The 144179-nt window shown below is 36.5% G+C and overlaps 2 protein-coding genes and 1 long non-coding RNA gene across 4 annotated transcripts; 1 reads left to right on the forward strand and 2 right to left on the reverse strand.

Moving 5' to 3' along the window:
* The first annotated feature begins 21235 nt into the window (after positions 1-21235).
* On the forward strand, positions 21236-57259 carry LOC106618529 (protein rhomboid). Of its 2 annotated transcripts, none has more exons than XM_014236316.3 (4): positions 21236-21303; positions 50937-51841; positions 56060-56510; positions 56801-57259. In XM_014236316.3, exons 2-4 carry the CDS (start codon positions 51164-51166, stop codon positions 57142-57144), a joined length of 1473 nt encoding a protein of 490 aa, XP_014091791.3. In that variant the 5' UTR covers positions 21236-21303; positions 50937-51163; the 3' UTR covers positions 57145-57259. The 2 variants fall into 2 exon arrangements, with proteins under 2 accessions (XP_014091791.3, XP_036220370.2); XM_036364477.2 differs by lacking the exon at positions 21236-21303 and adding an exon at positions 47409-47469.
* LOC138857774 (uncharacterized) lies at positions 56732-57004 on the reverse strand. Its single transcript, XR_011396949.1, has 2 exons — positions 56914-57004; positions 56732-56825 (listed from the first exon to the last, which is right to left on the reverse strand). It is a non-coding gene; the product is annotated as an uncharacterized lncRNA (long non-coding RNA).
* Positions 57260-134821: 77562 nt separating the features above from the next.
* LOC106618538 (uncharacterized) lies at positions 134822-137527 on the reverse strand. Its single transcript, XM_014236327.3, has 2 exons — positions 136588-137527; positions 134822-135856 (listed from the first exon to the last, which is right to left on the reverse strand). The coding sequence occupies exons 1-2, from the start codon at positions 137463-137465 to the stop codon at positions 135385-135387; spliced, it is 1350 nt and encodes a 449-aa protein (XP_014091802.3). The 5' UTR covers positions 137466-137527; the 3' UTR covers positions 134822-135384.
* Between the last annotated feature and the right edge of the window lie 6652 nt (positions 137528-144179).

The raw sequence follows: 144179 nt of genomic DNA on the forward strand, positions 1-144179 counted from the left end.
CGCGTGTGTGTGAGTGTTGGTATGGACTTCCTTCAATTTGTTTGCGCTTTGTGCTGATGAGTCGACGAATGCCAGCAAGCATTTCCATTTCCATTTTGGCACACGGCGACATGTGCAACACGAAGAATAATTGAATTGCAATTAAAGGATACTTTTGCACCGCTGACAGCGACATGTGGTCGAAGAGTAATAATAACAAAAGCAAGTAGATTACAGAGAAACGCTCGATTGTTGATTGCTTTGCACATATTTATTTACAAAATTTGCACATTTGCACGAAGCAGCGAAGCAACGAAGGAGTGGAGGGTTGGTGCATTCGATGGAGGTAAGGAAGAGACACACTAATCAACCGTATACCATCAGAGGTGCGGAAGGGATGCATGCGTTGAATTTCTTTTGTCGCTTGATTTGGTTTGATATGTATGAGGATGTGTGTGATTCCGCAGAAAACGTAGTATAAACCGATTTTGGCACACTGTTGATTGATTAAGCAGACCAGACAATTTTTGTGCATTTTAAATATTTACACTGTGCCAGGCGTGTAATTTTTGACGATAATTGAAATCCGCGTATATCGTATTAGCAGTTGCTAATAAAAAATCATATTTGTCATGACAATTTTTCTGCCACTAATCCTTCATAATGCCCTAAATTATTACGCACAATAGTGTAACAACGATTTTGTGCAACGTGTGTGGCATGCCACACTAAGAGTGCATTTGCTGTCAACATTGCTGCATTTCAAGCATTGTTTCCTACTTTGCGTGCGAGGAGTTTGTTGTTAACCACTTTTCAATCCCTTGAAATCAACACAATCGGGTTGAATGCCATAATCGATGATTAAACTCAAATTAATCACCCTTAATTTGGAAACGCCGATACGGTCCGGGATAATGAGCTTGTACTGAAACTTGTTACTCCGTGAGACTATTTTTCCCTCGAATGAAGTGAATATTTTGTAAAATAATGCATAATGTAATGTAGTCAGCAATGAAAATCAATATAAGATTTCGTAATGGAAACAGATCCGAAACTTTTTAGAATCATATTTTAACGCATATTACCGAGTGCTTTCCGATAAACACTTTGCCCGTAAGAAAAAACGCAAATTTTGGAAAATGTCTATTTTTAATAATTCGGCTTAGTAGCGGTTTTTGGCCATTCGTACTCCCCCACAAATAGGACAGTCTTAGCCTTCTTCAAAGCAGGTTCGCTGAGTGAAGTTCCCTTGGTCTCTGGTGTATACCAATGGATACATGTCTCTGCTGAGAAGTGGTATTACGGTTGCACTTGTTGACCGGACTGCGCAAACATCGCTCCAGTAGCATTTATTTTTTTGGGTATCCTCTGTGCACCCGGACAATATTGATAGCCACCGTCGAAGAAAAAAGGTTATTGCATACATTATTCAACACAACATCGTCGATGTAGTTGAGCGAATGAAAATACAGCGCTGGTCGGTACTCAACGGCTGAATGGATATAGACTCTGCTTTGAAGGTATTTGAAGTAGTCCCTCGCAAGGTCAAATGTAAGGAACTTGATCCATTTGATACTTTGAATCTTTAAAAAAGAGAATATATTTGGTTCTTCGACTCGGCGGAGCAGGGCAAAGTATTGTTTCTGTTCAAGGGCGTATCTTTATTTCCCGTTATGCAACCGCTTCATCATATCTCTTCATATTTGACGTTGATAATGACGTTGAACACTTCGAGAAACCACTTGAATTGCCGACGAAAATATTACTGAATAGTTGAAGAACTACAGAATGCGAGGTTCATTATTTGGTGAATACAGAAGCACTTTCATCAGAACCTGGATTTAGCTGAGAAAATGACACATTTTGTATGACATGGAGTCTGGTGGCACTTTCTGGTCCAGACCCGAAACGGTTGTTTGACATAAAGAAATAAGAATACTGTAGTCAAAACTGGCATGAGCTCTCTGAGTATAAGTCGTGCTTTCTTTAAAAAGCCTACATCGTAATATCTTTATGAAAAAAAAAATTAATCAATATTTGTAATTAAAAAAATATATACATTTTTATTTACTTATTACTAATGTCTGCATATGCTTCCGGTAAATTGGAGCATTTCAGACTTTATCAGTTTAATTCGTTATTGCAAGTACTAAATTTATAACTGTCTAAGTAATTAGTGTTAAGTGCAAGAAAACATTTTTGAAAACAAAACAAAAAATAAAGGAAACACTGGGTACACATGTATGAACATGACTTCTGCACCCTAGTATTGCACCTTGACTTTTGGTTTATTTTTGGGTCATGTGTGCAGGCGGTTAAGCCACTTTAGGGCACAGCTTCTGACATATACACATACTTATCCATCGAGATAAATGGTTACTTCCGATGTACACGCCGCAACATGCGCCGGCTAGCAGCTAGAGAAACAATGTTTCCGTTCGAAATGATTTGAAAGAATTTGTAACATTTCAAAAATAACAAAAACAACTGGGCAGAAATCACAAGATTGGCGGCTACGGCATTTCTAATTGAAGGAATTCAATGCTTCAGTGCAACTCAATGGAGAATATCAGAATGAATGAAGAATTTAAGAATTTCGAATTTTTTGTTTTTTTTTTTGTATTTCACTAAGATATTTTGTTGAACGCTAGATGCATGTGCATGTAAGCAATGCTGCTGCTGCTGCTGAAGAAAGAATTAAAAATTCTGACGTTCACAATGGCAATGAGGCTGAAGCGTGTCCTTGCATCGTTCCGCCGGATATGCTTACTGCTGTGCAACTAGCTCATGCCCGTACGAGCCTAAAATGCAGGTTTAAGGATTACCAAGCCTACTTTGTGGGCGATTGCATACCATAAGGTGCGTGTATGTCTACGCATCCTTCCTCGGAAGTGTGCGTGCCCTTTCTGCTATGAAGCAATTTATTGGGACCACACACACATAGTACATCTAGCATTCGCATGTGCTCAAATAGTTCCTAACATTACTTTTACTAAACTAACTCGACTTTCAATTGGAATTACGTATCAGCAGCACTTTGACTTAACAAGGACCCCAACACTGCACTTTTGTATGGGCATTACCGCCGACTGGTACCTTTGCCCCGGTTCATCTGTATTTGTTATGTATTGCATTCGACATTTCTGCTTTCCATGGAAATTAATGCCTTTTGACATGGCTGCTGTTGCGCCGACACTGCGCTGCTGCTGTCGGTGCACAGCAGTTCGCTTATGCCATAAAAGGATTTATGTCTGATTTCGTTCTTTGCTGCTGAACAATAATTTACTCCTAACAATAAGTATGAGTAATGTCTAATGATTGAATTGACGGTCGACGATGGTCGGCGGCGGCAGTTGGCAGGGGCTGCTAAATATTTGAACTTTGCCCTATCGTGCGTCGAGTATAATAGTTCCAGTTATGCTTTGAGAGCTCTGGCCTCAAATGTGCGAATGCAAAGCTGCACAATTATCTCCGCGCTATACGCGCCATCACGTCCACCGCTGGGAGAATTGAGTGTTCACTTTCGGTGAAATATCAGCTTCGGGCTCATTTGGAATGATAATGTGTCTATGTGAACGAATATGCTTAATACACATACTCGTTAATAACTGTACTGTTTGCCAGGCATTACTAGATATGTTGTGCTCTGTCTTTTGACATAATGAATTTTGATCGCTGTGCCATTAAATGAACTAATAGTGATTGAAGCTGCATGCAGGTGGGCTAGAAAATCAGCCGTGCTACTCACAATTAAGTCACTCTCGTATTTACAAACATACTTATGTTACAACACGAGCATTAACACCAAGTGCCGTACGCTTCAACGAGTTCTTTTATTTTGCTCGGGTTCCTGGAATCGAATATCCGAACTAATAATTCTCTGTGAATGCACAAACATTTACATATGTGTATATGTTATAATATGTTACATAAAGGTGGGTGGGGAAAGTTGCCAAGAAAATCAAAAAATATACATAAAAAAGTAATAATAATATAGATTTAACGAAAACATTGTATCACCAAATAAAATTTTGCTTCACTAACAAAAAATTGTGCTAATTTTTTGACACTGTCCGGTTTCGAGGTTAAATCTGTTATAGACAACCTAAGCTCTTTGCATTTTATAATGACGTAAAATATTCAAATTGAGACTAGATTGTTAGTTTTGTTATTTCGTTTGTCCCAACTTTTCAGAGTCTTCCGCCGATACGTTGATCTATAAGGGTTTTCTCATTACATCTGAAAAAATGACTCGCAAAAGCCGGATGAAAATTGGAGAGCCTTAAGAAAGGCTGGACTGGAGTGGGTCGTTATGTATCGTTCAACTGGTTGTAAATTATATAAGGAAATTGTATAGACAAGGCTCAACTTCAGTTAGCAAAAGAAAAGCTCAGTTCTTACAGGCTTTTGTCTAAAACAAAGCTTCAATTAAGTTGTCTGCTACTTGTTTTTAAGCTATTTGCTATCGACTTGGATATTGCAAATTTGAACAATTCTAAAGCTTTCTTGTCGTTTGAAAATCTTACAGCCACTTGTTGGTGTACTTGCTTGTCAAGGTTCTTGACTGCTATTTGATGTCATTAACCATGAAATTAAGCTCTTTACTTAAGCCCTTATACCTACATACTTTAGCCTTCAATGGCTCAGCATGCTGGTTTGTTATTTAGTTGAAAGTGTATGAAAGATAAGTGCGTTGTCGGTATGTCTGCCGGAGCATTAATAATGGCGACGACACATCTATTTAATAGCACTCCATTATACAGGGCCCGTCTACGTACATATATGCGATGCTACAAATTTTCACAAATTGTCGTGCAGAGCATTTTGGTAAGCTAAGCATTTGATGGCCATTATGAGTAATGGGAGAATTGCTACCGCTGGCTTCTTGATTATCCGCAATGCAATTATAATTAAATGATGAATTTTCATAAGCAGCGGTACTTCTTAGATTGCTTGTTTCTTGCTCAATTCGAAGTCTTTCAAAGCTGCTAAGCTAAGTAGTTTTGCATGTGTGTTGTTATTTGTTGTAAATAATAAATTAACTTGTATATTAGATACTTAAAAGAAACCAAATTACGAAAACAATGTTAATTGGAAAGATTGCACTACTTTCTTGATTGCTTTTAGGGATTTGAATGTGTTCTTTATTATTACTTCAATGGCTAAATCATTGCAATATTAGGTAGCTCTTTAATAATCTTGATATCCCTTGATACAGAAATCCCCGAAAACCTTCGAAGGATGCGATACAGAATCGGCTATAAAAGAAAAAAAAACACTCGTTTGCTAGATTAAAAATCTCAGAAATTACGGGAAAATCCTAAAAACCTTTCATAACTTCGACATTTTTACATAATTTAATACTTTAAAACGCTGATGAAAACTTTCCAAGGTCGATGTATTATTACCACTTGTTGCATCTAAACGTTGTTGTTGATCATTGAGAACTTTTCCAGCATATTCGGATATACATTGTTTTATCGATCTGAATTAATACGTGACCTTGGACTGGAAGTCTGTACCAAAGGCCAAAAAATTATAATATTTTAGAAACTGTTTTTCTAAAACTCCATTGGCAAAGTCCGAACCACTGAGGCTAGTCTTGATAGAACAATTAAGAGAAATTGCTCGATCCACCATAAAAAAACCTGTCACCGATTGCAGTTAAAAAACGTCTTCTTATTAAAATAAACTAATTTAATTGTTAGATATAGAGATTTCTGGGGTGCGCTTTATTGTCTAATTTCCTAACATTCCAAAATAGTTCTTAAAACACCATAGAACAGTTAAGTGTGTCCTAAATGTTTTCCCTTCATTAAAATTCATCTATCTAAAGTAAACATGTGGCACATCAAGAACCAAGGACGACACATGCCATTTGTCCCAGACCGCATTGTTAACATCGATTGTACTTTTTGTTTTAAGGCGCTGTGCGCACCAAAATTGATTTAGCAATTTCAACGTTAAATCGCCACTTATACACATATATCAAATGGATGCACTTAATTCTATCTAATTATAACACATTTACATGATTTATATGTTTAACACGTAGCACTTACTAAAGGGGCCCACAAACCTCATCGACCGCCCCCCAAAAGTAAGTATAATTAAATGCGCCTTCTCAGCCTTATGATCATCGCTATCCCGAAAAATACATACCTTCATACCATGTGCATTATATTCATACTTTCGCTGCATTCAAAAGGGAGTTTTACACTTTTTAACACATTTTTATCCATGACATGTCAACATTTTAATGCTCTCACACTAAGCGAATTAAATAGCTTGTCTAAAATGACTCGAGAGGTACTAAAGGATCTATCATCTACAGTGCCCACACATGTAAGTTAGCGTCAGTGCGCTCACGCCCACTTCAGAACTCTCTTGCAGCAGCACTGCAACGGTGGCAAGTGATGAGGGTACAAATTAAAATGGTATCCATGGTGTGTGCGCCTGCGGAGTTCGGTTTGCCCTTCACTTCACAACCCCAATCGTCTAGAGGTGGTCACAAACATACTTACATACAATTCGTAAGTGCATGCGGGTGTGAGCATATGTTTGCTACAGCTAGATCTAATAGATATGCTAATGTACTTCTTAATGAATTGCTTTCGAAATTTTTCTTTGAGTTCTCGGCAGAAATTGTAAATAATTTTGTAATGCACCGTTACCTTTTAGGGATTGGGACTAAGAAGTGTATATATATATGTATGTGTGTGCTTTTCAAATGCTAAGTAGGTAATGAGAGCGATCTTTGGTGCAAGATCAAGCACTTAAGTGACGTCAAAAGCTTAAGCCATTAATTCCTTTTTATTTTACTTATACCTTTAAAATCATTTTTACTATGTTATTTCATTCGTACTTTTTTCGCGCTGAAATGTAGCAAAATGTTTTTACTAATTATTGAAATATTTTAAAAATACATGACGGCAGAGTTCAAAGTGGTTCGCAAATTATTAGTATTTTCTCTAACCCTGTAGCTAAGTAATAAGTTTCCGAATCTTTTGTTGGCAAAAGAAAGAAGAAAAAGAGATTGGTGGTCTTAGCTCTAAGCTTAAGTCTTACTATATCGTATTTCAAAATGATTACGTAAAAAGGCAGATTGAATCAGTTGAAAGTAATGCCAGAAAAGGTTGTTTAATTGTAAAAACAACTAAAAGTTTTGTTACGAAATATCATTGAGTTCTTTTATTTGCCATGTATGAAAGCTGTCGAGGACCAAGGATGTTGGAAGAAATATATGGGTTGAAAGTCTCGCTTGATTATGGAAATATCAGTGCGTTTGCAATTACGAAGATCGGACTGTCTTACATCATAGCTATGCCATCTCTAGGCTTAGAAGTTAATGTAGTTCTTCATACAAGTATGTACATCTAAAGTCAGTTGTTTACAAAATCTAAATATGGGTGACCAAGAATCTTCTTTGAATATACAAGTATATAAAACCCAAATGACATAGACAAAGAGTACGAAAATATTTCAATTCAATGAGCAAAATAGTCACAAGACCCTTTTCTAATTAAGAGATTTGTGGATTACGATAAAAGCTCACTTCAATCGCCCAGCAATTGCATGGCATTTAGGACTTACATTTCCTTTCCAATCATAAAAACCATAAAAGTACTTAGCTGTAGTCTTGAAGCTACTGCCGCGCAGATAGCGCCCTTCTAAATCATTTGAAATTCACGTGACACGTGGCTATATTGCCGCAGAAAGAAGCGACATGGGCAATTGCAAAGAGCCAAAGGGGCTTGTCGTAAAGAAGGTATAACATGCGACTTAAGTGTAAAATTGATGCTCTTAAGTGCAGGTGCGCACACACACACACCACACCAATACTTCAGCTCCGACAGATTTTATACCAGCCACACATATAAATATCCGCACACACACACACATCTTGGCGCATAAGGTAGCAACTTAATAGCTTAACCAGACATTTGTGGGCAACATGGCAACACCTATGCAACCCTACGAGTGCATAGCGGGGTTGAGGTTGGGCATGCATTTTGCAGAAGTTTTGCAAAACTACCTGCGGTTAGTGGTTATTGGCACAAGTTGCACATATCGTGCTCTAGATATGTCTGCACGTATGTGCTGCACGAAAGTAGCAATGGAGCGCACCATGGCAATACGATTGATGGCTTAATGTCATGTCTGGTAGTCACTTGTAATGCTGTCTGCACACTCCACTATTTAGTCACCGAGCGGGTGGGTATGTTAGCGTAATATTTTTTGGCTTTTCTCAAGACAAACGGAATAATCTTTGTCGGGTTGATTGAGCAGACCTCTTTACATAGGTTAGAGTGGTCGAAAGTAGTTGCACATTTATGTCGGTGCAAATTGACTATGCGTGCAGTATTGTGGTAAATGGCTGCATGCATTTATATATATGCTATGATAGCGGCCTGCGCAAGAACGCTGGAAATTGGATTGATTTTGAGTTGACACGGGAAGAGTAGAGCTTCTCTCTACTATTGCTCACACTGTTTACACAGCAATCACTTTTGCTTTGGTAAAGCTTTAAATTGCAGCCATTGCGAAGTAAAAACTCGAGTTTATATTAAGAGTTCATTAGAAATATATTAAATATTTTGTGACATTTTAAGTTAATAAACTTCAAACAGCAATGCAACGATGTTGAACTCAATCATCCGCCATGGCTTCCACGGAGCTACCAAAGAATTTGGCTTACACCAATTAAACGCCACCGAGGGAATTATTATTCGATTTGTAACATTATTTTGTATTAATCGAAGAATGTAAACTTACTTTCGATCCCAATCAAAAATATAAAAAATATTCAGTTGGAATCTAAACATTTTTGCTTTAATTACGTTAAAACATAACATAACAAATTGTCTAAAAGTATAAATAACTTTCATTTAAAACAATTATCTTTTATTTGGTTTCTAATATTTATACCCTGAACAGGGTATATTAAGTTTGCCACGAACTTTCTAACACCAAGAAGGAAATGTCGGAGACCCTATAAAATATATACATACAATAAATGTTATCATGATCATGAGTTGATTTAGCCATGACCGTCCGTCTGTATATACGCGAACTAGTCTCTTAGTTTTTAAAATATCGATCTTAAATTTAGCATATGACCGTTTCTCACCAAGAAGCTGCTCATTTGTCGGAATATCCAATATCGTACCACTATAGCATATAGCTGTCATACAAGCTGAACAACCGGAATCAAGTTGTTGTATGGAAAACTTCCTCATTTGACAAGATATCTTCACGAAATTTGGAACGGATCATTATCTAAAGCAATAGTAAAATCTTCGCTGAAATTGTTCAGATCGAATAACTACAACATATTGCTGTCATATAAGGTGAACGATCGGTATGAAGTACTTCTAAGTAACCTTTTGTATTTGTGAAGGGTATTAGAGTTTTAGTGCAACCGAAGTTAACGTTTTTGCTGGTTTTCCATTCAATTTAAATTTCATTACCATTATTTCTTGTCAATGACCACGAAGCCAAAATATTTTAATTTAATATTTGCACAAAACTTTTTTTCCCTCCATGTATATCTTTTTGCAATTCGTCCCAAATGATCTCTTTACTTTTGCGTATTTTTTTTCCGATTTATTACATGTAAGCCAAATATTAAATTTTCTATGCTTTTTGAGCTCATTTTGACACAATTTCGCGCCTCGGCTAAAAGTTTGCCGGCACAGTAAAATCCATTTAAGACTTATCTAGAGTATATTAGCATAAAATTCATAATGCACATGTCGACGCATACGAAATGCAACAACAACAACAACAATAACGACAACGGTGGCAATTGTTGGTATTAAGTAAAAAGTTCCATTTCACTCAGCAGCTGCACTGCTGCCAAAATTTCTGATTTTTGTACAATATGTATGCGGCTTTGCCTTAACACCAGCGTACTGACTGGTGGGAAATATTTCGATTCAAGAGTTTTCATAATTTTTTCAAAATATTCATGAAAATCGTTAAGATCGACGAATTGTGTGGTAATAACGCAATGTCGGTGCAGTTTAAGAAATTTTTTAGTTAGAATTATAAAAATATAAGTATTCTAATTTTTTCCAAAAAGAAATATTAGGTTAAAAGAAGAATCATATGCACTCTGAATTGTACTGATGCCAAATATTGCTGGGAGGACCATGAAAGTTCACGTATTATTAATTTCTAAAATTTTTACCGTAAAGAACTAGAATTCTGTAAAAAAAGTTAAAAAAATACTAGAGCTTTAACGGTAGATTAGTCGAAAAACGCGGCAACGAAGGTCTCAGCATATTCGAGTGCAGTCTGACCAGTAATTTATAAAAAATTCTCACTAGTATTGTCGTCTCGTACTAGTTTTCACTCGCTGACAAAATCCTTTACTGCCACTCACTGCTTACTTATCCGGGTCAATCTTGTAAAAAAAAAAAATAAAACCATATTTTAGTACATTTTCATAGATTGTGGTATTTGTTTTGCTTCAACGTGTGTTTGCCAGTGCAAAGCTACCTTTAGTGCATACGTATATATGTATAAAGCTTTGTTTGAGTTCATCGTTGACTTTGAGTTGACGTCTAATTGTATGAAAACAGTCACATTCGGCGCTGGTTGGCGTGTGGAAGGTATATGCATGCATGTCTAGCGCCTAAAAATAGACTTCCGCTCCGATAAACTTGCCGGCACTGAACACCACGTGCAAAATCTAAGCACATACACACCACACATTCACACACATACATAATTATATTCGTGCAGTAGTGTTTTTTCAATTTCTTCTCACTATTTTTCTTCTAACTTCTACTTCTAACTCTGCGCGCTTATGTTTTACTTGCAACACAGCAATAACATGCAGGTATGTGTTGTGTATGTGTGCGCCGAATGGAAACGAATTTTCGAAAGTTGCCAACGAATATGCTAATTTTCTTAACCCATCGCATTGCATTACCGGCGCTGAGCTGCCAAGTGATTCTTGGCATGTGAAAAATGCGCAAGCAAAGGAAACAAGAGAAACTGCGCTGTATAGATACACAAACACACACACAAACAAAATATTCCACTTCTATTTCTTAATCGTTTATTAGGTTTCGAGCGAACGTTGAAACTCGGCAGGGCCAACTTTTAATTTCTGCGAAAGCGGGCAGCAGGTGCTTCGCAGCTTCAAGTTGTTTGATTCTTCCGACAGTCGGCGCGCAGGAAGTTTACCCTACATATGGCTGCGTCCAAGTGTTGTTGTGTTGTTTAAAGCCTGAAAACTATTTTGAATATTTCGCGATTTAAATGCAAATATGCACGCCAACTCAGACCCGCTGAATAATTCAAGCGCGGATTAAGCGCTTAGTTCGTCGACAATGACTTTACTATATAACAATTTCGGTTGCTTGCTTACTTACTTGCCGTTTGACTAAATGTTGGTGGGAAAGCGCTTAAATGAAGTTGCTGTTATTGTTATTGCTAGGTTCATGAAACTATATGGTAGTTTATAGAGTCGATGTTGTTGATTGTTGTGGTTAGTGAGTGTTTATACACACACAAATCATGCGCTAATTGTGTTTGAAATACATAACGGTATGTTCATAAGGATAACAATATTCCCGTCGGTAAGGCGCTCAGGCGCTTGACACAAGCTGGGATTGACTTCCGTTACATTTTTGAATTTTGCATGCTTCATTCAAATTACCAACCCATGAGTTTTTTCTTCAGATACGAGAGCTAACTCAGTCATATCTAATTTTTTATATATTTTCATATATCAGGAAATGCCATATTTTTCAAGAGATATATAATTGTAGAATAACGGAATAGTGCACTCAAAGCTTTTGCGAGCTTAAATAATTTTGGTTTCTACTCAGGATTTTCCCAAATGTTCACACATACGCTAGGGAAAATACAAGTACCTTGCAGTGCAAAGAACTGGTTCTAGACTACACGCTTTACAACTAGTTTGTACCTAAAACTTAGCTACGCAGCTGACCATACCTTATCCTTACCAATAATTCGAAGTATTTGCGTCGCAATGTGATGAGAGATTTCAACAGTTTTTCAGACAGAGATATACCACGCTCTCATTCGGTCAAATTAATTAAAAGTTCGGTGTAAACCCTGGAACAATCTCAAATTTCCATGAAAAATTGATGGAATTCATATAAGGCGATAAGTCTATTATGTTGCTAAAAATGTTTTTTTTTTTTATTTGTGAAGGGTTTGTACTATACCCTATAAGTATTTGTTTTAGACTAGTACAGTTTCTGGTCAGAAATTCTAGTTGCGAATTATTGTAGTATTATTTCTGTTCCGTTCTACTTGCATATTCCATAGCAGAGTAACCATGATCCTCATGAAAACTTAATTTTCTGTTTAGTAGTTGTATGTTTTACGTTGCATTGCTTTGCTCACTCATTTGCATGTGAAATAAAAGTATGTTTTAGATATTTCATAAAGATTTATGTATACACACATGCATACATATTCACAAGTTATGAAATTTCAGTGTGTACAAGTTCTTTAATGCGAAACGCATACACATACACACGCATTTACTTGCGAAATTTGCATATGTGTGAGTGTGTGTTGTAGAATAACATAATTTGCTCAGCCGACTAGAAAGCATAAGTTTCCCAAATAGGACACTCCGTCAAATGCACAAAGAACTGTGCGCACACACGGATACCGTTACATGCCATAATAAAGCTACAGTACAGGAATTGTCTTTGAATATTTAGGTTCTTTAAAACTCATAAGGACACGACAAAAGGACAAATGTAGAGTCATAAGATCTTCCGGATTGGATAGTACTGTTATAAATGTTTTAATTTGTGGGTTATACCTATCCTTATTGGAAGCCTTTAAGAGAAAGTGAGGCTTAGTTATGTCCCTCTTGTGGTTTACTTTACGGAACGTATACTTTATTTTCCCCTGCTTTAGCCCAGTTTTTTCAAATAATTCAGATTTTTTCAAATTCAAAAATCGGTATCAGAATATTTCAGTACTTATGTCATACTCAATGAGTTTTTACTGTGTAGCATCTTGGATCACCAAAGATTTCATTTCTTTTACTTACTTATCTGATAAAACTTTTCACTGGGCCCACAAACCGAATCGATAACGGTCGAAAGGTTTGGCTGACGACTTTTGCAATGAAACAAATTTGGACAACTTTTTTGCTTGAAAAAAGTGTTTTAGTTCTGTTAATAACGTTAACATCGAAAAAGTTAAAGAAACAGAGCTTGAAAATGGTAGTGTTGGCATCAGACATATAGCAGAGGATCTTAACATCTCTTATAGATTGACACAACGCATTTTGTTTAATGTTTTGGGTATGAAGCGTTCCAATGTTCTGGTCTGGCTTATAGCAAGTGTATGGAAAATTGTACTAAGCGTTAGCAAGCTTGTATTGGCTCAGGAACCTATTTAGAAGGCAACAATCCAAATTTGTATTAAAATACGAGAAAATGTAGTTTATTCGGCCAGTCCGTGTAAAATTATTATTTCAGCATTGAAAAAAATTATTGTAGAAAAAAGGTTTTCTATCTTCTTATAAAATCTTTAGAAAGGCTGATTGTGTAAAAGTGTGTGTGTCAAGAAGGAGCTACCCAAGAATATAAATGAATTCAAGAACCAGTAGTTCAAAAAGTTTGAAGTAAAAGCAATAAGCCGAAGAGAGCATTTAGGAAACACAAAATTGAAATAATTAAATAACTGTGAGCCTCCTTTACAGTTGGCCAAGTGAAAAGCATTTCGCTGCTATTCAATTCAAATTGTATACAATTATTTACATACACATCCATACAAATGTATGTATTTATCATATACATATTTAGTGTAAACGTGTATTCCCTAATTTATTTGCGACAACGCCAGATAGTGAGTAGTCTTGTAATCGCGGCGCGGCGATACATTCGGCTGACATTTTATTGCTTATTTTAATCGCATTAGAAACAGGTTTTTCTACAACCCGTGTCAGAGTCAGAACCAACAAACCAATTACACATGTACATATGTAAACATGCGTGTGTTTGTATGGCTGCCACTGTGCGCTTGTGTATGCTCACTTATTTATTAGTGGGCTTACATTAAAAACGGTACACAACCCTTCCATTGGCACTGCCGAGGAGGGGGACATGCAAGTAAACGATCGGGAAAATAATTTCCCACAATATCCTTTTGTCCTTGCTTGTTGGGTATTCGGCAAATAATTGTGTAATAGCTTCTATTCATGTGGTCATGTTGTTGCTTAACATACACGCTCATATTATACATTATACATATGTATATGTATATGAGCATGTGAGTGTGTTTGTGTGCATTGTTGTAAGTATTTGTGTAATTGTGTATCATTAACGTGTTTATGTTTAAATTGAGGTTTTTGTAATTATGCTGTTTTTATTTGTCTTTCTTCTGTGTTGTGTGGTGGTTGCCGCGGTTTTGGGTGCTAGCATTAGATGCCTCCCATTAGGGAATAACTCTGATCCGAGTAGTGAAAGTAGTTTTTGTAGTAAGGCCACGAAGCTTGATATAAATATTATATAAAATAGAAATATTATACAGGTTAACAAATATTGTTTTGTGCCTCTATTGCTCGGGTGCAAGAAAAATTTTGCATTTGGTCGGATTTAAAACTAGATATAATTTATAAAATATTAATATTTTTATAAATATTTACCGATGACATTTGAGCCCTATAAATGATCCGAATGGGCCAGTTTGATTACTCGTTCGCATAAATGCTTCTAAGATATTTTCGAAGAAACGACAATGGAATAAAATCATTGCTCAAAAAAATTTCTTCAAAAAAATTATTCTTAGGAAATTTTTAATATTAATCGACATCACTTTGTGTTATCATTTCAATCAGCTCAATTAGTTGTTCTTAACCGGTAATTTTCAGCAACTCTACTCTGTAGAATACTTCTCAGCCATGTATGTATGCAACATGACAGTCGTTGTCTACTAGCCACTTTTGTGACTTTTTCGAAGCTTTCGTTTTTCCTACAGGGGTTCATTTACATTTTTTATATTTTTTGTGCTTTCTCATTCATATGTGTAATTATCTTTGAAGCTTCAAAAAAGTTCTCATTGCCAAATTGAACATTGGCTTTGTCCTTTCAGCCAAATTTAATTAACTCGAATGACATTAGATTTTATGTAGGGCAAGAGCTAACTAACTTAATTATGCGTTAGAAAATAAAGGATGGTATTTTCAAAACTTAACAGTCTACACTCTAAGAGTATTTGTATTGGTTATGATATCCTTCCCGACCTTTAAGCCCCTATGTATATTTACTTTATTGCTTTATATCACATAATCTCGCTTCATTCAGCAAACGCAGCACTGCATATGAGCTCGTTTACGTGTGTACTTTGCCTTTGGTCTACCTGCATTTGGGCCGTACAAGTGGCTCAGCGCTCGAGCACCGATTGGGCAAAAACTGGTTGGGCAAGCGGCGTTGAACGAGCACTGATGACCTTAAGTTGGTTTAGGCACTGCGTTGAACGTCCATTGTGTTTGTGGGCTCAGTTGGTTGGTGAATCGTTTTGCCTGCTGTGATTTACCAACGTTTGAGTGTTTGCTATGAAAACGCGTACCTTTCTTTGGCTTTTTTGAGTGGCTTTCTAACGCGGCTTAACTCCACCTACATTGTGTTGGTATACTGTGAGTTTGAGCGATAACTACTGGAGCTCAAGTTTAATTTAATTTAACTTAGATAAAATATTTTTATATTTTAACAATTAATTCTAAGGAAATATTCAATGATTTTAAGCTTCTTATTGCAAAACATTTTTTGGATTTAAGTTATTTTAAAACAATTAAATTGTAAAGAAAGAAACGGGTGCTAGAGGATTTTATTGAGACTTAAACATATTAGTTTTGAGTATTTAATAGAGCATTTGTTTATAAAAGTAGGTTTTTACTCTATCGCTACAAAATAGAAATAGCTTTGACTAGTAGTTAACATACTAACCGGAATAAGTTAAATTCGGTTAAAATTGTATCAGCATAAAAAACGCGATTTTTGTGAATTTAATAAAAAGACTACTGTCTCATAATTATAAGGGAATAATTAAAAATATTTTAAGAATACACTGTGAATTTATGATTTTGAAGAAAAAAATTAAATATTTGTCGTGTTACACGCGATCTCCAATATCGCTAAAAAGTAGGGTCGTCACTGCTGCAGCTATTATGAACTTCTCCGTAGATGAAACCAAAGCAAAATATAATATTCTCTACTAGAAGATATTGTTCGTAAAATGCTCTACAGTCGAAAAAAATTAAAAATTTATCAATAGATGAATTTTACATAAAACGCTGGTTGTTTTTGGCCTGCCGAAATCAGATAAAAAACTGGTTAATTATTGTATGGAGAACTATGTATATGCAGAATATGCCGAAAAAATTTGATAGTGATCGAATCATTTGTCTCCGAGTAATCACTCAAGCAAATCGGAAAATATAGTTTTGAAAAAAACCCGTTTAAAACAAGCTGATAAAGCCGATTGAGCTGAGAAGGCTGTAACTCAAAAACTATTTAAGATATTGATATTGCTTTGAAAGGTGTAACCTATAGAACATTTTTGAAAAAATTCAAAATTTCCTTAAGTCGTCCTCTAATGCCAATTTAGACAAAAAATACACATTGAAATATATTTATATGTCAAATAAAATATTTAATATACCAAAAGTTATTAGTATCGTCTTTTATACTTCTTAGCCCTTTTTAAGTTTATACTTGCATACTAGCTCAAATGTGAATACGAGTGTAGATATGTGTGATGTTCATCTAAGAAATTACATTTACTGGTGTAATTACGCTGCTGCTGCTTTGAGACAACACTGCAGCAGAGCACGTAAAATATATTTACGTTCTTTGTCAACTCTTATACGAAACGGAGAATAATCAGAGAATTTATAAAAATTGGTTTGCTCTCTGGCAACTTGTTCGATGTTGTCACATATACGCAACCGCAACAAGCAACTAAATTTGTTGCAATCAAGCAGACAACATGTTGTAAGCAATTATAGTTGCCTTCAATCTCACACCAGAGAACATAAAATGGTTCTCAAGTTCTCTCAGAGCAAGAAAATCTGCGCCGGCTGAGTCATTCATTTGGTCTCCGGTGTTGGCCAAAGAAGTGAAGAAGTCAGTGTATATTCCTAATTGTAAATGTTGTCCGGCGGCGACTCAGCTGCGAGCACAAATATGTATATGTATATGTTGTTGTTGTTATTGTTGAATTGGCTAAATCTTCATTGTTATGCAGCCGATGTAGCAGACTTTAGTTATTGTTGTCGTTTTATTGTGGTGTTGTTCTTTGATTGCCATACACTGCCGCACGCACACACACAAACTATGCACACATATTTAGATACCTGCAATGTCTTTTACTTCCTCTTGGCCTTTCCGTTTTGCGGCAACGCGACTGTTACTTCACATATGTATGTGTGCATCCCCTTGCCGCTGCACTCGCTCCACACATTGGTGTGGCGTGGCGCGGCATGCCTACGGTGGCGCAGTGCACCGCTCGCTCGCCTGTTTGGTATTCCTTTTGTGCGCGTGCAGTAAAAATGCGATTCGAATATTTTGGCTTTGGCGATGTTTGCCGTTTGCAGCTGCTGCTCCTCCATCCGCTCGCTCGAGCAACTAAAAACAACCGACCGACGGCTGAGCGACTGAACGACGCAGCGACGTTTCGAATTCGGATCCCCCAACCCTCCATGCAGCATGTGCAGCGCTTCCACGTGTGTGTGTGGCTGCGTGAAACAAAGTGCTTACACTCACACCATCATTTCATTGTTGTGGCTCTTCGTGTTCGCCTGCTGTTATTGTTGGACTTACTTGTTTTTGTTTTTGTTATTGCTTTTGCTTTTTTGTATTCTTGTGTTCGGTTGCCTTCATATTCATGCACGTCTTCATCGCCTCCTTTTGGGATTTCGTTTATTTACTGCTTGTTGTAATTCGATTATTGTTGGTGGTTTTTTGTTATTGGCCGTGCCGGATACTTCCGCTAAACTACTTGTGCGCTAAATACGAGAGTCAAAAGAGAATTAAGCAAAATCAACAACAACAACAACAACAACAATAGCGATAGCAGCAGGAGTATTTGCAAAAAAGGCTGTTGTTGCCTTATACACTAATAATATTGCCAACAACGTCATGAATACAATTAGTAACAACAGCAAAAACAGCTATGAGCTCTAATATACGAGTTTGCAAAGGTGGATGTGTGCGTGTTTAAAAAACTAAAAATATTTTGCAAGGAAGCAAAACTCGAAAGCTGAAATTCGAGTAGGAAGGAAGCAAACAAGTAGAGGTGCATGCTAAAATCAAGCAGAAGAAGAAGACACACAACGCAAAAAGCTAGCGGTAAATGAGTAGCAATAGCAACAAAAGTTGCTGCCCCAAGCCATACACGTAGGTGCGTCTGTATATGTAGGGATATGTTGCATTGGCGCAGCACACGCTGGATGTGAGGGGGGTCTCCACTGGTTTCGAAATTAAGGATCATACCTAGCATGCAATTTTGCAGATTTCGATATATTATATCGATATTGCATATGTGGTCGCTAAATTCAATAATCTTTATTAGTCTTTATATTTTTGATCTCTTTCTCAAATTTTCTTAATATTTACAAAAATTTCATGGCTTCTAAATTTTGTGTACACGATAGAGTTGCAAGAACCTCGTGAGAAGGGCTCTGATTTCAACGATGTAATCACATACCAGGGTGCATCGTCAATTATTTACTATTTCCTGCTTAGACTAAAGTGGTATCGAAGCGAGCCTATTGTTGTTGATCATAATTTTCGAAAAACAAGCAATAATTTATAAAAGAAGTTCATTTGAGTATGTAGTTAAAAGAATATGTAGTTAAACGAGTATGTAGCTTGAGTGTCTCAACCCCTCCATACATGCGCCCATGTTTGTGCACCTGCTTAGATATATGGTACACAACGGTCGCTTCACTAAACCAGTCGCTCGTTTATGAGCGCACTGCCTAACTATGTCCGCAAGGATATTTGCCAATTAAGTATGTATGTGTGCACTCATATATTGCGGAATTTGCATGTGCTGTTGCCTGGCAGCTTGTTTTTTGCAACTGCAATTGCTCCGTTAAACGCCACACGACGTGGCGCGAACTCCGGTTTGCCAGTCGTCTGCTCATATTTCATATTTGGCCGTGGCGTGTGGACTATCAAATCTTTCACTTAGTGACTTTTTAGTTTTTAAAATTCGTTTGTGCAACACCTGCGAAGTGGTGATTCGAATAATTTTGCATAAATACCAGTACTCGTCTTGTAAATATTTTGAAAACATTATTGTTCTCCAGATGGCGGAAGATTGAAATAAAGTGGAATTATGGTAGGATCAAACGTTATAAGCACTAACTATTTCACAGAAAGAGCCTTGATATAAGTTAAAAAATTTATAAGAATTTAGAATATTTATTTGTGTTACTCCTCTGAATTTGTAGTGGCTTTAAGAAGTCATAAGGTGTACTTTTTCGATGGCTCCAATACATCTCAACATCATATAATTTATTTATTTCAAGCTTTGCTCTATAAGTAAGTCGAAAGGATCGAGAACCAAATACCGTATCTGATTCAAAGGAAGAGATTTGAATTCGTTTTTAATCGTTTTCTAGTTTTTCGGTTTAGATACAGGAACGACAATATTTAATGTGTCTATTCGAGACTTAGTACGGAGTACTTTGAATCTATGCTGAGCGCTGAATATCGAGCTCTGAGACCTCATCTTTTGATATTTTAGGAATCGAGTTTCTAGTATTTTTTCGCATCGATACCGCCAGTGCTAATAATTAATTTATTCATTAGGAATATAAAATATTGAGAACATATATATTAGTATAAATTGCCATTTTTTCCTTCCTCGCAATACTCTTCCCCTACTCATTGTCCGTCACAAATTGCTGCTTGCGGTACAAGCAATTAATTGCATTATCCTTTGGCCTCTTTCATTCCAATTAACTTCTTTATACAATTGTACAATATATGGGTGTGTGTGTGTTAGCGACAAGGGTATTGTTGAGCCATCTGCCCATCTGCTGCCGACTGTTGGCGTCATCATTGCTGCTGTCGTTGCTTTGTTGCTCTTTAGCTGTTGTCGACATCAAAAGGATGCCACCCAAAAGGGTATCACATTGCAACTTTTCAAGCTGCTTTACTGTCTATTGACTTGTCTGCCTGTGTATACGTCCATATACGTACACACACATACACACATGCCTATGCAGCGTAAACACAGTTGCGCAACACAACATTCACCTGTTTACTTTGGCGCTGCTGGCTTGTAGTTGTTTGTGTTGTTCGTGTGCTTTTTTGCTGCCTTGTGGAGGCAAGGTGCTGTCTGCTTTGGCAACACTCTGCGCGTAACAACTGCAGACGACTGCCGGCGCATTACTTAAGACCGGCTCCGGTCGGCTTGGATGCAGCTCGTTGCCAACACCTTTTGGAGCCCGCCGCCAACCAGTTGTGACTGCATTCGCCAGCTTTTCGGGGCTTCGCAGCTTGGCAAGGCTTTCGATTTCGTTCGTCTGCCACTTGGTTGCATGTCCACTTGCCGGTGCTACGTGCAGGCAGCTTGCAAATTTGCGATTCGGTGTTTTAAAGTAGAATTTCCTGATTCTCGGGCAAGTTTGTGCTGGCTGCTTGCCACGTCTGTCCAACGCCAACAATGCAACAACAGAATGAGCATTAGAATTTTGGCAGGACGGCCAGGAAAATGGGCAAGTGAACAATGAACAACAAAAACGAAATAACAACAGAGTAGCAAAAGGGTCAAGTAATGACTGCAAATGTAAATTTCTCAACTGACTAACGGTCGTCGGTGTAGGGCTGACGTGACGCACCGCCAATCAACTCCGCCAACGGCAGCGCAATGGTGGAAATTTAGTAAATCTATAAAACTAACTGGTCGTTGAAAAAACGAGCTCAGTCGTGAAAGGTACTTGGGAAAAGCGTGTCCGTCTGTCCGCGTTAACAAATACGAAACAAGTGAGTTAGTGTGGAAGAGGAAGAGGAAGAGGAAGAAGGAGAATGACGATAATGCGTAGCGAATAAATGCATTTTAAACAATGCTAGCAAAACGATTGACCGATTGAGCACATTTCGGCGACTGTAACAAAATTGAAAACCTATTATAAGAGAGAGAACCGAAAACTGCCTGTGAGCAACGCAAATGGAAAATCTGTAAATGAGAAACTTAGAGTTGTTGTGTTATTGTGTAGTTGTTGACGCCAACCGGTCTCGACTTGGGTGCGTGCAGTCGCCAATCGTAGCGCGATTTGAGCTTTGTAGTGCTCAACGGTCAGCAGTAAGTGTAAACAAATATGTACTCGTATGTAATTGCATGTTTGCATGAACAGCTGTGACACAATAAAGTGCAGTTATTGCCAAGTTGAAAATATGTAAATGCTTTGCCAAGGCAGCCGAGACAACTTGTGCTTGGCTGAATGCATCGAGAACTGCAAATGTGCCGGCCTTTGGCACTTGGTGTGCGTAATGCCTTCGAAATGCGTTACTTGGCCGCGCAAAAATTTTAAAAATTGCAACAAAACACACAAATGAATTGAAATGAAATGAACACGACGGAAGTGAAAAATAAAATAAAATTAAGTAGATTAAGTGATTTTGAGAGTACTAAAAAAATATAAAACATATAAGAACATTAACATAATAACTATATGCACTATTTATAAAATAAAAATTAATTTTATATTATTTATTTTTAAATAATTGAAGAACATGCAGAAAACATCTGATATTTATTGGATCATTTGTGTCCGAGTAATCACTCAAGTAAATTTGAAAATTATAATTGTGAAAAAAACCTTTTAAAGATAAACTGATAAGCTAATTGAACTATGCGGCCGCCCTTTAGAAGACTGTAACTCAAAAATCTATATTATTTTCGTTTAAAATTTTAGTATTTTATTTTAAAATTTATATTTAAATTTTAACCTCTCGAAATATAAAAAATTACGCTTTTTTTGTTAAATTTTACTGTAGGTATGTAAATCAAATAGGAAAATTGCCAAAAATTTTGATGAAGTAAAGTTGAATTGAAAACAATGGAATTTTTAACCAAAATCAAACGGTCTCCATAATAAGCAATATATTTTAGTGACTTAATAAATATTAATATATTTATACCCTTCACAAATACTAAGTTTCCTTACAAGAACTATATTCCGATCGTTCAATTTGTATGGGAGCTATATGATATATTGAGCTGTTCCGTATTCAAAGAATACATTGTTGTTGTAAATAATAAGTCGTGTAAATTTCGTGAAGATATTTACCTCGTCAAATTAAAAAGTTTCCCATACAAGTACTTGATCCCGATTGTTCAGTTTGTATGGCTTTCCGACAAATGAGCAGCTTCTTAGTGAAAAAAGGACAGGTGCAAAATTTCAGATCGATAGCTTAAAAACTGAGGGACTAGTTTGTATATAGAGACAGACGGACATAGCTAGATAAACTCAGCTCATCATGCTGATAATTTTTGTATATATTTTATAGGGTCTCTGACGTTTCTGTTCAGAGTATAATAATATCAGTTATGAAGATATGCCATTAAGATATTCATAAGTCAGATTCACAGAATTATGTGTGCGTGTGCGAAATAGCGTGACATTTTTCTTGTGGTTGTGAAATGTGCGCACCGAAAGCTCGTACGCGCATCTGTCAACAACATCGCGTGATAACTGATAGATGCAGCATGCCAAATGTTCGAAAAATATGCTACGTATTTAAATGAAATATTCATACAAATATAAGTATGTATGTATGTATGTGAATTCACAACATTTATCTCGTAATCTATATTTATCCACTTGTCACTCGTTAAAAACACTTTCTAGTTCAAACGTTTAAATGAATTAGTCAAAATATTTGGTTTACATATGCGCGATACATAAAAAAAGTATAATAGCAACAAAAAGAACAACCCAAACCGCGTTCGGCGCACTTTTCGAATGGCAATGGCACGTTGTGGCACATCAGGCCACCATGAAATCAGTGGCGGCAACGTCATTTGGCAAGCATTGCCAAATTTGTTAAATAAATGTGTGTGTGTGTGTGTGTACATGTGCCTACATTTGTGGGCAGTGAATTTAATAAAATAATGGGAATGGATAATTAAAACAATATATTATATTTATTTATTAACAAGGTGTTGAAAATTTAGCAGTGTATAAACACAAGTTCTAATTGAATCTAAAATCTGCTAACTAGCCTTTTGATTTAGGCTTTCGATTTTCGAATTCATTCTGTCAAGACCCATTTTTGCTTGTGTTTTTTGCTTTTTTTTGTAAAGCGGGCACGTGTTAATTTTGCTATATACTCGCATTATATACATATGTATATATTCACATAATTATAAAAATAACGAAAGTGTTCAAAAAAAGTTTAAAAAATAAATAATGTAGCTTCTGGTGTGACTGAATGAGAAACTGCCAATAAGTTGATAGGCTTTACATACATACATACATAGATAGGTATATACATAGGTGCACACGTGGGTGGTTAAGTGCATTACGCTGCGATTTTATTTTGTGCAAATGAGCTGGCAACTGAATCGTGAATAAAACCCCAATATGGGGTCCGTCTTGGTCTGATGTTGTTTTGTAAATAAGTATATATACTTACAGACATACGTGCATACATACATCATTTAACATTACGCATATACATAAATTGATATTTGCAATAAAATCTAAAAATATTTATGTGTAAACGAAAAAATATGAATGAATTTCTGCTTTTGCAGAATAACCTGTTCGCGTTTATTAAATAAGGAGCGGAGAGAACAAAAGAGAGAGCAATAGTTTGTGCGAGTTAATAAATATTAACTCAGTTAATAAATATTAATTATTTTATTATTTATAAATATGTTTTTAATACCAGTTGCTAAAGTTGATTGAATTTTATGTCAAATCTCGGTCATTTGGAGACAATTATCTCCAGGCGTTTATACTTTGAAATGGGTTAAAATCTGTCTGTCATTATTTTAAATGTCGTCTAACCGATTTTTGATATAATCGGTCAGCTATTTATACATGTGAAAGAAGTGATTATAGTATTTCAAGGATCCAATATATACTAAATCGTGATCAAATTTTACCCGGACTGTTCTGTGACTGAACTGCGCATGGAAATCGAATCGATAAAAATAAATTTCCTTGATTGTGGATCAATAAGTGTGTTTGGTAGTTGTTTGTTTATTATTTTTACCATGGAAAAACATTAAACAACGCGTTTACATTGAAAAAGTCCAAACAAACAGTGCTTGAAAATCGGTGTGTTGGCATTAGAGAGATAGCAAAGGATCTCAAGATCTCTTATGGATAGACTCAACACATTTTGATTAATTGTTGGGTACTAAGCGTGTCAAGAAAGCAACGTTCTTCTCCATTTTTAAGCCTTTTTATGTTTTCTGATAAATGAAAGCTTTTACAGTAAAACTACACTCAGAGGTTTACCATTTTCTAATAAGGAGGACTGCTGTTCGATTTTGTACGTAGGTCCAAAGGCGAATCGATACTAGTTACCACATAGTGGTATTATAATGGTTCTCGGTTTCGAGTATCTGATAATTTAGGCGTGATCCATTATTATATACTCTTTTCTTGATTCCATTATTATATACTCTTTTCTTGATAGTACGACGTAGAGAAGTTTGTATGTTGCTTTTATCTCTCTCACGAAAATACGAGTATAGCTGTATTATCGGATGCTACTTAGATGCGAGGTTTCAGTAGTATTACGAGAAGTTTTCCTGCAGTACTGTTATACATGAATAACCAGTCATAAAAATAACACTTATATGTGTGAGTACAAAGGTGTACTTGCACTTTCCAAAGCGATGGTGCCTGCTGTGTCGTTTAGGCACAGAGAGCTGCATCATTCATTTTATGAATGAACTCGTTGCTCTCTTGCATCTCTTGTTGAATGAAATTGGCTAAGTTGTTTTTTATTATTATTACAGCTATAGCTTTTGTTGCTGTTATTGCCGCCTTCAACATTGCTCACCGACATGTGCGTTCATGTTTCATCTTGTCAGACACTTTTAGCTAAACTACTTTGTCTTTTGTGGCAATGAGTTCATGTTGTCAGTAAGCATGCCGTGGTTGATATTTTGTTGCAGTCGTTGCTTGCATTTTATTTTGACTCCACCGCTTTATGCTGAACGTGACGCAGTGGTGCCCACAATCGCCGTGTTCCTCTTCATCCTTGAGTTTCGTCGTTGCGCCTTTGTGATGGCAAGCAAGCACTTTTTATTTCCACACACTTACATACTTACATACATATGTTTGAATGGATGTGCTTTCGTGAATGTGTTTCTATGTGTATATAGCCGTGCCTCGCTTGCCCCTCTTCATGCATATGATATTATTGTTGTTGTTATCGTATTATTTACCTTCACATGCTTTTTGTTTGCTTAATAAAACAACAACCGCTATAAAAATATTTTTAATGTGTGGTGCTCTTAATTTTGTAGGTTAAATGAATTTGCTTTATGGATGTGAAACAATAAAAAGCACCGCTTTGATAGCAGCATGTGTAATAACTACAACAACATATCCACGAATATATATGTATATGTATGAAAGTGTGTACGCGTACATGTATGCAATTACATTGCGAAAACTGTTGGTAAGACTAAGGTGATTTGGTTTTATGTAAAACATGTTTCTTTTTCAAGTTTGTTTGGGGTGCAAAATATTTGCGTATATATGTTAGTACAGCCGTTAAAGTTATAAAACTAAACATTTCATTTTACACAATGTCTAAACCACTAGCCTTGTTGTTGCTTCTTTGAATTGTTTCTACATTTGAGGGGTCTTATTAAGGGGCACATCTAAAAAAAAATTATAAAATTATAAAAACAAATCAATTTTCTTCACATGTCGATAGGTTGTACAATACCTTAAAAATTACATACTAAAATTTTTAATAGATATCTCAAACAGTTTTCTATTTCAGCTTTGCAAAGTATAACCGCTCAATTCAATCGGCTCTATCAGTTTGTCTTTAAACGGGTTTTTTTCAAGCTACATTTTTCAAATATGTTTGAGTGATTGCTCCTAGAAATATGATCCGATCACTATCAAATTTTTTCTTCATTTTCTCCATACAATCACTTACTAAATTTTAGATCTGATCAAAAATCGATTTAACTTTCTTTAAAAACGCGTCATTTGGTAAATTTTTGATTATAGAAAATACCTTCTCGTAGAGAATTTTTTTAGATTTCTTTGTCTTTCAGCAACGTCGAAAAACGCGTGTAACTCGAAAAATTTTGGATATTTTTTCTTCAAAAACTTGTTTTCTTAAAATGTCGATAAATATGCTTTTAATAGTTTAAAACAAATAATACAGTAGCCTTTTTTGAATTTAAGTAAAAAACTAGTCGGGTTCAAGAAGGTTAAAATTTAAAAATACTTTCGAGCGAGGCGAGTTTCGAGTTAAAATCGATTTGTTTTTCATATTTATATATATGACTATATAGACCTAACTAAAAGCATGACCTGAAAAATTTAGATTGAAACCAGGTTGGTTTACGAGATATCGACCCCAAACCCAGCCCGCGGATTATAAGGATTTTGTTTGCAAACGGGCAGACGTAATATCCGTGTAATTCAAAACCGGAACTACGGTACATAAACCTGTGTATACTCAATTATTTATTTATTGTTATATTTTAGCTGCTTATATTCATGAATAAGTCAATTAATATGAAAGAGTTCCGATCCGAACTGATTCATAGTACGTGTGTCGACCATTCAAATGGGTTTCCCAACGAACAGTCATATCTGGTTAACGTCATCCACAATGTCACGACATACTTACACACACATATATACAAAGTTTGGCGCAGTGTCGTTGATTTACGAGTTTACATTTGCCATTTACCTCTAATAACTTAACGCTAATGTTTATTTATTTCGGCGTTGTGTTGTACTCGTTTATTAAAAATTGTGGCACATTTATCGGTAAATATTTATTTGCACTGCTGCTTACACACATATACACAGACACTAATGAAGCATACATTTTCGCTATTCATGCCAAGGTGTTCGAACCGCGAAAGTGTTCACACGCCGCCTTTTGTTTTCGCCGGGTCAGCTGTCAATATTACTAATACGCCCCGCATACGTCATCGCCGAACCGGTTATTTGTTCACATTTGCATATGAGCGTTATTCGCTGTTGTTGTTCATTCGATGGCTTATCTCTTGGCAGATTGCACCTTACTCATAGGCCTCACCATCATCATCATCACCTTGTTCAACACAAGCATACGTCGCCGGCATTCCGAAGTGATTCATTTTAGTGAGTGTGCAAATTTCATAATCATAGGCGAGGAAACCGGCACGAACACGAGCACAGAAGCAGGTGTGATTGCATTCCAATTTGAAATTCATTCAAGAATCAGGTATTTTCTCATATCACTCTCACAAAGCTGCTGTGAATAGGTTAGGCGGCTGTTGTTGTGCAGTTGCATGCCTGAAGGCGTCTGCATAGCGCTCAATAAGTAATGATGTGAATGGCATATATTTGTAACAGTTACTTTGTATTGAAAGTAGGGTAATTTATGAGAGTTGTAAATCAGTCAAATTTTGGGGAAAAACATCCCTTTCAATAAAAACGTAAATATAATACTTAACCTAATTCTTTTGCAGTATAGGTATTTGTGTTTGTGGCCTTCAACACCATATTGTTCTGGAAATAGAAAATGTTGCGCAAATCAATCACAAGTGTTATTAGGGAAAATTAAATTCTAAATTGAATTTTGAGGTTTTTCTGCAACTGTGTAACATAAAAATAATGCTCTGAACTTCTAAAACGGGTAAGGAATCCTTTCTAGAAGATGGTGGAGATTTATTTTTAATCCGGCGTTGCCACTAAATTCATAAAAATTTGTGGGATTGGATATGAGTAAAAGGTGTGATGCAGAACTTTTTAGGCTTTATGGTGCAGATGATGTGATGAGTTTACGAAAAGTAGTTTGAAGTAAAATATGATACTATGAAATATGTATGCTATAAACTGAGGAATATTTTCAAATAGAGTTGCCAATTTACTTCAGAATAGAGATTTCATGTAGAAACTTAATACAAGTGAACCTGAAAGAAAAAAAATTGTACAAAGTAAAGAAATATCTAAACTGGAAAATAACAGTAATGTATTTATTATGTATAACATAGTGGCCACTTTTAGCAACTGAAAACCTCCTAACATAAAGAATCCGAATGAAAACTCCTCGAACCAGGATTAATTGAAACCAGTTATTTTTATTTCTTCATTTGTAGCACTTCTGTAATTCCACCTCACATTGCATGAATACCTTTGCAGATTTGAGTACATATATTCATACATATGTATGCACGGGTACTTGCAGCTAGTTGTTGCTAGCATATTGATGTTTGTTAATTTTCACTCGTCTTCCCACAATAACTCTCGGCATAACTGCAACTGCCGACGTTGCTTTTCCTTCTGCTGTTTCTGACCCAGGCCGTGTGTGTGAGGCATTTTTCACATTGCTTTCTTGTAAACAGTTTCCCGTCTGTTTTACTACAGATTTATTATCATATAGCGGAATGCGTGGAATTTTCTCCTATCTCATTTAATGCTCTCAGACATCATTCACAAATGTTTAATGCAAATCATTACCATGCATTCGCAACAAATGATTTTTTTATATGAATGAATGGGAAACTAGAAATAACTGTCTACATACCTCTCGGACCATTTTTCAAAAATAAAATTAAATTAATTAAAAATAAAAGCACGCGAAACGACTGAATCATAAATAGTTTCCTTTGATAGGAATATAATTTAAATATTATATTTAGCCTTGGATGGAGTATAGTTCTCTTTTCTTTTCATATTATTACGTTTTCCCAAACCTGCCTTCTGCGTATTTCAGGATATTTTAACTCAATCCTTCGCTTAGAAAGTTCTGACAAAGTTCGTTCACGAAAGGAATACAGTCATTCAGTGTCAAGAGAACAGATACGCACCATAACCGTAATATATTTTGGCGATGACGTTCTTCTTGCCTATATAACCCCTTTTCCAGCATTTTCTGGAAGGAAACGTCACCTTGAAGTATTGGTTGAAACTTAACCCCGGAATAACTTCGACCTTAGCTTTAAAGTCAAATTGATTTCACCAAAATGCTGCAAAGACCTTCATGCCATGTGCTTGAAATCTCATTAAGTATGCATAATTGCAAAGCGCGAGTATTCGTGTGCTAACTGCGCTGGAAAACCGCTAAAGCGGTGGTCTGGCGGATGGTAAATCAATGTGAAATGAGTCAATCAATTGCTACTTCCGCCTCTGCCTCCGTCTCTGTCAATGTCAGCTACAAAAATATTTACGGGTTTTACACTGTGTACCTATTCGCATTGTTCTTGTAATTGCTTAAATATACAACTTATACTTGTATACCATATGTTATACATAACTGAATAAATGAGCAAATAATTTTAAGTGGCAATGATTATAAATTCTTTTGCCACCTGTAAATGCAGCTAAGATATAGGTAGATATCCGTTTCGTGACGACGGCATTGCCGGTTATGACCAGCTCACCTTGCCAATATGAATTGTGGGTGCAGTATCAGACAGACTTGGCTTCTATTGTTTGGCCCAGAGAGTTTTAAATCCGCTAAATACAATATTAATATGTGCGTATACAGAAACTGGTTTGGTTCTCGGTGAACTGCCGAACAGCTGTGCATGTTCCGTTTTGGTCAATATGTAGGTGATTTGCGTTTTCTGCTAGACAGTAAAATATTTGTGGCAAACTTTAATACATTTGAATTGTTTTATCGGTTGCCTTGAAGCTATAATTCATTCACAATTACAAACAGCTACTTACATGAACTTGATTCCGATCGTTCAGTTTGTATTGCAGCTAGATTCTATAGAGATCTGATGTGCACAATTTCTTCGAAAGTTGCATTATTGCCTTTATGTAGATATCTCGTCAAACGAAAAATTTTCCATACACGTACATGATTCTAAAATATAGCTATATTATATACTACAAGTATAGTGGTCCGATATCGGCGGTTCCGACAAATGAGCAGCTACTTGGAGAGAAAAGGTTATGTGCAAAATTTCAGATCGATATATCGTACACTGAGCGACTAGTTGCCGTATATACATATAGACAGACGGACATCGCTCTTCGCGCTGCTCATTTTTATATTATATATGTATATATTTATTAATGTCTACGACGTTTCCTTCAGGCTGCTACAAACTTCGTAGCAAACTTATTATACCTAGTACAGTGTAGTAAAAAATGATTTCATATTGACACATAAAAAATTGCATATTAACATTGTTCCTTGATGCAGGAATGGTACTCGTTTATACCTAGGTATAGGAAAAGGACAATAAACTTTACATTCAGTCAACCAGAAAACGGTAAGTGCTTTTCGAGACGAGCTCTGTACTGAACCATACGTACTCGTATATGTATTTGTAGGTATATCTACTTAAGTTATGCGTATTAGTGCAGAAATATTTTATTAATTACTTAGATGTTTTGTATATATGTTTGTTGTACGTAGATAAATTTGCCAGCTCGTAGGCACGATTCATACACCTGGGTATTTTCCTGGAATTCTACAGTAGCAAGTAAGATAAATGCATTAGTAATTAAATAAAGAAGAAGTTTATTCTGAAATATCTTTCGTTACTGTAAAAATGCCAAAAGAATTCTGTTAGAATACTACTTGTAGTACTAAAAATACGGATATTTGGAATCTTCTCAGAAATTTGTTTTCTATAAACGATAAAATGTTATGCGCTACCATGTAGAAAGATATTAAAAAAACTCCTAAATTCTGGATAATTATTAAACAAAAAATAATAAAGTTGTATTATTTAGGAAAATATGCATATCTACCTTTGCTACGTTGAAGATATGAGAAATAAGTATATTGTAACAATTTTCAAACGAGTGTGGAAATATCATACAATTAAATTTTTTTATTTTTTAAGGTGTTTTAAAATTGTTCATTGATATTTTGAACACAGAAACGCAAAAATAAAAAACAAAAGTTTCAGCTAATAGTTTCTTAAAGGTGCTAGTTTTCTGCACGCCACTGTATTATAGTACACTTGTAAGTTCATTTCGCTTTGAATGCTTGCACATGGCTCAATGTGTTCATGAGTGTGTACCTTGGCCAGCCGCGGATGGGCTTGCCTTTGTCTTTAGCGGTGAATACTTGCAGGTTGGTGCTGTTGGCATTCCGGCGTCGCTGTGTTCGGTGATAGGATGTGCCGATGAATGAATGAAAGAGTGCAAAAAACACACGGATCGCACTTTTATTAACTCAGTATGTGTAACTGTGTGTGCGTGTACTGCAAGTAGCGCACATTGAACTCGTCAATCGATCAGCTGGGCCGGTGCACGTTGATTGCGATACGGTCACGCCGGGTGTCGCAGTTGGCACGTCGCTTACGATTAACAATTTTCTATTATGATTGCAACTGAGCTGAAGCCTGAGACATAGCAACAATACCGGTAGTATCTAGTCTTGCTGAGGCCACAAGTCTAAGCTTTAACCGTTCTAATGGCAGTTCAGCGGCAACAACAACAAAAGTAGCCTCAGTTTCAATGACTTTTCGACTTTGACGCGCGGTGTTGGTGTAGTGGTTACTGTATTGTTGCTCTGTAGTTGGTTTTGCTGTTGATGTACATTGTTATTAGCGTGTGGCTAATAGAACGCGCAGTTTGTACTCTAGTTTCTTTCGCCAAAGTTTGTGGAGTGAAAAATATTCTACACTCACAGATACATAAATAAAATATATATATGTACATAGTTCGCTTACATCAATCGCCAATTGTTGGTGGCATACCACTCTCCACTTACACATACATACACTTGTACGTATGTTTAAGTCTGGGGCAAAGACGTGTATCTGCTAAACATTTCCAGTTACTATTTTTAGTTACTTATAGTTAGTTGCGAATTAGCGTTGGCTTTAGATGAGCTCAGTTCGGCCACAGTCGTATTTAGATATGTATGCTTACTTCGGATGCTGCAGCGACGCTGACGGTTCTGCTGTTTAACAGTGCGTCAATTATTAACGCTCAGCTGATCACGAGCACGAGCGAAATAGAGGCATTGGCGCTTAGACACTGAAGACGGACAGCAGTTAACCGTTGCAGAAGCTTTGAAATATTAGCGACTAATGCAGATATTTCGCGAAATAATTATATCTGAACGTGTGCTTTGTGTTAATGTTCTTTACTGGAGGGCACTGAGAAAAACATTTAGTGGATCATAAGGTAGTTTCTCTATTTTTTGCACAGCAACAACAGATAGCATAAGTCTACATATTTTGCTGCGATTCGGAGTAATATATCACAAATCCTTCCATTTTTTTTAGCTGCCATATCGCATGGAGTTACTGGAGATACTAATCTGAAAGTCAGCCCGATTTCCCTCACAGAGAGAGCAAAAAAAAATCACTCATTCGCCATGTCGTCTGTTTAAACTGTCTATAGCTTAGTTAATGAATTCATGTTAAACTTTCGAAAAAATGAGCCTTTCCGGAGATCTGATAGACACTAACAGTTGGAGGTTTAAGAAGTTATGGATTGTATGAACAAATAAATTTAGAACAAACAAAAATAAGATAATACTTGTACACTCAAAATAAATGAAATCGTTGAATTAAGAGATTGAAAATAAAAAGAGTTCCTCATACTAGATGAGATTAACGACATATTGTCCAAGTCGACTTAAACCTCAACTTTCATATTAATAACAGGCTAAATGCCAATAGCTTTTGAGTTGGTTAATTGACCTAACTGTTAATTACACAATTTTCGCTTAACCAATTTTCCCTCCTTCTAATTTTACGCTTTAGTTTTAATTATTCGTCTCTGACCAAAATCGTAGCAAGTGGATCATTCATCTATACATGCTATATAGTGTACATTTGTAACATACAAATTAGCTAACTCACCTGCTTCGAGGCTTGTTTGGCTTACTAAATCTCGACACCTTCTAATTGCCCATTTAAGGAGTGTTAGTGAACTTTGCAGTAAAATATTCACATATTATGTTACACACAAAACGAGCGATGTTGCTTTTTTCGCATTTTTTGCACAGATCTGACGGTCGACACCGTAAAATTCCACGCTTTGTTTGCAATTTGCGATACATTTTTCCGCTTCGCCATTTCTGTTACTTGTAATACAAAAGTTGTATACATTTTATATAACATAATTAGTGAGGTTGGTATTTAATTTCATATTTACTTTGGTCTTTTGGTGGTATTGTGTGGTTTCTTTTCGCACTTTTTCGCCGCTTATACGTAGCGAGTGTATCATTATGACGACTGTGGACGCGGTTCGGCTTAATTTCGGCTCGCCAATGAATTGGAGTGTAAAGTGCGTTGTTGGTCGAATGTGTGTTTGAATGATTGCAAAATGATTGTGTAATAAGTATGTGCGCGTCTGTATGTAATTATGTTGGAAGTTATTTGTTTTTAAAGCGTATTATTTATATATGCAACGGCGATTGCGGTAAATAAATTGTGTAAATTCTTTTATTGCATTTTTTGGTTTATCGCCAATGGCTGTGGGAAGTAATTAATTTCGCTATAATATTTTCATTAAAACGAGATCGGCAAAGCTCAAAAGCGCAAAAGCACTACTCATATTCGCACTTCATTAGCAACATTTATCACAAACGTCTATAAATAAATATAGATTTAAATATAAATGTCATTTCATCATACATACATATATAAATACAAATAATACCAACTCTATTTATATGGTTTGTGCCAAAGTTTAAAACAATGAAAAGTTAATTAAAATAATGGCGTAGTGAAATGAAAATGAATTAACGGTGATTAATATGGTAATCAGTCAACGGCGTAAATAAGAAACCACTCAACTTTAATTCATTTTATATATAAATTTAAAATGTAGAGTGCTTGTGGTCCAAAGAGTGGAGAATATGCAGAAATATAGCTGAAAACTCAGAATTCCTTGAGTACAACAAGCCAATAGTTTGCTTCATAATTTTGTCAGTATTTCGAAGTTTATTGATATTTTTTAGGTTATGATGAACTGGGTTTTTACTGCCCCACGCCGTAGTCCACTTCATCAAGACATACGTACTTGTATATGCATACTGCCGACGATGAAAACATGTTTTCTTCACTAAAGAATTGTAAAATATTACGAATGAATTTACCGAGAAAGAAAATAATTAATATTTTATATTAAAAAAAGTATTAAGTTATGTATCAAAAAATTGGAATGAACTGACGGCAATGTGAAATTTTGAACAAATAACATTCTTTTTTAATATTTTTTTTGTATATTTCGATAAGCCATTATTTAAAAATACTCTAATAAAATTTTTATTTATATATCAAATATTTTTTGAGTTATAAGCTTTAAAGTGTAGCTGCTCGGTTCAATCAGCTCTATCAGTTTATCTTTAAAAGCGCTTTTCTCAGGTATCATTTTTCGAATTGAATTTGCTGCTGTGATTACTTGAAGACAAATGTTGCGTTCATTATCCCGTTTTTTCTGCATGTTGTATATATATTTATCCACACAATGATCTGTGTGTTTCTTGCTCTAAAAACACGAAGCAGGACGAAAAAACCTTCAATTTAGCTAAAATTTTTTAAAAAACGGCGCCATGTTGTCAATTTTTCAATTTTTTTCGATCGTAGCTCCTTGTATGGACAATATCTTGTAGAGAGAATTTTTTAGATAAAAATTCCAGCAACAGTGGAGAGCTTGTTTATTTAGCGCTGGCGGAAATCGAGTGAATCTTCAAAAATACTTAATTTTTCTTTTTAATTTTAGTGTGTACGCTTAAAATATGTATAAAATACCTTTTTAGGCTGTCTCTAGGTGCACCCCTCGAAATTGAGAGCACATTGTATTGCTAAAACAAAGAAACGCTTATAATCCGATTGCCCAATTCCAATATAACGGTATTGTTTAAAGAAGTATCCACTTAGTATTGTTTAAACAAGTATCCACTTGGAAACGTGAAAAGGGGGTGTGATGCCTCCAATTTTTAGTTAGAATTGTACATTAATTTTTTGAACGATCTTATAGTTTCAAGAATGCCTCTTATTTCAGCTCTAAAATCAACAAAGGCTTTCTATAGCCATCTTCCTTTTACACGGTAATCAGCTTAGTTACTTCGGCGTTTAATTTGCGAAAGTTTTTAATGTTCGGTTCAGTCCTAACTTACTTTTGCCAGGCTGCTCTGCTCTGTAAAGTTGTGATTTTCCTTTTCCAGAAGAAAAACAGATCTGGTATTTTCATGAATATTCAGCATATAATAAGATAATTGAAAAAGCTGTAAATTATATTATATGTGCTCTAAATTTTTATCAGTATTATTCCACGCTTTAATGATTACATTATTGTCAAAATAAAAATTATAACATTTTAGCATTTTCAATTATCATATTTTCTCATTCAGTTATCATAATTGCGGTATGTGCTCATAATTCATCTGTTCACATATAAGACATACAATTTCCATTGCATATGCATAAATATATATGTATGTGTGTGTAAACTTATAAAATTCAAAACTGCTATTTCTTTATTGATTCGCTATAATTCTTCAATCAATTTTCACTTCAGCAATTCATATAAATTATAATGCGATTTCATTTCCAATTTACGCACATACATACACAGCACGTATGTATGTGTGTGTGTGTGAAATCGGCTGGCAGACGATATAGCGAATTTTCAACAGCAACTCTTGCATTTCATTTCGCCAATTATATCGGTCAAGTCACTTTTCTTCTTGAAGAAAATATATTCTCAACACGCTTGCATCGTCGGTGGAGTTTTTGCTTTCATTTCCATGCCTTGCGAATTATTCGCACACACACTCACATTTACACGAGGGGTTTATTTATTTATGCATGTAGAAGTGGTAACCTCTGACTCTCTTTAATTCAATTAAATGCCTTTGTTTGCTGCACTTTCCTACAACGAACTCGAGCTAGCATTAATAATCGTAAGCGTATAAATTTGCTTTGCTTTTGTTTTTGCATTCGTTTTTGCTCTTGTGCCTAGTGCAGTTAATAACCTTTGGTCGCTGAAAACAGGAGCACTTCATGCATGCGTGTATGTGTGTGCGCGTGTTGGTGTAGAGAAACCCCTTCGCATACCTATGTAAATAAATAAATAACTTCCCATGGTTGTTGTAGCACTCACTCGCTTGCGTGAATATAAAAATATCAAATGTTGCTACGGAAAAATTGTTGGGGCAATAAATTTGCAAATAATTTCCCACAACAAATCATAGAAGAGCGAAAATGTTTTAAAAATGTGTTGTTTTTGTGCTATTTTTTCTACATGCATTGCCATTGTTATAAATATGCGCATAGAAAATGTTACTAAGAAAGTGAAGTTATGTAATGCATAATGAAAGCATGAAGAGGGAAATATTTTCAGCTGAATTTTCATATAAAAAGTCAGTTTGACTTTTTTGCATTATTATTGTCTTAAATCGTTGTTAGGCACTAACAATGCTCTAAAAGGTCAGCCGCAGTTCATAGCTTGCACGAAATTAATAAAAAACAAGTAAGGAAGTTCTAAGTTCGGGTGAAACCGAACATTTTATACACGCGTCACTTTCATAGTTTAAAGCCGGAAACATATTTCCATGTGTTGGGCGCAGTTTTGTCCGATTTCGCCCTTTTTCACAGTGCATGAAGAGGGGCTAGAAAGAAATGTTCTTGTTCGCTTGTACAAACGGATAGACAGAGAGTCACTCGGATTTCAACTCGTCATTTTTAACAATTTTAATATGGATTTAAGTGGTATAAAGTAGGTATAAGGGGGACCATTACATTTCCCATCATGTTTATCGAAAAAAGACTGCAAAATGTTAGTTCATTTCACGCAATGTTACTACGAATAATTTTTCTAAAACAGGTTGTCATCTCTATCAAGTAAATAAACAGATTTCATCCTCTTCGATACTAGCAAAAAAAATTTCAATAACGAACTGTCGTAAAACTCGTTTTAACAATCTCTGGACCGTTATTTAATTTTTTGCAGTTTTTCGCATGAAATTAATTCACTATATTGAGGCTCGGTCTTTTGTCGAAAGACTTTATTAGCTTCTCTTATAACAAAGTTAATTGATTAGGTGCATATGCGTGGCTTTAGTCTTCCGCGGAGTTTGAAAAGACGGTAGCAGGGACTTAAGAATGCTACGATTCCAACATTATCATTTATAAACATATTTCTTACTTACATAATGTAAATTAATGTACAGACATACATAATTTCACGTTAAAGAATTCGCTAACTTCGCTGTACTTCGACGTTCTCACATACCATACTTAGTTTTGAGCTCTTTTATGTTTTCGCATTGCAATGCATAATTAAAATGATGAGTCTGTTAATTGCAGTTTAGTTGAAAATTACACAGGCGAGTGTATAGTTAGAAAGTAAAAGGGACTACCAGCACGCAACAAACGAGAAAGCAAATGGGTGCAGTCATACGCATGCGCGTAGAACAAAGCTTTCAAATACGTTAATTTCTATACAAGCACCTGTTTATAATACACGTATGCATACAACATACGATAATTACAATATATGACTGCTGTTATGCGTAAATTTATGCAGAAATATTTGTAATTGGAATTAAGAGCGTGTTTGAGTGTGAGAAATTTGTACAGAAGATAGTCTACGAATTTTTAAAAAAATCGAACAAACATCTGTAGCTATGTGCAGTGCAGCTGGGATTAGATGGGCACTCCATTGCAGAGCTCCCACACATATCAAGTTTGCTGAGGTTATCTTGGAGTTGCCATGCAAATAAACCTTCTGGAATTGAAAATATGTTAAGTGAAAAGACCAAAGGTCTAGAAAAAAATTAAAAACAAATTATGACTTAAAAATGTTGAAACACACATTTTGTTATAAAAGTTGCTATACATTTGTTTAAATAGAAAATCGAATACATAAAATGAAAAAAAAATTTAAAACTCTGTAAATCCAGACATTCACAGTGTTTGAATTAGCATAGGTATGAATATTTAAAAATTATAGTAGAAATATTAGGTTGCCACCCAATTTTAAAATTTCTAAAATATGCTAAATTTAATAACTAAAGACTAAAATAAGAAAGCAGTTAGCTGAAAACAGGTTTTTCCATTCTTAGTAGTTATGTATTTTTGTCAAGCTTGCCATATAATATATAAATTATACTAAAAGATTCGGCCGCGCGTTGCTGTGGCTATTGCATTGTGGCTCCCAGAATACTCAGGGGAGCCCAGTGTTTTACAACTATTTTTTGGACATTTTTTTTTGTCAACAATTCACTACAATTATTCCCATTATGCATTACCAGATTTCATAAGAATATTTGCTTGTAATGTTATAATTTAAAAAATATGCTTCAGTCAATGCTTTACCCGAGGTTTCATATACATATGTACACATGCAAATGTAACATCAACAAAAAATATACATAGGTATAGTAAAATGAAATTAATTTTTTCTCAAAATGAATTAAATATAATATCATTTAATAACTCAGCTCGTCACTCTGATCATTCATATATATCATATATAATATGTTACTTTTGTGATCTCCGATGTTTCTTTCTGGGTGTTATAAACTACCCTATTCATGGTATAATTAGAGCTTATGAACTGCTTATATTCTAGCTAAAATGATGGAGTTCGCCTACCAAAGTTATCTATATGCCGAAGATTGTGGGGTAACCAGCAACTTGGTAGTGTAATTCATGACCGCACAGCATGAGTGATAAAGCTGATTAATCGCTATAAAAGCTCTTAACATAAACACAATAATGCCATTATTCAGAGCTTTAAGGAGTATGGCGTTAATGATGCGCCCATTTGAATGTACAATACATACCTACATACAAAGGTATGACTAAGCACATATTGACTAAGTAACCGAAATGCATGTGGCATGCAACCCGTTGCGCGTGGGTATACTTCCATATTCGTATGCCAATGAGGGATGAGGGGGAAGTACGCGCCTCAAGAGCCAAAAGCTCTTAAAGCAATTTTCTCAAAGTAACATCCAAGCACTTGCCACGGGTAAATGCATAAAAGGGAGCTTAACTATTTCATAATTCTTAAAATGCAGCGAAATTGCGCACTAACACTAATGTGAGCTTGTATGCATGCATGAAAGTGTGTATAAGCCCGACTAGCAACCCAAAGCCAAGTGGTTGTTGTTGCGCTGCGCTTACACTTGTGGGTGGCATTGTACGAAAGCGTTTGCATTGTTGTAAATTGTTGTACAATTTTAATTCATCTTTTACTTCTCCTTTGTGTTTTTCTATTTTCATTCCAATTTTAATTGTTAACACTATTAAAGTGTTGATTTTTGCTTTTGTTGCACACTTATCGAAATGATGAGAGAGAAAAGCCGAGAAACAACAAAAACGCCAAGAAAAAGGTAGAAAGTGCCACCCAACATTGTGTTTGCGTTATTGTTGTTATTTGCGCGCTTATGAAACATATGTGTTTGGAGAAAAAAAAAAAAGTACACACATACAAGTTGCCACTTCATCTAAGCGCTTCTATGTGTGTGTGCCATTGTTGTGCCGCCGAGTGTTGAGAAATTAAACTTTAATTATTTTCAAATGCACACACACACACACACACATGTCGCTGCTCACATTGGCTGATTGTTGGCGGCGGCACTTCTGCATTTTTCGCTTAGGCACATACAAACATACACTCGTGCATATGTTTGGCTGTTTATGTTTACAGCAAGTTTCGTAGGTACAACGGTTGAGTTTGTACTTACCTTTGTGTAGCGTGTGGCAACAAATGACGGCCCACACGCGCTACGCAGCGTTCCATATTTGCACGTTTGTTTTCTCAGTTGTTTCGCCGTTGTCGAACGCAAGCAGAACCACGAGAGCTCGTGTGAGCGCGTGTGACCCGTGGAGCGGGAGTACATGAACTTATGTGTACATATGTATGTAAGTAGGTATCAGCTATGCACTCTTTTTGTGTACTTAAATATTTACCTTAAATACTCGTAAGTTTGTTGTGGTTTCATCATTTTCTTAATGAAATTAGAGCAAAGTTGTTGAATACATTTATACTATCGCAACATGTTGCTACAGAGTATAATAGTTCAGTTCACCTAACGGTTGTTTGTATCACCTAAAAATAATCGAGTTAGATATAGGGTTATATATATGTATATAAATGATCAGGATGACGAGACGAGTTGAATTACGGGTGACTGTCTGTCCGTCCGTTTGTCCATGCAAGCGATAACTGGAGTAAAAATTGAGATATCTTGATGAAACTTGGTACACATTTTCCTTGGCACCCAAGGGAGGTTGGTATTGCAAATAGTATTTATTTGATACAGCAGATCGCAGTAGCAAGGGGCACATGTGTGCTAAAATAATTTTAAAAGTGGGCGTGCCTCCACCCCTTAAATGGTTTAATGTACATATCTTCCAAACCGCTTAAGATGTAGCAACCAAGCTTGCTAAGAAGAAGTACAGTACTAAAAGTACTAAAAATCTCTGAATAACTGAGCCCCAAGCGTTAGAAAAAAAAGGTATGTTGATATAAAGTTTTGCCAAAATTTGAAGTTGTTCCTCCGCCTTTGTTCCTTACAAGTTGCAATAGTATGAAATGTTCAGTTACATTCGAACTTAGCCCTTTCTTACTTGTTTGATATTAAATTCTTGTGCACCCATTTCAAGTCATGTTTTACAAACTGGTAAAGATATACATATGTATACATGTACTAATTTTTATAAACATGTTGTTATTTGTAGAAAGCGTGAAATTTGAAAAGCACACTTTATATAAATATACATACGGGTATTTAACCTTTGTCTTCCGACTACTGACAAAAAATATTTATAATATGTCAAAGGAGCATAACACTTCTTTTCAGTATGAATATATATGCAAATACTGAGCTTTACATTTTTATGTGAAACTTCTTGAAACACGGTAGTAAAACTGATTGAATGCAACAAAATGTATGCTTGCAAAATACACATGAAAGGCAAGAATTTGCATAGTTGATAAAATTGGTTTAGAAGAAGAAGTGACAATGTTGCCACCTTTTTGAGAAATTTGAGTCCATTGAAGTGATAAGATGTGTTTCACAAAAAAAGCAGTTTAAAGGTGGCTTACAATAAATAATTTTGAGCACGGTTGGCATATCTTAAAAAATTGAAAGCTCAAAAAATTTAATAAAATAAAGAAACGTTTTAATATAAGTGTTTTTGTACCTAACTAAATAGAAATATTAAAATTTTTTCTGAAAATAGAAAGTTATTTCCGATTGTAAATAATATGACTATTTATATGTCTAAAGCTGTTCACCCCCTATAAAAAATTCCTTCACAAACACTACATGTATATGTAGAGGTAAGAATGTGTTCGAATTGGTCAACAAAATATGGCAGTGATTGTTTAAAGAACAGAGCAGAAAGCATCCTCTAAATACTCCGAAAAATGGAGTAAGTCCACAAGCATCATGAAAATCATTCATTTGGAGGTTGTAAGACTCAAAATAATCCGATTTAGTGAGGGTGTAATATTATGTGTCCCAATAGCACTGATTATTTGAATATGAAATTGTAACTGTAAATGAAATTTTAGGATTATATAATTTTCAGCCTTGATTAGTGCTACAGCATGCAAAGCATGGTTGGTAGTGTGACATTGAGCATGTCCTCGTCGTAAAAATGTAAAAAAAATATTGACCATTGAAGCTTTCATAAGAAAAATTTCCACTTGATGGAATAGCATCGAGCTAACTGGATTCAGTACGTGTTGAGGAAATGTGTACTAAAAATAATCCAACTTTAATTAGATTAAATTTTTACTTTTCTTTACTATTCTAAATTATGACATCGAATCATTCCAGATATTTTCCTTCGTTTTGACATTCTCATTGTGTGAGCGAAAAGTACTACAAACAAAAATAGCAACTGTCTCTACATGTTCGCTTACAATTATGAAATCGACATTATCTTAGGGGAGTAACCAGTAAGAACCAGTAAAATGAAAGACGAAGAGAAGTAAAGAGATAATTGAAATGGGACTTTAAGAAATATTTATAGGCTTCGAAAGTGTGGAACTTAAGCAAAATTTCTGTTTTTTACCGAAACATGGCGTTGAGAAAATGTTTTCACTTTTCACCGGAGTTAAGCCATGGCAATTGTCATGCTGTTTATAATTGTTTTCTGTTATTATTATTATTTTTGTTGTTGCTACTAACACGCACTTAGGTAGGTTTCAATTGTGCCACTAAAAGAAATTTTTATAATTATTATATTTTGTCTTTGTGGAGACAATTTAGTTCTGTTTTCATTAAATGTTACCTCTGTTTGTTGTAGCTTATTGTAGCAGAAGCTTATACTTGTATACTTACGTGCATAGAAGGGCATTCACAAATACATAGACACAGTGATGCGCACGCATTTTCGTAATTTCACGGTAATAAGAGCAGAAATTTTAATGGCCATAACGGTTCGGTCAAATAAAAATAAAAGTCACACAATTAAAGACATTTGACAACAACAACAACAAACACTTTGTAATACTCGAGTACACAGCAATAAGTATAGTAGCGATTGCGGCAAAGAGAATGTGAAGATAAAACATAAATAAAAGTAAAAAGTTTCTAAACAACAACAACAGCAATAAAATGTTTTGTAAAAACAGCTTTGACAATTTGAGCTTGAAGTTGTGGCTGCAGCAACAGAGCACAAGTTAAAAAATAGGAGGCAGTGTATTAAGGTGGCGTTTTCGCGTTGTAGCTAAATACGTGTGTAAATTTACATTAGGGTAACACAAAACTAAGCTATCAATTCATGGGTAAACATAAACAGAGAAATAAAATATTTCTGCAAACAAAAGTTTTCAACTTATTTTTAATGGTGTCGGTGAGCATTCAAAGTTTACCATATAAATAACATGTAAAAAAATCTGTTTTCATTGCAAATACGAAACTATTTTACATTATGCATTCTTGAAGACCATAACATTTTCTAAAGAACTTACGTCGGTAAGACCTTTTCAATTCAGAAATTCATATATTTCAAAGATTTGAATAGTGAAAAAGTGGTGCCATATTAATTTAAGAATACGATAGTTTAACTTTCGGCTCACCCTAGTATACACGTATTTATGTAGGAACCATTTTGCTATTACTATGGCATTCGCCTTTGTTTGATCGCAAGTGTAGTAAGCTAAATGCGATTATAATATGACAAATATGAAAAACGGCCAACGAATAAGTCATATGTGCAATTTCTCATAACCTTAGTTGTGGATAAGTGATGTGTCGTCCTGTAAAGATTTATTGAGATTCAAACTATTAAAAAATGTTAAAAATACATAATTGCACCTATTTTAATTTTGAAATTTTAAATAAAATTTAAAATAAATTGAAACGAATTTAATAATATAAGTATTCTGTATTGAAAATTAGAAATGTCATTCTTTAATCTAACAAACAAACCCTTTACAAATAAAACAACTTTCTATACAAATTGTCAATAGTTGTCCGATGTGAACAAGTTGTACGGAGTTTGTAGTATTGGCTTGAACAATAGTTCATGCTCAATTTCGTGGAGATATCATGTCAAATAAAAAGGTTTTCCATACGAGAACTTGATTTTGATCGATAAGTTTGCATGACAGCTCTACCTTATTAAGATCCGATAACGGAATCGCCGATAAATGAGCAGCTTCTTGCTTCGTGTGCAAAATTTAAATCGTTATCTCAAAAGCTGAGGGACTAATGGTCGCATATATGTACATACATATACACTTGCGGTCAATAAAAACGCACCACTAAATGTAATTGAAATAAGATGACATGAGCAATTTGTTTATAATGTTTGAATATTATGGCCGTTTTTATTTATTTGGCTACATAGCGTAAATTAGTTATGCACAAAATTCATTCTCGAAAATGGTTTTTATAATTAAAAAAAAAAATGAACAAAAATATACATTCCATGATATTCAGGATTAATTAAAAGAAAACAATATGAAGTTAATTTGAAGCGACTAAATTATTTTCACCACTAACGGTAGAAATAGAGACCACACAATAGGTTCTTCTTATAACGAGTCGTCCCTCCTTTAGCCTCAATACTTCCTTAATTCTAGAATACAAGGAATTCACTAGGACCTCAATTGATTTCTTTAAAACGGGACCATACCAAAACAGTTCTAAAATTTTTCTCAATTGACTACGTATACGAATATTGCTCTTCAATTGCGGGTACTAAAAAATTCTTAACCACTGTCGCATATTTTTGTGCATTCATTATTCCATGAACAAGATGTAGAGGCAGCAAAACATGGCATGAAAAGCAGTACCATATCATTTGACTTGGAGGAAATTTAACTTTCTTTACTACACAATTATACTGGAACCTCTCTGCACCTAAATAGCGCACGTAAAGAAAAATTTTGTGAGCTTAGTAAATTAAATTTGCTTTCGTCAGACCACGCAATCTGTTGCCATACATTTTGATCCCAATTTTGATAGCTTTTAGCCCAAGAAAGTCGTGCAGCCTTCAGTGATAGTGACTTTTTGACAGGACGTCTTACATATAAACTCACATCTCCAAGCCGTCGTCGTATGGTTTTGACACCTTAATCCAATTGGTGAAAATTTTACAGCTCCGCCTTTATAGAAAGGGCACTTTTGAAGTGGTCGCTTAAACTTATCCGTCGCCGTAAGTTGTCTGTTTTCTCAGTTGCCCCTTTTTACGCTCCAACACATCACAATGCTCGGTTTTTGTAAAGGACGAATAATAGTTGAATGGAGTTCACCGTAAGTGAATACCGATGGACAGACAGACTGACATGGATAAATCAACTAAATTTTTCACGCTGATCGTTTATACGAGTATATAGACTTTATAGGGTCTCTGACGTCTCCTTCTGGGTGTTACAAACTTCGTGGCAAGCTTAATATACGCTGTTCAGGGTATAATAAACTATTAATTGAAATAAAACAAAAATATTTTGAAATAATTTAGAAATCGGTTTTACCCTATATATTTGCAAACATGTGCGGCACGTAAGAGTATGCAACAATGCGTGCCGTCATCATCACAACAAATACATTTAACAACAACAAAGCAGCGCAGAGCAGTAGCGGTATCATCATTAGCAGTGTCAACGTAACGCGACCAACAGAATACACCATAAATACCAGTAATATACTTGCAACAATATGAATATATGTGTGTGCATATGCAGAAACAGGCGTTGCAATATGTTAGTTATCACTTAGCAGCGCTTCGCTCGTTCATTGTTGACATTGTCGCAACGGCGTGACATAAGTAACAGAAGTGGCACATCGCTGATTGCCTGCTACATGCCACACGCAGCAATACCAGCAGCACAATATAGTCGGCAATAGCCGACTCAAGCAGTTCGCCAGCGCAATGCCCCATCAGTAATGTCATCAAAGTCGCGGTTCAACTGGAGCATTTATTCCGCATATTTCTCATTTGATGGATTTCTTTCGGCTTTTGCTTCGCGCGCTCGCTCTTTTTTGCTGTGCCCCACTGCACTGGTCTTGCTTGACATTTTAATGCGCTCAATTTCGAGTAATTTCTTTAATGGTAATTTTTTAATTTCATCAAGTGACTGCCATGCCGCCGCCAAAGTGAAGTGTCGAGAGGCAAGTGGCAAGCAATGAGCGGGCTGCTAATGCAGCTGTTGTTGTTTATGCTGGTGAATGCCAGTGACTTTGGTTGCTACATACTTACATACATATAAGCAGGGAATATATATGTATATGCGTGAGCAGCTATCTCTCTTGCCGAAGTCTTGTGAATAAGAAAGGTGTGAAAAATTAAATAGATTTTGAAGAAAATGTATGATGTTTAAAACTTGCTGCCGCTGCAATTGAAAAGGAAAAGCGTTGCTAATTGCTGAACTTTAATGCAAGGTGCCCAAGCATGCACATGTATTGAATATGTATATGTTGTTGTTGTGGGCAGCAAAAGTGCACAATCAAATAATCACATCCACAATGATGCCAATAAAGCATTAAGCTGCCACATCGTGCGGCACGAATGAGTTCTGCACGCAACATGCGTGTGAAATTTCAAACATTTTTCGCATTTTATTGTACAAATTACTATGTATTTGTATACTTCAGTTGTGCAATTAATGCAGCAGAAATGAAGCAATGAAGCGTCTTAAGAAGTAGCAAACAATAGACACATACGAGTACATAATTCAAATACATTTTTAGGTTATGCATACATATATACTTATTTACACATTATCACATATGTATTGTACATATCTGTTTAAAGTGAAACTGTCATTATATAGTATACCATATAAATATATTTGTCTCTTACTTCATGTACTTATTTGCCACATTTCTTCCTATCTCCCACTCACTCTCTTTTTATACCCCGAGTAGGGTATATTAAGTTTGCTACGAAGTTTCTAACACCCAGAAGGAAACGTCGGTGTCCCTATGAAGTATATACATACATGTATATGTAAGTGATGCGTGTGACGAGCTGCGTTAATTTAGCTATGTCCGCCTGTCTGTATATATGCGAATAAGTTCATCAGTTTTTGAGATATCGATTAGAAATTTTACACGCACCCTTTCTCCTCAAGCTGCATTTGTCAGAACTCCCATACAAACAGATAGATTAGTATGATCGATTAGAATTATGTACGATGTCAGTGTCATATGAAATTTCTCTAGGCTAGAATCCTATGCAGATAATTACAAAGCTATAGGCATTTGTAAGACAACAAAACGGGTCTCAATTTGAAAACAGTATTAATTCTGAGACAGTCTCAAAAAATCATCAGCAAAGTTAATACTTTCTTTCAGATTGATGAATTTTAGCAATCAAGGTTTTGAGGATCAAACTAATTTGTAAGTCATATCATCATTGTGGTCATTGCTCGTCGAAGCGTCGCTAACTGAAATAATTTACGATTGCGGCTATTGCTACAAGCTTACAACATTGCATAATTTTCTCTCTCTTTTGCTAATGATTTGAGCAAACACAAATTAAACCACCCGCCTAAACTCACACGCAGCCCAAGCGATTTAGATGCAATAACGACATGTTTATCGAATATTCGATGGCAAATATGTATGTATGCATTCAGATTTCTCCAGTGCTGGTAATTGACAAAATCGATTTGGCATTAAAATTCAACGATTTCTTGAATAAGTCAACAGTCATTGGCATTAAACAACTAAAAGCCAAACAAACAAACGAAAGGTTGAGGGTTATTGCAGTAGTCATGTGATGTGTGGTGTGCATGTATGTGTGTGTGTTCGCATGACTGTCTGCGGCGCTGCAGAAGGGCTAATATTTCAGTCGACCACATTTGCTTGCTGCCGCAGGACGCAGATATTTACAACGGTGCATTGCCAGCTAACAAAGGTACAACGGTGTATAAGTTCAACACACACATACAAACTAATGACTGCATAGTGGAGTGCTAATAACAACAAAAAAAAAAAGAAAACAAAAATCCGTTTGTGTGGAACGTGTGGAAGCGGCAGACAGCGCTTTAAACGCCGAAAAAGTAAAATAAATATGTTCAAGTGATGGTGAAGTGAACGGTTTTAAAAGTGTACGGTTATTTGTGGATGCCACAACTAAATGCGATACAGAGGCAACAACAGCAGTGCAAGTGGTGGCAACAAAACCAGCCAAAGCAGCAACATCGCAAACACCTGTCTACTTGTCTACACACACACACACACACACATAACAACCACTTAAATATATTGAAAATCCACCATGTTTCTTTTTTCCTTTTATGCACTTTTCGTTTGTTGTTGTTACCGGTTTCATGCAGCGCTTCTGCTTTTATCCCTGCGTTACTCCGCTTTTGCTTGCCAGAGCTTTCGGTCCTTATTGCTGACGTCCATTGTGTCCCTAATCAGCGAGACAACTGCGCCATTACCGGTTTGGCGTCTGGTAACTTAACCTATAAGGAAATTACCGTAATGTACAGGACACGTTTGCAAGCGCCTACACGCAAATATAGTTACCTGCATTGGCTCAGGTGTAGTAGCAGTGCGAGTTTCCAGCTGGCAGTGAATTCTGTGAAATAAACGTGATTGTGATGTCCTCTTCTTTTTTTTAGCAGCGTTTGAGCAATAGCAATTTTTCCTTGTCTGATTTTTTTAAATTTATACAGTTGCAGAAGTCATTTGGCGAGCTTTTGCTTAAACTTTTATGACTGTAATTTTGCTTGGTGCCGCACTTGTATTTGTGAATATATAAACAAATGTGTGTTTTAAATCGCTTTTTATTTCGCTAAAGAAGTTTAAACTTTGTTACTCTGTTTTCCGGCTGTTTAACGCTGTTATGTAATATGATAAATCTACTTGTGTGCAATCATCATTACAAGTGCTTAGGACGGTGCCGAGGACACCTTTTGTACGAATAATTTAAAAGGACGTCACTTAAAGCCTTAGTGCATATAGCTAAAAGCATTTGTGGTGGAAAAATGTATGCCATTAATAATATTTATTTATATCTCTATAAATATATTCGTACATATGTATATACAAATTAGTGCGAGCAACTGTTTAAACGATTGCAAAAAATCATTATTTCTTGGGTAAGCGTATGTTATAATGGTTAACTTAAACGACAGTCCCTCTCGATAAGAGGAGTAATTTTTTTTGTAATCATCGACTGTCATTACTAGCCACTAATGAAAAAAATTGAAAAAAAGCATTATTAAGACTCGCTATAGATTGAAATCCTGCGTTGATTTTGGAATGAAAGAAGAATTTGGCTCCACAGCCTTAGTGCTACTGACAACCAAGAGCGAATCAGTCAGTGCTTGTTTCGTTTGAATTTCTGCTCCACCAAACGGAGCGACATTGGTGTTGAGAGGAAAATACTGTTAAATTGGTTTATCCGCTCAGCAGTCGAGCCTTGAAGCTAGAGTTTCCTTTAATTAATACAGTTAGTTCATGTGTTAATTTCGGTTTCTCTTATTATTAATAACAAATAATTATAAAAATTGGTTAGCTCCATTATCTTGTGATCAAACGGTACCATCTTAAGCTCCGTGACAAGGTTATTTTAGGACTGAACACATCTTCGACATCTCGTACATTGGTAACAGGGTCGCAATTTCAATAGCTTAATTCTAAATGGCCACATAATGTTTATCAGAAGGCAAAAATTAAATTATAATCAATTTTAAAAAAGAGTTAAAAAAAGGCCTATAGCCTTTTGGGATGGTGCATGTTAACGTCTTTCAGATTTTTAAAACACAGTACTAACAGCAGTAATTAATTCCACAAACAAATTAGGCAGAGAAATCAATCTTCCCTCGACCACCCTCTATTCATGAGTGAAATTTAATTACGTTGAAGGATAACCAATTTGGCAATGGCGCAATTAAGGTTGACCAGTTACGGTCACAACAACCCTTGTTAGCCAAAATGAGTTTTGCCAAATCGTCCAGAACCGACCCTGCAAGAAATCGAATGGTCTGTAAGCTAATACAACCTGCTTTTAAAGTTTACAATTTTTTATGTGGTTGTGGCAAAGTGCTTTTAAAAATACTAGTCACTAAGTTTTTTCTAGACTTCGATCCTTTGTTCTTATTAGCGGTAAACTTCATCTCGAATCTTGATTTCTGTAATGTGATTCATTTGGATGTGGCTCCAACTTTAATTTGACCAAATTATTGTAGTTGTTTGGGTTTCCGTTACGAATTGCATATATATGTGTGTGCTATCTCTGGCAAATGAACTGCAGTTCTTCTCGCTTGCCAAAAACATTTTTCTATGTCAGTTCCTGCACTTGTTTTTTCCTTTTAAAATTTTACTTCAATTTAGTTTTTTGTTGCAGTTTTTGTCGCTGGCGCCAGACTGTGTTGCCATGTGTGTTCTGAGTTTTTATATGCGATTATAGCGAAATTGGCGGAGCATGAGTTCTTTCTAATTTTTAGACTTGGTAACAGCGCTAATGCGGTGCACTGTGGTCTATCAGTGGCGACAATGTCGATGTGTATTGTTATTGATTTTAACTTTCCATTGCTAGAGTGTTCAACAACTTGTTTTTATACGCAGAACAGGGTATTTTAAGTTTGCCGCAATGTTTGAGCTGAGTCAATTAAGCCATGTTCGTCTGTCCGTCCGACCAATTTTTTAAAGGGCTTAGACGTTTATGATGGCGTCAAGTTATTTCTGTTATTATGTAATATTAGTTGTTCCATGGTTTAATAAATTTCCTTGCCCACTAATCCATCAGTCGTTCCAACTCGCTGCAGTTCGCGAGCACGCTATGTCTAGCCGCGCCGTATGCGCGTACAAAGTAACTATTTGGCTGGCTGACTGCATGTCTGCTCCGAGGCGGTCTGGAGCGCGTCTACAGCGCTGGCGTGTCTATTATTGGCAGCCGTCTTGACACCATTGCCGCCGCCCGCTTCGTTGGCGTGGCGCGCGGCATGGCATTCAAGACATTCAAGCCATTGTCGGCAGCGACGGTAGTGAGGTTGACACTCTTTACATTTGGATTGTCGCAAATAAAATAGAATTAAATAGAATTTTTACATTTCCAGACATTCACTGTGATTTGCACATACAAACATACAAGCGTACATATTACATAAGGTTAAGCGCCGTGCATGAGGTGGCGTCTGATGAGCGTTGACTGTGTCACTGCGACTAATGCTGATCTGAATCTGAGTGAGCAAGATTTCTAAGTGAGTGTCTGTGTGATATTTTGTGCTCGCATTGTGCCAACGCGAGTTCCACGGGGCTTAACGGCGCGTCTTGGCGCTGCATTACATGTTATTTTCGTACGGAAATAACCTTGAGCCAAATAAACTAAGTAATTTTCTTTTTTGCGCGTTATTTTGGCTTTCTTTGCAGATACTTCAAGCGGACACAAATAAATTGTTGCCAACTTCATTCACATCAGCAGAGCGTAGCCCGGCGGTGTGACAGCGCATTAGTGGCACTGTGAAGGACGCAGGTGCACACACTCACACTAACACAACATTAGTGACAAATAGTCAGCGACTAGCAGTCAGTGCCTGGTAGTCGATGTGTAAGCGCACGTTCCTCAGTAGCTGGCGCGGAGTCAAACTGCAACCCACATGCAAGACGCGGAAAATGAATATAGGGAGTTTACGCAGCATATAGACACGCCTGTGAGTGTTTTGCTACCGCGAGCGGAAGCACGCCACATGGAAGCAGCGCTCATGTCAACGGCAACAGAGGCACAGTCAGTTTCAGTTGCATCTCAGAAACAGCTGCAACCTCAACACTATCAAGAAGAACCAGAAGCAAAGCCAAAATCCCAGCCAAAGAAGTTGAATGCAGCGAGTCCCTATGTAATAGAAATCGCTGATGATGACGTGAATGCAAATTATCCGCCCAAAGCACATAAAGATGGAACCACAGACATGACTGCACCACAACCGGCGCGTCAGAATCTCTGCACATGTGTGCGCAGCGCAAGCAATGCGGCAATTGTGTTGCGCGTCCGCTCGAATTTAGGCAACGCCAGCGAAGGTCCCTGCTCACTTTCCGCCCAATGTCAGGCGTTGTCACCGTTAGCGACTCTGACTAGCACTGTTCCTGTTGCAACAGCGTGCGCTACAGTTAGACCGGAAACGTTGGCGACAAATCAGAGCACATGCTGCACTGTCTGTTGCTCGCTGGTGGTGCTGGGTATGGCGCGAGACGATGAGCAGGAGGGGAAAAAGCATTTGGCAGACTATCAGCACTGCTGGCCGCCGCCACTGTTCATTACGCTGGTGTCGCTTCTGGAGGTGAGTTACTAAAAATTTCGTTTTAATTTGATGCTGATACTTTTTGCAGACGATTGCTGGTTCGTGGAAAGCGCATACACAGCTGCATTAGTGCAGTTTTTGTGCCGCGCTCGCTTTAAAAATTCATTTATTCCGACGCGTCTGACTAAGTCATTTGTGCGCGCGTGAATAAAAAGTAAAACATTAAATTAATGCAGAGGCGCAAGCAAACAGAAAAGCAAATGTCCAAAATTTAAGTTCCTCACTTGGTTTGGGGAGATCTAGTGTGGACTCCACGGAGCCAGCTGAGCTTGTTATCTTTTGTGGCTACCTGGGTGGTTTTAGTTATGACAGCGACTGATTTTTTACTACTCACATTAAAAGCTTGCCACTGCAGCATTGCATAAATTTTTCCAAAAACAGGACAGTAGTTTGTGTTTTTGAAGCAACCCATAAAACTTTGCTTCATTAATTTAAGTTCACTGAATTCTAACAAGGAAAAGGCAGGAATTATAATAGAAGGCAAAAGGGTTCGAACGGCAACTACTCTAATATCTGGTGAAATAATGAATTGAGCAGAAAACCAAGTTAATTTCAAGTTCGGGTTACTATAAAGAGTCTTTGCCTACCGCTGGCAGCTTATTGCGTGCGATAAATTACTGCTATACAGATCGATTCGGAGCTAACGGAACCGGAGACAGTTGCGACTGATGAGATAAATAGCGACGTTTGTCGTATTCGGCAAACTTGAGCCCATATTAGAGTATGAGTAACCGTAAATTTTATATCTTTTATACTCTTATATATATTACGTTAACCATTTAGTAACCGATTTGGCAAACATTAAACGTAAAAAAACCATCCACAAAAAAGTCATTATTTCTCACTTTGTCTATTTGAAAATGTGATCACTTAACGTACACTATATATCCGAAAATGCGCAAACGTTTACAGTTAGTGAAAACTATCTGCCATCAATGAAAAATTCTAAGTTTCGGCAGCGTCATTGAACTTCGTTTCAGAGCTGCCTTTTTGGGGCGGTGTAGGGCGTGAATGTAGAAGAGAAGGGCAGCCAGCAGACTGGTGCGCTACGTTTCAAATAAACTTTCAAAGTTGTACAACTTCAAGTGGTAAAAAAAAAAATGCAAATAATAAAGTAAAAAGACAACAATAACAACACACGAGTTGGCAGCTAGGTCGAATGTGCTCATATTTCATCAGAGCCATTGTGCAAAAATGGGTAAAATAAAGTAAATAAAAGAAAACTCTATGACTGCAAACACAAAGGGGAGGGCCTGGCGGCAACTACAGCATACCAAGCGGTGTTTGCGCTGGCGAAATCTACGAGTGTGTATCTTGTGACCCACAATGGCTTGGTAACTGCCGGCATAGTGGCAATAATACACGTAGTGCGTACAATTTTCCAGGGCCATTCAAATGCACTGTGCCTCGCAGCGCCAACTACTTACATCCAAACATTCGTCTGTCCTTCCGTCCGTTCGCCCGGCAGTTTGGTTGTACTGCTTGAAAGGGGCGCAAATGTCTATGTTTATGCGAGTTAATATTACATTTCATAGTCTGGCACTTGTCTGTGCTTATGTTCGGGAGTAATCGTGCGGATGTCTGTAGAGTGTATAAAATATTTAGTTGCGCTGTTATTGTTCAACTGCGGTGGAGTGGGGGCTGCTGTTGGCTCAACTACTGTCTGCCGAATCGACTACATTTACATGGTGTAAATGAAATTTGAAAATGACCCGAGCGCGTATGTGCGCATGTGTGTGCTGATGTGCAATAAAAGCAAATTTTCTTATGCAATAAAAATGGTTTCAAGCTCTGCGTCAAAGACACAGCCCACTCTGGGGGCAAAATATCCCCAATGCGCCGTCAAAGTCACTGCACAGACATATGTATGAGTAGCCACCACTACTATTGCGGCGTAAGCGTATCGATAATGTCTGACGCGATGTCTCGCCAAGTCGCAATGGTCTCAAACTCTAACTTTGATTCCGCAGACAAACCGTCTTGCGTGCACTTGCTCGCCTGTGCTTGGCGTGTTTACAGTGGTGTGCTCGTTATGTTGGCCCGATGACGTGATGACAAGCTGCTTTACGACTTCTTCCGAGAGGAATGAGAGCGGCGTGGTGGCGCGCCCGCTCAGCGCTCAACCCTTGTCACTATTTTTATGATGTGCTCTTCATTTTTCATAGCTTTTCTGCGCTTTATTTCCTCATCAGAAGACAACGCGATTCCATATTCCATGTATACTTAATGGCATCCCCTGCGCAAAATATTCGCATTTGAGAAATTTATTCGCCTTTTACGCTCGTATCTGGCAGTTTCGATTCTATCTGATAGTTGATGACAGCAATATATCAATGAATTGGAGTATAAATAAGAAAGTAATTGGAATTCCACTACAGGCGCTTATTCCTGTTGCTGATCGTTAATCAGAAGTGATTAATTTCATGACAAACTGTATCTAATACGAGCACAGTTTGATATGTCATGGACTAATTGAAATCCCTGCATAGTTACAAAATAAACGTGTTAACCATGCTGCAATTTTCCTTCGATTACCAGAAAAATTGATAAGCGATAATCAGCGAATGTTGCTCTTCGCCATGAACTACAAAAAAAAGATCCATTATTATACCCTGCTAGTATACAGCAGCCATACAAACTGAACGATTAAAATCACGTTCCTGACGATTATCTCTGAAGAAATTTTTCAGATCGGACCACTATATCATATAGCTGCCATAAAAACTGAACGATCGGAAAAAAGTGTTTACATGGAATGTACGGATGTTCTAGTTTCCTTAATTAATTATCGAATTTAAGTCAAATATGCGCCGTTTCGTTAGATAACGGTTGAAAGTAATTTAATAACGCCACTCTCATAAAACTGTCGTACCTATTGCAAAAAAACTGGGGCATTGATTTTGATAAACCTATTTTGAGAAAAATTTTTCACCACAAGTCATTAGACAGAAATATGTAGAAGCAATCTCTCGAAAATCACTAACGATGTGTGTGGCCTGGCGTTGTCCTAATGTATCACAACTCTTCTCCGATTGGATGTACATTTCTGGGAGATTGCTTACTTTAGGGTATCCAATTGTTGACAGTACAGGTCCGAATCAGGTCAATCCTGTCTTGGTCACCGTTTGCGTCGGCCTCGACCGTTTTCGCTTGACGTTGTCCTAAGTGACTCACTTTTCGTCACCAATAGCCAACCGCTTCAGAATTAGATATTTTTTAAGATACGTCGGTCTATGAGTTAACTCTTGCGACTTCCATACATCGAGCTTCTTTTCACATCTAGCCTTATTTATATGGTACCAAACGTTTGGTCTCGACGATTTCGAATATTTTATAGATATTTTCGACAATTGGTTTTTCAGGGCGCCTTTAACATCAAAATTACCGATCGGAATCGACGAAACCAAAACTGCGTATGAGGTATTTAATTATGCAAACAAACGCTTTGTTGGCTCACTTATCGGACCGTACTCGTATATGTATTGTATAAGATATGTGGTACATTTTGACAAAGTGTTTTGTATTCTGTTTTTCCATCCTAAGTCGCTAACTAAGATAAGAATTAATAAAATAGCAAAGTAGGACACATTTGCAAGCAAAGAAAAAAATAATACTTCTTGTCTTGTGGGATATATTTTGTAAATATGCGTGGGGACGCTAAACTTTTTTAAAGTTAATGTTGTATGAAGTTTTCTAAACTAGACTCATTCGACTGTCGAATATCTGTTCTTTTATAAAAAGTGAACAATGAATAAAAAATAATAAAGAAATATGTTAATCTATAGATCGAGATAGATAGATAGATTATATAAATGAATTGCTCTGCATTTGCTACTAATACTAGCTTTAATGAACTTCTAAGTAACCGCTCACAATAAACAACAAAAAGAGGAGATGAACGTTTGGTTCTCCATTCTGAAGCTTAAATTGTCAGTCACCTACTTTACTCTTCCGCGAATTGTCTATTATTGTCAAATGGAATTTCGTAACTGTATAACTGTACTTAACAATTAGACAATGGACAATAAGCGCGCACTTTGCGTAACAAAACGAATTTCCCACATTCATCGGAGATTTCCCAACGATATTTCAATGCAAACAAACAACAATCGTCTTCAATTTCAACATCTTTGAAGCATCTTCGTTTTCTTCTTCCACTCATTTGTGCGTTTCTTCTCCTTTTTCTTCAACTTACAGATTGGCGTCTTCGTATACGATTACATGACAGTCAAAATGTCTGTGACAGCGGTGCCGGTTACGAGGGCCACAGACGTTAGTGCGAACAAACCGTTCATAGCGAGTGAGTCGTCGTTTATCTATCGGCCAGATCGTCGTCTGGAGATTTGGCGCTTCGTCTCTTACATGCTGTTGCACGCGAACTGGTTCCACCTGAGCTTCAATGTGGCCACGCAGTTGCTGTACGGATTGCCCTTGGAGTGGGTGCACGGTTCGGCGCGCATTGCCATCATCTATTTGGCTGGCGTATTTGCCGGCTCGCTGGGCACCAGTGTCGTCGACTCGGATGTCTATTTGGTGGGCGCCAGCGGAGGCGTCTATGCGCTACTGGCCGCATATTTTGCGAATATTTTGCTGAATTTCGGTCAAATGCGCTACGGTATGGGACAACTGGTGCGAGTCGTCGTATTCGGTAAGCGATTGTGTTTCTTTTTCGTTAAGGTCGTCATTAACGATTTATGCACACATAATACATAATTACCATAAATCCAATTTAATTGTGAGAAGAGCATAGTAATTTACAAATTTTCGAAATTAACCACAGTTACTGATGTGCCATCACATACACATGCACTATGGTGCACACATTCATAAAATTGCAGGCCTTCATGCAACACGGAAGCACCATAAATCTTTCTAACACAATTTTTAATTAATTTATTTGCTTTTGTTTTTCACTTTCATTACAAATAATTCCAACAGTTTCCTGGGATCTCTGCTATGCAGTCTACAATAAGTATTACAACAATAATAACAATAATAATGCTACACATGCAATAGTCAAAACCACAGCAACAATTTCGTATATCGCTCACCTGAGTGGCGCGTTGGCGGGCTTCACAATGGGTCTGCTGTTGCTAAAGAATTTCGACAGTCCTCACGCGTCATCATCGAAAACGCTGTGGTGGCTGGCGCTGAGCGTCTATGCGGCTTTTATGACATTCGCGATTGCGTTCAACCTCGTCAACACGGTCACTGCACAAATGCTCGAGGCTGAGGGTGAGGTGGTTGAGCAGCGCTTACTTCATAATTTGGGCATTACATAAGCGCCCATAACAACATAGGCGAAAATTAGTTAACATCTAGCTTAAAAATTAATTTATGGCTGATTAAATAGGTTAGAAAAGATTTTCAATTGAATAAAAAATTGTGTTACTGCGATTTTGGGTATTTGAGTTTCTTGAGTTTCAGAAACGGAAGTATAAGGCAAAATTAATTTTAGATTTCAAAATATCTTTAGTTAGAAAGTAGGTAAATTCAAACTTTTTAAAAACTTTGTTCTATGAAAAACCCTCTGTCACCTATGACCAGAGTAATTAAAAAGTCTCTTCTAAAAAATTTCTCTTAATATATTATTTTACAAATGCAGTGCTAGGTAACGCATACCCGAAATCTTAGTACTTTTTGTGAGTCTAAGCGGACCGACCGTGCGTTTTGTTAACTACTAGTTTCCGAACAGCAAAAAAAAAAACTAAATTTTTCTCAATTGTGGAAACGCGAATTCAATATTTCTTTACGTATACCCATAATCTTAAAGTTTTGAACACTTCGAGACAGCTTTTACAAAAATGTAAATACTTCGATGGCGCAGACTGACTAAGAGACCAGATTCAAAATATGCGCGAAAAATAAATATCTAGCTCAGAAAAAAATCTCCTGAATATGTTCTTCAACACAAGCAGCATTTCTACGGTCAAAAATATGCTAATTTCTGTTTGTGTTGTTTGAAGCTTTCATTCACCTTTCACTTTTCTACTACCCCTGATTACTACTACTGATTACTACTACTCTAATCGAATATATAATATTATATGTACGTGCATACGTATGTAGGTATGCTTGGCTGTAAGACCTGAAATGAATGAAATACTTAGATCCGAATGCATTGACAGCTTTTAAGCTCCTAGTACTTCAATATTATTTTACGTGCTGTAATTTCGCAGAGTCTTGCTTCGCAATCGAAATGAATTCATTTAATTCTAAAACAAAAATGTGAAGTAAACGAATTTTCTGTGATTGCTGCCAAAGACCGAAGTGAATTCAATAAAAATGAGCAATTTAATTGAAATGCAAATACAAGTGAGTGTAAGTGAAGTATTTAATGTAAAACATAAACACACATACACACATACACACAAAAGTAATAATCGGGTCTCAGCGGGATATTATGTAAGAACTCCTAAAAGTATTAAATAACATTTCTATGTGGAATGGAATTATTTAATTTAGATATTTATTGAGATGTTCAAGATGTGCATGTTTGAATAATTATAACCATTTTAAATTTATAAGGGTTGAAATAAACGAATATTAACAAGTTTGAAACGACTTTAATTCAAAATTTAGGTGTATTCAATATTGATTTGATACACGAAAGAGGATGTGTGCAAAGTTTCAGATCAACATCTCATAAATTGAAGGACTACTTCGTCTATATACAGACAGACGGATGGACGGACCGACCGATGGGTATTAGAAAATCTACTCAGCTCGTACTGCTGATCATTTATATACATATATATGTTATATGGTCTCCGAAGTTTTCTTTTGGGCATACAAATAAAAAAATATAGTGTTCAAAAATACAGTTTATCAGAAATCTGCTCTCTAATAGCCTTTGAGTGTGATCAATGCCTTAACAATTAGCATGCTTTCGTCGAATAAGGGTTCCTGTTCATAGAGGCTTAGAAAGAAATGAGATGACGGACTGTTCAGCTAGAGAAACAATTTTGAAAAAATCCACATCTCATCAGTAAAATATTCGGGAAATGAAGGGGGATAAAGAAAAAGGAACTGACTTCCATTGTTGACCAGCACCAAGTGAAATTTCTAATAGAAATGATATTTATCCTACCTTAGGGCCATTATATACTAAGCTATAAACAGATTTTTCTAGAGCTAAGAAAGGAAACATTAGTGTTGGAAAGTATTGAAAACCATTACAGGTGAACAGGTGAAATTCGAATAATAACAAGTAAGGAAGAGCTAAGTTCGAATGTAAACGAACATTTCACACTCTTGCAACTTGCAAGGAACAAAGGCGGAGGAACTCCTTCAGGATTTGACAACAATTTATATTAAACTAAAGAAAGTATCGCCGAGATTTCATTCATTTAAGGAAAGAGGATACGATGTTAAAATTATTTGTGTAAGGTAAAAAGGGGTTAAGGGAAGTGTTGACCTGATTTTACACATTCTTGACACAAGTTATAGGGCGATTTCTACTTTTAACTTTATTGATGTTTGATTCGTAAACTGTAAAGTGAAAAAATCAGATGGAATTTAAAAGTTTGTTATACGGGAAATATTTGGGTAACTTCACCGAATTTGCTTAAAATCGGTTGAGTAGGTTCTGAGATATAGGATTTCACCTAAAGGTGGGCTGTGCCACGTCCCTTGTGCAATTTTCACACGTGTTATCTTGGTTGTGAAATTTAATGCATTTATTCAGTCAGTTATAGTATTTTTAGTACTTTTCAGCATAACCGTTATATGGAGAGTGGGCGTGGTTATTATCCGATTTTACCCATTTTAACAGAGTTTGAATAGGTGATCAAATCACTTCTCAGAAAATAAGGTTGATATATCTTAAGCGGATTGGAAGATATGTATATTAAACTATTTAGGAGGCGGAATCACGCCCACTTTAAAAAATTTATTATCCCCAGTTGCCCCTCAAATATATACTATTTGCAATACCAACCTCCCTTGGGTGCCAAGAAATATGTATACTGAGTTTCATCACGATATATCTCAATTCTTACTCAAGTTATCGCTTGCACATACGGACGGACAGACAGTTACCCGGATTTCAACTCGTCTCATCATCTTGATCATTTATATATATACAACCTTATATCTATGTCGATTAGTTTTAGGTGGTCAAAACTATTATACTCTGTACTTGCAAGAGTATAAAAATCTTGTCACCCAGTACTGTAAATTAATCGTGAGTACAGTTATTATATTTTACATAATATTACTGATGTTTGCTTGAGAGCTGAGATGCTATTAGTATTATATACAATACATATGTATATGAATTTCGTCGGATACAAACACTAATTTTGATTATTACTTTCTGAGTGCTTTTGATATGCTTATATAAAGTATGTCGTTGTTTGGGGTGCAGACTCTAAGGTTTAAAAGTATATATAACTGTAAATATAAGTATTGTTATTCTACCTTGAATATTGCAGCAAAAATGTTGCCAACTCTATTTAACACTTTATTAAAGTTAAAGAAATTATTATCAACACAAATGTATTCACACACTCCACTTTTCTATCGGGAATCGTAGTTGCATGCCCAGTATTTGTAATGTGAAATGCCAGTATTATTGCAATAGTTATGTAATTGAACATTTAACAGTAAAAGTTAACGGCATATTTTAAAATAGGTCTATACGTGAGTATGTATATGTGCCTGTAGTTCTGCAAATCGAGTGTTCTTATTGTTTGTCGTTGCACATATTTACTGTCATTTAATAAATAAAGCATAACTCGTAATTACTGCATTTAATTGCAAAAGTATGGCAAGTGTGGCATATATGGCTGTGTTAACGTGTGCAGCTGAGTGAATTTCAATAATTGATGAACGACTTTTTAGTTAACAGAGAGAATTTTCGCCTGCATTTTCAACTTCATATGTTTGTAACACAAATACACAAACACATATTATATATACATGGAAGTAAATAAATATACGTAACACTTAATTTTCATGTGCAATATCCGCTATGATATGGAATTCGCAATAAATCATAAACTTGCTCGACATTTAAATATTCTGACACAGCAGGCTGATGGGTAGGCTGGAAGACGAGGGTTGGGCGATTGAGTTAATTAAAAATTCATTTGTTGTCGAACTTAAGTGTGCAATTTTAAAAGTGACTCTTACTTTGCGTCCATTGTTTCTGATGTAGAGGTCATGGAAAATGTGAAACTGCAACTATTAAGCAATACAATAAATTTATGAAGGATATTTAATTGAGTTAGTCACAGTTCACTAATTCTGAGAAAAAAATTTAGCAGAAGTTTAGAATTAAGTTTCAGTACATTTAAAGTCCAGCACTTAGAGTAAAATGACAAATCGTTTACGGTTTCGTTTATTTCGAATCATAAAAATTTGTAATTATACTGTGGTATTTATATTTTGAAGCGAAACTTTTTATAATAACAATTGAAAAAGTTGTAATTTTTCCGTTCTTCTAGGGCAAAACTTACTCAAAAAACATATTGCCTTTGTTCAGGATTGAGCTACTCATAACTCATTGCTCATCATCCAAGGACCAAATATTCACCTTGCTCTAGTTCTTGTAAAAGTAAAGTATAAGAATTGATAAAAAGAACCATTACCGAGGTTATATTCTTTGGCCAGAATTCAAAGCAATCGGAGCCAAAACTATGGATAGTGTTCTGAGGGCTGACGTTTGGAATATATGGCATATTTTAAAAGAGGATATTTCTTATTCCAATGATAATTTCAGACCATTCCATTTGGATGTTTTTAATTTTCAACTCAGTCACATTTGCAATAGTCACTAAGGTGTTCTAATGTATTTTTGTTGACTGGACTTAGAAATTCATGGTATTTAGGGAGCACAGTAGTGCTGAAACACCTTAGGGATTTAAAAACCAGAAGGACTGATGAAAGTTATGGTAAATGAGTTTTATTTTTGTTAGTATATAGATTCAATATTTTGACAACAATAACATAATGCAATGTTGTGAAAAGTTCGCTGAACTCGTTTATAGAAATTAAGCCAGCGTTCAGCAAAGTTATTTGCATGTATTTTTCTCCAGTCTCTCATTACACTCAAACAGCTTTTTGTCTAAGTATATAAAATCCAATCTAGAAAAAAAGTATTTTAGAAAGTTTTTGAATATTTAAATTTTAGGGCCTGCTCTCATAAGATTAAAATATGAGTATAATTTATATGATAAACTGCTCTCCAATTCAAATAATGTGTTTTTAAAGATAATTATTTTGGCATTTAATATTATGTGTGTGTATGTGTATTTGTACGAATATATTTTGCTTTAATTACGTTTACATAATTTGCCTGTTAAACAGTTTTGTATATTGTTTTTTCGTTTTTTGCTTTCTGTTTGCTTTTGGTGTTTTGTTTTTTCCCAGCTGATAATGCAAATTTATGCTTAATGTGTGTAAAATTTATGTACTCTTGCGTTAAGTATGGTGTATCATTTTTATTATGCCACAAATAAACATTTCAACCGCAATTATTATCATAATAATTAAATAAATTATAATTATTTGCGCAAAGTGTTTGTCAAACCACTTTTTTGCTTATTAATGCAACTAATTTACAGAAATATTTTTGTTTATTTATGTAGGACTGCATTTGTGAATAACATAAAACATATGAATAAAGAGAATGGCAGGCTTTTCAAAATGTCTGTCAATTCACTAGCAGATATTTATATGGCCGTTAGGCTGAGAGTATATGTAGCGCAGCACAAGGCAAAGAGATACTGACACAGATGTACAAAATTTTATAAAACAACATAGTCATAAGTTAGTAAGTGTCTTTAGATAATACTAGTTTTTTCTGCTACTTGGAGATCCTGTCTTGGGCCGCAAACTCACTGTTGGCAGCTATATATTTGAAAAGTTAAGGGTTTTGTATATTTCGGAACCAGCATAAATTCCACTAATAATTTAAGCCTGGAGATCAAGTGCAGAATAACTCTTTCCAACAGGGACCGGTAGAAAATCGAAAGAAACATGGACGATGGCGAATCGAGATGAGAAAACACTTGGAGCATTCGAGAGAACTGTTCTTCGCAAGAGCTTTGGAGCCGGCCGCGTGAGCGAAGAATATCGTAAAAGATGAAACCACGAGCTGTATGAGCTCCACAACGGCATGTACAAGTTAATAATTAAGTATATAGTTAAGCGCATAAAAATCCAACGAATGCGCTGGTTAGTCCATGTCGTTCGCATGGAAGATGCGGCTTCAGCGAAAAGGTCTTCCGATTCGAGAAACATGGGTGGACAAAATTACTCACTTTCTTAAGCCGCTATAATGCTTCGAACTCCAAACGATTCAAACATCGGAATTCGACGGGTGTTCGAGAAGTAATTTATGAAGTTTTTTTTTATGAAGTTTTTTCTGTGCGTTTTCTCTGAAGGTAATCTTCTTTCAACTGGTTGGAGTAAATGTCAAGACTATGAGAAGAAAATGTTTACTTTGTAGCAGTTTGTGTGCATATGGTCCATAATTAAGTATATCATAACTAGTTGGAAATTGGCAAATTAATTATTATCCATTATAGGGTTATAGTGCACAAAAAAAATCTAATTAGAATTGCCTAATGGATTGGTAAATATGTTTGGAAGACCCTATCGATAACTAATTGTCCAGCTGGTTTCCAATAAATTTTGCTGATTTCGATGTGCGAATTTAATTCATTAGTGGTCATAAATAAATAGCAATAAAAGCGGCTAACCAATGCGTTTTGAATGCATTAGTGTTTCATAACAAATATATATATATATGAATATGGAAAATATGAATGGTTGACAACCGAAATATACCACCGGCTGTGGCGGCGCGCTTGCATTGCAAAACCAAAGAATTCAGGTTGCAATGCTGAAAGAGGATCGCGCTGTAATTTGAATTAATGGTTCCTAATTTCATTACACTCCATTCACACACACATGTTTATATAAGTACGTACTTAAGTTCATGTTTGAAGCGCATTTCATTGGAGTCAATATTTGGTAATCAGAATTGCAACAAAAAGCATACACACACACACACTTGTACAAAAAATCGCCCAATTTGTTTGGTAACAAATAAGCAAAAACGCCACTGTAATTCGGCAGAAATAAAGCATATTGAAAAAGTAGTGTAAAAGAATCGCGCAGATAATGAAATGAGGTTGATTGCGTACCCCAAAAGTCGATCAGCCGCATTCATTTTCGGCACGAAATGGTTCGTCTTCATAGGAATGAAGCGAAAAAAGAAGTGCATTGAACGCTTAAGCCATCATTAGTAGCGTAAGGCGAAGCGTCTGCCGGCCGCGTGCTAAGCGGACTCCAGCAGGCACTGGAGCCCCACAAAAAGAGAACGGCGAAATTCAAAATAAATAAAGCCAACGCTATTTGGATTCGGCTTGGTGTTGCTGGGTGCTGCTGTGTGGTGAGGAACACTGCCATTTCAGCTCAACACTGAATTAGCCAAATTATCAGTTGCACTTGTGGCCGGCTGCAGCAGCGGCAACCGGCGATAAACTGTTGAGCATTTCAAGGGAAAAAATTATTGTGTCGCGTAAAAAAACTGCGTAAAAATTCCAGTGGAAAAAAAGTACAGTGACTGCCACCAAATTGGATAAAAGTGTATGAAAAGATAATCAATTTTTATTTTAATAATGTTTTAAGTTAGTGGTAAGTGCATACTTATTTATATAGATGCAAAGTCGAATTTTGGTTACAATCTTCTTCTACACTTTCTCTAGATTAGTTTTCTGTTCTCTTTTGTACCCCCAAATTCGGCTGCTCATGGCAATATGTGAATCCTTTATATCGTTCCTTTTGGTTAGCCGATAGACCTCATCGTTTCATAATGAAAAACTTTAAAATGGTTAGTTTTATTCGTGAAAGAATTACTCTTAGCTGTAATTCGTGTTGACCTGACTCACCATCAGCCCAATACATTTCGTTTTTTTTGTTTCAATCTAGTAGAATTACATATTTCTCTCATAACTTAACTCGGAACATTAAAGACTAGATATTTTTTATTCCTACAACTTAAAATAAAATTCCATGCAACTCTTCTGGTCTATCAACATCTTAAGCACTTTTCACTTAGTATTCTTTCGCCTCTTTTTTCAACTTTGAATAACGTTCGTTTCCAAATTGTGGAGATGGCTTAGATGCTAGAACTCTTAAAATATCACTATCTAAACAATGTGATAGAATTGAGTAATTTAATTGTTTATTTTTAATATAAATTTAAATAAAGAACTTGGTTATACCTCGAATAGGTTAGGGAATTTTAAATTCTATTGATGCAAACACTTAAAAGTTTTATTATTAACTCGTTTACTTGCAGTAGTAGAGAGTATACTTGTCTTCAGACTCAGTGATAAGTGGAGCAATTGTTAAAATTACATCTACCAAAATTTCAAAAGTATCGTGCACCAAAAAGCTGCGGTCATTTCAATTAAATGCTGAAATCATCTGAGCTTTTGAGCTATTAACAGCAAATTGCGGGCTCTTTACACCCAAAAGTGAGTTTGCTGCCTTCGTAACTTGTAAAACACACATTCTTATATGACTACGTTACGTAACGAACTCGTACACACATACATACACATTACACTTACTTTTTAAAGAGTTTCAGAGAGAAAAAATATTTGCGTTAGCGTTTTGTTGCACAAATTGCTCCTATTGCCACTTTAGATTGAAGTGGCTTTCGAGCCCCAAACTCGACTGCAGCATTTGCATTCGCTTGAAGAGTCAATTAAATAGCAAACAAATGCAGAGCCGCAACAAATCAAATGAAAGCAAAATTGCGTACCAAAATGGCAAGAGATAAATTTTGTTGTTGCTGTTGGAGTTCTTTATATGTCGGCAGAAGCAGATGGTTAGCCGATAAACCGGCTGCTGGGCGTATTGCTGCTGAACCTGCAGCTTCTGCTGGATCGGCTGACATTGGTGGTGGTCAATTATTTCGAGCGGACACAAATTATTGATGTATAAGCTGCAGGAATGCGCTCTCTAATTGTTATACCCTTCATGGTTACACAATGGCGTTTTAAAAAAGAGCACTCAACTGAGAGTTCTGTTACTGAATCAGTTAAGGTGGTACCTTTAAAGTAAGCAATTATGCGATAATATGATGATGATAATAAAACATGTTTAGAACAAATCTATACATTGGGTACAACTGGAGTATTATTCTTGTGGCCAAAGCCGAATATAATTGCCTGCCTAAATGCGCTGGGAAGCTTAGAGTTTTATTCTCTCCATTCTCTCAGATCATTTTCGATTCCAGTTTAGTTCAATCCAGAAGCTTATTCCTTTGCAAAGTATGGCCAACGTGGAAAGTTAAAAACCATATCTATATTCGCCTACTAGAGCTGGAAACCAAAATCAAATTTTCTAAACAAAAATTTGTTGGTGTTCAACGAAGAGTTCTTTAAGCTCATAAATAGAATTATTTAAGACCAATTGAAACCAAAATGGCACTACAAATATTACAAGATTTTCGTAAACTGTGACGTCCTTATTTCAAATGCTTATACGACATTCACGACAATTCGGCCATGAAATATACGCACTTAGGTTTCTACATTTTTTTCTCGTTCCTCCATTCTTCTTTAACTGAGAACGCACATTACGACCAGTAGTTAATCATCATACAAACAGCAACAGAGACGCAAACTCGCGGCATCCGACTAACAGATTACAGCATCTGCTCTTCGGCTCCTACCATTCATTGGAAGAACGGCATCAGTGGCGGACAAAAGTCTTCATTAAATTAATGGCTTCGAAGGCGGTTATTGTGTTTTGCGTTTTTGATACAACAACGGCTACTAAATTCAATCATTTAGCTATTGAAAAAATCCAGCACTTAGTCAGCCAGCCAGCGAGCCATCGAGCCAGCGGAGTAGTCATTCAAAGCCCACCAACCAGCGAGAGCGACGATTGCACGCAAAGCCACCAGCCACGACCAAAAGGCGTAACAAGAACAACTACCAATCAACTGAAAAACTGCATAAAAACCGATCGAAAGCCAAAGAGTTCAAGTTGAGTTTGTCTGGTTGCCGCTTTTAGTGTCACACAAAATATTGTCAAATGTAGTTCACAATGTTGCATGGTCACGGACGTGCATTTGTACATGGTGTACACTGCATGACGTTAACGCTGGCTTAATGATGATTTAACGAGGATTTAAGCGATTACGATAAGCAACAACACACAAATAACTGCATTCCATTTCATTTCGCTTTTGCTCAGCTTGCAACGGCATCGACTGCGAGTATTTGGCGTATGAGTATAATTCTACTTACAACAGAAGAGTACTATAGTTGTTTGTATGTTTGAGCGTATGTCACATGTCGCATCTTGGTAAATTGTCTGGATTAAATCATCAATGTCGCATCAAACGTGCAAAATTGCCATGTCTCGTCCTCGAAGGGCTTCCCAGTCGCCCAGTGGCAGTAGCCATGCCACCATGCCACACAGCATCTCAGCCATAAAGGACAACTTAATATCATTCAACAACGGTGTTTACATATACTCTTGGGATATCGGTGCTTGGCAGATAAATGCATACTCTCACAAGCTTGTGCCCAACCAACCAAAACTTGGAAACGCTGTAAGAAGGAAAGCCAGGGTCGCTAACTGAATGTTTTGTTATAAGTTCAAGATTCCAGATTCAAGATCAAGTCTTAACTATATTTTCGTGTATTCTCGATGAGTTAAAGAAATAGTGATTTAATTATAATTTGCCGTCTTTTTCCAGAAAAGGATGGTCAGAAACTCATAGGACTATTTCACATAACCTTGATGTGTCTGGATTAACTTAGCGCATTTTTGGGGTAAAGCCACAAAAATAAGATAGCGTAGGTTTGAAGTGTTCGGTTTTAAATATTTTGCTTCTGTCAAAGTAAATTTGTATCTCATTCAATACTAGATTAATTACGCATTTTGCAGATTTTAAAATGCGGGATCTCCACTATACTAGGCCCATAAAACAAAATATTCACCACATCACCTACGCCTAACTGGGTGAATGAAATCGCTAGTGTCTGTCTTTTACTTACGTCGGTGCGTGCTGCTTTGACATAGCAGAACTCTCCTTCCAAGTTCCATACTTACTTCCTTCGACGGCGAAGTTGTACCCAATGCTTTTATGCGCCTCACCTACTTCTGAGTGACTGCTTAACTGCCTGATTGCCTCACTACACTGATTGACGTATTTTTCTTTGTTTGACTTTTCAATTTGAAGAAACTCATTGACTTGGGTCAATAAATGCGATGACGATGGCCACGACGTCGACGGCTATATGCCAATAATATTGGATGGCTCCTACACACAAGTCAATATCTTTAGATATCCTACCTCAAGCATATGTATCCAGTATGCATATGTACTTGTATGATTCTCGACGCACTTATATTGCTCCATTTGTATCATTTTCCAATGCTTAGTGCATTCAACTTATCTTCTAAACTTTTTGATACGAATACGAGTCTCCTGTGTGGTCTAGTAATTTTGCACAAATCACTTTAAACTTGTGTGTATTTAAGAAATACAGTAGCAATCTGGTCGAGTCTTGAAACTTTTGCATTTGTTTAGCGGCATAGTTGCATAAGCAGCTAGAAAGAAATGTAAGTGAGGGCTTGCAATGTGGAAATAATTTTTCTCAAAATGTTGTATAAACTGCTGAATTCGGAATAGTTTCTACTAAAATTCGGACTTCAATATAAATAACATATAACTTTGTAAGTAACTATACCCTGAACAGGGTATATTAAGTTTGTGATCTACATAAGGAAACATCGGATAGTCTATAAAAATGTATGTGTCATGGATATTTCGGAAGCTTCTGTATTTGTGAAGGGTATTAGGACTGTGGAGACTTATGAGTACTGCTATATATATATATATTTATAATGAAAATTTTCTATCGTCATCAATTTGAAGTGAATATTGAATAATATTATTTACATTAAGGAAGACTTATAGACAAAGCGTCAATGTAATCTTTCCATGTTTGATCCCTGCCTTGAGCTAGCTGTCAAATGGAGGATCATAAAAACCTGAACGATATCGTCAGAAATACATTAATATCTAGGTGTGGTCTTAATTGCAAGTTATGAGGCACTGGTTGCCAGTGATGCCCTCAATTCCGTTGGCTACCGAAATATCCATGTTTCTTTTTATTCAATGCGTGATCATTGTTTCTTCAACTAATACGATCAGCGGAGATACGCCTCTGACTCTTTAACTATGTATTCTATAGCTTTGAATATTGATTATTGTAGGTTTATCTTTCAAATAGCGATTAAGTTCTTAGTGACGTGAATAAAGAGAAGTTAGCTGCAATCCGATGAGCTACCATTATAACTTCGCCGACTAACCGTGGCCTATAACAATTTTTGAGAGGGTAACAATCTAATGTTAGCTTATGTAAAACTGAACTTTTAGTTGAAGGTTTGTTTACAAGTCACCTAATGTCAAACACGCACTGTCCGCACACCAAACGCCTCTCCTGAACCGATGTACCTGGGTAACACTAGCTTGGCGTCGCGGCGGCGCTGCTCCTAATGTCTGCCGAATGTTTGTCGTTTGGCACTTCAACGCCAATTAACGCCATCAGTGGCAAAACAAGTACGAAAATCAGTGTTTGGAAGAGATGTAATGAAAAGGAATGAAATTTGGTACGAATAATGTTTACCAAATGAGAGCGTGGCGATTATAAATGGAAAAAAGTGGCTGGGCTCACGTAAGGATAGCGATGTTGTATGTTGCACAGGCGTGTAATTTAAGCCTTGATGCGGCAATTAAGTGTGCTTGTGACTCCTCCAACGCACTCAGCTGCCAAATCGCATGTGCCGCCAAGACATTTGTGCTCGTCCACGTTGGACTTGGCGTCGCTGTCAGTGCTGTGTCGCTGGTGTTCATGTCATTGCCAGCGGCGATGTGTCGGCTGCGCTGATGCTGATTATTGATGCCACTATTTGTTGCATGCACCACTGTTGTTATATGCTGAGTGTTGGTCGCTATTGCAGCTTGTTAAGTAACCAAGTCAGATCAATTTTAAATGTTCTGATGCCATCACAAGTACATAACAACAACAGCAACAACACTTCAGGTCAGCCATCTGTACCCACACTGAGTAAGAGTCAAGTGAAATGACTTGCTGCAGATTAATTACACCTCTGTTTTAAAAATATGAACGATTTCGCGCGGAGGAAAGGTGAGAGCGGCAACACACACATTTCGTTGTTGTACTCGTAGAAGTATGTTCCGTTTTGATAGTGATCCTAAAATTGGCAATAGCTCGAGTAATTATACAACAACTACACGGGCCAATTGCCAATTGCAACTTGGCGAATATTTAACGCGTTAGTTACGCTGCAGATTAAGTGGTCGTTGCCACCGTAGTGCTCTCCGCTTCTTGCCAGTGTGTGTGTGTCTGCAGCTCCCCTCGTCTGTCACTGTCGGGTTCATTTGCCTTTCTGTATGTGTATAAGTATACAGAGTATTTTTGTTGTTTGCGATCTTTTGGCTTGTTTTACGATTCCTTACATTGTCCTTTCGGTAGAACATAACAGCACTTTCTATTAATTAGCCAACAACTACCGCTTCACAACAAAAATCATAGACCGTTGACATTAGAGGCGCCACTGTGACGAAGTGGCAATGTTGCAAATGAGAAATGCGGCATTTTGACTTTTGTCTTCACTTTGTACATACATGCAAACATCTGCGTGCACAAACATAATCCTGTTTGCACTGCTCCTCTCAATTAACTTCTTAAATGGACTTTTAAGTGTTTACAGCCAATTTGGTATGCTTAATAGGTTGCACCCGCAGCGGCGGCTCGCTCCTATTTATTTGTGCGGCGGTGTTGTAAATCTTCAGAAGGAATATTTAAAAATACACAATGTTTTATTGTGAGTTCTACAAATTGTTTCAACAAAATTTTATGTGTTCTGCAGCAAATCGGCAATTCGGAGAGACTGGGACAAATATAAGGCAATATTCCAGTTTTGATTTTATTTTTTATCAGCTACCGTTGGAAAATACAACGTCACCGTTTTCCGTTAATAGATTTCGGTTACGAAGAAAAAACGAACATCAGCTCTTTACAACGCACTCAGTATTATTGTCGAATATGATTCCAATTTCTTAATTTTTTAAAATGTGCCAGATAGTTTGATTTTTTACCTGCCTATATGTTTTGATGCCGTTTGATAGGAGTATGAGGTCATAATGATACCATCACTTAAGGGGTTATATCCAAGTCAGACAAAAAACGTTTTCGTAACCATTTTTGAAGAGGAATTTAATTGAATAAATAAAATAAAATAAAGCGCATTGACAAATTTTGAATATACTTTAATAATCGGTGATTAATTTTGAAAACTTTTGGATTCTCTTGATCCCGTTGTCGATCTCCAGGAAGACGACAGAAAAAAGTTGTCTGGCGATGAGTAAGATTTTTCTGCTTTAAATTATCACAAATCCAAAAATTAAAACAATTTATTCTTACTAAAGATGAGTACAAGTAGTGATCGTAGGACTAGTCAAAATATTGATTTTTGATTTTTTTAAAAAAATTATTTTTTATAATTCAGAGTCGCTTTAAAATCGAAATTATTATCAAAATTCGTATTACTTCCATGATTAACTGACAAATATTCTAAAAGAATCGTGTGACAATTTCAAGACAATCGGTCTAGCCGTTTCGGAGCAATTTTTCTCATCGATCCTGAAAACAGTGTTTCGAAAAAAACGTGGTTAAATTTTTGAAAGCCGTTTACACTAAGCAAAACAAATCTACAAATACGCTCATAACTTCGAAACGATTTCCGGATCAACTTCATTAATCTCAAATATATATACATTCGATAAATATGAAACAATCTATTTTCTTTTATTTAATTTACAACATAACCCCTTAAGCCTTAGTCAAATTATACTGTGATCTGGGCTGGGTATCTAAGACCTATACTGCCGCTTATATTTGGGATGTGTCGTTAAATTTTATTGTTTTGAAGTCATTGGTCTTTTTTGGTAGTTTGAGAATCATAAAAATTATTTGAAAAGGACAAGAATGTAATAAAATTGTATAATTACAATAACACGCTCATATCTAAACCAAAATATAAAATTTATGTGAAAATTTCACAAGGATCGTGACACCGCCCATCTTTAGATGAAATCCTATATCTCAGGAACTATTTAAACCAAATGTGGTGTGCCAAGTTACCTTATTCCTATTAGACACTGCAAAAATGGGCGAAATCGGATGACAACCACGCCTAACTTCCATATAACAAACTTTTAAATTCCGTCTGATTCTTTCACTTTACAGTATACAAATCAAACTTCAATAAAGTTAACAAAATAAAACTTTGTACAAATAGTGCTCTCAAGGTATTTCATCTGACATCTAAAAACTTTCGAAACGCACTATAACTTGTGTGAAAAATCGGTAAAAGCAGGTCAACACTTCCCTTAGCTCCCATATACCTAACATAAATATTTTCAAACCTCCGGTTCAATATATACCGCATCTATCGGTCAATATGTAAGAGATCTTAATGAAATTCAGAAATAATCTTTTTCTAATAACAGCGTATCCTCTCTCCTTAAATGAATGAAATCACGTCAAAACTTTCTTTAGTTTGTTATAAATTTTTGCAAAAATCTGAAGGTGTTTCTCCGTCTTTGTTCCTTGCAAGTTGCAAGAGTGTAAAATGTTCGGTTACACCCGAATTTATCCCTTCCGTACTTGCTTCATTTATTCTTAAGCATCCAAGTTAAGTACAAAGTCCAAAATTGCTTGTGAAAAATAATTTCGCAATTGCCGGTAGAACTGGAGCTCGTGCGCTTGCAGTCTCCGAATACCATTATCGCTGGGGAGACATCTGCGCGGGCAAACAAAGCATACAGCTAGTACTTGAACTCACACGATCAGGCATAACCGGTGAATACACATATACTCAGGCATACATACACTTGTTTATACGTAGGCAATCACTCCATAGACTCGCATCCACACCTACTCAGCTCAGGCAGATCACATCATCACTCACTTGGAGCATGAACTCTTGCTTTGTCTGTTCTCAAACACACACATTCACATAAGCTTCTTGCAGCTATTGTTATGAAATATTGTAGATATATACATATACTTAGTATTATATATATTTATGTTTCTTATGTTGAGTTTGTTGGACCCTACATGACTCATCGCACATCGATGTTTTTGTTTTCATTGAGGTTTCCCTGCTCAGGCTGTTGCTTGCAGTTTGCTTGTTTTAGCGCCTCAAAAAGTTTGATGAGCGCTTCTATATGGTATGTAGTATATGTATATGTGTGAGTTTTAGGGAGATTTCTAACATAAAAAGATCTTGACCACAAGGATGGCCACGCGTAACTTCAAGCTTGGCATCCCTAATTACCTTCAGAAGTTCAGAAAAATAGCAATATATGTTTTAAGCAGGGCATATCAGATATATAATATATTCTGAATCGAGCGATCATTTCATTATCATCTTTAGTCATATACCAGTAGAGTTGGAGTTTATTTATGATTACGTGATTAAACGACTTTTTATTCCTATTTTCTCGACTCGATTTTACTTTCAACGGCACAGTGACAATTATCTAAGTAGTGAGAGCAACGCAGTGCCTGTTATCGCCCACGAGGTTTGCGCGTACATCCAATTGTATCTATTAACTTATAAGCTTAAATGCAAGCGGAATCTTAAAGTAATCTCAGTGGCTCATCAGCACTTTGGCTTAGTGGCAATTGCATTTGTAGCGGCTTACTAGTTGCATTAATATTGCTTCATTAAATCTGCCGCAGCATCCGCAAAATCTTCCTGAGAAACTTTGTGGGCGTAGCAGAAGCTCACAGGCCGCATGCCGCACCGCTTGTGTGTATGAGTGTGAGCTGCATAAATCCTAATCGGTTATTGTTTCATAGTTATTGTCGAGTTTTCATGATGGAAGTTCATTCACCAAGTGGGCAAGCGTGCATATATATACATTCATATGTATTTATGTATGTATGGTATGTGTGATCTGGTAGCAATTACCAACGCCAGCGTAACTAAGTCATTATTAAGTCGAACTTGGGCTTAAGTTTAACGGCTGATGGATAGAGAGATTGAAAGTGAATCTGTAATGAAAGAGGGATGAGGGAGGTGTGTATGTGCATTAAGTGCTCAGACAGCGCGCTGCTGACAGCAGTAGTAAGTCGAGGTAGTTGCCTATGTACTGCGGTATGTAAGTAACAGTACTAGTATATTTGTGTGACGTTACTGCAGCTTGTACTTAAGGAAGTTCCGGCTACTTTCTTTGAGCAAGATGCATTAGCTGGCTACTTGCATTAGTTAAATGCAGCCATTAGTTGATATTAATAATTAATGCGACGTGCTCGTAATGCATCAGCGCAACCACCGCCAACTTTACCTCCACTTCCACTTCCACTAAGAGTGTCGTTGAGTGACGTTCATTTGATAGATCGCTCATTTCATCCACTAATCCCTTTGCAGCAGCGGTTTTAAGCGAATTTCAATTTATACTTGTAAATATTTAAAAAGCTGTGTAGAGCAGACTGACTACTTTAAACAAAATGACGATGATTAAAAATTACGCTTTTGTTAAGCAAAAAATTGAATAACGTCAAAACTTTATTCGTCGAACCGCATAGCTCAACACTGAGTGATTTCATATGGAAACTATTTCAACGTCAAAATTGACAAAAAAAATTAACGGCTTGGCAAAAAAATTATATTATTATCACCGCCTTTAAAATAGGCTGGTGGCAAATACATCTATGCCAACGCTTATCCAATTTTCCATACACTTGTTATAGACCTCGGCTGGAATGTCCATCAGTATCTTTACCTAATTTTGGTTTTTTTGGTTTCAGCTCAATTTTGGAACGCCATTCGCTGGATTGTTGGACATGTTCGACGTCATCTTCATAAGCTTACATCTCGTCATCAGTAATGGTGCGTTTAATGAATGTATGAACCGTTATCAAGCATCTTTTTTGTAGCCTCTACTCGACGCCGTTTTGCAAAAAATATTTAGGTCTTTTGGTAGCACTCACACGCTTCATACTCAAAAGATGTCGAGTCGATAATACGAGATCACCTGCGATTAATTTTTACATTTATCAAATTCAATTATGATTATTAATTATCGGTTGCAAGATTGGTTCCAGAGTTGAATCATTACCGCAGCGAACCTGGCGGTATTTCAATATCGTCATAAACTCGAGTGTAAACTTTTCTTTTCATTCAATTGGAGATATCACTTTCAGGGACTGTCACGATTTGTAAACGAATTATTCTCTTTATGTGAATGACTTCGCTTTTCAGAGTCTGTGTAAAGCGTCTTCGCTTAATATATTCCTCTGACTTGATGTACTTTGCTTTCACATTGTTTTAAGTGAAGAATTTCTCATTCAATATGCCTTAATTAAATCTTTTGCATATATTCTGTAAACCACAATGTTGTTGTTTTTGTTGTGTTGAAATTAACTCATCCGCAGATGCGACGGCATAGTCTGCAGTGTGGCAAGTTTACATTTTGAAAACTCCACGCGTCGGCGACCACCTTGGGGCACACAGTCACGACGGCTGCCACAATTTAGATGATGACGCAACAACAACAACAGCAATGGCAAATGTATATTTACAAATACTGCAGCGATGAGCTAGTCTTGTGGTTGGAGTTGTTGGTATCGATGTAGCCACATGGTGTGGCAAGTGCATTGCTGAATTGTTGTTTTGTTGTTGCTGTGATGTCTATGTTTATTATCACTTCGTTGCGCTGCGCTGAGTGCTGCAGTTAATTTGAGTTCAATACGTTGTTGAATGTTTTGATTATGTTTGCTGCTGCCGCTGTTGTTGTTTTGGTTGTTATTGCTGTTGCTATTAAGCTGGCGCTGCATACAGCGCTGATAATATTGAATTTGTAGCCATTATTGGCTCAATGCCCGCACACAAGCAAGAAATGTAAACAACAATAAACAACGAGGATGTACTAGAAGCAGAATAAAAAGGGCGAACACACACACACACATTTGTATATGTTTGTATATATGCATGCGCGCGTGAACTTTTGCCGACGTTTTGATACACACACTCGTACACGCTGATAAAACGAAAGCAAAATACAAATTTTAATTGAAATTGTAAACTTTCTATGTTCATTTATTAAAATAAAAATAATATACACATACATATGTATATAGACAACCACACAAATATATCTACATTTATAACACTATTTAATAAAATGCGATGCATGAAAATTTAAAAAAATATTTGTGTGCCCGTATTTAAATAAATATTGCTCGTGCAATCGACAAATAAATGTATATATATATATATGTGTGTGTGTGAGTGTGCACTGTGCGACGTGTGGCATCGCGTTAAGCGGAAAATTCAGTGGAAAGTGTTTTTCAATTACTACAAAAGCACATGCATACATATATACATGCGCATTTATATATATATATATATGTATAAATATATAGGATTTTCCTTTTTGTTTACACATTTACACACACATACACTGGCATTGCTGCACTCGCTACTTTTATTTTCTTTGCCGTTGCGGTTATTGCCGCAGCCAATGTTTAACAACAACAAAAATGTTTAGGCAATAACACCAATTCCTGCAACAAAAAGGTAATACTCGTACAACAACAACAACACCAAGCTCGAGCATCATCACCCATCAATGCAGTCAGAAATTTTAAACATTTTACGGTAGCAACGAAAGCAAAACAACTACAAATACATAAATATAGTAACAAAAACAACAAATTCAATAGAAGTTCAATGATGTTGCATCAAAAGCAACAGATTAATCTACAGCATGGAAAATTTCGACATTGTGGCAAACCGGAAGAAAAATTCAGCTGCAAAAATTTTATGAAACATTTCTTTTGCTGCTTCGTGCCACATGAACATACAAAGGAAAGTCAGCTAAGGTTATATGGTACAAGTATGAGTCCCATGCAGGCTTTCCTCAATATAATTTGGTTTGGGATATTCTTAAATTGTTCCAAAAATTAAAGTACCTTGCAGAAGAATGCCGTTAGAAAATGTTTTTCAATACACTTTATTAAATTTGAAAATTTTTTTTGTAATTTACATTTTTTTGTAGCTTCTTGAACGATTTAGGTGCAATATTTTCTCTTTATTTGGGCTCGGCTCACTTGCTTACAAACACAGGTGCGGAAGGCTCATTTGCTCTATTAAGTTTTGTAGTATTTTCTATTATAGCTCTTCTTTATTCTATTTTGTTTCATCCAAAATTTAGTGAAGCAAAGGCAACTAGTCGTCGCAATACAAATGTGAGGCTTTCTGAAAGCTTTCTCAAGTCAATACACCCTGTGAAAAGACTGATTCCTTGAGCTTAATCTGAAACAACTCGTTGCAAAGAACTTATAGTAATTGTTCACAATAGAATTATAGTTCTGGAACTGAATGTCTGAAATTAAAATGAGCTAAACAACAGTGAACTTGTATGTGCACACGTTTTTTGAAATATTACTAAAAATATTGACCAATTGGAAAAGAAAATATTTGCCAACATTACAACAATAACATTATAAAAAAACTCCAGAGCAAGAAAATAGATCAAATTCTCTTTGATGGTTTCTGAACACTTATAAAAGTTAGTTTAGGCTTTTGTACTCATACATAGATATACTCGTAAATACCTACATACACGTATGCACATACATCTGGAAGTGTACGTGTTGCCAAGCAAGTAGCTGTCATCCTGCTACATGCTTTTAAAACATCTCTATCTGCAACAATAATAACAAACCCAGCAACACGTCCATCTCGCTGCCACACGTCTTCCGATGTGAGTGCCACAACTGCAGTAGTCACTCATTCACGTGGCACTCACCGAATGTCAAGAATGAATGTTGCAAGTGGCAAGTTCGTTTAGCTGGCACTTTTTGGGGGCTCTTTGAGTAAGCACGTGCCATGCCAATCATAACGCATACAACTGCGGGGAAATAAATAAATTATAAGGAAATTATGGCTGAATAAATATATACATTTTGAACGATATCTACAAATCGCTTTCTGCTGGGAGTGGTAAGTTGGGAACTTGTGCGCTATATTTAATATTAAAGAAGATTCCCATTGGATCACAAACGCAAGTTGCAGGTCCAGTGTTTATGTATGGATGTTTTACTGTTTCCAATGTGGTTTTGAGGAAGCTGCTTTATACTTTATATATGTATTCGAATCTGAACTAACGGTTAACGGTGCTGTCACATTTTCAACTGTATGCGTTTTGGTAGGAAATGTCTTTAAAAATACTAAAAGTCAAAATTGTTAAGGCGAGTTAAAGAAAAAAGAGAGAATACATGAACATGATTTAATCAAAATATTTAAAGCCAGTCAATTTTTTCTCCTGAACTTAAGCAGTACCGTTAATATCGCCGTGAATATATAAACAAAAACTTGTATGCTTGCACGTAAAAAAATGCTTTATTGTTATCGCCAATATTTTCGTTTGCGCATGAAATGCATTACCCGTAAATTATTTGCAGGCGAATTCACCAGCGAACCACCGACCGGCAGCATTTAAATAAAACTCTCACTGATTTATTTTCAGAAATTCATTATGGTGCTTTAGTGAAAATTAAAGTCATGAATTTCATTCCTAAAGCGCTCATAAATGTTGCATGCATTCGAAGTACTGAATATTTCCCATGTTACTCATACGCCCCACGAGCCTCACCTTACCCAAACGAGCAGCAGCTTCACCCGAGCGTTGACGGTTTTTTATGCCTGTTATTGCTATGCAAAACCGCAAAAAATATGTTTGCCATAAAAGCCCTCGAAACCAACGTTATTCAGCACACATACATACGAATTTTGTTAAAGTATGAGTGTGCCGAATTAAAACTTTTTATGCCTTGCAACGTGAGCCTGTGACGTTTAAAAGTCCTCGATTCACAAAAATTTCATATTACTGCTTATATACTTACATATGCGAATCGTATGTATATTTGTGTATGTAATTCTAATTGAGGCAAAACAGCGCATATTTATTCAGCATTTCATGTTTGGCGATGTAATATTTTTCATGTTCGTGTCGCGAGAAAAAGTAAATGGCTATGAAATGTTCAATGAACACATGAATAAATAAGCTTGTTTAGCAGTGGTTGAGTTTGATAGGAAAATATTTAGATGCGTATCACAATCGAATTTAGAAAAAAAATTACATTTAAAAAAGAAAAGCTGTAACCATATGCGAATAGTATGTTAACATTATGGCGTGTTTGCTTCAAAACTGGGACTGAACCACGAACTTCTCGCTGCGGTAAGCACCAAATAAAATTAGATAAACTTGACGTTTCGGAAATCATATTAGGATCCATTTAGTTTAGTTTGGAGACTTGTCTACCGTGCACGTCATTTCAGTATAATATTTTTGATATATGTATGTATGTACTAAGTTTTTAAATTTTCAATTGTTTGATATTGTTTTTACTATTTCAAATAATTGAAATGAATATTTAGTTAGGTATAACAATATTGGTGAAATAGCGAGATGAATTGCTAAACATATTCCTAAAGTTTAGAAATATGTTTATTGAGATATTTTGATAATCACCACACATTTCACTGAAAATATTGCAGTGTAGATGTAGCAGCCCTTAGGAGAACATTTTTATTTCACAAACTGCTTGTCCTCTTACGCACACTTGAAAGTAGGCAGTATCAGACTCAGTTCCTTTCCATGTAATATTTTTTTAATACAAAATTACCAAAATTTGGCACATATAGTAGCACGGAACAACTATATTTCCAAAAATAGTCGAAATCACATATCTTGTTTTTGGCAATATTTCGATTGAGATGATGAAGCTTCATAGTTTTAAAGGCTTTTTCTGATCTTTCCATTTCCCCAGATATCGACATCGACGAGTATCATTGGAGAGTGCATTTAACTCGTATTTATCGGCATATGTAAGTGTTGTTAATAAGATTAAGAGATGCTTCTCAGTCGGTTTATATTTACTCCTAGACTCCATATAGTGTACTCTATGGTAAAGTTAATATCACTGATTATAAGTTTGATTCGCTTATTGAATGAAGGTTTTTTTTATTTTATACAAAATAAACTGGCGTACTTGGTCCATAAATTCATGCAGTAATGGTTATGTAAGTATTTATAATATTTTACTAAATTAATTATTTTTTTAAAAGTTAAGGCTTAAGTATATGTGGTAGCCAATATCTAATCTTATAATTATTTTATTTTAATTTTATTTCAAAATAAAAGACTAACTGAATATTATAGAAAAATTCTTAAATTTCAGCGAATTTCGCAGACACCCCTTTGAATTTACAAAGAAGTATGCTTGAATAAATTTAGCTACACAGCTACAGTATTATTGTAAAAATAAAAAAATTTGAAAAACTGAAACATAAAACAAATGTGACCGCATCCCAAAATCATACGATTCTGTTTTAAAAATAAATGGATGTCATTTCCAATTTTAAAAGTGTCTACAACAGTTTATTATTTGTTTGAGGAAATTTATTTTTGAAACGCGTGCAACAACTTGTTGTTTGTTAAGCACAAAATTCGCAGAAAACAACAAACAAACAAAATAAAAATTAAATATGAAATTTTTAATATTTTCATTAACGAAATTTTTCAATTTCAATACCAATTTGCAATTTGTACTACATATATTTATAAAAATTTATTTTGCGCTTCAATTATTTTTCGCGTTCCGCAAATTCAATAAATTCGCAAAGAAATTTCAAAATTTTGCACTTGAAATTTATTCTAACCGCAAAACGTTCAACTGGTCGCTTTTGAAAGCATACAAACAACAACATAAAATAAATCAAAATATAAATTGAATAAGTCATTGCGCCCCACAAAAATTCGTTATTTCAGAAATATCATCACAGCAACAAATCACATATGACAAATAATTCTTTTGTCGAAAATAGCTCAACTGCAAACCCACGCAAATCGCAAATCGCAAATACGCGACAAGCGCACACGTCCTCATACAAATAGAAAAGTTCAAGCACACATGTAGCGTGTTTGTGTGTGTATGTATGTAGATGGCAATTTTATAAAACCCACCTGAGCAATATTTTTCTTTCATAATTTTTATTTCTTACACTGCTGGATCTTAGCACATAATTCGTCTACATACATACTTACATACACACAAACATACATACCTACATACATACATACCCACATACATGCATACCTATTTGCATGTGTTTCTACATAGGAGTTGCTGCCAAAACATTGTTATTCAAATCATACCATTTTTGGTGCAATCGAGTTTGCTACCAATAAATTTTATGAAAAGTCATATTTTCTAATTTTGAATTTCTTATTACCTGTACGCTCGGCAATTACCAAACTCGTCGTGAACGAGTAAACGACGCCGCAAACAATACAAACGTCAACGCCAACGGACAAACAGCGGCGCAGACTAGACTAAGCGAGCAAGCCAACACGCGTTCGATTTATGCAAATCGTTTATTAAATACTCGAAAATTCAGAACGCTTTGCCGGTCCAACGATGGCTTGTATGTATGTGTGTGTGCACCCGACTGCGCTTAACACGAAATGGCAATAATAAGAAACGCTGAAATAAAATACATTTTCAAATATGGTGACACGTTTTGCCTACGACATTCTTGGCGTTAGTATTGCCAGCGACAGAGTCAAGGCCGCGTCCACGCTCAAGCTGAAGGCGATCGGCGATCGGCCAGCTGTTTGTTGCTCCAGCGTTACATACTTCTGTTCAAAACGAAAGTTTCGACGCGATTTGTCTGCATTTGTTGCGAAGCGGAAAGAGTAGGAAACAATTCAGCAGCGTTATTTGAATATTCTTCAAATTGATATGCATAAAAAGTTGTTGCATATTGTAGAACTTTCGAAAATGGTTGCAATATTGAAGTGGTACTTCCGCAGGCACGCTAGGGAAATTGACTAAGAGCGACAGTAGAGGGAAGGTTGAACCGATTTTAAGATATTAGAATTTTTCGCTCGGATGGTTCCCTGCAAGCCACCTATCGTTTAAGTCACCGGTTATTTACCTAATAGCGCTTACAGAGATTTCTGTTAAAGTTTCTATGAATTTCTTAAGACCCACAATTCTAACCGAAACTTTTGTTTCTTGCGCAAAGATATGTATTATGAACTAAACGATGTGTATGTGTTAGTTTCCTCTATAATTCTATCAATATATTGAAGTTTTGGTTGTCGTCACTTGCTGGGTTGAACCCAAAAAATTGAAAAGCCTTCCCCTGTTTGAAAATTGTAAGTCCTAAAAATTGATAATAAATATTCGCTACTAATATTTTAAGAAGGGATCTCATCAATTTAAAAGTTAGAGTTAAAAAGTTCTATACAATTTATGGTTAACGAGGTTTGTTCAAAAAGTATCGCGAATTTTGTATTTATTACGAAAGTGCTTATTCATTCATTAATACCTACTTTGTCCCCTTTAAAGTAATCGCCCCTAGATAGAATGCACTTATGCCAGCATTTTTTCCAATCCTCCTAGCATTTAGAAAAGTAATATTTTCAGATCTTGTTCAGCTCCTCCTATGATGCAGTTTTTTTCTTTATCATTCGTAGCGTTGCGTCGTCTGTCATGGGCTTCGTCATTTTAGGGAGCAAAACAATGACAAGACATGAAGACAACGCTCGGCCTCATGTTGCAAGACCGGTTAACAACTATTTAAAAAACAGCGACTGGGAAGTTTTCCCAGGACACCCTTACTGGAATATGGTTTACATCCAGACTGCGTATCAAAAATTGGCTTGATTTATTCGTGGCCTCAAGACGGCGCATTTCTTTTGGAGAGATGGGAAAATATTTTAGATTCAGAAGGGCAATGCTTTAAATAATACTATTGCCTTATTGTTTTTCTTAAACAAACATTCAAATTTAAAAGGAAAAAACCACACGAATAAAAATAAAACAAGGAACTGAGAGTATTTTTAACAAAATTAGTGGACACTTAACGTATTAGACATGCTCTGGGTTATTGTTAGCGATGCGGAGCTTTTATGCAATCTCGAAATCGCGTATTTATTTATTTCGTGGAGTTCTCTGTTTAATATGACATACCATACTGTTCCATAGACACCGCTATCTTCTAATAAAAACCACTGCATTCCAGACGAACACAAAGTTAATTGCTCTCCTCACCTAAACGTATACATACTTGCATAATACATCGGCTATTACAGCACCACACTTTTACTTTATTTCACTTCAATGGTTTATTTTCCGCACTTCTGTTTGTATACAAATATTGGTATTTTAGTTCGTACGACTCCAGCAGCATTGTGTTTACAGCATTATGGTGTAACTGTGTATATATGTATGTACAAACAATAGGTATGGGTTTGAGTACGGAATTTGTGCTTGTAGCCACGTATAATTTTATTAATACATCTGCACTGCAGAACCAGAAATTTTATGACTTCTTTTATGAACCCGTGGCTCGTGAATGCGAAGAGGGGTGTTCAGCCACGTAGGTGTGTGTTTGTGTGTACTCTAGCGTTGACCCACATTGCACAGTTGCACTAACGAGAAAGTCGAGTTGAGTAATCAAGTAAGTAATAAGTAAGTATGTATATAACCATTTTATAAATATGGTACATAGAAACTTGTAAGTGTTTCTTGGCAAATCAGTTTTTAATTTTGACAATAGAATGATTTCAAATAACCGAATTATATTTCGGGATCCCGAATTGAACACATCGCGATTCATGCCACCAGCGAAATCTAATGCCATGCTGACAGATATAAATAAAAAATTTTTTTTCGTTATATTTAAGTGGCACACTAATATTTTAAAAGCACCAATTAAGCAAAAGCAAAAACAAAGAAAAAAGCAAAAAACGCCTAGCAACCAGCTAATTTGATTGTGTGGAATATAAATAAATTAATAAAATAGCGCGACGCGTCATAAACGCCCACACTGCAGTTGCAAGCATATATACGTCGATATCTATATGTATGTCTAAGCGCATGCTTCCATTCCCCCCAAACAAGTTGGTGGCAATAAATTAATTATGCTTGTAATAATTTCTGATTTTAATTTGCCCATTTTAACGGTTGATGTGTTTTAATTTGCGCTGTTGTGACTTTCAAAGCGCAACAACAACAAATCAAGAGGCATCAAAATATTTGTACACTTTTCGAATATGTGCTCTTTGCCATGTGTGTGTGTTTATGTAGGCGTGTGCTCATCGGATTGATTGGTTCGGCCAGCGTTCAGCGCCGGCATCATCCTGTGCTTTATGAAGACACCAATGAAATTATTTTGATGGCCATCAGACTCATTAAATAAAGCGAAGTCAGTATGAGTGGCCACCAAACGAGCGCAGCGCCCATAAAATCAGCAGAATGATGAAGATTCAAACATTTAGATATGCATAAATATACATTTTTCTTATTGGTATTTGTACAGGGTGTTCCAAATTGTGGTCTCTTTCTTAAATCCATTTGAAAGACAAAAATTTCAATTATTTCCGAGAGAGAAAGGTAAAGAGAGGCAGTTTTCTGATAAGCTGGTAGCTATTTCTAATTCTAACTTAGGAGACAGCTCTTAGAGAATCTATCAACACCGCAGATATAGTTTGGGACCGTTACGTCCGGATTTTGTTACGTCGCCGTTTTGCTGAAGCCAAAGGCCAGAGATATCCTCAATAAAACAACGTTAACTTCGGTTGTACCGAAGCTATAATACGCTTCATAAATACAAAGGCTCCTTACAAGAACTTTATTCCGTTCGTTTAATTTGTATGGCAGCTATATGATATAGTGATCCGATCTATACCATTTCTTCGGAGATTGTGTTATTGCCTTAAGTAATAATCCATGCTAAATTTTGTGAAGATATTACGTCAAATAAAAAGTTTCCCATACAAGAACTTAATTCCGATTGTTAAGTTTGTATGGCATGGTTATAGTATGTTATAGTGGTCTGATATCGGCCGTTCCAACAAATGAGCAGCTTCATAGTAAGACAGGTGCAAAATTTCAGATCTATAGCTTAAAAACTGAGGGACTAGTTTGTATATATAGACAGACGGACAGACGGACATGGCTAAATCAACTCAGCTCATCATGCTGATCATTTACGTATGTATTTTATGGGCTTTCCGACGATTCCTTGTGGGTGTTACAAACTTCGTGGCAAACTTAATATACCCTGTTCAGGGTATAACAACAATTATCGCACAAAAAAGTCTCTCTCTGTGGTTGTTGTGCTTTTGAAAATAGACGAATTAAAAAGGATAACTTTTGATTTATCGTGTTCTCTCTTTAGTTGCGTTAATAATTACTAGATAAATTTTGGAGCATTTTCAAAATTGGACTAAGCCATACAGGGGTAGAATGTATATGTAGACGAAGGGTACCATTGTAATTTCTTCTTAGCCATCTTATGTGAAATTTGCCGATACGTTTGCAACTCAGACACTAGCTTGTGGAGGCGTCCATCAGTGACGATGGCTTTTTATTGCAATCGGAGGGCGATTGTCTCGACAATCACTAATCATTGATGCTGTAGATTTGCAACAGATCAAAGCTGTGTGTCCCAGCATGCACATTCCATTTAAATGTGGACCGCTATTCCCCACCACCGCAGCCCGACCATTACCACGTGTGCTCGCCTCAGTGGGACTCATGTCCACGCCTCATTGCTTAAATGCTCTGTCGACTCATCAACGCGCAAAATTTACGATCAGCGCCAGCATTCAGCCGTCAGCCGTCAGCAGGAGGAGCCCTGCGGCAATCACAGCGCCAAGAAACCACACTCGTCGGCCGATGAGACGGTGGTGGCCGGAGGTGACTGGTGGTTGCTTTGCGGGCATTCGGCGACAACTCGAGCGAAGATGCTATAAATTCTTTAAGCTGCACTGTCAAATCCAACTGTCGATGCGCCTGTCCATCAGCTTGCCACAACACGACCCGCCAATTGTTTGTTTGCCTTCGTCATCTATGTGTATGTGTGTGAGTGCGTGTTTGGATTTACTTTAAAATCTATAGAAATGTAAATTTTTGCTGCTGTGCAACTGAGACTTTATGGTTGCGCGCGCTCTCAGCAGCTCCTGGCCTCGCACCACTGTCGTTGCGGTTGTTTCGAGTGGCAAAGGTGTTTCGTTCAATCTCCATAAAAATACTTGTGCGCTCTCCACCACCCGCCTCTCCCGTTATTAATATGCATCCCGTAGTCAGTTTCGGTGTTTTTGTGTGTGTTTCTAAAGCACATTATTTTTCTATTTTTGCTGTGTGGTTGGTGTTTATGGTTTGTCGCCGCGTAAATGATCCCAACGTGTATATTTATTTGTATATTTTGTGGCTTGAATACTACGAACTCTTGCCTGTGTGTGTGCGTATTAATCTAACAACTTTATTGAGGTGATTAATCGATGGCTATTTATTTTCAGGTACCGTTGTTATGGGAATCTATTTATGTATGCATGTATCTTAATAAGCTTAAGGCTATACATTGTATATGTTTGTACAGGTTTGTGATGTGGCACACACTTTTGTTGTTTCATTTCGATCAATTAATTTGCGTGATTTGAGTGTCTTTCAAGTGGTATTACGCTGTGACAACTTCCTCTCCTACAAATACATGTATATATATATATATATATATATGTAACGATATAGAAAAATATGTATTTGCGTCACCGGAAGTGTTGCATATTACGTCGAAACAAGAAAATTTGCGCCGAAGATAAATATCGAAGTCGAACAGAGTTTAAAATTTCTTTTAGACAGTGAATAGCATTAAAAATTTCTATTCAGTAAGTTTCTTCATGCATTCGGCGATTTTTTCCGATGTCATACTTCATGATCAAAACTGCTCCGGATTGGTCCATATAAGCTGCGCGTGAAACCCGGTTTGATAGTTTTTTTTTCCTAGATTATGCAATTTGATCTACATATGTCAATTGGCGTATTTGACATCTGTTTATTTATGATACGAAAAGTTTGTCTGAATACGGTGACTGAGCGATGACACTCGTGTTTGGCCAAGAAGTCAGTCATAGTCGTTTGGATAAGTCTCTACCGTATAATAAAGTAATCGACAGAATTTGGCTTTTGCTTTATTATATATCAGTGGATCGTGATGCAAACTTTGGCCAATGTAAAAATCAAAACCATAAAGGAACTTGCTTTAATTAAATATCGCTTGCATTTTGTTAGGTTTTGAACTTTTGTTACGACATGGAAAATCCATCTAGTTATTAACAGGTGGATCAAAACTTCAAAGATTTTCTATTTGTCGTATCTGGACTTTAACGAACATTCTGATTGTTACGATATCATTCCAGACTATAAAACGTTAAGTTTTATCAACATTTACAAATAATAAATCTTTTAATTATTTGATTTTTACATAGAGTTGTTTAGACTCCTCGATTGGACCTACAATAGCAATAGGAGACTTTCTATTATTATGATAGCTTGACGTTGGTTTCGAAACTCCGTTTTTAAAATAAAATTTCCATCTTTTCGATATTTATACTGTTTTTGATTAACTTTAAGAATTGTTCCCCATAGCCACTCTCACAGAAATATGTTATATTAAAAGAACTGTAGATTTGAATACCTACCATATATGCATTATTACTTACACCCACGCATTATTACTTTTCATTATGAGTTCACACTGGTCGCTCTCCGCATTCCCAGTGTCTTATTATAAGCGCGTGAGCAATCCGATTCTACTAATAGTCGAATGATTTGGCTTAGAAATTCGAAAACTTAAGCGCGTCAACCATTAATTTCACACTTAACTTGATCAAAATGATACCTAACATAAATGTCGCTGGCCTCCCATATGTATTTTTTGTTGTAAACTGTAAAGGGAATATTAAGGTTTCATTTCATCATTAATTTTGCGGTGCTTTTTAAACAAAGCATAAACAGAGAAAAGCTTAGCTACTAAATACCATATATACACACACACACGCGCAGATGCCTAAGATCAACGGTCCTCGCACTAAACCACCATGTGGGGGGTACATTGTTTGTTTTAGTTAGCGTCACCTAAACCGCTTATCGCGCGAGCATAGTTTGGGCATTAAATATATATTAATGTATGTGTGTGTGTGTCTCTTTATTCTCCATTTTTTCATTAATTTAGAAATAGAGAAATATAATAGAAGAAAAGAATTTCAATGTGCGCCCACCCAGGTGCCAAATATAGTCCATAGCTGACAACCGCGTCCGCCTCATCGCCGCCTAGTTTTGTCACTTGGGACATGCGGTGTTAACCAAGCTCACAGGTCGAAGGTGTGCTTGTGTGAGGGTACGCACATAATACTTCGTCGCCGAGGTAAGAAGGGAAAACAACAACAACATGTGTTGGCCTAAGAATAATAGATTTTATAATGGTCAGAAGACACGTTGTGACCAACACTTTTAAGCTCGCCATTTATGGTGCAACACACACACAAGCAAGCGTATAAGTTTATAGAAATATAGATATAATACTTAATACACATAACATACTTACAACAACAACTATTAACTACATTTAGTAGCTGCATAAGACAAGCGTACACTCACACAAACACACATTTATGGTTCGGAATTCTCTGGCGCGCCAACGGAACTGTTAAGACTAATTTAGTTGTCACTGAGTGGGCCATAAAACGGCACACACACATATGTGACAATGGGGATTGTGGCGGCGCGGGTTAGTTGTCTGTGGCTGTTGGCTGTCTCTACGGCGTACAGTTCTTGTTGTTGTATGTGGCCAGTGCAGCGACCTTCTGGCCGCTTTAGAACTCCAGTTCACTAAGTAAGTATGTATGTGTGTGTGTGTGCGTGTCATAAACACTCATGCTTATTGCTTTGCTTTTGTAGGTTGACTTCATTTTATTAGCTTTCCGTGGACCTCTTTAATGCCCACTTTGGCGGCTGCGTGTTGCCACTGACTGCGGCGCATTAAAAAAGTTGACATCTCATTTTATTGGTAAAACATTTAGTTGTTGCACGGTTTTTATTATTTGGATTCTCTTTTACTTACACATGCCATGATTGAGATCTCGACGCGCTCTGGTCTCTGTAGACTGTGGCATGACGGCAACTGAATGTTGCATTGGAAGATAAAGCGTTTATTAATTAAACGAAACGTGTTGCAATGGAAAACATAAAATCGGTGATGCAACATTATACTGGCGTCCACTCCATGTGTGGCATCTTTTTGTGTCTATCTTGTTGTTTTGTAATAGTGCCGTTAAATCAGCGTCGAATGCAGGCGATAGCATTTATTTCTTTATCACGCCACCATAACTTTTAGTGGACATTTATGTACTAACTTATAATTCGCTTCGTAGCATGGCGTTCCTTACTGTTAGCTGAAATTTTAAGCTCTTTTCAACTCTAGTTCGGGTATCCTATTACTAAACATATCGAGCTCTTCGAGTAACATTGGTTACAATTCTACCGAAAACCTTCTGCCAATGGTTTCTAGCCTGTGAACGATCCCATTAAACTTGTATTTCCTCTTCATTTAATATCTTACATCCTATAAACGATATCGGTGCGGCATTCACATTCATTATAAATTCATAGGCTTTACAAGATCGGATCCAGTATTTAAATTTCGCTGAGTAACAACCGATTCTAAAAATTTTAGAAAGACATATTTGTTGTTACCAAAAGTATTTTCTGCCTGAATAAATTCTTTATGTTATTAGATTAAAACAATATCAGATTGAGCCTTTTAAAGGACTGTTCTACCGTTCTGAGGACCTTAGAAGATCATGGAGAGATACAAGCGAAATCTTTTGTGGCCATATTTTAGTTTTAGTAATTCGAACGGACACTACGTTTTTAGCCATTTAGGCCACTGAAAGCATCTTGTGGCTTACAAAAGAGGAGAGAGAACTTACATTAATTTTAATTTGGCGACTAAAGCGACTAGTCAAGTTGGTCTTAACTTCAATTAACCGCTAAAAGCGACGTATGTGCAACGCCATCATTGCCAGAGAATTCGAATTATCCTTCAAATACATACATCTAACGCTACTGTAAGTTTTGTTGTGTAATAGACGAGAGTCAGTCGGTTAAAGCAATTAGCAGCAATAACAGCTTTGGTTTAACGTTAGTAATTACATGACAGTGGTGAAATTCGCAATTTGCTGTTGCTGCTTCACTGCTAATCAAATGCATGCATTGCCTCCTCGGGCAGCCACGGAGAGTACATGAAATGCAAGGTGTGAAGTGCACCGGACAATTACAAATGCTATGCGACTCCAATGTGCTCAACTCCAACTTAAATACTTAGCCCACAATGCTAAGCAGCGATAACGGTCGTGACAATTGCGGTTGCAGCTGAGAACATCCAATGCCGTCGTGTCCTTTACACGCGCTTACCTGCCCCATAAAACTGGAAACTTTTTAACGAGTACAACAAAATGGCGCGGCGAACATTGATTACATATGCCCTTTACAGGATTTCAATGGTTAAACCGCTAATTAGTCGCTCAACTTGGCGCTTGGTGTTTGTCCGCTACGTGCGACCAAAGTTGTCCGCTCGCTCGGTCGAGCTGTTTGCTCACTTTATGCAGCATGCAATCAAAATTTCAAACTAATTGCATTTTGCGCAAATAAAACGACAACAACCGATGTGCTCTGGGTACCATCCCTGTGGTGCTCCCTTCGTATTGGAACATATAATATGAAGTAGCAGACAATGGCACTGCTGTCCTGTGGTCACACATTCATATCTAATGGCCTGTTCTGTGGCGGGACATGTGACGGGGCGTGCCTGGCCACGTCATACCCGCAGACCAGATTATTTGCTTTTGCAACATATAATAAACAATTGTCGTGGCACATCGTTATTCATTTTGCTACATGTTAAATTAAAATTTGCATGCGAGCGCGCGCGACGCCCTCTCCAACGACGGGACCTAAAACGCACTTCCATTCAAACACCAACTCGATGGCGCATGCACGAAGTTAGTAGCAGAACTGGTGACAACTGCTAGTGAAGTTGCAGCAATAGCGTTTCAACAATACTCTGCTGCTCTCCATCTTAATTTATTAGTTTGAAAGCTATCATAAATGGTCAAATAGGGAGAACAGAGTTGCCAAATATAATTTATTTAAATGGTGTTCACGTGCGTTATATTTCTTGTGTGGATCAAATGTGTCTGGCCTAGGGTAAGAAGTTGTTGTTGCATTAAACATTCTTCAAATAGGGGAAAGCTGTAGAAGTGACAGTTCTTGGACCATATAGTAGTTTCGGCAGTGCAAACAGCATTCGTCGAGCTTTATCTCTCTCACTTCTTGAAATGATGCATTTAATTTTATTGCATTATTCGTTGATATATTTTGACATATGGTAAGAAAAAGTAATATTATTTTGGGGATATCATTTTGGTTTTGTTTGACAAAGAGTGTAAAGGACATGTTTTTTTTTAAATCTTACATGAACTGGTGACCGCAACATATATCAATCATTTGTGTTTAGCAAAATGTAGACCAAACTCTCCTGCGCTCGTTTTTGAAATTCACGAGAGTTTATTTAACTAAATGCTTGAGAGAACTAATGGAGTTGCCAATAGTCATATAACCAAGGGGTTTACAAGTCTGATTTATTCGGCGAAGGTATGACAACTCTCTTTAAGGCCATACAATTTAAGGCATTATGTGAACACTAAAATATTCAAATTTCCAATGAGACAATGTTTCATTTTCCCAAACGAAAACTTCACCGAGTGAAGACCAATTGGGTCTATCTACATATTTATGTGTTCAGTTTAGAATGGCATGCTAGGGCGGCAGATTTAACTTTGAATGCGGCTTAGCTAACTAAGTTAATTAATTTTGTAGCAGTTCTAAATGCTGAGCGCGAGGAAAGAAACTTATACATGACATGAGGTTACAATGCAACTACTCGCATTTATTTTTGCTTGCGTAATTTAGGTATTAAAATACTGGAAAACATTTAATTATTCTGAATTAATTTCAGTTATGACTCACCATTATTTACATTCATTGATTTAGCATAAAAACCAGCCGCCTGTAAATTAAAGAAAATGCCTGAACTGCCATTAACCAGAAGTTAGATTGCTTACACACAGCTGGTGCCCAACACACACACGCGCAGTCGCACCACCAAGCAGCCGCAGCCGCAGCCGAGCGGTGGATAAGCATCTTTAATGCTTACTACAGTTTCATGTTAGATAAAAACTCTTTTCAATTGCAAAACTTTAAGGCTTGTCGAATTCACTTCAGAAAATAATCACAATAAAATACAATGCTGCGACTAACACATATAAACAATACATAAATGTGCACACATACATATGGACAAGTATTGAATGTAAATAGGAAGTGAAAAGTTTTGGCGCGTAAAAGTTTTCCAATTCCCCTCTTTTCCGTTACAGTTTAGTTTATGTTGTACTTCATTTCACTTTCTTTTTTCCAATTCAGCTTAATTCTGTTTGATAGAGTTTGATTTAGTTTGCCACACAGGAAGTTTTCGAACTTTGGCGCAGTGGGGCGCAGCTTGCGTGGGTGTTGCTATCGTTGAGCGTTTTTTGTTTTTTGCATGAAAGTTAATAGCTGAAATATTTGAAAATTTTCATAAATAAATATACATAACCTCTGATACTGCACAGCACTTTCCTTTATGGGAATGCTGTGGCCAGCGTTCTCTGGACTCAGAGCGTTATGATTTGTATCATAAAGAGAGGAAGATATAAAAATGCGAGAGAGAAGAATTTGAGCTCGAAAATTTGAAATTGTTTTATTATTTTACTTTCGTTTGTTATTACATCACGGTATCAAAACATATTACGGAATGAAGAAGTAATCAGGGAGCAGCAAGTAAAATTTATGTTTCTGAGTTTTTAAGTCCTGCGATCTATCGATCATTCTTCAGAAGCCTCTCAATGACGAGGCTTCGAAGTAAAGAAAATGGGTTTTGAGAGATATTTAATGATATACTTGTAGAACATTAAAACGTCGCTAACACGTTGGAAGGAATGATGCCGTTCAAATATCTGAAAAGAGTTGAGAATAATTTTTTTATGAAATTACATAATATATACTTAACTATTTGAATATTAAATCGTGACACTAATTCGTAGTGAAATAGGGGTTTCTCTGAAGATCATGATTACAAACATTCAATTCAAATAAATGATGTATGACGTGTCCTTTACCCAATTGTATGATCTATTTACAAAATATACAATACTTAAATATTAATTTATTTATATTTTTATTTAAAATTTAATTAATGTTACTTCCTTCATTTACCAATCGTAAAAAAATTTACTGACCATAAAATCCCAAATCCCAAGGTGTTTTGTAAGCCGCTAGCGAGCTTCGTCTTCGATTCGTCACTTCTTCACTCACTGTAATTGAGCTATGAGCTCATGTATAAACTTAACAAAGTTAAATAGTTGAATTAAATAGAGAAGAGTATGTACAAAATGAAAGGTTTGGCGAATCGAAGACAGTATGTATATTAATATTATATAATAGAAGAAATTGCCTCTGATGTTTGTTTGGCATATTATTAATCTTATTTCCTCCTTTCACTGGAAGCACTTAAAAATATAGTCGATCTTTTTAGGAAATACGTGACTTTATTAGTAATTCATAATTCTTCATTCGCCTTAATAAATCAGGCAATAGTAATAAAATATCCAAAATTACAAAAACATAAAATTTTAAAAATATCTGAATGAACGACTAAATTGAATGAAAATGAATTCATGCCTTCGGCTTGCTTCGATTCTTTAGAAAATCATAAAAATTGCCCAGAACGTGCCCACAAGCACACACAGTCGCCTTACATCTTAAAAAGGATATTATTTTTGGAAAAGTTTTAAAATACGTATATTAAATCGAAATCAATTTCCAATTCTATAGGCAACCCGAATTTTCCACTTGGAGTAAAGAAATTCTTTGGAAAATTGGGGTCATGAAACTACAAAGTAATATTAAATTGTAAATGAGTATATTGCGCTTGTCGTGTTTTGTTTTTGGCTTCTAAAATGGATGTGTATTTTCTTGCAACAACAACAACAGAAGTGACTGTAATAAAATATTGAATGAAAGGGATACTATGTTAGTAGCGTATGGCAGCTGAATTTATGATTAAACAAAATTATTAAGTCATAAGAAGATGGAAAAATAGAGAGTAAATAATAAAATGCTGCAATAGCATTTAATTCAGGATGAGAGCTCAATGTGGCAGTGAGAACAAAAGTAAGTGTGCATGTGCGATTGAGGAGTTACGTGATTACAAGTACATACTTGTATACACACACATACATGAGAGCACGTGTGCATGGCGTGAACATACTAACACCAAAGGCAATCACAAAAGACTGGCTGGAAAAGAGGAGCTCAGCTCCTGAATGCTGACGCAAGGGCCTTTATAGATTTGTATCCGAAAATTTATGCTCTTGCTAGCGCCACCGAGTACTGCTTAACTGCCAATGAAACCGAGCAGATAAAGAAATAATAGTACAAATATTATGAAAGGTGCTTATACTCGCATATGTACCAATTTGTTTGTGTCAATTTGTTTGTGTATTTTTTTTTCATAATTTGGTATTGTGTCCTTGATTTTCATCGGCACCACTTCTGTATTTCATAATTTCTACAAGTTTGTTGCATCTCTATTTTGGTGTAGAGTGCCAAATTTTCTTAGCAACTTTTCCAACTTGCTCCGCTCCAACTAATCCCAATTATGTATTTTCGCTTCCTTGAAGCAATTTCGTATGACATTTGAGATTTGTTGAAGACTTTTATCTTTTTTTGGGATTCCAAGGGGCTCAGAATAAAATAAATGGAAATAAATGGTTTCTTGTTTTTTGTTATGCTCCAATATTGATATTATTCGCCTACGGAAAATTGGATCTGATAGATTCCAGCATAAAAAATGCATTTCATCTTTTCTTTGCTGTATCTTGCATTTTACTCTCTTCGCTTCTTTATTCCATTTATATCTTTATTCAAAAATCTTATTATTTCATAACAGGTAAAATTTCCTAATTATTTTACATTCGGACGTTTTGAAGAGTAGAATCTATCGGCTCGCGGAACGCGGAACAATTTTATGAAAATGTTATTGTAATATTCAGAATAGTGGGTCTATTAATAAAAAAGTAAAAATCTTTTACTCGTAAAATCGTGAAATCGCCAATCATAATTAATTTTCCAAAAAACTGTATGTAATTCTCTATGGGGCGGACTCCTCTAACTAAAAAATTCTTACGATTCTCCTCAACGGGCTCTTCAAGAATTGACACGAACATGTACACACATATGTATGTGTTTGTAAATATTTAATGCACTTAAATACAAAGCCAGTAGTAGTCAACTGAAACACCGACTAAAGTGTCCAAACCGCAGAGCAAAGAGGGATTTCGAATTGTGGCAACATTATGTGGCATATTACACTACACACACACATGTTGCAACTGGGTATTGAAATTGGTTTTCGAATGTTGTCCATATCATATTTTATAAACACTTTGTAGCCACACAGATTTCAGATTTACGAGCTTAAATTTATTTGGTTTATTTTGTTATTGTTATTGTTCGTGCTGCACACTTTCATTACGAAATGCTGAATTGCATGATAATTTATTATATGGCAAATGCGATAGTCACAATGGAAAATTATATGTGTTAAAGCTTAAATGTATAAATTAACATGTGGGCGCCAAAGTGCTGTTGGGCGGAGGTTTAAAAAGTGCCAAGCGACTGAAATTGTAAAACTATTTCTGAAAAGCATAACTAACCATTAAAGCCAGTATAAAAGTTACTGATTATTGAGAAATGAGATAGGTTCTACAAATTTCGAATGCAACCCTGCATTGGTGCTGATCGTTCAAGAGTTTTTGGCTACACATTATCTTGGGTTGAGTAGTATGATAAAGTTAATATTTAAAATAAGACTATATAATGAACTTTTCGCTAACCAACAATTATTCGGAATAAACTCTTATTATTTTAAGGTTAGTTCATCGGCGTACCTCCTGAAATATATTCATTTAATTTAAAATTCCATTTTATACTCAGGATATTACCGTTATGAACTGCATTATACTGCTGTAAATACCTTAAAACTCTTTCCAATTTCATCGGTATTTTAAGAACCTACGATGATCTGAGTGGGTTCTTAAGAGATTCGTCACAGTGTGGCCGATCTCAGTACTGTGCCATGTTAGCTATATAAAGTGAGAGAAAAGCTCTATGTAAAGCGAACTCATCTAATCAATTACTTAAAAAACAAATAAAAACTATCTTTTCATAAAGTGACAATCAAGAAATGCAAATTGTAAACTATGCTACATTCCATTTAAATTATTCAAGATATACATAAACAAAAACAATAAAGTGGCTTAGATTTTTCCTCAGTGCAGTTGGAAAAATCACAACCATGTTTTCTGAAATTGCAAGGTGTTGACTTAGAAAATGGACAGAATAAGATAAAACAATAGAATAGCGGTAAAAGCAATCTCACATTGTCATGCTAAACGCCAGCAAATTTTTGAAATAAAAACAGTTGTGTATCGAATGAAATTGGAAAGCAATTCATGCGCGTGATTGAAAGTAAAACCCATTCCATTTCTTTTGAACGAGTAGCCAACCAGCAGGGTTGCCGATGGCTGCATTCGAGGAAATCATTTAACAGACTGAGCATATGAAGAACGCCACAGTTCGGTGCACTGCATCAATTGAATGCTTCAAAAACCTCCATAGCATGGGGTATGGTGTGCCAGGCAGCAGTCAATATTGTAATCACACCCAGCGCCAGCACTATACCAGAAGCTTGCCACATTCACATTGAGCAAAGGTGCGGATCTTAGTAGAGGAGGGGGAATCGCACACATGCAGGCATTGGAAAGGTAAGCATAGTCAGATATCCTAGATGGAACCATATGCAAACGTAATACCGCTTTGGAGCCGCTTCTTGGTGCTTCTTGACTTCGCTACGGAAAAAGTAATAAAATGCGAAAAACTTTTGTTTGTGCTTAAATGTCCGCTTCAGTGTTTCTGGCTGAAATGGAGAAGCGAAACCATAGACTTACATGAGTTTATTGAAATCCCAACGATGCTTGTAATGTGTGGGCGTGTGGGTGTGTAGATGTGCGTTTCTGTTACACTTTCACTTGAAAATGTCCCATTTTTATTTGCGATTTGATTGGTTTTGTTCAACATCTGCAGCATTCATTCTTCGATGCTTCGATATACCTACACATTTACACATATACACACATATAAAGGCATTGCACGTTGTCAATTTGACTTGTATGCAAATATGAGTGTCAGCTGCGAGGCGTTCTTAACGTTAAATAGATGCGCTATACGTATGGACTAAAAATAAAAAAGTTTAGTTATAGCGTTTGTTAGCAGTGAGGCTTTGTTTTAGTATTTATTGTTCAACTGCCGCGGAAATATAACTACTTTTTACCAATAGAATCGTTTTCACTTATAACAAAATTTTGGTATAAATTATTAGTAAGTCAAAATAAGTTTAAAAAATTGTTCAACGAAACTCACAAAACTCAGAGGTCTAATTTTAATATGGAGTGGTTGCTCAAGAAATCAATTAAAATGTGAAACTCTTGGATATGTCGGAGTATACCCTAAAAAAGTCGCGAATACCCTTTATGCAAAGTTCAGCTGTTCTGCTGAATCAGAAAACAGAAACTACCGACACCATACCTCCTTTCCATTGATTATCATGTAGATCTAGATGATACATTCTTAGTTAACAATGTAATCATCAGCTGAAGAATTCGCTAAATTTTAGAAAAGGTCACTTTTGTTCTTCATACTACTCGACAGTTAGAGCCGAGGATGCATACCCTTTAAGAAATCATAATTATGTGCAATGTGAGAAAGCGCAGCGACAGTGAGCATATGATTTCATCTTCGGCGTGAGAGCGCGAGTAGAAGCGACATGAAGACTTTGGTAAAAAGATTAATTTTATCAAAATAAAATATCAAAAGATGCAGATAAATTATAATTTCATGGGACTCAAATTATTTTCGGTATAAAAAAAAATTATAAAACGGTCTAAAAAAATAGAATTGTTGTACAATGTGAAATTCTCCACTATTTTTAGTTAAGAACAAATAAATCTAAATACTACGGAAATATTAGTTCAGCTCATATTACCGCTCCGAAGTTCTGAAAAATATAGTTCTTCTCAGCTTCTGTTCCACATCTGTATCCACTACATGAACTAGTGAATTTAATATGTAACGAAGAAAAACTTAACTAAAATGCAAATAATGACTAATTTGCATTGAAACTATTGTATAAGCTCAAGTAGAGAAAAAACCATGACGAATTTACGGAAATTTTTTGCCGCTGTTTGAAATACTCGTGGCTTTGTAATGAAAAATGGGTCGACTTTTTTCAACCAACGTGGGTTGCCTAACACTAGTTTATACATACTTATGTACGTATGTGTTTGCCACTGGAGTATTGTAGTTAAATTTGTAATGGGATCAACCTTCACACCTCATGCCCTCGCCCACAACAGACGTTGCGTAGCCGCATTATGTTTGTACAACTTTTTTGTTAGTCATATTGTGTAGGTACATATGTATGTAATAGTATGTACATATATGTATGTATGTATATAGGAATGGGCATAGGTTCGTTCATAATTACCTTACGTTATTTCTCACGGAATGTTTGCAGACAGAACTGCAGGCTTGTGTGACTATATATGTATATGTGCAATATATACTTCTTATCAAAATTCATATTTTATATTAGGGTGAGCCGATTGGCACGCTTAAGTTTAATAGTAAATACTGTTCGGAATTTGTGAAATTTTTAATTTAATATGTGGTTATTTACATGTTGATTGCTTACCGCCAAACTGTAAAAAATCTATGTATAAGCAAACAATATTTTCTTCACTTATCTGCACCTATGTATGTATGTAAGTGCTATCTGAGAGATAATTTCTCTATTAAAATGGTAAGTAGTCGTAATGTAAATTTGTTCCGAAAAAAAAATATCACCCTTATGCCAATACTTAAAGCTATTACCAGTTTCTGCGGAATATTAGCGGCATAAAGGTGAAATACCCGCCAATACAACTGGTTGTGTGCCCATAAGACCCCCTCCTTCATACATACAAGTATGTATATATTTATATACGCACACTCATAAAGTCAACATGGTTGAACCGATAAAAATGCGACAACTTGGCAAATATTATATGACAATTAAGTAACTAACAATAACAGAATTTTCACACAGACAAAAATACTCGGCTAGACAGACTTAAGAAATATGCTGTTAAAGTAATAGCAACAATAGCAACAAATACAACTGCGTAAATAATGCGTGGGAAAGTTAAAGAGCCATATTTTGAAAAAGCCTTAGCCAAGCCCTGATACGTACCTATACATACATATGTTTATATATATATATACATATTTACAAGCAGCGGTTTGTAGAAATGTGTATGCATTTGTATGAACAATTGAAGGAACGAATCCAGTTGAATGCATTTTTTCGCTGATAAGAAAGCTATGCAGCTATGAAGAGTGGGAAAATCAAAACCAACTGACACACGTGCTTTATATGCCCGGAGTAGAGAAAACATATCTTGTCTAGTCTAGTTTGCTCTCTTTGCACCCTCTGCTAGCAATTGCTGAAAGGAGAAGTTGAAAAAATGCCTCCAGTTCAAAGGTAATCTGTCTGATGCTTTGGAGACATCAATTTCTTTTCTTGCTATAGCCGCTCTTAATTCGCTGCTGGTCTTGATGGTTAGTTGATTTTAATAAGACTATCAAAAATTGTTATCCTTATCGCTTCAGCCATTGTCAAGTTAACCTAATTTAACTCTACGGAGAAAATTCTTAGTAGAAAGTGACTAAATCTAAAACGATTGTTCATTCCTACTACCCATCATTCATTTTCTTTAATTTAGGCATCGCAAGTTCTCTATTTTTTCCACAAATGTTGGATGAAACCGACGAAAGTTCTTAACTACTGCTATTGGTGTTTAGTATGCTGTTGCAATAAAAACAATTCTTTTCTCAATCTTGAAAATAAGTAGAAATTATTTTTTTCAAGGTTTTGTGGGTCAGTCTATAGCAAGCACAATTTGAAAGGCTAAGTATAGTCAGTAATAAATATTTTGCGACTTTTTCTAAGACTAGAGATATTTTTATGGACTCGTTGCCCAGGAAATTCATTCCTAAGCGAAAATGTTTATTAAATAAATGAAGCAGCCACTGCACAACTTTTACTTTTGAAATTTGGTTATGCCGAAAGACTTCGAACAACTACCAAACTTCATGTGTCCCTAAATACCGCATTTACTCGTATATATGTGTTTGCACTTATGCGCCTTCACTTTTCCCACAGCAAACGAATGCTTACAGGTTTCGAAACTTTTCCCATGTTTTGAATGTTGACGAACAGTTGTTCCGAGGTTGTTATCATTGTTTGACTAATGTAATTTATGTACACATGTGTGCATGTGTGTGTATTTGTTTATTTCTTGCAAACAGTTACCATTTTGACAACTTTTGACCACCAAGCAGCTCAGTTGTCACCAATAACACTGTTAATAAAGTCGAGCGACATAAACCCACGAGACTCTGGCCAACCACTTGAGTAGCCGAATTTCCTACAACTATAACTACAAATAGTACATACATACATACATATGTATGTATATCAAGACCATCTGCCATAAGTTGTGCGCCATAAGTTGGTGATTGTTGGCCGTTCCACGCAGCTCGCTTCACCGATCTTTATGTTTGCCTGTTTTAGTTTATATTTAATTGACTACAAACTGTCTGTCTGTCCGTCTGTCAGACCGTTTGCATACATAAATGCCTGTGTGCTAGTATGTGTATGCGTTATGTAGATTGTTGCCACCTTGATACGCCCAGCGACCCATGTTTTGGTGGCACTATGGTCCGAAGTAAAAGCAACAACAAAAACAAAAACATGTAAAATTAGTTTGAAATTGAGTGGTGTTAAACGTTTGTAATTCACAGATTTTGTTTGTATTTTCTTCAGTTGTCTATTGTCGTGTAGATAACGCCTGAGTGTGACTCCACACAAGGCGCATGTTAAGTAAATATGTATGTATTGTCTCGGTATGGACATATTGCCTCGGTTTGTTCCCATAAACTTTTTGTTGACAAAGGTCATTTGTGTGCGTTTTTCGCCTCCAAGAGTGTTAACTTCTTCCCAGGCCACTTAAAAGTTCAAAGGCTACGGGTTTTCAGCTATAAATGAATTATATACTCTTTTATGGAATGTATTTGTATGTGTGTCAGCACAAAGCATATATGTATACATACAAGTTGTAAATACATTATCTAATTTTTAATTCAAGCAAAATGTGCGCTTTCCCATCATCTCAAACGATATAGTAGGGGTCATGAGAATCAACTTGCATCCTTGATCGGGCCGAGTTTGAGTTCCACAAAAATTCTCAACAAAGATTTTATAATTGATATTTAGTACTTACAACATTAAGCTAATCGAAATCGCTTGCGTTTCCAACAACTGCTTCAAAACCTTGTAGAGTTACTTGGGCTAATAATAGTTCTTATTAGGAGATCCCCAACCATAAGTAAAATAAAGGAGCGTTTTATATGTAATTATATAAAAGAAGCCAGGTAGTTTGGTTCCAACGACATCTAAGGAGTGCAAATTTTAGGAGCATTTACAATTTTGAGCCATTTTCATACACTGTATCATTTCGTTGAGTCCACTTAGTCCACGGCTGCTTTCGTTCTTTTCCAATGTTTTCGACTATACTTTCGCGTATATAATACCGTGGTCTTCCTGATTTCGTACATCCTACTTATGTGAGAGCAAGGTCTCGGTGCCTCCTTAGTTTGCCATGGTACAAACTTTTTGCATTATCTGCTATTAGTTTCATGCGGATTTACAACAAAGGTTGACAAAGTCTATATAACCGTAAACAGGAATTCGTCTTTGCGAAGCTAAGTGCATGACCGCATCGGTCACTCATAATCTTGAAACTAATTAGAAAACAGTTTCAAAAGCGAAGAGTATGCAACCAGAAATAGGGATATAATTAAATAGGCAGCCTATGTTGAAGACAACAACGGTATGATGGACAACCCATGGGTGAAAAGCAATCAATGATATGTGTATGAATGTGGGCAGATACTCCACTTTGGACAGTCCACCGACGGCGTCTTTGATGAATTGCCTTGAAATGGAGCAGAATTTCAATTAAACGCAAGGTACGACACACACACATACATACATAAGTGTGCACTAACAAATATAGGCCTAACTTACACCCACATACACACACACAGACACAGTGGCTTGGGCAGATAGATATAGGAAATCTTGAAATTAATATTGATGCAGATGCTGATTTAGTGATTGAAATAGAAAATTAATCAAATTTCCCGTCCCACAATCAATAGTGACCTAGGTATGTGCGTATATAGACAAGATTATCCATATCTAAATATATATTTTTGAATATGTATGTGTTTGTACTCCTGAAAACCTGTGTGAACAGAGTTAAATCAAGCTTGGACGCTTGTGCGGGCCAAAGAAGCCGACAGAGCGCAGCTTTACAACTCCATTAAGATTGTCGAAGGTGTCAGCAGCTTTAGTTGCAGCTTAAAAATGAAGGGCAAAGCGAAAGAAAAATTCTAATTGAACTCTCAACAGCTCAGCGAATGCCCGTCAATGGCCGCTACAAAACTAATCACGACAATCCCGTAGAAAAGATGAATGATGATGGAAAATGAAGTTGGTGAAAGATTGAACGACTTTACATACACATAAACAATCAGCCCATGCACATAGCGCAATATGAAAAAATGGGAAAAAAGAGGAATTGGAGTGCGATACAAAAGTAGGGGGGCGTAGAGGCCGCAAATGAGTTGCGTTGCATGTGTGTGGCCACTCTACTTGGGCGTTAAAGCGTCTTGTAGGGTTTGTTGTGGAGCATAACAGCGGCTCCAATGCGTCCACTGCGTTCAAGCGGCGCTGAGACTGATTTTTTTGTTTTTTTTTCAGATATGGGAGCGCCTGCGCATGCGTTCACACAGGTGTGGAGGAATGTGTTTGCACTTACGAGTATGTGGCACGATAATCAAGTTGAAAGCGTGTTATCGATTGTGTTTCTATTGTTGAGTTTCTTTGTTGCTTAGCAACGATAATGATATTGATCGGCTGAAACTGGGTGTGCGGTAGAACAATTAATTGTTATTGATATTGTTATTAGTTTTAAAATTCTTGAATTTATCTTCTACTGTGGTTCAGAATTGTAAGAAGAAATTTTGTATATTTCATAATATAATATATACGAATTTAAGTTCCGGAGATGAATAGTTCGAGATAACTGCCGACAAATTTTAGAATCTCGCAATTGCTATATTTAAATCTCGATATACCGTGACCAGAAGATAACAGGTTATATGAACAAGCAGAAATTGTTGTATGAAAACACATTAAGCCATCGGCGCAAAGCATGCAAAGCATTTCTCTTAGATGTGGCACCGACCCGCCCTAATGTCAGTCTTAGCGAATGATTTTGTATATGATCATTGCATATGGAGCGATTAAAGTATTTTATCCCATTGATCTATTGAGCTTTAATTGTTGTTTTCATTTATTTTTAAGGTGTTGATAGATGACTTCAACCTGTGTGTGAACGGCGAAAAGTGGACTTGCTCATAAGCAACGTTTTGGGAGCTTGTACTCATACACATTCGTTAATCAGAGCACATCTGCCTGCTGGGATGAGCGAAGGCAAAACAATTAAGCTATTTTCACTAGTTGCAGCATGCGTGTGGCAGGTTCGAAAGCAAAAGTATACCATTAAATTAGTTGGAAAATTGAATGCATCGGTTGCACCAAGTGCACGAATCATCTTAACTTATGCACACTGATCGCCGGAGTTGAACCGGCAAAACTCAAGATTTTCATGAGTTGCTACTTGAGTGTCGTCACTTCTCAGAAATCATCTAGCATCTAGAATAAAAATAGTGGAAGAAGTTTATTAAACTTTTTTAACCTACAAATTCAATTTCCGATCACTTTCGGGCGTGACTGTGCGACTGCAATTGGGATGGTTTTATGTATTGTAGTACCGCGTGTACCGCGAGCTCCCGGCCAATGCTAGCCTATTAACAACTTTATGCCGTTACGCCTATAACAATTGTTGGCTGTTTATGAACTCAACGCAACGCTTCTGTTTTTGGCCACTCATCATTTTGTGGATTTTTTATAGCCACAATTAATTACGATCTGTACAGAGGTGAAGAACTACCACTTCCACATGCGTGTGCTCGTATGTGAGTGATGTGAAGCACAAAGAGTCCATTTGAACACATACAGAGGCATTTGTGCATCTTAATGAATAGCTCTCCAATAGCCGCATGTATATATATATGTATATATATGCTCTCGCATTAGTGGGCCTGCGGTGCGACAGCGTGAGAATGAACTTAGAGCAGTATAATTTGGTTGCCAGCAGTTGGGGCCGCCTGGAAGTTTACCAAAACAAGGGGGTATGGCGAAAATTATATAATTTTCGTCAGATTAATTGATTGAATGTATATTTGACAAGTAAGAAAGAGCTAAGTTCGGGTGTAACCGAACATTTTAAACTCTTGCAACTTGCAAAGATCAAAGTAGGGAAAATACAGTCAGATATAGCAGAACTTTTTATAAAACTAGAAAGATGTTAATGACCCCTTTGTTTACATTATGAGGTCAATGACCTTATTGTTTACATTTGCCAAGGTCAATGACCCCTTTGTTTACATTTTATGAGGTCAATGAACCTTTTGTTTACATTTAGCCAAGTCCACAACCTATTTTAGATTTAGCGAAGTCAACAACCTTTGTTAACAATTGGGGCCAATTACCGTTTTGTTTACTTTTTTTGGAGTCAATAACACCTTTGTAAATTGGTCAAATCGGACTCTGTAGCATATAGTAGTTAGTTTTTATGGCAGCTTTATGCTATAATGGTCCGATCTAAATAATTTCTTCAGAGATTGCAAGAAAATCAAAATGTTGTGTGGGCATGGCAGTGGTGAGGTTACGCCCTTTTACAAAAATGAATTTGATTTGCCAAAAAACAATCGGATTTCAACACGTCTCATCATCCTGATCCTTTATATATTTATATAACTCTACATCTAACTCGATTAGTATTAGCTGATAGAAACAACCGTTAGATGAACAAAAATATTATACTCTGTAGCAACTTGTTGCAAGAGTATAAAAATTAATACAGAGTTTTGCAATAAATGTAAAAGTGATGGCCTTAGTGAGCTTTAATTCCAAACAGCCGTAATCATTGCGAATACACACTCCTAAACGAGAAGTAAAACTCAATGGAATGAAGAAATGCGTCTCTTTTCGTGTTTTTGCCGGTACAAACTACGTCGAAGACACTAACTTATATGTGTGAATTTACACCTCAAAGATCAGCAATTGACCAGATATTTACCATGAGCCATAACTTGGAAAATACCCAAAAGAAACAAATCGATTCCCACTAACTGTTTGTCAAATTCAAATCAGTTCGAAAAATGTTGCCTGAAATTGTTTTTTAAGAAATTCAACGAGTGCTATTTGTAAAGTCCAAATGAAGAAGAACCTGGTTTCACCTGATATTTCGAATATTTCATAACTAGCAAAGAGAAGAAACGACGGTGCTCGTTTGTGCCCTCGCCCAGACTGACTTAAGCAGTTAAAGCAAAAACCAAGAAGTAGAAATAAACGAGAGTATAAAATGCAGTCGGCCACACAAATACAAAAAATTCGCAAATTCGATGGAAAGTGAAAACCGTCAGTTTTGATTACAAAAATATATTTGGTGAAATTTTTTGTGATAAAATTTTCCTTTGAAATTTTCTAGCATGATACAAATTTAAAATTTATTTATAGCTAAAAATACACTTAATTTAATTTCAAGTTCTAATTTAATTTGTGCATTTAATTTTAGGGAAAATTTGTGTAGTAATGAAATGTATTCCATTACGGTGTTTTTAAAATATTTTACACACATACTATTGTACACATATAGTTTAACCCTTTTAAGCACAGTAATGTTTTTAGAACCAATTACTTTTTAATTAAGTTTGAAATCGTTAAATTCAAATTACTGCATACATAAACAGATCTTGGGAGTTAATTTTCAAAATGATATTTTTTGTTTTTATTATTTTTTTTCCAATAAAGGAAACTATTTAAAATACTATACAAACTAATATTTTTAAAAAGTTTGCGGTTTTTATGCCAACACGTTCACGAAAGGGTTAAACAGGTTTTGGAATTGCTTGCGCTTCTGCAAATGCTTGCGGTAAAAATTGCCGAAATTTGCAATTAAATTGCTGGCAACAGTTTGCTAGAGTCACCAAAGCCGCTGCGACCACAAACAAAAATGTCAGAACGAAGTAGCTCACACACACCTACATACATATATATGGTATACGTACATAAATGTAACTTTACAAACGCATATGTATGCGTGAGAATGTGCGTTCTTACGTTTAATGCAAATGCAATTACTGAAATTCTCATTTTATTTAAACCACAATTGCGTAGCGGACCGATACCACAGCAACAGCAACACATGCACATATACATGTGTGTATGTACATACATATGTGTGTGTATTAAAAAAAAATTATGCTGAATACCAAGAGTTTTAACCGAAAATTGAAATAAGCCATTTGTGCAACACTCGAGGTAACTTCGAAAATTGATTGATTCGAAAATGTGTTAAGGTGTTATAATTAACTTCAATCTCTACAAGCAAGTGATTCCTGAAATCTCACCCACCGCAAGTATGTAGGTATATATGTATGTGCGTATAAGGAATTATATATATATATATATATATGTGTGTGTGTGTGTGTGTGCGAGTATGGAAACAATCATGTGTTCTTAACCGCATATAATTGTCATTGGTTGCATGCCACAAGACGCACAGCACTTTGCTGACATTTTCTTCTATAGCACTTACACACACTCACACACACAAACGAACATTATTTAACTACGTCACGTATTGTGACACAAGCGAACACCAACAGCACATTCTTAAATCATATATGTGTGTATGTATTGGTTCGTATTTAAAATTGTATTGATTATTATGTGATTGGCTTTTGGGTCCAACTGAAATGATTTCAGTACTTCTGTGGCCATGTCCTTTAAAAGAGAGAAGCGGAAGACAAGGAGAATAAGAAGTTGTTTTTCTTGAAAAACTGGTGTTGCACGAAAGTGCTATTATTAATTCAACGAGTGCTTCCAGTGAACGACTACCATAATTAATATAGGGCTGGCTTTAAAAAAATAAATCGCGCATAAGGTGTGATAAATGCGAGACCTCTAAGGTAATCTGAACTTAGCCCACTGTAATAGAGATTTTCCCAAAAGTATTGGCCTACGAGTTTTGATTTTAGGTTTAAGAGTTTTTATTTTTATTGAAAACACTTTTTTATTGCATTTAGCTAGTTTAAGAATATTTGCTGGAAACTTACACCAAAACGAACGAATACGTTGAATTCCTTCGTGAAGATAAAAAAACCTTAAATTGGCTAAATAATACATACACCTCTTATATAAAATATTTTACATCTCCTTATCGAACCTACAAGCGCATATTTTCAACTAAACACTAAACCTAGCCCTCATGCAAATACAAGGAGAAATTTTTTACTAGATTATGTAGAGCTTTAACAATTTTAAAGTACGTGACCGTTATGCTGAACAATATTCCAATCAAGAAGAATGAACCAAACCAAACGACATGAAATTTTAATACTCGAATGTCTGGCTTAAATTGCACTCCTCTTCTAGTGAAATTTCGAGAGAATTAGTGTTATGCTAATATCTGTAAATACTTGACAGACGAAAGACGCGCGTTTTCAAGTACATTTTTGTTGGTTCCATTAAATTAGCGCATGAAATGGCCACAGAAATGCTGTCAATTATTTTGTGTTTGTGGTCACTTTAGTGCACACATGTCATCTATGCACTTGAATAGCTTTGGTGCAAACATGAAAGCGTTGCGACATATTCGACAATCCCGATGAATGATTATGAAAGTACCGAAGCAAAAATTTATATTCACACCATATGGTAACAATTTTTCGAGTACTTACCTTTCTACAAATTTTTCACCAGAATCCCGAAACTCAGCGCCACCATCTCAAATACCTATAAAACAAATACGGGAGCACATCCTTAGCATATACACATATTTAGCCCATCCGGCGAGCACGCACGTGGCTTTGAGTGCTCACATTCAGTGAGTTTACACCAAAGTCGCTTGGACATTTTTTCCGCTCTTAATTTTTGGAAATTCGTGCAACGCGTGCGGTTTTCGGATATTGCCTCACCGAGCTTCCGCCGCCCCTAGACTTCGCACGCAAGCTCGGTCTCTCCGCACAGCAAACGCCTTTGGCCAGCACTTCAATCGACTAACCGCTCCCGTTCCGAATGCTTGAATGCACCACAACGATGATGGCTCAGCAGCATAAATTTTTAATAGTTGTGTGCGTAACGTCCGTTATGTATTGGGACATTTGCCAAAAATACGAGCTCTTTTGCGGCTTTGGCTTGCAGTTATATAGTGTCTTGCTATTTGTTGGCTGGCATCGTCGGTCTTGGCTCGATTGCTGGCTCACTGGCACACGCAACCGCAAGGAGATTTATGATGTCGACTATTGCCAGTGAGATGAAGTTTATAGCACACGAGTACTAATGTATATGGGGTGTGCGCAAGTGCTCGAGCTTACTTGTGCTTGTGCATATGTACGTTTATAGCGGCTTGTATGATTATTTTTTAAACCTTCTGCGTTTAAGTGGGGTTATCTTGACTAAATAGGTCCGTTTCGATATAAGCAATTACAGAGAAGAGAGAAAACGGAGAAGCAAATGAAAGTGGGAACGCATCTTTTACTTAACATAACATAGTGTACTATTTAAAAAAGAACTAAGGCGAAGATTTCAAAATCTGGTTCTAATACTGCAAGATTTAATTTAATATAATTTGATATTGAAAAGGAATACTCGTAAGTGTTGACCCTGTCAGTGAAGCAGTTCACCAACGACTTTTGTTCGATCCGACCTGAAAGGAGTGACTAAGATTATCCAAAATTTTGAATCTGTCAGTAAAAACGGTTCAACAGCGTTTGTTATCTGACCCGAGCTGGAAGTGATGGCTAAGATTATTTGGAGCTTGTATTGATTCAACCATAGAAATGAATTGCCCTTAAAAAGTCCACTAATCGTAAGAGTTCTCACTGAACATTGTCCAATAGGCATACACAGGTAAGGCTAGAAATCTTGTGTGACGCAAATTATCAGAGTTGTGTAGTGGAAACATCCAGGCACTTTTTTATCACTTATCCGTCTTTTGCAAGGCTGAGGTTGAAACATCTCGACGATCATTGTTGTCTAAGTGAGACCAGTATTGGCTTATACTACCGGGTCTACCTTCTAACCTAATCTAATATGCTTCTGGGAGGCCAAACTAGGATCCACCATTTTCTGGCATAATTGTAAGACGCTCGCCAAAAAAGAGGTAGAAATTCAAAAAGTTTTAAATGTGTGAAATTCTAAATGAGCGTTAAAAAACAGCTGGCGAATACATTAACTTTTGAGTTGCCTTGAAATTAACATGAATATGGCTAATGTGACGTTTCCCAGCAAAAAAGTTTTCAGCAGAGCAAAAAGATCTTTTAATACTACTATCTCCGATCTAAAACGACAAATAAATGTTATTCTTACGTAAAAAGTCATAATTCACCGACGCCGACAGCGACATGTGTAAGTGTGTATGTGTGAGCATGTATGAGAATGCGGAGACGAAATTCATCTCGAAAACCATAAATTACACGTCAGCAACTACAAATGTGACAATAACAATTTGTTTGCTTAATTTTTCAGCACTTTTTTACTTTTCGGCTTGCGGCCGAAAAGCGCGTCCCTTCTGCGCAGCATGTACTGTATTGTATTTGTGTTCACACTAAATTTCCCACCGTTTATAAATGAACACACATCCCTGCCCGTTTTTATACCTGCTGTGGGCATTATTGCGGCGCGGCGACCGCCAGGTGCGAACTCTCTCAAATATTGTCTCGCGCGGCTGCGCACTTTTGGCGGCGTTTTGCCATTTTTTTTTTTTAATTTGCAAATTCGTCATGTTGCCACATTGACAATGCCACATGAGCCACACACACATATGTACAAATAAAAACAAGTGGTTTTCATGCCAAAAGACTTGGTTTCGGTGGTTTGATGTGTCGTCGCTGGTGCAACTGATAAAATTGCTGCGAATATGCAGATGTAAACACATACACACGCCCACATATGTGAACATATGTAAAGGTATGCATAAGAGCGCCGAGGCAGAGACAATGAAAAATGTTAATGACTTTAAATGTGAATTTGAATGCGGCCGAAGGCATTAAAAATGCGAAAGCAAAAAGCCGCCAGCGTTGAAAACCCTACAATTTAACTTGTCGCTGATTAAAATCGCCCTAAACTTTTGGTGAATGAATTACCGCAATGCAATTACAAAATTGCGGCGTATGCGTATATGACCCACAAGTGTATAGTGTTTGTGTGTGCACTTGTGTGTGGTTAATGTGGCAAAAACGTTTACATAAACACATATTTGTAATTAGCAGTCGAAAACACGTGAAGCCTTGCTTTGCGGTTCTATTTTATGGTCCGCTGAAAGCATTTACTAGGCGCATATCTGCACACATGCACACATACAGATATATACAAGTAGATAAATACATATATTAGAAATATGATAAAGCCAACTAAGTGTTATAATTTCTTAAATTTTAGATGAAAATACTACCAAGCGCATTTCTTCCAAGTTAAAAAAAAATATGCCAGCATGTTCGAAGCAGTTATTTTCACCATGCCATCAATTATGGTATATATTTATACCATGAACAGTGTATATTAAGTTTGTAGCACTTACAGGAAAATGTAGGATAAATGATCAGCGTTCCGAGCTGAGTCACTTTAGCTATGTCCGTCTGCCTGAATATATGCGAAGGAAAGCTCAGTTTTTGGGTTATCGGATTGAAATTTTACATTTTTCTTTTCTTCACAAGAAGCTGCTCATTTGTCGGAATAGCCGATTATGGCTCACTACAGAATTTAAATGCCATAAAAACTGACCCATCAAAATCAAGATAACACAACATTACAAACTCGACTATGTTTTTTGAGAGCCTTTTGTATATCTGAGGGTTAGAGAAAAATATAGACCGATTTCATAAATTTCTAGAACCAAATTAAATACTGTATACTATAACTTGTTCATTCAATGCTTATAAAATAGCATACATGTTAATGTTATTGTAACTCACACATTAATCGATATATTCGGGATAAAGTAAATCAGAATTACGAAAGTTATTATAATTTCATGGACACGCAGTGCCAATATAAATGAAGGTATCGGAAAAATAATGCTCTCTATAAAATCTCTATGTCAACTCTCATACTAAAATGGTAGAAGTCGGACTATAACTTTTTAGGCCACAGATGCCAAATATTCGGACCCCAGTGCTGAAATTATCGGTCAATGGTATTTCTATGCAACTAAATGGGCATCTTGTTCTAATAATAATGTGGTCTGTTGCTTAAAAAGAAAAAAAATCGCTTCAGTACTTTCCCAAACCTCCGAGTACCGAATAAATCGGTTGACTGATCGGTCTGTCATATATCTCGGTGAGTACTACAATATTTTCACCAAAATAATTGAACGAACTGTCTTCGTTGTATTATAGTTTAATGTCCAAGCGGCGTCATATGGGAAGTGCGCGTGGTTGTTTTCTAGTTAGCAATAACCTTTGAGTGAACAAAACACGTATGCAGTATAAGGAATTATGTAAATAAATTTCCATAAAAATAATTCAATTTATGTAAATAAAAATTAATAATATTAACGTTAAACTATACTATGCATAATCCACAAGCTATCATCTGAACAAGGATATTGTACCTCTATAACCTGCTTATGTTGTCATTCAAGAAACCTTAATGAATTTTAATTTTTATAATTTCCTCGAAAGCTTTTGTATGTGTTGTCTTCCTGACCATAGCATTTTCTTAAAAAAGAGAAAAGGAAACTGCTTGTCCGACAAATAGGTGCCATTCATCCAAACTGCATGTGAAAGGATAATAAAGCTGGAGGTGGGGCGAGACTGCAGCTAAGTTGGGGGCAGTAGACGTCGTTGCATTGAAATGTTCGAACTTTTGCAATTTCAAGGAAATGAAAGGAATTCAAAAGGATAACTGGAGAGCTACGCCGCACAATTCGATCATGTTGCAAAACACCAAATGCCATTGCTGGTCAAAAGCGGGGCGCGTGATGTAAGCTGCGGCCAACCATTGAAATGAATTGAATTAAATCCAAAGGAGAATTGCGCTGTCAGTGGCTGCGGCGCACAGTTCAACCAATCTTGGTCAGTCTGCGGAACTAAGTGGATACAGAGCCACATTTATGCGCGCAGGAGCGCCAGGTGAGCCTCGTATGTGTGCGCGCGTGCTTTTTGGCCACTTCATTTAGCACTTTGTTTGTTTGTCTGACGTAGACGCTCCGCATAGTCAGCAATAAATTTCTCTGCGCCACACTATCTTAGCCAACTTAAAGTTGCTATTTTCATTTTATGAGCCATGAACAACCGCACAATTTCGTTGTAAACAAATTTATTTATCGTGTACTCACAATCGCAATTTGGCAATCGGCAGCTCAAGGACCTGCGAATGCTTGAGAATGGCTGCGCATGAGGCTGTGGCGGGAGCAGGGGGTAAAATGTGGAAATTGTTGAAAAACAATTCAGTAATAATTTATGTGTACAAAGTGTGGAAGTAGCAAGAGAAATGGGAAGCAGAAACTGTACAGGTAAGATAAAGCGTTGGCGCCAGTGTAAATCAACAGAGAAAGCGAAGTGCCAACAGAACTAAATACAAACACATGTGTGTGTGAATGTCTTTATTTGTTGAAGGACATTTTGATAAATTTCGAGGGCATCGAAGGTAAACAGAAAACCGCAAAACTATCTACTCGTCTTGCAAAGTTTCTTTAGATTGCCAGCGAACTACAAAGGGTGGCACACAATGTCGCAGCGGGGGCCGGGCCGTGGCAACTGCGCAAGGACAGACATTTGGCTGCTGTCTTAGCGAACGGCAGCAAGTATTGTTGTGCTAATTGTGCTAGACGTCAGCAATCCTTTTGGTAATGTCGGAAAATTATTTTACACAAAAAGTACAGTAGCCATTCCACAACGGTAAACAATGTGACAGTAAATGACGAAGACGTGTATGTATGCATGAGCGTTTGGTTGTGTGCCACTGTGAAATTCCACCTTGCGGCAAAACTAATGTTTACATAACACAGATATGAACTTAATTTTCACAACATAATCAACAATGTTTTTGTTAAATATTAAACAAACATTAAACAAATTAAATAAATATTTATAATTTGAATTGCGTGAAAATGTTTTCTTTATTATTAGGCTCAGTTGTTTCAGGTTTGAACTTAGTTAACGTTGAATTGTTGATAAGTTTTGATCATTTGGAGTCACTCTTTTTCACTGAAACATTTTAACTCGGTTTTTGCATGCTGCTTCCAGTGCCAGGGCTTAAAATCATCGAGGTTTGTCTGGGGTTTTTTTTTTTTTTGAAAATTTCGCCAAGAGCAGCAATAAAGTAAGTGTAGTAGTCATGTAAAAACAAAAGGAGTTTATTTTCACTCACTCAGAATTAATACGTTGCATCAGGTTCAACGTTGGACTGCTAAATAAAATTCGGTTGGAGTTAGAACGAAAATTGGAGGTATGTACTGCAATCTATTGTACTCTCCCCTTTTTAAACCGACTATTTTAAACCCAGCAATGTGATAAACTGCCACTTAAAACAACCATAATTAAGGAAATACCAAGCTTGCTGCTGGTGAAGGGCCCAGAAAACCTCTACCAGGCATCCATTAGGACACCGCAAGAAAACAGCGGATCTAAGACCTGTTCCCACTTTACTGAGATGCATTTCCTAGTCAGCTCATCACCTCTATAATGCGATATAGCTCAGGGACCTATGTATATATATTAGTCTGAGTCAGGTTTGACATTCTTTAACTCCGTTCAATTCTTTGTTAGACTGTCAAACTATGCTGAACCTGCATCTTCCATCTTAGCTTTTTCAATTCCATAAATGTGAGCTTCATCAAAAAGTGAAGTGAGAGTTTTGCAAAAATTAATCCAAAACCAGTTATTTAGGGTCATTTAAATGGTAATTTATGTTGGCGTGCCACAAACTCTGGTTCATGGTTATATGCTTATTAATAACATTCATTGGAGATTATCTGAATTTATTTTAAAATATGTTTTAGGTTTTGGAGTTTTAAAAGTGTTTACGTGCTAAATATCTCCATAGGAATTGTGAAATTGAAAAATTGCGAACAAGTGAAAAAATTAATATTTTATATGGTCGTTTTATTATTGAACTCCAAAATTGGTCGGCAAATTAAAACTTGTAAAATTCCACAACGGTTGTATATCTCTGTTTCTAAGCTCATTATTTCAATCAATTTACTAATACAAATAGTGTTCAATATTCCATCGCCATGGACTGTACCCTATAGTACAGGTAGGGTATTAAAAAACAATTACCTTTGTAATGATTATCACTTTGACAGTCTACATTGCAAAGTTTACACTTCAATATCTAATGTTTCACGCATAACGCATAGCATCAGGTGGCGCTACAGATAATGATGTGTCGCTAGCACGCGTCATGAGATGAGCACGCACAAAAGCAGCAAGTCTCGTAGATTGTGAAGGACGAATAGTGTTAATGGCGAAAGATGAAGAGTTAGCCTTGTCAGCAGCGTTGATCATTTCCAAAACCAGTGAAGAGAATGCACGTCTATTAGCTTGGACAGTCGGTAAAACCTTGAGTGACGCTTATGAAGTCATTAAATTGTGTCTAGTTCGACAATTTGATGGTCTTCACATTTACGCATATTGCATTTGTTATTGTTTTTGAGTGTCAAGTCATTACATACACAGTGCCCCTGTAGCGCCCCTACTTGCTTCAATTTAATGAAATTACGGTTTTGTTCGTCGTCAAACAGTAGGAAAATGTCATAACATTTTATTTACCGTTTAATGAGATCGCTGGAAAAAATATTGACCCGCTAAGTGCCAGCTTGTGTAACTCCGAAGGCACCTGTGCCCATAATGCCTACTGGACCACCCAAATGTGGCCTGTTTGTGCTCTTTGCAGAAGGGAGGCAGTCAGCGGCAGCGGGGCATAAACGCCACAGACGCAGCAACCAATGAATTAAACAGCAGTTCGAGCTTCAGAAGGAGCTGCGGCAACCGCAAGGAGCAAATCGTGCGCATAATTTGCAATTTGTAAAAACAGCAAACACATGAAAAAATTAACCCACAGACGGACAGCTGCCTCATCAGGTTACCAAATAAAAAGAGCAACAACAACGGAAAAAACAAAATGGGCTAAGAATGGTCCGAAAGCGGAGAGAAGCACACAGAATTCAGCAAGATCAGAAAAATCGCCACTGACAGCCGCCTGCAAAAGAGCGAAAACAACAAAAAAAACAACACCAATAACATAGAGACTATATGGCTCGACGGTCTGCCAGCCGGCTCGCCAACACGCTCAATCAGCCGCTCGGCTCATATTTTGGCAGTTGCTTTTAGTCATCACCATTATAATAAGGAATTATGTAAAGGTCAGTTAACGAGAAAGTGTAGTCGGCAGTGCTGCGATCGATTTACCACCGTTGCCTAAAGAACATGAATAAAATAACAAAAAAACTGTGCGGCGGCATATGTGTAGTCCGAGCATAATGCCCCTTAACGAGTGCAAATACAAACCTGAATAAATTTTGTGAGTTTGTTTGTGTGTTTATATTAATTTTTTGCACCTCCATTCGTTTGATCACGAAATATGATCACTTAAGCGCGTGGCCATCGGTACAAAAGGGCTCTACTTACTGCTGCTGCCCTCAGCATTTTGCATTTTGGCGGCTGTCCGGCTGTCACTTTTGATACTGTCGCTTTACGCTCATACGAGCTCGTGGTGGTTTTTCTTCGACATTCGATGCTCAGGCAGCGCATCTTACACATGTAGTACCAGGTGTGATAATATGTCGAAAGTGATCAGAGTGGGCATATCAGTTTACCAATTACGCTGTGCTGTCTTTGGGTGGCAGAGCAGAGTGTGCCAGGGCGCTTTGCTAATTAGAGGTTGAAAAACATAGCACGAAAATACCACCTAAGTTGATCGCCCATAACGAATCCATTTATGTCATGAAAGAGCTTATTGGAGGTCTTTTGGGCAAAAGAAAAGCAAAGCTTTAAACGACATGCTTATTAATTGTACCAATGAGGACTATATTATTCAGACTAAAACTATATTGCTATATTTGGGATACCCTGTTCTTAAGAGACAAGCAAAGTCAATTTTCAGCTTAAGTTTTTGAGATATCGTCGGAACTGCCGATATCGGATCACTATAGGTTGTAGCTTCCAAACAAGCTGGTCTATCAAAATCGGGTCCTAGTAAAGAAAAAATTGTCATTTCAAGATAACCTAAGTATTTTACATTTTTGCCTTCCCAAGACAGTCTGGACTTCTATCTAAACAATACGGTAAAAGAAGTTCCATCAGTTCAATGTGAGACCTTCAAGTGTCAGCTCGAAAGCTTATATGCTTTTGCTAAGCTCCGGTTATTAATACCAATCAATCTCTGTACAAGTAAGATTTGTTGGAGATCCAAATCTTCAATAAGACAAGTGAAAGATAAGACCAAACAATGTCTGATCGTACTTTCTGATTCTTTTAAGTCGTCCTCTGCATCCATGCACCTACACCTACACCCACCCATCTAAATAAATGTATGGGAACCAATCTTCGAAGATGAACAATTTTTAATTATTGAGAAAAAAATTTTACACTGACAGAGATTTGCGGGCGTCTGAAAAACTAATCAGAGTAAAATTGATGAATTTCAAAGAGAATCCTTCTCAGACCAGCTCAGCCTTATAAGATATTCCCAAGTGTGCTTATATGTTTGCAAATATGTCTAAAGAGCCTACTATACTGAAAAACGAAGTAAAGGTAATACTCGCACTACAACTGCATTTGAGTTGGGGATAATGAATTTGAAATTCCATTGCGAATCTGGGGGCGTTGCCGAAACGAAAAAATGCAATAAATATGCATATGAGAATAAGTCAGAAATGCATAGACACCATGAGGCGCACATTCACATACATACATACATACATATTCACTTTTATACAATATATGCTAGTGTAGGTGCGAGCCAACAAATATATAGAGGTATATGCTTGGAATAAGAGCACAATTTGAATATTGCGTTATTCCCACAATATGCGTGGATATGGGTGTCTGAATATGTGCGTGTGCATCTTTTGTCCTGAAAGCCGATGCTTTGGCCTTAAGAACTCATTTGCATTCGTTCATTGGACTGAAATTCAGATTTGTAGCATTTCATTTCATGATTTTTTCTGTTAATTATTAATTCATGAAATATACGAGGAATATTATATGCCTGCGAGTATACGCAAGAAGAGTATTCTCATAATTTAATAAATTTATACATTATATTACTAGCAGAATAATCAACGGTTTCGTGGACTGTCTTTCATACTCCATTGGAGGCCACCGTATAGTTCAAATTGTTGTAACCTTAATAGAAGGCTGACTTATTCATTGGCTTATTACTTAATCTGTCCCGGAAAATAATAGAATTGCTCATAACTTGGTGTTTGGTTTTAAAAACCATCGTTACTGTAGTTTTCAACATTTGAGATCCACCTACCTAGAAAACATGAGTCGTGAAAAAAGCGTAAAAATTTACTTTTTCGTAACTCTGTGAAAATTTCTTTCTTTCAGCAACCAAGTAAAAGGTAGAAGAACAGGGAGTGCTTATTGACGTAAAAAACAAATGTTGTCGTTTAATAATAAATGCTCCTTTGCCTTTTCTTACGTGTGTGTATGTCGTGTTTGAATAGATATTCGTTTACAACCATTATAAGTTGTTAATGAAAATTTACCGAAAAAGTTTTTAAAAGTCGTGAGAAGTATGTATAAATTATCAATTAATAACGTTTTTCTACACTTTTCGTCCCACTGTGATTGGCGCTAAAATTTCATTGTGAAAGCGCACACGTAGCGCCATAAAAGTTGTAAAATGAATATTCAAAATTGTTTAACTCATTACTTGGTCTTCTTTTCAGTAACTCGGTTAATCCACCAGTCAACGAGAGACAAGTTGAGACGAGGTGTGTGTTTGTATTTCCCGGAGTAGACAGCGTCACGTATGCAACTTTTGTTGACAATATTTCTGCCGCGACTTATGTGCGGAGATGTGAGCAGCAGAGTGAGTGACATCCCTGTTGGAGGTTAAATTCTTTAATAAGTAGAGAAGCGTTCACCTTCAAGTGATCGGGAATATTATTCATTCCAAGTATACCAACTGGAAAGCGATGAAGAATAAGCATGTCGGTGGATTTAGTATTCGCTTCTGCCATTTCCTTGGCTTCAGTAAAGCTTTCCTAACTGCAGGTTCCGTATTATTTAGAGTACTCTCCGTACTTTCCGGGCAATTTTAAATTATGAAGCCTCTATCCTAACGCTATGGATACTATATTTATTTTTACTTCGATGTTAGCAAACAGTTACCCACATACAGACGAGGTTTGTTTATTATATTGTAAGTGTGTGTGTGTGTGTCTGCAGAGACGTGACAATGCATAAATGTGCAAATTGTTATGAGTTTTTACTAAATGATTGATTGTCCACTTCAAGAGTGAACGATGATGGGTACTTGGAGTAGTGCATTTGCACTTTACATGTAAGTGTGTGTGTTTAACAACAACTACAAATAAAATTCATATCGATTGCTATAAAAGACTTGAAATTAAATGTTCCTTTGTTTCACTGAATCCATTACAATTTTACTGTTAATATTGTAACATTGATACGAGCCTTAAAACAAAGTAGTCAGTAAATAGCAGCAGTACAAAGAGTGGCATGTCTTAATTGTTGAAGGCATTTTGGGCTCAAGTTTGTCATGGAATGTCTCTCAAAAAAGATGGTTAACAGTATTTTTAGTTAATAACATGACTGACACTTAAGCAGTAAGAAATTTACATATATACTTGTAAATAAATTTATAAAGTAATCAATAAATTATTCTGAAGAAGACAGACCCTTGACTTCTAAGGTGGATCCTAACAGTGCCTAGATGGAGCATAAGACCTCTAATCCATGTTCCCATACATGATTCTTATTCATATCTTTGTTTATTTCCATTTCGGGCCAATCACGAGCCTAGGCAAGGTGAAGCGTTTGAGTGGGTTAGGCCATACTTTCACATCACCAACCCAGCAAAAATAACAAATGTATATTAAAGTTAGGATTAAAAATTGTTTCATTTATTAGTTAAACTATGAAATTGCATTATGTCTCTTTTAATTCAAATCGTTCGCCTTTCATAGCTTTTAAAAGCCTCACACGGTTTTGAAAACTAGTACAGGCGGCACGCAAATTCTGTGCAAACGGCGCTTAAACTGGTCCAGGTTTAAGTTTTGTACATTTGATAATTTCCCCATCATATATACTTATATACAAAAATCCAAAGTATTCAAATCCGGAGAAGAAAGGAACCATTCAGCCACTGAAATGAAAAAGGGCATATTGCCTTTGCACCACTGCTGAACAATTCTTGCTTTATGGATTATTGTTAAACGAACTGGATACATGAGCAGAGAAGTGTCCAATAAGCATTTCCTAACAAAATAGAGGAAATTTTCCTTTGCAGATATGGCTCCCCAAACCATAACAGAGGTTGTGTTCTGATACCTTTCAATAGATCTTTTATTAGCTGAAATCTCAGACATACTGGTTGCATAAATAGCCCTTAACACAAGACTCATCAGAAAACACCATCTCATACAAATGGAACGGTCGGAATCCAGCTCTGGTAGGGAGCCTTTGTATTTGTGAAGGGTATTATGGTTTAGGTGCAACCGAAGTTAACGTTTTTTCTTGTTTTTTGTGAAAATGTAATTTTGCTAGACGAAATCATAAGTAAATATTTTTATAAACAGTGTAATTCCAGCTCTGATATGAGTTCCCTTTTAAAAAGTCAATTATTTGAATACATGATTAATAATCTAAATTAAAATTTCCCCGTTTCAGCGTATAAATTTGTGTTTGTTAAATTTTTTTAGTAGCTGGTTTAATTTCAAAAGTCTTACATTACAATTCTCGATTACACACACATACATATATAATATATTATATAAGTGCAATTGGTGTAAATGTCATAATCTCGTTTAGTTTTATTATCAGTACTGACCAAACGGCCCACTGATTGTAGCTTTACAACATAGAGCACACATATGTACATATGTACATGTTACAGATGTAAGGTCGCCACTTACGTACCACGCCGTACCAAGCTATATTTACGCCCACTATAGAGACTAGTAAGCATTTCTAAATGTCTGTTGTAATTCAAAAGCATTTAGATGCGAGTATTTAGGCGAATTGTACTAAAATGATAAACAGTTTGATTATTAAAAGTGTCAGGGCAATTGCTCGCACACACACATACATTTGTACAAATATACCCGGCTGCTGGCGCTCGCGACGTGACTTAATGATCTTCAACAGGATGCAGCGTTTCAGCAGCGATCAAAGTGAGCCCACATACAATCACACACACACACATATATATATATGTACATATGTATGTGTAAGTGCAAGGTTCTCGACGATCTTTTGTTGCAGAACAACTGACGTCATTCCCAGCAAGGCGAGTTCAGCGGATCGTTAGCGATAAAGCTTTTATTAAGCAATTTACTGGCGCTGATGCATCGCTCATGCTCAATCGGCGTAGACTCGCTTGCCTTTTCTAAATTATCCGGATGTTTCCAATTTGATATACTTGGTTTATATTTATCTTAGTTACTTTCCTATTATATACCATACCGCACATATGATTACGTAAACAAAAATAAGAGCAAGTAGAAGTAAACGCCTCAAGGCAATAGTGAGCGCACATAAATTTGACCTGGTTAGGGAATTTAGTGATGATTAAGTGTTTTGTTAAATTAATAAAAAAAAGAAAATATTTTAATTATGAATATGCTCACTTATAGCATACTTTCAAATTTGTGAAACTATAACAACTTTCAGGTGAATATATAATATTAAGCTCTAGCTTCTTGCTACCCCAATTGAGAGTCCAGTAGATTTTACACCTCCTTGGAAAAGCTAATATCCGTGCACTTTTTCGGTATATTTTTGCAATAATTACAATGAATTGTTCGAAGTTATATCTTACTGCAACCTGTTCTTGCAATGGATTTCCTGTGCTAAAGAGGTCGGAGGAGGAAGAGCTGCAGCGAATTCATTACTTTATGTAGCATAAAACTTATTCAACCATCCTAACCTAACCTAAATAGTATTGTCTATAGGCTGCTTCTTCTAGCGAATAGCTCATTCTGACATTACACTTGCGTTATTTTCGGCACAAGACGGCACTTGGTGTTAATGACAAACATTGAAGCAAATTGTAAAATATATAATAAAACGATGCTAATATATTGCTTCCCTTTTTCTTAGAGTATCTCTTTGTTATAGTCAGTCTGATAAGACCAATTACAATTTTTGAGAGATCGGGAACTGTAAATGCGATTTATACCAATTGCTTGTTCGATTCGCTACTCTTTAAGGCTGCTTTTGAAGACAGTTAATATTGGAATGAGTTGTATATTTTGTAACCACAATTGTCACCGAATTGCTACTCGTATTTTGGAATATTATGAAAACCACAGAGATTTTAGAATGCATCTGGTGCTGCTCGTCTGAGGTTTTAGTCCAACAACTTTCTAATATGACATGGTAATTCATTTATGGAAGTTGTTCAATCGTGCAATAAAACTGAAATGTATCTACATAAGTCCAGGCATCTACATATACTGGTACAAATACACTTGGATGTGCGGTTGTGTGTGGCAAGCACAAGTGGGCGGCCGTTTGCGCTTTGATGTTAATGAGCACTTCAAACGCCTTCAAGTAGACCAATGCACAAATTACATACCCATCACACCGCATACTGCGCCCATCGACGGACTCGGAAGGCCAGCGCGGAACAAGGCATCGACAGACGGTTGTGCAAACATCCAATGAGCGGCGGTGCAGCGGACAAGCTACTTGCATGCGCCCGCAGATGAACACACAAACATGTGTGCTCATTTATGTACTTGCAATCGTAGCACCACAAACCAACAACAGTAACAACAACGCCAACAACAGAGCCATAAACGTTTACTTGAAGATCAGCAAATATCAACAAAGCGATAAGTAGCTTGAATCGACGCAACTGTAAGTGCCAAGTGAGCAGCAGCTATCAATGAATGAGTTTGTATGTATGCACCTGAGTGCCGGCACCGCACACACACACACACACACGCCCCTGTATGTGCATTTGTAGGAAAGTTCACTAAAGCTGCTGTTCCAAGCCAATTTCTCAGCGCTTTGTTTGCTTTCGCACTGCTTGCCACTTGCCACTTGCTTCTGCCTCGCATGTGGCACCGTGCTGCAGCCGTTGCATGGCAGAGTAAGTGTGCGTGCCTGTTTATGCGCTTTCCAGTGTTTGATGTGCACACGCACACATAAGGAGATGTTTGCATATATATGCTTGTGTGTGAATGCATCTCGGCGTGATGTTGTTAATATCTTCTCACCTGCAGCTGTTGTGGCACTATTTGTTGATTCCGTGGCAGCTTCTATACACTCATATTTATTACAGCCGCCGCGGTAGCCGACAACGAGTCCTAATTTGTTTGTTTACAAGTTTCTTGTGGGGTTCCATTTCATTCTACATACCTACACATTTGTATACATGTGTATCATGCTCTTTTATTTTCTTCTGTTTTGATTGCCTCACTATCAATTTGTTCGAGGAAAATTGAGTGTAGTAGAATAATTTTGAGATCTATCACTTTTGATTATCTTGAATGGTGTTATAATTTTAGTATTGTATATATTATTTTTATCTTTTATGGTATCAGCAGAAGATGAGCTGGTCAGTGAATGCTCCCAAAGGTTATGGTGAATAGGATATGTAGTCCACTTACCCGAGCATTAAGAAGTTCAAAGGAACTAACAAGATTTCTAAACGTACACCACTCATCGTTTTTACCGTTATTGTATTGATTTTCCTGCTTGGTTTGTGGAAACATAATTTAAGGGGTAAATATTCCAAGATAATTCCTCCCATCGAGCTTATTTTTCCTTCGTTAGTTAGTTTCAGCATTACGAGGTTGGTGCCCAAATTCCCCCAGACCAACTTTGTAATAAAACCTTGTTGTTGGAGTCGCATAAAACTCTCCCTGAAAGTAGTATTCAACATCATACAAGTCTAGGTTCGCTCCTTTTATGAAAACATACGCGACAGTTGGCCTTCAACGCTTTATTTGTGCCTCCATGTAACAGCCGATCGCCCTTATTACCGTTTTTTTTTCAAAGATAAAATTGACGTTATGGCCGCTGAATTTCGGTTTTCTAAATTCAAATGCTAATATGATTGTATGTGTGTATATAAGGTGGAGGCAGTGGATGAATGTTCAAATTATTTTTCACACATCAGTGAAGTGCACTAAATTAAATGCTTCCGTTAGGGTAAATTTGCTTAGTGCACGAACACGCACAGCTTTCTATTTAATATCCAAGTAATTGAACTCATTACAAGTGCAATTTAATTAATTTTATCAGCCGCAGGCATAACTGTACATATTAGGTGTAAATCAGATTAATTTACTAATTGACATTAAAATCCACTTACCAGCTAACCAAACAAGTTGTTTCAAATTAATTGGTGTTTGCTTTATGTATTTTTCATATAGGCATACATTTATGCAAATACGTATACTGCCATTGAAATAAGAAAGCCGAAAAATTGTAGCGGAGGGTTTAAATTATGCCTGTTTCTTGGAAACTAATTTTATGAGTTAGAAAAACATTGCAGTTTTTCAAATATTTTTCCCGTTATGTAACAATGTATGGTCAATTTTGAAGAGTAAACAAGTCACGCGCGTGAAATGGTTTTAATAACGATTCACATACCAAATCTATGCCAGCTATATGCTACAGTGGTTTGATCTCAAGAACTGATTCGAATATTGTAGCTTTGCCTTATATGTTACAAGAATCCATGCCAAATTTCGTGAAGATACCTTGTCAAAAAAAAACAGGTTTCCATACTTTTGAACTTGATTTTGTCAGTGTGTATGGCAGCTGTATGCTATTGTGGTCTGGTATCGGCGATTCCAAAAATTGAGTAGCTTCTTGGTGAGAAAACGACGTGACGAAATTTTAGATCAATATCTCAAAAACTGATGGACTAGTTCGCTTATATACAGACAGACGGACATTGCTAAATCTTTGCTGACTTTGCAAACTTAATATATTCTTTTCAAGCTATAAAAATGTTGGATTTAACACTTCTTTTAAAATCCCATGTTGTGGATATCCAATCTATCGCGAACACTACTTTGACTATTCCCTGTGGTTTCCGGAATTTAAAATCGCTTGCATCGCAACATGAGCTTTTGACGATATAATAAGAAAACGATTTTATTTTTACTTTTATATCCGTAGTCCTCTATCCATCGCCAAGCATTTTTTCCTTTGTTTTCTGACCATTACTTCTGCTTCATATGTTGATTTATACATTGATTATTAGGCGATTGCAAGCAGATGATTGTTATTAATAATATTATATAACCGAAATTGAAAAGTGTGTCTATTTTAATGACCACGTGTGTAAATCTCACAAGTTTCACAAGCTCAGCCAGCGGCAATACATGAATACAAGTATGAACACCTCACGATATTATATACCTAAATATGTTATTTATATTTATTTTTACTAAACGCAATAGTCATCAGATCAGGCCGAGCTTCTCTACAATTTTATGTTAAACCTTATATTGTACCAATGGGTGGCAGAAAGACACTCTTAAAGTGTTATGCACCAATCCAAATTACTAATCTACGGCCCCCGGGTGCAAATCGGCTACATTATTTTAATTTTTTTTTGTGTTTCCAAAGGACCTCCCGCAAGTAGAGGGTGACAAAAGATGACACCCTTGCTGGCATAAAAATGGAAATTAATTCGATTGCTTTGTTGTCAATGCGGAGCATTGTCACCTGAGTAAATGCCAGCTAGCCAGCCAGTCAAGAAGGTGCAACTGACAACAAAGGTGAATGGGGCAGAATAGCAAGAAGCGGTAGCTGCAATAGTAGCTGCACTTAAAGGCTGGCGGATAGACACGAGTATGAGCTTTAGCTCGCATGTACGTTATGTTAGTATAAGGGCATGCACTGCGTGCTCACTGGCAGACGAAGTGGGCGTTTCGCATGTTTGTGCGCGCTCAGATAAAATCTAGCGAAAACGCGCGTCAATGTCAGTGCCAAATCAAAAAAAAAAATAAGGCAAACAAAGCAAGAAAAACAGATTTTAAGCTACGCTTGAAGCGCAAAAATATAATAGCGTTGCTAAATGCTCTACAGACGAAATAAATAGCAAAACACTGTAAACAAACTGATGAAGTGAGTTATGATCCGCGCGCATTGTGACAAGCGGCCACAGCCAGACAGCGCCCACTCAATTTGTGCGCACCCAGCAGGCGGCAGTGCCACACGCACTCCAACGCCGCTCAACGCAACGGAGGGGAAACGCATTGGCTGCAGCAGAGCTCGTGCCACAGAGCTCGAAACGCACCTAGCGACAGCCCAGAATGGATTGCAAGAGTAAACAATGAACGTTTAAAATGCCATTGAGCATGTATTCGATATGAAATGGCAACGGTGGCTGTGAGCTGTGAACACTGCAACTCGACGTTAGCGCCAAAGTCTAGTGGTGTCGATTTAAATGCAACCATGCTATGGAGATGGCTACGAGATTCATAGTCTTAATGGACAATATTCGAAATAGGAAAAAAGGCTTCGTGATGCATTCGTTAGTGCAATAATATATTACTCAATATGTCTTGACCTGAGTCCTCTTATCTATCAGCATAAATCTGATCAGTCTGATCAAGGATGTGGATTTGAAGTTACAGGGTAACATGCGTACAGTTCAAGCTGATCTAAATCAGTGAGAGCAGTACTTCCTAAGAAAGTAATTATCATGTACTCAATCTAAACAAGGTTAATCGAAATAAGACGACGTCTCTTGAATCACCTATTATATCTTGAACATATTTGAAACCGGCGATGTTCATAAATATTGTGTTGTCTTCAGAACTTTTGTGTGCAAGCAAGCCAATATCTTGCTTAAGTTTTCAAAGAGTCAAGATCCGTTATATTGGGACGTTTAATTCATGGTTAGGTAGTCTATGAATGTCAGTCTTACAAAATTCCGCTTACGGTACCTTTCGGATATATATAGAATATTCCCAAGACTAATTTTTGTGGGCAGACATATGGTAATAATCGGCTCACACGCTGAAGTGCGATATTATTTGAAAAGTAGAGGACCCGGCTACTGGATTGTGGCTTCTACAATGAAAAACTGTAGAGAAATTTAGATTTTCGGGATTGGAGCCGGCAGAGAAGCTTACCATCACTACCCGCAAATACCTAGAAAAAGCGTTTAAGCTCCACACACAGTAAATCACGGTGTTTATCTGTTAGTTGATGCGAACCGCAACAGATTTATGCACACACACATACGATATAGGAATAGCTGTTGTTGGTCCACTCTTTTTATGACATTTGATGCAACACTACATAATCTGGCCACCACTCAAAGTTCCAAACAAAACTAAAACTTTTTGTTTTGCCTTTTCCACACACACATGGGTGTAAGTGTGTGTGTTGTCTGGTGTATATGCGCGCGTGTTCCTTATGCGTTATCCGTTATCAATGTCACGTGATCTGTGACAATTGCACGCTGAATGCATTACATATTCCATGGAAAAGAGCGCCAATATCACTTGTCACAACAGCACATTCAAATTCTCGCATACGAGTAACAAAGCTTGCAAGTGTGTGCGTATGTGTGAGTATATGCAGCAAAGCTCACAGCATCGCTATTTGTTCTGTCATCACTCCATTACATCTCGTTTCCATACATATACATATGCATCAGGAAATAGCTACAAGTGTACATATACATAACATATATATACTTATATGTATACACGTAGTCGTTGGTGTCCTTGTAAGCGGGTCCACTTGCGCCGCCAAGTATTGTAGAAAAAATGAAAGGGATTGCCATTTTATTGCTTTGGATTATTGCAAATGCATAAATTTGCATTCAACCTATGAATATGTATGTATGTTTGTGAGTCGTTTGTTGCAGACTTGCATTATTTGCATAAAACATTTTCCGAAAATTGTTAGCATTCCATGAGCTTACTTCTGAGCATTCCTAAAATATCGTGTTCTTATTTCTTCTGATCACAAATTGGTGTTAAATTTCGCTTGTATTGACAACTGCTGCGTAAGAAGCAAGAATTTATATATATATATAAACGATCTACTTACATATATTGTATATGCACATATATCATGATTAGACTGCAATCTTTCAAAATATTTGCGGTCATTCTTATTTCGCACCATTCTTGGGTTCGGTAGTGTCAAATAATTTGATGTTATACCTCATCTTATCTTGCTATGTTGCTTTATTACTGCCTCAGAGAGTTTTGCTCAAAACACAAGGTAGCAGACCGTATATTTTTATGCAAGTTGAATTCACCAAGCTAATCCAACGCTTTCCCTTATTTAACTGATAAAGCACACTGGTATCCCATTAAATATTTTCAGAATGGGAGAATCTATATCTAAGCTGGCATCTTATACTAGAAAGCTAACGAGCTAAACTATTTTCGTACTTGTCAATCATCGTTATAACTTTTGTGATACTTGTAATCGCCAATGCGCAATGATCCATAACATAAATCATATGTTAAAATATTTTGTAGCTCAAACTAAGAACAACCCAATAGGAAGGGCGATAGTCTAAAAAACGTCGATTTTTGGAAATTAAAAAAAACAGCAACTATATCGATTCTTTTGAAATTTTTCCAAAATTTCATACTAAATTCATACTGCGTCCCTTAACAAGGTAATCAATGAATACGAGATGCCGTTCTGAGTAGAAATATTTACCACTTCTTGTATGAGTCATTTATTAAGTGAGAATAGTTTTGCTTGCCTCGGCTCAACACTCAATTTTCGTTAAATATCTTCTGCGGTTGATGTCTGAATCAATTTAATCTTGCGTCAAATATTTGGCAAATTTTATCTATCGGTTTAATACCAAACTCTTTTTTTAACAAATTAGCAGCTACATTATCAAAAACCACACTCACCTATAAAAAAGCCTAGACCCCACTTCCTCTCTCTTATTACTTTTTAAACACGCATCTTTAGCGTAATGAGATCATTGAATGAAAAACTATCAATTTATTATAAGACAGCCAGGTTGGAGTCTCACTTAAAGGTTAAACTTATTATATATATTAAATTTCAGAGAAAACTAAAAGCGCTCAAATAACAGCAAATCTTCAATGACCAAAGTAATTTAGTAAAGAATCTAATTTAAATGAAATCAACTTAAATTTATGCTCAGCATGTGAAAACTAACGCTACTTAAGTTTCAACAACATAATTTTCCAAAGACACTAAATGCTAAGCATCTAAAGAGCTAAGCAATACACGAGCAATAAAAACAACAACAAATGTCATTATGAATTGCTTTGTCCAACTAAATTGTTTAAACGAATGAGGCACTCAGGGAAGGTGCCTATACAAATTTACATATGTACCATAAGTACTGCTTTGTGTGTATGTGTTGCAATGTCTTCTGCGCTTTTTTCGAACATCGCGGCGTTGCATCTCTATTACCGATATTTGTTTTCCAAAGTCGTTTTGATAAATTATGCTATTTGATCAATTGTTCAACTCGTCAGCATTGTTGGCACAGTTCCGTTTCAATGAATGAACACACCACGCCATACACATACACACATATAATATAATATTTGCTTTGCGGGTAACTTGAGACGCACTTGACTTTCTAAAGACATATAGGGAGGCTGGTGGCTCGCTCAGAACCCTTTTTCTCTCATTTGCATTGTAATAATAGCCACAAATAAGGGGAGAAACGCTGGAGTAAAGCACTAAATTAGCTGAATTCATTGACGGCGCATTTAAGCTGTCTTGAAAAAGTTGCTCATCCTCTCGGTGACGCTGATCACAGGCGTGAGGAGTGCTGCTAGCTTACCTATGCAGAGGCATGCGGCGAGCTGCTACATGCAATACATGCGTGTGCATGTGCGACTGTATGTGTGGAGGCTTTGTGTAATGCCGCTAAATAGAATTAAATGCAGAGGTGTTAGGTATGCTGGTATCGAAATTCTTTGATATTATTTGCTAAGTGACATTCCGTTACGCCTTGCAGTTATTTTACTTGAAGCTTTCATAAACCAAATATATTTACTTTGAGATAGTTGAGCCCGAGTGTGAGCTAAAGCTTTACCAACTTTTTGCCTTAAAAAAAATATGTGTACTTAAGGCATTCCTAGCAATGGTGAAATAAATTCCGTTGGAGAGATCACGTCATATTTTATAATCAGCTAATGCTACCTTACAAATTTTATTTATCGACAAAATTTACCAAAAATATGTATGCATTTTGAGAATCCAACACTCTTTTGTATACTCTATTACTCTCATACTACTTGTACTACGTTTGCTTACTTCAGGACGGTAATAACACAAAATTTGCTATTTCGAGAAACACTCTTTGAAGGTTTTAAAATTTTGCTCACTTTATACGCAATAATAACGGCATATATGCACATATGTACATTTCTGACAACATATAATATTATATATATATTAATTGCAGATCGTTCCTTTATATTTAACTCAAAAATCGCATTTATTGAATTTATTTTCTTGCAGTACGAAAACGATATGTTCTCGATCGGGTGAAACAAAACCTATCGACGCTTGGGAATAAATAAGCAAATATCTTAATTCAAATAGAAAATATGCTAGTACTATATTTATCCCGAATTCTATAGATCCATGTCTTGAAATTTATAAACTACATAAACTTTGGAAATATGTTTCAGAAAGATTTCTTTAAATATAAAATATTCTTCGAAAAATGTTACATTATTCATGCCACAAATATTTTTAATAGTATATTTATAGATTTTTTAAAGCAACGTTAAAGAAAAGTTACACTAAATTGCCGAAGTTGTCAACAGCAGTATTTAAATATCCTCAAGTCAAAACAGATGCACAAATACATTATTACATTGGCATTTCGAAATCACGCATCATCGCGACAAAATTTTACGCGACATTTGTGTTTTCAAAATCATAATTCTGTGTCACCAAATGTCATAACATAGCACCGCACATCCCTACTGGAGGTCATAAAATTTTATTAATAAATCTATTTTACGGTCCACACGTCATCTAATGCATTTTATTTTGTTTACCAACAACAACTGACGAACAGCAGCGGTCACAACGGCAACAGCCGTGGCAGCAACGCCCAAAACGAACCAACTGACAGACGCCTCTGCAGTGACATGGCCACTAAAATGCGCCGATTCGGGGGCGTCGGCCGCAAAGACGCTAAAATATCAACCCGTATTGCAACAACAACAACTGGGCGTGCAGTAAGCATACAACATAATTTGATGACGAGCGCATCACTGCCGAAAATGTGTAAGCGGCAATAACAATAATAACAAAATATTTACAACACAGGTCATAACTACATACATACATAAAACAACAATAAAAGCGCCTGCTGCTGCTGTCACATGCTCGGCACTGGCGTGACATGAATCAGCATTTTTCAAGTCGACGCAGCAAATCCTGCGAGTGATGGCTCGGATGCGTCGCTGCATGCACTCACACTCGTTAGTTTGTATGTTCATGCGTTTAGCCGCTCACACTCCATTCAGGCATTTAATTGTTTTGGCATTTGCGCTGCCGCCGCCTGACATGTTGCTCGTAAAAATCACAAATTTGACTTCAGAATGATTAATTACACGCAACGGCGCTGACAGCCTGTATTCCGTCCGAATTTCGACATTAAATGATCGTCACTCACACAGATAGCCCAAAGCGAGGCGAAAGTAAAAAGTATCATCTTTAACTTTGACAACTTCGGCTTAATGTGAAAGAGTGAAAAAGTTCGCGCCAGCTGTTGCTAAATCGAAGATGAGTTCATATTAACCGAAGTTCAAACGAGCATTTTACTTTTGTTTACAAAGTATCTTCAAAAAGTTTGTCATTCTCTTAATAAACACATTTTTTTCCTAAATTTGTATATTCTTCGACCGCTTTGAAGTAATCCATCATGATTATAATATATTTGTATCAACATATTTTTATTTATAATTACTTTTCGAGCAGTTCACATTTTCAAGTTCGTATATTGTCGAAATAGTCTCCTGCAATGAACACCCAATGCATCTCTCTAACAGATTCGAGAAATGTTCCTTTGAAATATTTCGTTTGGAAATATGGGTATGTGATTCGACAAAACACATACTTAGTACAAATTATGATCTTTATAACCCTAAGATGATGACATTTAACAAGATTGTTTTGTATTGAGGCTCACGTTAGATTCTAATCTGTGATTTGGTGTTTCGAAAATTGTTTATAAGTTTCGTTTAAGACACCATGGTTGGCTTATTTTAAGTTCTGATTATAATTGAAACCAATTACATATATCCGACTATGGGATCTTCGAAAACAGCTATTATTCTTCCACTTTGATATTGAAGGCTAATGGTATTCGTTGACAGTGTAGGAAAATTGGTTTAATGAGTCAAATCTAATTTTTTTGAAAATTATGTTACTTGATTGTGGCTAAACTACTTAGAACACATAAAGAATATTTGGTATTTTACTTAACTTTATTCACAGCTTCGTATTATGGGGTCTTTGATGCATTTGCACATGAAGAATTTTAAAACCCGACACAACACAATTAACAAAAAAATGTACAACAGTTGTGAACTGTAAAAGGGTTTGAAGCACATACACATGTTTCCAAAAGAAGGGAGAAATTGCAGTAAATTCGCAGTGTCTCAAAAAACATAACCTTTTTTTCGGGCAGACAGTTGGCGAGTTGCTAACGCAAACCGGCGATACGAGTTCGATACAATCAGCGAACAAATGCCACGTGTTATACAAACATCAGCCGACGAGCCAAAGGACGAACGAAGCATATATGTACAAGCAATAACTGTTCATAAGCATATGTTATCCTTGCAGCAGTTGCAGCGAGCCAGTTACAATTTAAATTAAATCCATTCGATGAACACGCTTTTGTAGTGTGTGTGTATGTGACTATGTGGCATGCGGCGCAGAATAACAGTGGTAATACAACAACAAGCGTTATGAGTAATGTGCGCAATTTTAACAGTTTCGCTTTGTTGCCTCAACTTTTATCGCGAGCAGGCATCGCTACAACAAAAACATCAGTGCACAAAGGAATAGGCAACACAACAACTTTTGCTCCACATATCACAAGAAGAGCACAAGAATTTGAATGCCAACAAACAAACCTATTTGTGTGCCACTGCCGCGGAGGCGGTGACACTGCTTGTTAAACCGCAACCTGTCTGCCTCCTCCTTCAAGCAGCAAGCAGCAAGCAGCTCTGACGTTCGCTCGCAGGGGTCGGACGGAATGCAGTGACGTTGGCTTGCGGTTGTGGTAGCTAATCAAGATAGCTGATCGTTGCGATCGAGGAATGCCCACAAACGCACGCGCATGTATGTGTGTGTGTGTTACTTGGACTGCGTCATCTGGGCGCTGAGTTGATCGACTGACGTTTGCTGACAATGAACGCCAGTTGTGGTCTGCAATCAACACTCTCGTCGACGCAACAATTCACCGACAATTGGTCGCAATCAGCGATAAGAAAGCGTGAAAGGAAAACCGAGACACTGTATTCAGTGATCGCAGTTGGGGAGCGTGGAAAGAGTAGCGGTGCGCTCGTGATCACAATTCATGGAATTTTTGGCACATTTTGCGTGAAATGGAGCGTCGCTTGCGTTCGTGCTGCGACCCTTCCGCTTTGTGATATGTTTTTGAGCACATCGTTGACGTTGTCGGATCGAAAATTGAGATCAACGAAGGATCCTGACGCGTGCCCATATGGCGTACAGGTTGTGCCAAAGCACTTTTTGCATATTTGCGCACAAATTCAAGACAAGAGATCACCCCTAAATATAGCGTCTACTTTTTATTTTTGCATGGCTTTTGTTCGTTCGAAGGAAACAGCCGCTGTTTCTTCTTCTTTCGACATTAGAAGGTATTCACTATACCGTTAATTTGCCTAATGCTTGCAACACAAGGTACATCCTTTCAGCATATCCTTTAATTTTGTGTTTACCGTTTTGTTGCAGCCTGCGTTCACCTCAGTGCACATCTGCTCACACTCTTTGCCTAAATTAAACAACTATAAATCTAATTTCCTGACAAGCGTCATACTAATTTTAAGCCAGCTTGCCGAGTGCACGATGTGTAAGTGTAAATTGAAATACAACGGTGTTTATGCAGCTTGCCGCTTGGCGCATGCGCTGATGCATATGACTGCCTTTGCGAGTGTCCCAAGTGGACCATAACAATAAATTAAGTAAAATAACATAATGCGGAACAAGTACGAGGTTCGATTGTGGAGCCAAAGGTCCTTATGGTCGAGAGAGCGAGTGCGGAGGTGGTGCAAAGGTGCAGCTGGGAGCTAAACAAATTAAAATCATAATGCACGGCAGCCGTTGACAAACGAAACAAAAATAAAAACAAAGCAAGTTCATGTCAATTACATATTGATGTAGGCAAGAATTATTCATGCTAGAGAAACAGTGGCGAGACGAAAGGAAGCGCACGGCGTTGCGAGCATGGATCAACGGCGTCTTAGGGATAGTCACAGCATCAGCGCGATTAGAGGGATCGCTAATCAGCGACACAGCACTGGATGGCTCAGCTGCCGAAGAGCAAGCATGACAATATAGAGTTGAAGTAGAATAAATATAAATACAGTGATGGCCATAAAACAGTGACTTGACATACAGTACACATGCATAACTGTTTAAAAAAATGTTAAAACGAATAATAACTTAATACTACGCGATCGCCTAAGTCAGAGAGCTACCTTTTATAATAACTAAGCCTATTTTTGAGTATAAATATTTATGTATATCGTTTTGATTTGAATTTAAAGATAGTTGAAATTTCTTGGTTACACTTTCATGTTTATCACTGTATATACATATTCCTAGTAAGAGTTTGGTATTCGTTTGCTTTCTTGGTCTCCACGACGCGACTCGTGGCGACACAAATGACTTCTGTTTTGTTGTTGACACGAGAACACCGTGTCCCCGTGTCACCGTGTTCGCTCCGACGGTCAAACGATTTATTGTCCTTTGTAGGCGGCTCTTTTGTTGTCATTGGCAAGCGCAGACGCTTCTCCGGCTACTGCAAGCATAATATCGCCACTCATCGGTAGCCACGTGTGTTTGTGCTTATGTTTATGCATACATTAAGAGTAAATAGGTGCTTCGAAGGATTAAAGGACGCCTGTGGCACGAAGCATAAAATAACAACATCCTCGACACATTTGTAAATATTGAAATGATTTAGTAAGTACACATGTAGTTCTGCCAACGAGTGGAATGTTGCCCATGGGACAAGCGCCATTTCTAATAAATATGAACGAGATTTCGTAGAACATGAATGCTAGGAACAGACTAAAAAGAAAAAAATAGTCGATTGATATTAAAAATTAATGTTTTATTTGAAAATGCATGAATTTGAAATATTTAGTAATATTTTTTGTTCTCAATTCTGCCAGGTACAACGTAGACCTACAGCAGTCAAACTCTAATTCAGTGTCTTAGGTGCGATACAGTCGAATAAATTGGGAACAAAAATATTTATAACTGCACCCAAATGTGTTTATATTTATCAGTAAGAAAATTTATGACATTCTGCGCCATTAATTTAATTCTAGAGACACAATTTGTAAAAAAAAATTGTTTAAAATATTATCTACATAACTTCAATAAATAGTGTGGATAAATAAAAAAAAATCTGAGCCATATTTATCATACAACACAAACACGTTTATATTATACATATGTATATATTATACTGCTATATCGGCCGCACAATCTTATCTCGACTAATACTGGCGAAAAGGCGTAAAAAGTCCATCCAATTGCTCAGTGCTACGAATTAATGTTATTTACACATGTAATTTACTATAACTTAACATAACTACATATATATGTATAAACATATATTTCGACCCCCTCATGACTTGAATCAAAGTCTTAAGAAGTCCACGTTTCGGGCAATTCATATGGTTGACACATATTTTCATTTAACCAACTTGCAATTGTTGTATTTGTTGCCTTCAAAGCGTCAACCTTTAGTTTGACCTTATCAGCTTTTTTCAAATATTCGCAGATATCCTGCAAGTCATAAGAATACCCTCGGACGTAATACCTTTCATACCATGTGAAATATTTTATGTATTCCTCGGGGTTCTGGTCCAAATAGAGCAAGTATTCGGTTAGTTCGCGTATACTCGCATAATCGCGAGCGTTTATGTACGAGTTGGGGGGCGCGAAACGTGTGTAATTAGCACCACCGAAGACTACCGGCAACATGCTGCCGTTCAAAGCTTTGAAAAAGCTCTCGCTAACGTAATCCTCGCACAGTTCTTCTTCGAAGGCCAAGAAAAACTTATACGTTTTATTCCCTCGACTATGTGGTACGAATTTGCAGGAGCCTTCGCCACAGCTGTGTAAAAAAAAGACAGCATTAAAAAATTAAATTTAGGCAAGAAAAAATGTTAAATTCGGTTGCACCGAGTCTATAACACCATTCACAAATACAAAAAGTTCCTTAGAAGAACTTGATTCCGATTGTTCAGTTTGTGTGGCAGCTATTTGCTATAGTGGTCTGATCTCAGTTCCGTTTCGACAAATGAGCAGCTTCTTGATGAGAAAAAAGCAGTTGTAAATTTTAAAATCGATAACTCCAAAGCAGAGCGACTGGATGGTATATATATAGACGGTCAGACGGACATGCCTAAATCGACTTAGCTTATCCTTTAGATCATTTATATATATACATTTTATAGGGTCTCCGACATTTCCTTCTGGGTGTTACAAACTGCGTGGCAAACTTAATCTACCCTGTTCGTGGTGTGATGAAATCCTTGGCGATATTCAAAGTACCATCTCTACTCCATTGTCTGGAAATATGCATGAGCTATTTTAACTATTTTTTCTTTTTATACGGTTGAAACCTTAATTCCTTAGGATATCAGCTGATAAGCATTCAGAACACCAATAGAAGATTTTTCAAAAATTAGTCTTAGTATTCTTGTTAAGATATATGCGAAATTTGTAATCATTTGAGACCATAGTTCACACAAATCATTTCTTTTGCAAAAAAAGAAAACTACTAAAATCTACACCAGATATAATATACATGTGCATTCAATGATATCATTCCTTTATACCAACCTATATTCACCACATTCGCCATAAGTGTGCACGTCCATATTTTGAGTTATACGCTCGATCAATTCCTTACGTGCTACTTGACAGGGTCGATTCAGTATGGCCAACGCCAATGGGGATGAATCTATCACACTTTCATAAAATAAATTTCTTGAAATATGTGACTCGAAGGTCGCTTGCGGCACATCCCAATGCGGTTGCAATGTGGGTGACATAATTCTCGAATCATTTCGTCTCACTATTTTGTATGGTTGATAAACGAAGTCGGACTTCAAGGAATATGAAAATATTTTATCGTAAATACGCAAGTGGGAATTCGCCAACGATATATTACTGCTATTACTAAATTGTAACGGTTTGTCTGTACAGAAAATGATAAGTGAATGGTCTGCGTTCACGTTGATGAGATCACGACCACTTAATATATTATCAAGAGTTGAATTTATAACAACAGCATCAAAACTTCTAGAGTCTTTCAATTGAGTATTGTTACTTAATGTAACGGAACAATAGCCGCCGAACAAAGGCACATCGTTTCTCTGCCTATTTAAAACTGCTATCGATTTTGTCCTACTCCTAGAAGAAGGAGTGCTTACTGCTGCTTCCTCATATGCACTTGTTCCATTATTGTTACTGTTGTTATTGTCACTGATCGATATAAACGCTGCTAATAAGAAAATGGTTACCAAAGCTGCAATGGCAAGGCATATATACTTTCTACGTCGATGTGTGCCCGGAAATTTCTTCTTTCTACTTTTACGTTTACGCACTCTGAACCTACGCTTGGTGGATAATTGTGCCTTTCCCAATATAGGCCTATGGGAATGATCCGTATATTCCGATTCCGACTCGGCGTCCGACATTGCTACCACTTTGTACATTAACGTGCCTACGATTACTACATGCTATGACCATCGCGCTCCGTTGACTGAATTGCGTTTCGATATTTAGACACCTACCGGGGCCACACAGAACAATCGAAAGTTTTATCGGTATATTTTATCGGTAATTTATTAGCAAAATAAAAGAATATGTTATAGGTAGGTAAAGTTTAGGAAAACGCAGCGGTTGGGTTATCACCTGTCGGTTAGATAAGATTAACTGTGTCGACTATTTGCGCTCTGTAAGCTTAACATGTATTAGTTTTTATTGGAACGCATCGCGCGTTCGCTACTCGGCAAAGAAAAAACGTGCGATACGCAGAGTTCACTGTTATACACGTACTTACTTATACCAAAGAAATAAATGTTGCGAAATCGAAATGCGCTTATTCCCAAATGATAAGAACGAAATATAAATTGAATACAATCTGAGAGCAAAGAGAGTTGAGCGGAAATTGTTTAGAATCTCGGAACAAGTTGGCAGTTGTCTCACATATTGGTGATTGTAACACTATAAAGTAACCGAAGTATACATAAGTAGGGTTTTTTTATATCAGAAAGCAATTCTTTTAGCCATTATTGTCTGTTTGTTGGTCTGTTGAGTCACGTAAAACTTGATGAAAACTTGAGACAAAAATTTACGTACACACATACTCAACTTTTTTATTCGAAATAAACCGCAATCCCCCTAAAAACATATTTGCATAACACTTCATAAAAATAAGCTCTGAAACTCAAATTTCGCACTAAGTTCATTGGGCGGAGTGGCTTTAAATTTTTGAAGTTGAAGTGTGGTTTGGACTCGTTATAGCTTTTATGTTCGTATCTCGTGAATTATTTGAGTTGCTTTCACCACATTTTCTGATAACTTGATTGTTTTCACTGTCAAAATTTCACCCGTTCTTTATTTGTATTTAGACAGTAAATTAAGAATTGATTGAGGAAAGCTTAATGGAGCTAGAGACTTATGCACTTATTTGATTTCAGTGATCACTGTACAAAAATAGTATTCTCTTCCGGTTCTCTTGATAGTTAGTTAAAAGTACCGAACCGGACTTATATCCAGTTAAGGCTGTAAGGCTGTCAGCAATACAGGAAGGCATGTGGAAGTTACTTTCTGACAAATTTTTTAACTTAATTAAAAAGTAATGGCTTGTGCCACTTTAAATACTTGATATTCATTACATTGGCAGATGAATAATGAACAGTGTGTCAGATGATTGGCACTCGTATGTCTTCCACTTTTTATACAACAATACACTCAAAATGAGGACCCTCAATTATTTAGATACAAAACACACCGATATGCTAAAATATATATGCATATTCGAGTATATATATATATACATACATACCTATATATATATACTTATATAGGTAATAAGCATATGAGCATTTAACTGCATTTAGCGTTCGCCTGCTACCTTTTGCACCCGTCAACGGTAATTTGAAACGGCGTCGTGGCCGAGTTCGAGTCCAATTGCAAGCCCCAAATGGCAGTCCGTATGGCATGCGCCAGTCCACGTTATATCGAGTCAGACCAACTGTGCAAACACTCACGGCCATATAAAGGCGAAGTGCTTTCACCACTTACAAACATATAAATAGTCTTATATGCATACTTTGTTCATATTGTAATTTTGAATATTCGATTTTTTGGCACATTTCCATATCGTTTTACATAAGATATACTATATTTACCCCGCAAACCGGACAGGCAGACCTTTGTCACAAGCGGACACCTTGAGCGCGCACCGCTGCAACGCCGCCGAGAGCAGATGCACATGGCCGGCCACTTGAGAACACCGGGTGTCAGAGGTCATGTTCCTTTGCCTGTTCGACTGTGTTATCCTTTTGGCAATTTAACAATACAAAGGGTACGCGCATCCACGAAGGCGTAAGTGTGCACAAGTATGTGTGTTCACACACTCAACTAATTAATTTTTGAGAAGTAGAGGGAGAGAGCAGGGGACTGAGGTTTGTATGCATGAGTATGTGGTAATGTCCGCAATTTTTCAACTTCCTTCTTTATACTTGTAAATCCATTCGTAATTCCGTTGTATTTATTTTTATTTCAACGTAATTTGATCGAATTGCGTAACGTATGGTAATGGACATTGTGCTGTCGCGTTATTTGGTGTAATAGACTGTATAACGATACTTTTTCCGTATGTTCAGTGGTAGACTTATCGTCAGCTGTCCTATAAATGTATGGTTCAACATATTCATCTATTCTAGACCAAATACGAGTGAAAATATTTAGAATACAATGCAAAATTAAATACCGGATTTAAAAAACAAATTGTAATCTCATGCATATAATTAAGAATTAAAAAAAGAATTTGTTTTAGAATTAACATTTTTTCGTGTTCAATCAAATTAAAAAATAATATTTTCAATTTTTAATCCCAACATCGGCATTAATAAATTACAATTAAATTTTTAATTTGAAATTTTTTAATTAAAAAATTCGCATCCCTGCTCAGTACAAGGCTTTTCGTTCCTGCTTTCAATGCTCATGCCTATTCCCTACAATATTCAAATATTAATATTTAAATATTTTTACTATTAGGCTATTTTTACTTAGTAGGCCGGTTTTTTTATTGAAAATTGCTGAGCTAGTTGTACTAGGTTACTTGAGCTCACTGATATGAACAAGGTAGTATAAGTACCGCATAAATAGTGATATCTCGCATTCTTAACGCTAGTGGAATAAAGAGATGTTCGAATGAAGGGATATTGGACCGAACTTTGACATTGCCCTGGCTTTTATGTATAGAATTTTATATTTGCAATATTTTGGAATTTTTCAGATGAAAAGTCTTGTTACATATTTGATTATTTTTATTATTATTCTTTAATTGGAAAACCTTTTGTGAATCGGCAAATGTTGAAACTAATACACTCACCAAGAAGCTTGTTACTCGTGCGGTAGCTTTGAATCAATGACCCTTCCGACTGACTGGCATAGGTCTTTTCGTAGTAACCCTCGAAACTGCGTTAACGGTAATAACCAAACTTATCTGGGTAATATATCATTATTTTTTAAGTTGCGTGATTTTCATTTACAGATCTTTCGAGTGGGTAGCTCTTATTTAATGTTTCTCTGTTCAATGTATGGTCATTAAATGTTAAAAGCCCTGCAGGTCACTACAATCATTATTTTTTGTAGTATTTAATGTTTTTGTTATTTCTATTATAACGAGTTCGGAGAGCTGTTTTCCAAACTTTTGATTCCCGACGTACCCGAAGTGTATGTGTGTTATTATTTATTTTTTGGCAACCCATTTTACTTTTCATTTCCATTTCACTTTTTATGTACTTACTTGTTTCGTTTAAAATACTCAGTTGTATAACTTTTATGTGACCCTTTGTCATTCCTGAAAACATTTCAAAAATATTAATTAAAAAATAACAACCCCATTTTCTAGGAAAATTAAGCGGGTCAAATAAAATATACGCAAATATATATAGCTTCAGATGGGCACTTGAACTATGGAATTTAAATAAGTATTTTCATAGCAAAAATTGGCAACAGCAAAAGCAACAAACGCGTTTGCACCGAAAAGAGCAGAAATTACGAAAGAAAAATTGCAACATCTTGCCTCAAGGTATAAAGTGCAGGGCCAAAAAATAAAAATAATCACAATAAAACAACAATAAAATATTTACTACATTACTCTTTACCAGGCAGCGTCTTGGTGCGAAAACAATAGCAATGAGGTCGTCAAGACCGACGCCGGTGCCCGAGGCCGTGCGCACAACACGGTTGCAAGGACTAACTTTTCGCAAAGCATGACTTCGCGAATTCGGAAAGCGAAATACTTTGTGCGGTTTATTTATGTATACCACATACATACATACATACATATACATACATATATGTGTAAGCGAAATTGCACAAACATAAATATTGTGGTAATTGACTTTGTGACTTTCAATTTGCATCAATGTGCCGAAAGTGCCAAATATATGTGCACGGGCATCTGTGCCAAAGCCCCGTTTTACGCCTGAGTAAAGCTCACTCTTTAAACACACTTTTCTTTTGGCTGTGAAGTGAACAAAAAAAATATTTTCCAAATATACTATTGTGTAATTCTAATTGGATATTTGAAGAGGCTTCGCGCCATTTGCTTTGTGCACAATTTAAGACGAAAAAAATCTTCTACTTTAAGATTTGCTTACTACTATCAAAAAATTAAAACAAAATTTATAGAAAGAAAAAACGTTTGCTTTGACTGCGCCGAAGCTGGAATACCCTTCACAAATAACGAAGTACCCATATAAGACCTGAATTTTGGTCATTCAGTTGGTATGACAGCTATATGATATAGTAGACCGATCTGGAAAATATCTTCAGATATTGTAGCTTTGCCTTAGAAAGTAATCCATGCCAAATTTGTTAAAGATATATCGCCAAATACAAACGTTTTTTACACAAGGACTTGATTTCGATCGTTCAGTTTGTATGGCAGCTATATGCTATAGTAGTCCGACAAATAAGCAGCCATCTTAGGGAGCAAAGAACGAGTGCAAAGTTTCAGACCGATACCTTAAAAGCTCAGAGACTAGTTTGCGCATATACAGACAGATAGACAGACAAAGAGAGAGGGGCATGGCTAAATCAACTCAGGTCATCATGGTGATCATTTATGTATATATTTTATAGGGTCTCCGACTTTTCCTTCGGGGTGTTGCAAACTTCGTGGCAAGCTTAATATACCCTGTTCAGGGTATACAAATACTTTTATAACCACATTTCTTCCATAATAAAACCTTATAACAACTTGTGCTTGATATTGGAATAATTGTCTATATATGTATAAGTGTATGTAAATTAAATGTATAGAAACCTTGATTGAGGAGAAACTCGATGTCAATAGTCAATGTAGCAGCTGCCGCCGTTGTTTGCATTGTGTTCGGGTATTTAAATGGCAGCAAAATCCTTCAAATGCGAGTATATTGCAAACAAGCCAATTTTGAATATTTGATTTAGCGATTTCAATAGCGATTGTGAGCGAACGGTAAGAGGTCGAGTTCAACACACAACTATAGCGAGCAACAAAAACAAAACCAGTTGCAAGTGTGTTACAAAAGGTAATCGAAGAATTCGGATTTGACGTTGAATGAATGCGAAATATGTGCGTTGAATATGCGAAAAAAAACCCAAACGAACATTTGTATATCTATATGTAAGTATGTATTAATGCTCGTTTGAAAGAAGCCAAAACAATGGCATTATTTTTGGCTTTCAAAAAAATCAAATCTGTCTTAAGAGTACAAAAACTGTCTTGAACTTGGAGCTGCCACTGTAGCGCTACTGCAATTTTGATGACCCGCTCTTAATATGAAAGTTAGAATGTCTGCCCTATAGAGAAGTCTACTCAAGCCGAGCTGGTGACCAACTAGACACTTACAAAACTGAAATAAGGCACTGTACAAAATATTTTTTATTGGCAAATTTGCCTACGAAGTGGAAATAAAGGTGATGAAAAATATCTAATAGCGATCAACCCTCGAGAGGTCTCGACACTGAATACCAATCCTCTCAAATATTTCTGGCATGAAAAATTGTCAAAACTGCTCAATCGAAAATTTTTGGATCACTCCATATATATTATAATAATAGAAGTATCTGTTTAAAGAAGACTAAGTACGTTTTAATTTGCGTATTGGGAGTGGTTACAAATAGGCGAATACGTTCACCATTATTACTAATAATAAAGGATTATATGTTACTGAAATGGTTCAGGGCCATATTTTATTGGAATTACCATATAAATGAACGATAAATTTTGAACTTAGCTAATAAAATATTATGGTGCTGATTCGTTAAAAAATAGACTATAGAAACTGGGTAGCGGGTCGCTCGTATAATATCAGTAATCATGACCGCTCCGAGATAATATCGGGACATTCACCGCATGCAATGCGTCCAATTGGGTATGCCTCGACTACATGCATATATATGTATAAAAATATAAATATATCTACAGATTCATACTTATAAGCCAAATTGGGCTAAGATATAATTAAAGATGTCTGATTCGTGACTACTTTTTGTTCTCATTTCACTGTTGCTCTCTCTTGTCTACATATTTCTATTCAGTCCATCTTTGAAAGCGCGCTTTGCCAAACAGCTGTCAATAAATTTAAAATTTCGCAAATGTTTGCCATTTAAATGCGTACAAACGCTAATAACACAACAACTGAGGGGTCAAGCGGCAACACACTTACATACACATTTACATATACATTCGCAAGGCACAAATGTCCTTTGTTCTCATTCTGGCCGCCTGATGGCTAAACGTCATTGATCTGGCACACACATACACAAATATTCGCACATGTACGAGTATGTGTGTGTACCGATTGATTCTCTCTCCTCGCACAATTAGCCGACGCTGTCATTTGAATTTCGTCGAGCAAAAATTGGAATGTTGATTTTTCATCCATACGTTCGTCGGCTCGTCCGCTGGAGGGAAAGGAGCACACGAAAGCAATGAATAAATTGAAATGTTTGCCATTAAATGATTTCGTAGAAATTGCCGGCAAAATGCTGAAAAATCAAAAGCGGCGATTTTTATCACTGCTGACCAAATTACACTGCTTTACCCTCAAGCCACGCTGGCGACCGAGTCATTTTGGAGCGCAACAACTCATCGTGATGTGATATTTATTTTCCATCATGCAAAGATTGAAATAATTTGTTAG

Source organism: Bactrocera oleae, chromosome 6, assembly GCF_042242935.1.
Source record: "Bactrocera oleae isolate idBacOlea1 chromosome 6, idBacOlea1, whole genome shotgun sequence".
Lineage (NCBI taxonomy): Eukaryota > Metazoa > Arthropoda > Insecta > Diptera > Tephritidae > Bactrocera > Bactrocera oleae.

Bases quoted from the DNA above. Each gene is read 5' to 3' on its own strand.
- LOC106618529 (XM_014236316.3), top strand. From the start codon at position 51,164: ATGCAAGACGCGGAAAATGAATATAGGGAGTTTACGCAGCATATAGAC. The intron at 51,842-56,059 runs GTGAGTTACTAA...TTCAACTTACAG, and splicing joins CGCTGGTGTCGCTTCTGGAG to ATTGGCGTCTTCGTATACGA. The intron at 56,511-56,800 runs GTAAGCGATTGT...TAATTCCAACAG, and splicing joins GGTGCGAGTCGTCGTATTCG to TTTCCTGGGATCTCTGCTAT.
- LOC106618538 (XM_014236327.3), bottom strand. From the start codon at position 137,465: ATGTACAAAGTGGTAGCAATGTCGGACGCCGAGTCGGAATCGGAATAT. The intron at 135,857-136,587 runs GTTGGTATAAAG...TTTTTTACACAG, and splicing joins GGCGAATGTGGTGAATATAG to CTGTGGCGAAGGCTCCTGCA.